This window comes from Mustela putorius, unplaced genomic scaffold (genome assembly GCF_011764305.1).
Source record: "Mustela putorius furo isolate JIRA1106 unplaced genomic scaffold, ASM1176430v1.1 tig00000275_pilon_pilon_pilon, whole genome shotgun sequence".
Taxonomy (NCBI): Eukaryota; Metazoa; Chordata; class Mammalia; order Carnivora; family Mustelidae; genus Mustela; species Mustela putorius.
This window is the reverse complement of record NW_025421341.1, coordinates 20,655,274-20,795,156: the sequence shown is the minus strand read 5'-3', so window position 1 is coordinate 20,795,156 and position 139,883 is coordinate 20,655,274. Positions and strand designations below refer to the sequence as shown.

General features: G+C 45.2%; 3 protein-coding genes across 6 annotated transcripts in view; 1 reads left to right on the top strand and 2 right to left on the bottom strand.

Annotated features, from left to right (window-relative positions):
• Nucleotides 1-23,621: 23,621 nt before the first annotated feature.
• RPL37A (ribosomal protein L37a) lies at nt 23,622-26,393 on the bottom strand. The gene is made up of 4 exons (XM_004762714.3): nt 26,292-26,393; nt 25,777-25,905; nt 25,065-25,147; nt 23,622-23,763 (listed from the first exon to the last, which is right to left on the bottom strand). The coding sequence occupies exons 1-4, from the start codon at nt 26,292-26,294 to the stop codon at nt 23,700-23,702; spliced, it is 279 nt and encodes a 92-aa protein (XP_004762771.1). The 5' UTR covers nt 26,295-26,393; the 3' UTR covers nt 23,622-23,699.
• Nucleotides 26,394-34,713: 8,320 nt separating this feature from the next.
• Nucleotides 34,714-94,443, bottom strand: SMARCAL1 (SWI/SNF related, matrix associated, actin dependent regulator of chromatin, subfamily a like 1). Of its 4 annotated transcripts, none has more exons than XM_004762712.3 (18): nt 94,334-94,443; nt 92,973-93,007; nt 91,669-92,552; nt 90,806-90,856; nt 87,121-87,354; nt 84,700-84,750; nt 79,880-80,066; nt 76,631-76,781; nt 73,894-74,052; nt 69,718-69,783; nt 61,821-61,961; nt 57,651-57,869; nt 51,510-51,580; nt 48,105-48,207; nt 40,753-40,935; nt 39,575-39,675; nt 38,564-38,660; nt 34,714-35,894 (listed from the first exon to the last, which is right to left on the bottom strand). In XM_004762712.3, the coding sequence occupies exons 3-18, from the start codon at nt 92,492-92,494 to the stop codon at nt 35,655-35,657; spliced, it is 2,880 nt and encodes a 959-aa protein (XP_004762769.1). In that variant the 5' UTR covers nt 92,495-92,552; nt 92,973-93,007; nt 94,334-94,443; the 3' UTR covers nt 34,714-35,654. The 4 variants fall into 4 exon arrangements, with proteins under 4 accessions (XP_004762769.1, XP_004762768.1, XP_012917074.1 ...); XM_004762711.3 differs by having other exon boundaries at nt 94,252-94,442; XM_013061620.2 differs by lacking the exon at nt 94,334-94,443 and adding an exon at nt 94,193-94,212.
• A 34,333-nt stretch (nt 94,444-128,776) lies between these two features.
• MARCHF4 (membrane associated ring-CH-type finger 4) overlaps nt 128,777-139,883 on the top strand; it is a 110,835-nt gene continuing 99,728 nt past the window's right edge. The window contains exon 1 of the mRNA XM_004762710.2: nt 128,777-131,585. Coding sequence (XP_004762767.1) covers nt 131,061-131,585 — 525 coding nt within the window. The 5' untranslated portion in view covers nt 128,777-131,060. The remainder of the gene's footprint in view (nt 131,586-139,883) is intronic.

The following is a 139,883-nucleotide window of genomic DNA, read 5'->3' as shown; positions in this document are numbered from 1 at the left end:
GGGCACTTGCCCTGCGGGATCAAGGTACCATCTCAGTTCACCTCTGTCACCTCCTCACAGGCCCTGTCTCCAACATTTGAATTCCCACACACGCATCCAGTCCGTGACACTTCCGTACAAACCCAACAACATATGTTCAACCTTGTGGGCTGAAAGTAAAGTGATACCGGAAGAAAAAAACAGCAAGATACTCACAAATTTTTAGTTAGAGATATATTCATGAGGACACTATTGTGATAGCAAAGGACTGGAATAAAACCGAAGATTCATCAATAGGAAGTTTGGTTTAAATAAATTCTGGTAAATGCCTACAGTGAAAATTCTTTGCAGCTGTTACCAAGCAGGAATGAGGACGCTCTCTGTGTATTGCTGGGGAAATACTGCCATGGAATATGGCTAAGTAAAACGAGTAGGTATGTATCTATTTAACTTGCAAAACTTTTGTTTAAAAAACATGGGGGGAGTAAGTATATTTGCATGTTGTCATATGCACACAAAATATCTTGGGAAGGTTATACAAGAAACCAACTGGTTGTGGGCAACAAGAAGTGAGTGGGAACGGGGTGATGGGAGCAGGGCAGGGGGAGGAATTCTGTCTTCTGCTTCTGTTGCTTTACTGGTGAAACATGTGAATGTTGTACTTATTCAAAAAATAAATTGGAGAAAAAACCAGAATGGGATGGTTTGTGGGAAATTATTGACTTGAATAATAGCAAGGTGCTATGTAGGAAATTATTGACTTGAATAATAGCAAGGTGCTATGTGACTATGATAAAAGTCATAAAGGTCCTGGGCAAATAATTAGTGTAGGAAAACATCGCCAGCCTCATCCAACTGCCTCCCCGCAGTGGAGCCCTAGTCGGGTTCCTATTGTTGATTCATTGTTCATCACCCTTTAAATCTTATGGGCTGAAAAATAAACTAACAAGAGAGGAAAAAACAGCAGAACTATTCACAGATTTTTTACATCAAGAAGACACTGAGGGAGCTTCTCACTGGGGGACCTCACCAAGCAAAAAGAAAGAGTCAGGGACAAAAAGTGACCAGTCCAGGCTTGTTGGCAGAGTGGCCTGAGAGCTCATAGGCCCTGGGCATCTGGGCTTTGGGGGGCTCTCCATCATATCCGGCAGGTCCAAATGCACCCGCACTGCAGAAACTTTGTCACACAATCTCTAAAGCATATTTCTAATTTTGCTTTTGAGGTGGTTTGACTACTCGGAACTTACTAAATTTATGGTTGCTTGTGATCCCAGGGTATCTTGATACTTGTGTTCCCTGAGATTCCTGCAAAGTCCAAAAACCTCAACTAAAAAAATGTTTTCACGGGAAATTTGTAAATGTTTATTTAATAGCTAATGAAGGTGCCATAAGGGAAGTTTTCATTGAACATGTATTAATTTTGATCTTGCAGTTTCATTTTGCTATCTTTTCTTTCCTAAGACTTAGAAGTTTCCTAACTCCTGCAAAGCTCATAAGCAACAGGCATGGCGAACTAGTGCACAGGAGGTTGAAACCAACACTCTCCTCCTCCCAAACCAATGCACCCCATGACCACGGGTCTCCCCTACTCCAACACCCCCCCACCCTCCCAAGCAGTGCTGCTGTCAGACAGAGGGGTGGTCTCCTGCCCACTTCCACCCAACACAGATACTGCTCATTGGTGGAGGTGATGGGAGCCCAGAGAGTCCAGCCCCCCCTCCACCCAGCCCCACCCCAGCATCCCTGAAATCCCTGAAATAATCTGCCTCTTTCAGTGCCTCCCATCAAGCCTCCCATTGACTCTGTAAATCACCAAGACCCCACAAATCCCCCTTCCAAGGTTTCCCAGAAAGAATCACTGTTAAGTGAAACCAATGGGCAAGGGTGGTGTTCCCAAGGGGCTGATCCAGGCACAAGTAAAAGGAAATTGAGACTGTGAGCTTGGGACGAGGGCAGCTGCCAGCCAGGCCTTTGTTTTCAGTAACAGCACCACCAGCTCTCCTGCAGCCTCATTCTCATTTCCACTTGAGGTGGGGGTTGGAGAAGGGGGAGCGCTTTGGAGGGGGGTTCAGTGCTGCAGTCTACTTGCAGAGGAAGGTGCGGGCGTGGTTGGAAGCAGCCAGATGGCCAAGATGAAAAGGCTCCCAGACACAGTGTCACAACTTCTTTTTCCCTTTAGGGACACGCTGGAAGACTGCAAGGCAAGACAAAGGGTCGGATTCTGTGTGTTACACAGGGTGGGGCAGTGCAGGGACTGCTGTGTGACCACTTTTCCTCCGAGAGCACACAGGAGACAGAGCACCCAAGCAGATAGACACTGACCCGGTCCTTGGTACGGACAAGTGCCGATGTATTATTCATTTACTGCATCGAGTGTCCACTTAGTTAATTCCTGCACTTTCTCCTTGCTTGCTTAGACCACAGCTCTCAGAGAGCGCTGGTCTTAGCTCACCCCCTGGTCAAATGTAACAGAAATGTTACCAGCTAACACTTGTGTTTTCTCTCTTGTGCTGGGTACTTTGCTAAGCATTCCACTCTTGTCTCATTTAAATTTCTGAGCAACTCACTGAGATGGGGATCATTATTCTATCCATTTCACCCATGGGGAAACTGAGGCCAGAGAAGTTAACTATCTCCCCAGCATCACACAGCTGGGAGAGCCAGAACCATTAAAAACCCAGGTAGTGGGGGTGAAGCCCATCCTCTGAACCAGTCCTATCTACTGCCTTTTAACAGACTTCTCATTGTTTTCACAGGTTGGCTGGTGACCTGTGTTCCTGCCCTTTATAGGATAAGAGAAGAATCCTCCAGGGATCTCAGAGTGGTCATTCATAAATGCTTGTCCTCAGGGATGGCCCATCTCCATTCTCACTCGACTCCATTCCCCCGTGCAGCTGGCATTAACTTACTTTGTACATCCTCTCCTTCGAGTCTCATGGCCACCCTGTAAGGACAGCAGGGCAGGCCTTTCCATCCTCACTCAACACACAGGGGAGTTGAGCATAACAGGGGTAAGAGACTTGCCAAAGGTCACTTCGAGCATTTGTGGCTTTGGAATTCTAGCCCAGTTTTCTAAAGCCAAAGCTATCAGCTCTTTCTGCTATGTCAAGGTTGTAACGAGGTGGGGAAGGAGACCCTCCAGGGTCCTGCGTTCTATGGCTAGTCCTTCTCTTACCAGAGGTCAGAAAAACAGTTCTCTGGGATTCTCCATAATGACCGAGGGCAGCCATGCCTTCCCAGCTGAGACTCTCATTAATCATCTGCTCCTTCCGGTCTTGCAGTTCCCACTGTTGGCCTGAGGCTCAAAGCACAAACATGTCCCTAGGGAGAGTCACATCTCAGCCCCCTAATTCTTCCAATTGGAGAAAGTTCACAGTCTCTTTGGGACAGAAAGTGGACCACTGACAGGGGCTAGGGAGACAGCTGAGGGGAGAGGAGGGGTATACAGGTCACATAAAACTTCTTTATAGTTTTGCCAAGTTTGGTCCAGCATGCTATAGGCAGGGTCCTGAATTCAGGCAGTGGGAGAAGGGGGCCTCCATCTTCTTACATTTTCTTTGATCTTCTCTTCTGCTTTCTGTCCCTCACACTAACCTGGGCCACTTCATTCTTATTGATCTAGCAGTGTGAGAGGACACCAGGACTCAAGAGGGGGAATCACATGGTCAGGATGGGCTACATGGGGCTTTCTTGATGGAGCGAGTTCTCTGTTAGCGGCAGTCTGGCGGCAAATGAGGCAAACTCTTCACCCAGATCCTTAAAGTCAAAGCAATAATCCCCAAGGCTAAAATCTCAAAAGAAGTCCATCAATTTTCGACACAGCTAAGCTTACCAGCTACCTAATGTGACCTCAGGCAAGTTATCTGTCCTCTTCAAATTCAGTATCTTCAACGATGAGAGACCTACATCCACAGTATTGGGTGGAGATCCAATGAGATGATCTAAGTTCTTTGTGAACTCCAAGCCAACAGAGAGATGTCATTGTTTTTCAGTCATTTATCACCTGCATGATCGGCTGTTATGCACAAAATGATTCTGCCGTTAAATTGTTTTAATGGAAGAGAGAAAAAGGCAATGCAAACTTAAAAAACAAAACCAAACATTAGCATAGGAGAGCTGCCTTGGAGAGCCAGTGGGTGCACTGAAGCCAGGAGCTGTCTTGACAAAGACAGCTGTATGCCCACAAAGAAATGCCAAAATCCCTAACCTTTGCACCCCACTTCAAAGGGCATTGGCCCCTGAACCAAGGGTAACACAAATATTTTTTACTTCAATGTATTTCTTAGTTCAGTACTCTCGTCCCATTTCCCCTGGGTCCCTCCACATTTATCAATATTATGGCTACCTTTTCAGCAGCAGCCTTCAAAGTTGGGGTGTGATTAAAAATATCATAGGAATTTGTTTAAAATGCCAGTTTCTGGGATCTATGCCTAGAGACTCTGGCATGGGCCCCACAACTCTGCACCTGTGGGTGACCCTGACCCATTCCTTCAGAACCCCACCTTTGGGTTCATTGAGTCTCAAGAGCACAGCCTGTGTCACTTAACTGCCCTCTGTATGCCCACCAATGGCCAACACGCAGATGATAGTTGCTGATAAGTGAGAAATACTGGTAAGGCTGAACAATTACTTCTTGAAGGACAGAATACGTTGTCCCCAATATCATTGCACAACTTCAACCTGTTGCAATACCTCTCTGCCCTTGCTTAAGAATAAAATTCCCGCAAAATCAACCTTCCCATGTTGAGTTTTTCTGACAACCCCAGGCTAAGGTAAGTGACCTCTCTTTATGGTTCGACAGCTCACAGACCATACTAGCCCTTATTTTATATTCTATTTGTTGGCTTTACGGCTAGTCTTTACCGATTTGTAGGAAGTTGGCCCCTTTCCTTGAACAAGGGCTGTGTCCCCCCTCATTTTTGTTTCCATCATCTGGATCAGTGATCATCACTAAATCAGTGGTGGCTAATGAATGAACCACCAAGGGTATGCAGTGGGATGGGTGGGTGGCAAACAATCTGTGGCAGGAGAGGATGTGAACCCTCTGTGATATCCTATTACAAGCTCCCTCTCATTCTAGGATGAGCTACATCACCATGTGTGGTTGGTTTTCCAAGGAATGGAGACTCTTTAAAAAGACATTTATTTATTTATTTATTTATAGAGCTTGCTTATTTATTTATTTATTTATTTTAGATAGGGGGAAGGGGCAGAGGGAGAGAGAGAATCTCAAGTAGACTCCCTCCCGAGCACAGAGTCCCACACGGGCCTCAATCTCAAGACCCTGAGATCATGACCTGAGCCAAAACCAAGAGTTGGATGCTTAACTGACTGAGCCACCCAGGCATTGCAAGGAATGGAGATTTTTATCTTGGCCATGGTTTGGGGGTTTTGAGAAATTATTTCAAGGATTAGTCATCAACAGATGTTTCTTTTAATGCTATGTAAAGGGTCTTCTCATTTTTCATAACAATTTTGACATCTTAGGGCAGGTGTTTCCATGGGCTCATGTCAGATGATCACTTACACTAAGATTATATTTGTTTATGTAGCAGATCATCATAAATTGTATTATTCCACCCCATATCTAGTTACCTCCTATAAGAGGATCATGCTTCCCCACATTGCTGAACTGCCATATGGCTTGCATTGGCCAGAAAAAAACTATGGGCGGAAATTATCAGAGTCACTTCCAGATGGATGCCATAAGAGTAGGCTTGTGCTCCAAATGCCCAGGTCCAGAACAAGGATGATGATAAGAGCAGAGCCCCCAGCCAACCCACAGTGGACAAAATGTCTGAGCAGGAAGTGAACATTTCTGCTGTAAAGCCAGAATTTGGGATTTGTTACTGCATATAACCTGGCCTTGCTTGGCTCAAGTCCAGATGCCCACATGTCCCCCTTTTTTAAATAAATGAAAATATACACTGACCATTAAGCTGGTTTTGTGATTTTTAAGACAAGAAAATCTATTTCTTAAAATATGCTTCTGTGGACCTCAGTTTCTGTAAAGTGGGGGGGGGGGATGACATAATAATAACAATGTAAAAGGTTAATTGTATGCTTATCATGTGTCAGGCTGAGCACTTAAGGAAAAGTATCTCATTTTATCCTTACAACAAACCTAAGATGAAGGTATTGGAATGATTATTGTCCTCATTTATGGGCAAGGAAACAGAGCTCTGGAGAGGTTAGGTAGCTGCCCAGGGGAGTAAGGATACTAAGAATAATTAGTGATGTCATGCAGATGGTCGAACACAACAGCCCAGTCTCTTGACCTCTGTGCCACATCTGTGGGGTCATTTCTAAGATCCTGTCCATCTGGACCTGCTAAGAGTCTGTGACATCACCTTATGGGAACAACTGCCCCCCACCCAGGTCTTTGATTTTGAAACCAAGACCCATTTTCACTACTGCCCAAATCTTGTAAGGGTTAAGAAAATCATCTATGCTGTGCTCTGAACATCTTTGAGGCACTGGAAAAATGGAGCGGGGTGCCCCCGTCCATAGAGGAAGATAAACCTCCCCCTAGAAGCAGAAGGTCCATTTCAGACACCCTCCTGTCTGAGCGGCTGCCTTGCTGTGGGAGAAAAGTTCCACCAAAGCACAAAGTAGAGAGAGGAAAATCAGAGAAGGGGTGGCTGTGGGCGGGGTCTCTCTTGGGGAGGCTGGTGTGGGGTGGGCTGGCCTCATCATGTGACTCTGGACTTGGGTTTGCAGGCTTTCATCCTAGGGAATTTTGTTCGTTCTACCCTACTAATCCTCACAACAGGCACTGCTCAGCCCCCTAGCAAGGGTGCAAGGGATAATAATTTTCCAAAGAATAGAAGCCCTACTATTTTCGGGGTGCCTGGGTGGCTCAGTGGGTTAAAGCCTCAGCCTTCGGCTCAGGTGTCATGCTCTCAGGGTCCTGGGATGGAGCCCCGCGTTGGGCTCTCTGCTCAGTGGGGAGCCTGCTCACCCCCCTTCCCCGCCTGCCTCTCTGCCTACTTGTGAGCTCTCTCTGTCAAATAAATAAATAAAATCTTTAAAAAAAAAAAAAAAGAAAGAAAGAAACCCTACTATTTTCATAGAATGGCATTGGTAGAACACATACGGACTTCCCATATCTTGTGCCCAGACCCTCTTCCTGTATGATCTCCCTTCTTGTGTTAGGAAAAAAAGAGACTCTTTTGAGAAGATATTTTTACTCTTCATGGCCCCTTCTCCTGATGACCTGGCTTTTGAGAATGAAAAAATTTCAAGAGTCCAAGCAATCATTCAGATTGGTCTATTTAAGACACTAGTTCCTTCAGAGGAACAGAAATGTCAAACGAAGGGCCTCTAGAGTCTCTCAGCCCCTGAGCAGTAATCAATCTCTCATCCACAAATCTGTGTCCAAGGCAATGCTGAACTCCGCCAAGGCCTATTACAGATCTGATCCTGGGTTCTTGTCGTGGAAAGAGCTTGGAATTAGGCTTTTAGCATTGTCATTGTCATCTAGCTATATGACTGTAACAGGTCACTTCCCTTCTCTGGATCTGCATCTCCTACTCTTTAAAGCGATGGAGTTGGAGGAGATGGCCTCTAAGTTTGCGCCCAGTAATGTGATTTCAGGCTACCCTGGAATCTGTGGTTCTGAGGACATTGGTGTAACTGTCATGCCTGAACTAGCAAGAATAGCATCATTGGTTCACCTCTTCCCCTCCACTTGCTCCTCCCTAAGTGTTATTGGAAGGCTGATGTCTCTTTAATTTCTGTCCCTCTACTTAGCCACATCCAACTATCCTCCCGCCCCCACTACCAGTGCATGGAACCTATCTATGCATGAGGCAGTATGCAAGGATGCCACCAAATGTCATCAGCCACTCTGTGTTGACCCTCAGCAGCCCTGACAAGAAGAAATGGCTGATCTGCCACTGCAGTGTATCTGAGAATTTCACTTGTCTGCTTTTTCCTCATCTTCCATTGGCTGAGAGTTTGGTTCCATTCTGGCATCTCTAAAAGAGTAAAAAGGCAAGAGTGACAAGCCTGGGACTTTTAGGGGCCTAAGCACTATGATTTCGGTGACCTGTGTTTTTCTACGAGAAAGCGATCTGCCGACAGCTGATGGTCAGTGACATCAACAGGTCAGCTCCCTGCCCAGGCTCCTCTGACCACAACCCCAGTGCCCTCCATTCGCATGCTCCTTGTGATGCCTTCCTTTGGGCCACTAAATTCGTATTCCCTTCCCAGTGTCCTGCAGTGCTCCCTAGGACCCCCAGCTGATCTTGGTCCTGACTCATTGGTGCTGACTCAACAAAGAAAAGCAGACCCCTCAGGCAGCCGGATGGTGGCCCTGGGCCAGAGCCTGCAGGAGTGGGCGGGAGGGCAAGCTGAGGCGGGAAACCCATCCATCAGCCTGTCACCAAGTCTTTGCTGAGCCCCCCACCCACCGCAGGACTTGGTCCCATGCCGACCTGCACGGTGGGGTCCCAGAAGAGGAAGGGGAAAAGACAGGAGTCTTTATTCTGTTGCAACTGAAGATGCGAAATTGGAGCTCTCTCCTTTTGGGGGTACCCAAGTAGACAACCCACCATCGCTCCCAGGAGCAGGGTTTGAGGACAGCCAGCAGAGGCTGCCGCAGCGGAGTGCTAGGAAAGGCTGGAAGAGAGCAGCCGGGGTAGGGCTTTGAAGCTGTGCTTGCAAAGCTTTGGATGTAAGCTTAAGATAATGTCAGTTGTTGAGGAGAGAGAGAGAGGAAGTAAATGGAAATAATGGGGGGATTTTAAAGCCCCAAAACCCACACCCTTGGAACGGCTGTCGCCACCAGCCCACATTTCTCTCCTGCTGGGTGTGGGGCAACTCGAGTTAAAACATCGTTTTAACTGTCCCTGCTAAACTGAACCGACTCTGCTACTCTGAGAGGGACTCTTGAACTCCATTTGTGCCCCGGATGGCATTTACAGAGTGGGGACACAGGCCCATGAGGGAATGAGGGACACGGAAGAACAACCGTGGAGGAGGAGGTTGCACTTTTGAGTCCCAGAGCCCTATGACCTGGAATCCTGCCTCAACAACTTTCCAGTTGTGTAACGGAACTGGGAGCAGTGATTCAATCCCTCTGGGGCTGGTCTCCTCCTCTAGCCGGGAGGGATAAGGAGGCCCCTCCCCAGGCCTTGCTAGCACTTGACAGGTACTTCCATTAGGGAAATGCTATGCGGCCATTGAGTGGAGACTAGAAAGGGAAGAAACAAGTTCCTGCAGACACTTTCTCATTCTTCTGTCCCCAGACAGGAGCAAAACCCTTCGAGGGCTCCCTCTGCTGTCTGTTCTCTACACTCGCCATCCTATAGAAAACAGGACGTGTCCAGACGTCTCTCGGCCCCGGGGTATAGAATGTGCACGTGCCCTGACTTCATCAACAACATCGTCTCTCGAAAACATTCTTTCCTCTCCTTTCTGTTTTACTTCCCCAAATTGTATGCCTTTGTCTCATGCCTAGGCTGGCCCCCCCATCACCAAAATCCACTCTTAAGAAAACCTGTCTCTTTATCTGAAAAAAAAGAATAAACATTCTCTGAAGTTCAAGCCCGTAAAAAACAAAGGGAAATTGGATAACCTAACGTCTGGGTCCAAAGCTCATCCTTCTTCCATATTATCATCCCTCTCTGAAGTGTGTGAACTTAGACATAATACTTAACTTCCCTAAGCTTCTTCCCCCCCCCCCCGCCCCCCCCCATCTGTAGGAGGGGAGAAACAATCGTTATTGATCCCATGAGTTTGGTGTGAGAAGGGGAGACCAGGCAAGAGGAAAGGAGAAGAGAAAGAGCATGGTCAACACGAGCTAGGGTCTTAAAGTGCAGTGTATTCAAGTAACTGGAAGAAGTTCAGCATGGCTGGTGCTGAGAGAGGAAAAGGACCTCACTATCTAGATAGCTGGCAAGGTAATGAGGAGTCAAGTCATGAGGAGCCTCGTAAAAGATGGTCCTACAGTTCTCCAGTGCAGGGCTACTGAGAGGGCTGAGCTTACCTGGGTCAAGCCCTTAGAACACAGCCAGGCTCCCAGCAAGGTCTATGATTAGGTATTCCTAATGAAACCTAAATGTTGATGTATAAATGAATAAAACCACTGTTAATCATGACTTAGAAACTAAAGCAGGGAAATTTATGTGCACAACAGCCTTGAGTTGATGAGTTAAAAAACAGGTGCTTGTGGAAAAGGAACATCAGGAGAGAGAAAATCTTCAGGACACCCATATAATACTGGCCTTTGCATCTTAGCAAATTACACCATCTCTTGTGTATGCATGCACACGTGCACATGTGCGTGCACATACACAAACACACACAGCTCCCCCTCCAGAGGAAGTCCCTCTCCTACTGGCTCCCTTCCAAGTCATACTTCTACCGAGCATCCCATTGGCTCTGCCCAGTGGTGGCACCATTAGGGTGTCTCCCTGCATCAGTGCAACCTTCTGACCCACTTCTTGGGGGGCCGCGCTCTCACTTAGCTTTCCCCATTGGTTCATGTCTTCATTGCTCTGGTTACTCAATTACAAAGCCCAGTGTTTTGTGACAGTGTATTTCATACTTTCATCCTTTAAAAAGTACTGAAACTTTTAAAGGAAAAAAAATTCTTGAAGACTCTGAAAATGTAGTTAGAGACCTGTACACCCCAGATTGAGAGGTGCTTGATAAATAAAATCCTATTCAATTAAACATATTTCAACGATGCATTACTAATGAAGAAATCTTATTTTTACAACTTGTAAAAAATAATTTTTAGTATTATTAGCAAAATGAAAATACTAAAATTTTCTCTTCAAACTAACAGGCCCTAGAAAATATTCCCAAGTCCATCTTAATTATGTATTAGTGGGTGTTTGGGACAAACAACCACTAATTATTAACTTCTTTTGGTCTCGCTTTTTTCTTACTTTTCTTTTTAACTTTAGCTGGTTACATTATGGCATTCTGGACATTGAAAAGGTACTTGGTACTTACTAAACTGAAATCTTACACAAGCTCTTAACCATTTTATACATGCCCTAAGTTCAATCTTCCAAACTTTGCTTACTTGTCAGGGTATGTTCCTTTCTTCTCTACACTGCATCGCCCCCTAGTGTTATATTTGATAGTTTGCAACCCACACGAGTTGACCAAATGCTCTGCTTCTTTGAGGGAAAATATATTACCTGTAGATGAGTACTTTCCTGATTTACAGATTAGGTTCCCAAAGAATATATGTAAATCCACTGGCTTCTAATGCCCAAGTCCACTATGTAAACTTTCAAAAATACCTTAAGAACTATACCTGACACCTTATGAAGTTTGTTTTCTAGTCAAGACACAAAACACATAGTGAATACTGTGATACAGACACCAAATGATTACTGGTTTCGCCCTGTTGACATTGGTAGGGATAGATCAGTGTTTAATACCAAACCAGAAAACAAATAGAGCGGCTAGGCTTTTAGTAACAGAGAACAAACCACAGACCGGGGGGCGGGGGTGGCTCTAGTTCAGACTGATATTTTTTCTGATGATTACCATCTATTATACTTAGAGCTGCTGAAACATTTTTTAAGTTTTCACTTCATAGAAATATCTATTATTTAGAAGTTAACTAATTCATATGCTTTCTAGCTTATATTGATTCCCACTTGAGGGGTCTCCTTGGTCAATTGGCATTGACTTTGTAGAATTTGTCAGTTCTCCTTAATTTTCTGTGGTCGGTGTTTCTCTAAGTTCTTCCATTAATTCTTCAATTTGCTCCTCAAGAAATTCAGAGCATCATCACCTAATTATGTAGTGTTTTTTTTGTCTTCCTCAATGGCCCAGAAATGCTGAAAAATGCACACATTTGTTTCTACATGTGTAACCATACAGTAGTCTCCCCTTACCGGAAGTTTGGCTTGCTAGTTACCCACAGTCCGCGGCGGTCAGGAAAAAGATGAGTCTCCTACTGCCATAGGGTCAGAAGGTCAGTAGGAGCCTAATGCTACATCACAATGCCTCCATCCTTCCCCTCACTTCCTCTCGTCAGGTTGACATTGTAGCATCTCACAAGAAGCGTGAGTACAGTCACCGCATTCATCTCATTTTTATTACAGTATACTGTTATAATTTTTCTATTATTGTTGTTAATCTCTTACTGTGTACAATTTAGAAATTAAATTGTGTGTATGGGAAGCTTACATAGGGTCGAGGACTATCCACGGTTTCAGGTACCCACTGGGGGTCTTGTAAAGTATCCCCATGGGTAAAGGAGGACCACTGTATTCATGTTCCTCTTTGTCCCTAACCATGCTTTTCTGTCTTAAGATCCACTTTGTCAAATATTAATACAGCTTTCAGCTCATGGATTAGTGGGGTATATCTTTTCTCATCCTTTTACTTTAAACCCTTCTTTATCTTTTGGTTGTGTCTGCAACCTTGTATTATGATTTCTTATTCTTTAGATGTCTTTTCTTAATCTTGATACTTTGTGTATGTAATCCAACTTGACTAACTTTATCTTTCAAGTGGAGCATTTAGTCTATTTGTAAGTAATGCTATTAATGATATATATACAATGTAAACAAATATATGTTGTATATTGTAAACACTTAAAGCTATTCCCTTACTGTGCACTATTTGTCCTACTAGTTCTTTTCTTTCTTATCCTGAATGCTTTTTAATTGTGTCCACAGTGCTGTTATACATTATTTTCTATTCTTTTAATGATTACCAGAGATTACAACATGTATTTGATTTGTAGTTGACCCCTTCCCAAACAATACAAGAGCCTTATGTTTTAACGCCATTTACCCTCTGTCTTGGCTTATACGCTGTTGCTTTAATACGGTTATATTTTAATACTATTATTCCCTAATTGTTATTATATATACACCTTACAGTCACTTGTATTTAAGGTGTTCCTTTTTGTTCACTTTCATTCCTTCCCACATCTTCAAGTCTCCTCCGTATTTATTTTCTGTCCAGTGGGTGGGTCTGCAGTAATAAAAGCTCTGTTTTTTTTTTTTGTTTGTTTGACATTTTATTTTATCTTCATATTTTAAGGATGTGGATGCTGGATACAGAATTTGACGAACTTTGAAGATATAAATTGTCTTGTAGAGTCTATTGTTAAGAAGTCAACTGTCTTAGGGGCACCTGGCTGGCTCAGTTGGTGAGGCACCCAACTCTTGATCTCTGGGTTGTGGGTTCAAGTCCTATGTTGAGTGCAGAGATTTCCTTTAAAAAAAAGTTGACAGCATTAGTGCTTTTTCTCTCCTAGCTTAAGGTATTCCTTTTGTCCTTGGTATTCTTAATACTGTGATACTTAATACTGTGATATCCTTAGGTATGATTTTCTTTGTATTTATCTTGCTTAAAGCTTCTAGGAATTCTTACATCTGTGACTTTCTAATTTTGGGGGGAGGGTTCTGGAAAATTCTTAGCCATTATCATCCCTCCTTTCTCCTTCTGGGACTCCAGTTACACATGTATTACAACTCTTCATTGTGTCTCCTGTCTCTTATACTTACTTGCCCCTTTCCTATGTTTTTTGTGCTCCTTCCTGGATATTTTCTTTTGATTTATCTTTCTAGTCACTGATTATCTCTTAACCTTCATCTCATCTGCTGTTAAATCCCTCTATGGAGTTCTAATTTTAGTTATTAAATCTTTACATATAACAATAGTCTTTTTTTTGTGATGAAATTCTTAGTCTTGTCTTTCACTTCCTTGTCTATTATTAAGCATTTATTTTTAAGTCAGTGTCTAACAGCTCCATTATTTGGATACCCTGTGTATCTTTCTCAGTTTTCTACTGTGTCTCTTGGTTTATTTTCTTTTTCTTTTCTTTTCTTTCTTTCTTTCTTTCTTTCTTTCTTTTTTTAAGTATTTTAAGTAATCTCTATACCCAGCGTGGGGCTTGAACTCCCAACTGAGATCAAGAGCCACATGCCTTCCCAACTCAGCCAAGCCAGGCGCCTCTTTTGGTTTTTTAAAGGAAACTGTCTTGTCTCCTTGGTTATTTTTACTTGGGTGCCAGACATCATATACAAAAATGTACAGAGATAACTTGAAGTTTACGGTATCTTTCTTCTCCCAGAGAGGATTTGCATTTGCTTCTTGCAGGCAGCTAGGGCACTAGTTAATTCTAATTAACTAAATCCAATCATTAAGATGATTTGGAACTCATCTTCAATCCCCAAAAAGTGAGGGCTTGTGTATTTCTTGTTTACTTGCCTCAGAGTGTAGGCTGCTGGGAGTCTTACTCCACAGTGGGATCTTATCAAATCAAAGGAAGAGCCAATACCAAGGCAAGAACCAGAACTTTAGGAAATCTTAGAGGTAGCAATTCATGGTCTGTTTCTTTGGATACTTCCACTACAAGATGCAATTCCAACTAGCCACCTCTGTGTTATGCTGCACAATCTATAAATTCTCAGAAGAAATAATTTGATCAGTTATACCAGTTTGTATCATGTGACCATCCCTTTGTGGCCAAAGGAAAGGATCCTGTTATTGGTAATTCCACTCTAACCAACTGGAATGGAGGAGGTAGTTGCTCAAAAAGAGATTTGGGGGAACAAGAACGTAAGGGGAAGAAATAATAGATGACACAGGATAGGGAACAAATTTGGGGGAGAGTATGATCTCAGCTCCAGAAATGTCCAAACAGGTTATTGTGAAACATCTGATTTGGTCAGGGTCCTGGCATAAAACAGATGGGACACTCAAATGGGGCAACTGAGGGGAGCTGAATAATGGGACTAAGGTAAACAATGTGGGCAGGGTTAAGGGAAATCAAGAATGGACGAAGCCCTCCAGGACCGATAACAATGGGGACCCGTTACCACCTTAGGTCTGCAGAAGTAAGGGGTAAAAAGTGGGTACTAAATCTCAGAAAGAGTAGCTATAGAGAGGAAAGAGCCACCTAACAGAGGTGTATTCTTTATTATTTTAAGATTGAAAGAGAGACAGAGAGCACAAGCCGGGGTGGGGTACGCAGAAGGAGAGGGAACGGCAGATTCCCCATTGAACAGGGAGCCTGACACAGGGCTCAATCCCAGCACCCTGGAATCATGATCTGAGCTGAAGGTAGATTCTTAATGGATGGAACCACCCAGGCACCCCAAGCTGTAAATTTTAGACCACTACATTTGAAGCAACTCTGCAAGGAGCAGGGGAAATAATATCATGACCACTTCTTATCTGCCAAGGCTTCTGCTGGTACCTCCTGTTTACTGAACCTAACCAGAAGTCAGAAGACAAGGGAACCATTGCTACAGCCCACACAGAGCACAGAATCTCCTGGAGCACAGAGCTGGGTGGTAAAGATGATATATCAGGAGAGATTCCTTTCTAGCTTATTGGTTCAGTGGCATAAAGAGCCCAAGATGATCAGAAATCGGTCACAAGATTTCAACTTCAATAGAATTAAGGTTGTGTTCCCTGTAAGAAATATTACCTCCTTAGGCACTAAGCCCTCCAAATGCAAGGTCACAAGCAAGGGAAACAAAAATGCCTTCAGTGGGCCAACTGGCATAATTCTCAATGGTGGGAGTCCCACTCCCATCCCTTCATTTCTTGATCTACGCATCCTGGTAAGGCGGGAAAGCACCATATACTGTGTCCTTTAGGACAGTATCTAGCTTCATAATGAATTAACTCAGACTGTTCTACAGCTAAGCTTTTGGCAAACTTAAGTCTATTAAGCAAGCCCTTTCTGGATAATGGGGCACATGGTAAAAATTATTTCCGTAAGTGTGAGCCAGGTGATGTATTTTCTTCACTTCCTTCACTGTCAAGAGACTATACTATATGGGATACAGTGATAGAGAAGGCATTCTGCCAAGTCCATGAACGGTGATGCTGGCAGACATACTCGAGGCAAGAAAGACAAATCCACACCCATAATACACATCTATCCCCAAGAAGACAAACTGCTGACTTTTGCATAATGAAAGGTATCTAACGTAATCACTTGGCTAAATGGTGCCCCTGAGGAATGGGGCCTATGAGGGCTCCGCACTCGCCTTCCTCGTTGCAGTCTGCCACTCCAGCTGAGGCAATAGCCAAGTCACCCTTGGTAAGGGGAGGTCCAGCTTTCTGAGCTCCCACACAGGATCGATCTCTGTTACTACTATTTTGTTTCTGTGCCTCATGGACAAGCACCAAGGTAGTGGCTGGGGCAAATAAATGACAGACCTCCAAAGAATGGGTTCTCTTACTTATCTGGCCTAGTGGGAGCAACATCCATAGTGGTTATTTTCCAGTGGCATTGACATGGGGTGCAAATACTATCAACTCTATTTATTCTAAGAATTCTATCCATCTTAACATCTTGTCACCAATCCTTGATTCTTGTTCTTCCCAACTTTCTAACTAGCTGACCATTGTCCAAGCCCACAGCCTAGAGAAAGAAAAGGCTCTGGTTAAGTTGTGGTCCAAGTTGTTCTGCTACTTAGTCTCTATGATCTAGCAAATCTGAAAATTCCATTTTAGAATACAATGCTTCTGCATGCATCTGATTGTGTTACTTTATAAATCAGGTGACATCAAGTTTATAATGGGTAACTTCAGTTGCACAGAAGATCTATGATCTATGTTCATGCATTTCACCAGGGTGCAGTAGCAAACAAGGGATACTTTTCAAAAGGTTAACAGATGTTAACAGAAGTCATTATCCCTGAACCTCTAGTCTACTGATTCCTCTTTTGGAGCATCAGAGAACATCTGTCTGCCATTAACCTTTCCAGTATGTTCGAATTTGGTTAAGTCACAGACTAAATAACGAAGTAACTTGGACCACTCCAAAGTCCTTGCTTTCTCCAGGCTCCCCTCACAATTGATAGCCTGACCCAGTAAAGGGGAGACAGCACATCCAAATGTGTTGTTTTGTTTCCAAAATCCAAACTGATCCAATTTTAGGTCTCTTTCTTAACTGAGGGGTGTCTAAGGTGATGACCTTGTCTATCACTTCATAAAGGATATCCCAAAGATGACCTAAACTATGGTATACATGTCTATTAAGGCATATATAAGGTTCACAAGACATCCTAACCTCTCAGTCCAATTATGTCCTTAGGGTAATGACAGAGAATATGTGACTTGACAGCCCTGAAGCGAAACAATTAAAGTATACTGCTGTCCCAGGGCGCCTGCATGGCTCAGTCAGTTAAGCGTCTACCTTGGGTTCAGGTCACAATACCAGGGTCCTGGGAACAAGCCCCATTGGGCTCTCTGCTCAGTGGGGAGCCTCCTTCTTTTGCCTCTGCCCCTCCCCCTGCTTGTGCATTCTCTCTCAAATAAAATCTTTTTTAAAAAACAGCTTTTTCGGGCGCCTGGGTGGCTCAGTGGTTAAGCCGCTGCCTTCGGCTCAGGTCATGATCTCAGGGTCCTGGGATCGAGTCCCACATCGGGCTCTCTGCTCAGCAGGGAGCCTGCTTCCCTCTCTCTCTCTCTCTCTCTGCCTGCCTCTCCGACTACTTGTGATCTCTCTCTGTCAAAATAAATAAATAAAATCTTTAAAAAAAAAAAAAAAAAAAAAAAAAAATAAAAAAAAAACAGCTTTTTCAAAGATTTTATTTATTTGAGAGAGATCACAAGTAGACAGAGAGGAAAGGCAGAGGGAGAGGGAGAAGCAGGCTCCCTGACAAGCAGACAGCCCAATGCCGGGCTCAATCCCAGGACCCTGAGATCATGACCTGAGCCGAAGGCAGAGGCTTATTAACCCACTGAGCCACCCAGGTGCCACCCCCCCCCCCGCCCAAATTTTTTTAAAAATATACTGCTATCCCTGTAATGTGAAGGCAAGCGAATTTTGATTACATTACAAATAGGGATTATGGGAAAACATTAGCTAGGTGAACAGCAGTATGTCAGGGCCAGAGGTGTTGATTTCCTCTAATAAAGAACTATATTCAGAACCATAACTGGGGCACCTGGATGGCTCAGTTGGCTAAGCATCTGCCTTAAGATCAGGTCATGATCCCAGAGTCCAGGGAATTGAGCCCTGGATCAGGCTCCCTGCTCCACAAGGGGTCTGCTTCTCCCTCTGCCCCTCACCCCACTTGAGTTCTCACTCTTTCAAATAAGTCAATAAAATCTTTTTTAAAAAATCGTAACTGAGATTGGTTACGATCATGAGACCATTGCTCTTGACAATTCAGGTGGTACCATTAATCTGTGATTCTCCAAGGATTCCTTCTATCTTGCTGTATGTGTTGGGGGGCAGAGAGAGAGAGCATCATTTCTAGAGGTCTGCAGCATTTGATAATTCCAGTCTAACAGCTCCCCCCCCCAATGGCCAAAGGACAACTGAAGGTACCCCACAAGTTACTAAGTCTATCTATCCCACAGTTTCCTGAAGAAGGGGGCTGAAAGCCACAGGATGGGAGCTGTCATTCTGTACCCGAGAGACCTGATACATCACATTATCACCTGACTTCCATATATTCCTACTCTGACCATTGTCAGTGGCCTCGGGTTTCCATGGGGGAGAACTGGAGAATAACTTACAGGGCATACTGTGGCCATGTTGTAGTGTTCTTCCATGAGCTACAATTTGCCAGATGGTGAGAGACAAGACTCCAATATTACTTTTAAATTAGATGGTTTAGGGCGCCTGGGTGGCTCAGTAGGTTAAGCCTCTGCCTTCCGCTCAGGTCATGATCTCAGGGTCTGGAGATTGAGTCCCGCATCGGGCTCTCTGCTTGGCAGAGAACCTGCTTCCTCCTCTCTCTGCCTACTGTGATCTCTATCAAACTCTTTAAAAATAAATAAATAAATAAATTAGATGGTTTAGTAAGAACACAATGCAAATGATAATTCAAGTTTTATGTTAAAGACATTTTCCTTCCTCAAATTACTGCCAATCTGATTTCCTTCTGGAGATGTTTCCTGTGTGTAGTCTTGGTGAGACTGTCTACATAGGTGCCAGGGGATGGAAAGGTAGCCCTCATTAGGCCAGTGAGATACTTTCTTCAGTTTTTTCACTAAATACTGTCACCTAAATAGTGTCAAAGACAAAACATTGATCTGATCTCCCTTCCCCCAGTGGGGACTGGTGGAGGGGGGTTGACTCTCAGCATCTACCAGTTATAACTAGAAAAGAAGCCCTCCCTGGTTTATCCTCCTTACAACCTTGGGTCTTTTTCTTCCATCCTGTGAAGCACTCTATTACCTTCCAGTGAGATCTCCTCTGCTTTAATTAGCCTGAGTTGGCCTGTATTGCACACAACCAAAGAACTCTAGCTGAAATAAGCTAAGAATTGGGGCAGTCCTGTGACCCAACCAGGAGAAACCCATGAGCTTTTCCTGAAGCCTAGCACCCCGCCTTTGTGTAACTCCGCTCTTTTATCATTTGACTGAAATTCTCTGAAGAGAGTTGACTGGTTCCATTTACTCTTTAACAGACGTCCATCCCTTTTTCCACAGTGCTTGGGGCAATCCTTTTAGGGTTCCTGTACAAATGTAGTCAAACCTTTACTTACTCTCCCTACAGCCTGGATTAAAATGAAGAGAGATTAATTAGACTAAAATACCTATGTAAAGTACCTGGAAAAGTTATTGCTTGAAACAGCACGTATGTGCTTCAACCTGACCCATGATGTACAGGTCTATGTGACAAGTTTGCAGACATCAACAGCACAAGTAGACTGAAGACAAGAGAGCAGAATAGCCCTACAGAGGATCACAAGAGCCTTCAAAAATGAAATCCTGACAGTGCTCCACATCGTTAGCACATCACGTGGCCATATACACACATGGGCACACATGCGTGCATGCACACACACACACAGTGTGACACTGGCTTCCTATTTTCAAAGGTCTTGCTTAACCCTTTCTTTTTGACAAAAACTGTACTTTTTTAGTTATTTTTTAAAAAGATTTTTATTTATTTGCCAGAAAGCACAAGCAGGGGGAGTGGCAGGCAGGAGAAGCAGACTTCCTGCAGGAGCCTGATGAGGGACTCCATCCCAGGACCACAGGATCAAGACCCCAAAGGAAGATGCACAACCAAACGAGCCACTGAGGCATCCCTCAAAATTGTACTTTATGCGATTCTTCAGCCTGAACCTCAAGTCTTTTCTTCCTTCCTCAACATTACTTCTCCTTCTACCACAGGCAGTCTCCCTCCTATCCCCTGAGACCTAACACCCTCACTGAAACAGTAACAGAATCTTTATTACTTCTCCCCTCCATGATCGAGGGTTCCACTTATCCTGGGTTTCGGTACCATACCATTAATTAGAGTTCTGGAACCAAAATTATCTAATCTGTTGTTTGAAAGAAACACCATTATATCCATTTTACAGAGGAGGAAACTTAACATCAAAAAACAGGTAAACTGGGGGCCTGGGTGGATCAGTGGATTAAGCCACTGCCTTCGGCTCAGGTCACGATCTCAGTGTCCTGGGATGGAGCCCCACATTGGGCTCTCTGCTCAGCAGGGAGCCTGCTTCCTCCTCTCTGACTCTCTGCCTACTTGTGATCTCGCTCTCTGTCAAATAAATAAAATCTTTAAGAAACAAACAAACAAAAAAACCAGGTAAAGTTGTCCATGGTCTCTTACTAGAAATCTAAACTACTTCTGACCCTAGTCCATGTTCTCAAATCATTAAGCTACATTGACTTTCTTCTGATCCTTTCTACTTGTTTCCAAATAAATTTTAGAAACATTCTGATGGGCTCTGAAAATTAACATACTGACTAGAATTGCCACACATGTATAAATTATGGATTACTTTTTTTTAAAGATTTTGACAGAGAAACAGGGAAAGACAGAAAGACACAAGCTTCGTGCTGAGCAGAGTGCCTGGGACTGTGACCTGAGCCACAGGCAGACACTTAACAGAGCTACCCAGGCACCCCACATCATGTTCCTTTGAAAACACTTACCATACAGTTTCCCAAACCAGGAATTTGTTAAGTGTAATGAAGCATGTTGTTTTGCCCCACTACTGAGCAAAGATTGTCAATCGTATCTTGTCCCTATTTCAGGGAGTAGTCAATGTACGCTGATCAAATGAGGTCTCTACCCTCTAACCCCTTTCATAGCTAAACCACAAAAACACCTACCTGTGGGTCTTTGCTATCAGCCATGCCACTCACTGTCCTAAAATTACTCCAAAGGCTCTGGCCTATAGGTTGACCATGGCACAACATATACTTAAACCTTGCCTCATTTTGCTAACTTATCCCAAAACACACAATTCATTTCCCTGTCCTGTTGTTCCATTTTGGTCCAAAGTGCTAGCAACAATAAAATGGCTTTTGGTTTTCCTAAGGAAGACAATGAAAGTAAAAAAAATGTTTAACTTCATACAGACTGCTTGGTTCTGGGTGCTACATTTCAAAACTGTTGCTGCAGATATATTATTTCCAATCTTAGGTAGGCCCTTGTAAAATCCCTTCTCAGCCCCAGATCTTTGGTTCCAGGATTTGAACTCTCGAATCTCTAAGTAGTCCCCACCCCTCATCTCCAAGCCCGAAACAAACTTAGTTTGGCTTTCTGGCCACTTGTGCATTTATTATAGCATAGACAAAAATACTTAAGATACAATGAGATAGCCTGTCTAATGAGGAAAATGTGCCTTATTCACCTTTGTATCCTGACACAGTCAGTTATATGGCTTAATAACCAAAGGCTCTGAAAACAAGCCAGGGGTTGCTTCGTAAAAGGTGGGGATCTTTAGTCTATAAAGAGGCAAATTAAGAAACATACTCTTGAGCTCATAATAAGGCAGCCTAGCAAAGTGGGGAAATCATGGAATAAGGAGTCAGGAACCAAATATTCAGCCCTACCCTCACCACCTACCATACCCTTGAGAAAGTCATTCCCTATCCACAAAATATTTACTCTTTCAAAAGCCTTCAAAACAGCCTCTATGTTCCCCATCTGTTCTTTATCATAAAAAACTTGTTAAAAGTAAAAAAAATTTCTAGTATTTTCAATCATGTAGCCAACCACGTACAGGTTCAAATCTCTGGAACAATGCCTGGTAGTAGAATGGAGTATATGATGGGAGCTAGGGTCTACTAATTGAGAATCTTGTTTGAAAGCCTTTTGTGTTACTTTGTCCCCATTTGTGTAAATGGGGATATAAACTGCATTTCATGAAGTTGTTTTGGGATTAAATGATACTCTGCGCTTAGACTACTCAGGCTCAAAAATGTTAAATGCTACCTCACTGCTTACAAAATTCTAAGGGTTCTCTATTACCCACACAATACCACCCAAATTCCTAAACAAAGTAACACAAAAGGCTTTCAAACAAGATTCTCAATTAGTAAACCCTAGCTCCCATCATATACTCCATTCTACTACCAGGCATTGTTCCAGAAACTGAAGCACAGGCTAAATAACCTGGACCACTTAACTGCGGAGGCAGTTTGGCTAAGCTGGTAACTGCTAACCCCAGGTTCCTAATGTTTATTTAACTCCCTATGCTAATGCAAAATCTGAGGATTCTGAAAACCTGTGCCAAACATTTCCAGGAAGTCTGAAAATCCTGATTTGTCAGTCCTGACTTATTCCTAATGACTCACAGAACTCACTGGTTTCACAGTACAAAATCACACTGTTTACAGGTACCATTTTGCCACAAAAATGAGAGACACACATTTACTTATCAAATACTTAAGGCTACTATGTGCAAGGAATTGTATTACGTACTGGGGATGCATTAATGAACAAAACTATTGAGGGTAACAATTAATACAAACCTAGAATTATAGCTATGGGCCTAATAAGGGCTTGACACAGAGCATTACCCTGAGGCAATGTTTGTGCCAGAGCCAATATGGAAGTAAAGGTAAAAAAATCTGTAAATGGATGTTATAGAGAACTTAAGAGAGCTAATAATGGGCCAAAGAGTTATGAAAGAGAAGCGCAGCCCATGAAGAGCCACAAAGGTTTTTACTCTATCCTAAGGGCAAAGGAAATCCATGTTTTCATCCTGTCAGATTTACATTCCTAAGGAATTACTGTTTTTGGAGTACTGACAGACATACCTGTTAGGAGGTTCCTAAGGACTCCTTACCATAGAGGGTAACTTAGACAAGGTTGAGAAAAGGCGAACCAGGAAACTGGCAGAGAATTAAGTGACAGAATGCATAAAGGTGAAAAAAAGTTAATCATCATTAACTATTCACAACTCAAATTCCTCCCTCGATCTTCATGTTTATTAGTATAACTGACCACCTATATCAGGCTGAGTAATTCAGTCCTGTCCATCATTCTTTGCAAACTAAAAAATGGGAGAATGGCATAGATATTTGCAAAATTTGTCCTAAAATTCTAATTGTTTCATACTGTTTTCTCAAGAGCTAATAAAACATGTGGTCAGACAAAACACCCATTAAGTTAAGAAGCAGTATATGTCATCCTACCTTTAGAAACAAAAAAATTAACCATGACCTAAGTCCTCAAAATTTGAACTACTATATCCCAAAGAAGTTGAAATGGCAAGGATACACCTACAGAAAGTGAAGACACATACTCAACCTCTAAGACTTAAATTCTTATGTCATCTAACATTTGACTAAAGAGGGGGAAAAAAGCTACATTAGGATAACCCAATCTCAGTACGCTTTTCCAACAAAAATTAGAAGGATTTCTAATTTCCAAGTTCTCTGAGAACACAAAATTAATGCAACATAAATTGAAAGATCTAATCAATAAATTTAACAAGCCAAATTAATTTTATTACATAAATTAACCCATTTGTTATAGGCTAGCAATGTTTCAAACGGCGGTGCTTCTACTGGTCTTTCAACTCCTTCAGTCTTCTGATGGCAGACTTTACTGTGACAGCAGAAGTGGTGCTGGAAAGAAAAACAAAGTTGGATCCAACATAATTAGCTACACTAACATGTGAAATGGCAAATGAGTAAATCCTGCCTCTTTTTTTTACATTACAATCTTAATGATGATATCTTTTAGCAAGTTAAGAGTTGTGTCTTCAGGGTTTTGCAGAATTAGGCAATCTCATGCATTTATTTAATCATGCAGCATTAAAAAAAAAAAAAAAAAAACCAATAGGGAGGAACAGGGAGGAATGAATGGTTCCAGGAGGCTGACCTAAACTCATAGAAAAGAATGGACAGAACGTCAGAAGAAACTAATAAATTCTAAGTTGGTATCATAAATGAGAGATATCAAGAAAACAGTATCTAAAGAACAGACTCGAGTATAATTTGGGAAGAAAGCTATGAAAGTGACTACATAAAGTTATACCAGAAGATTCTGGAACTATACCTGGAAAACCCATAACCATCACATAGGGTGGGTACAGGAATGCTAGTTCATTTTATCATCACAACCAAAAGAAAGCTAGGTTTCATTTGCCTTTTTGACCTCATAAACCCACACAAGACACACATATATGAAAATGATCATTTCAACACCTCCCAATATTTTACACTGCTGCAGTTTTAAATTAACTAAAATTAAAATTTCAACTCTTCAACCACACTAGCCTTATCATTTTATACATGGGAGGCTAGTGTACTACACCGCACATGTCTAGATACTGGCTAAAAGAAGAACACTTCAGCCTTTAAGATCAGCGACGAATTCCAAAATTAGAGATCTTCAAGGTGGCTTTCAATTCCAGAAATGGATTAACTCAAGAGTCCACTCAATCAATAACCAGCACAGGTACATTTATCTCAGCACCATCACCTGACCACTTGTCAGGGTCACAAAGCTGCTGAAGTCCAGCCAGTACTGTTGAGAACAGCAAAAGTGTAATGGTCTAGGTGGCCTCAAGTTTCCATATAGAGCAACAAGCTAATTGACTTCATTTTTATAAAATCAGCTTGCAATACAAATCGAAGTTCAGTACAGATTCAGTCTGTACTAAAGGACCTTACGGTATCATTGTGCTCAGTGGGGACCCTTTCAATTCTATGCAATTCTCAAGTCCTGTCACACTTTTCTATTTCAACGGTTTTCTTTTCTTTGAACACTGAACACAAACCATACTCTCAAGGAGTCATGAAAAAAACAAACGCATTCTTGTTGTCCCAGTCTTGTGAAGGGTTAAAACTAGCCAGTCCAGCGTCAAACCTGGAATTCTGAGGTGATCCACACACTTCAAAGGTCACAAAGAAAAGGGACTCACTTGTAGGTCCAGGCGCCACCAGCGACGGTTTTCATGCAGGAGCCACAATGCCAGATCCCCACAGCTCGTCTTTTCATCTTGGTCTGCAAAAGACAATCAATTTTCCCTATGAATCAATAAAAGCAACATCCAGTAGTCTAAATTGCACTAGAAAATGGGTGTATTTTGGGGGCACTTGGGTGGCTCAGGTCATGACCCTCGGGGTCCTGGGATGGAGGCTCAGGATCCCGGCTCGGCAGGGGGGCTGCGTCTCCCTCTCCCCCTGCTCCTGCTCTGATTTAAAAAAAAAAAAAAACTTTAAAAAAAGAAAGAAAGAAAATGGGTGTGTTTTATGAGGTTCTTTGTGTTCCTAGTGCCCTACATTTTCTCCTGCAAAACCGGCACTCACCACGAAGCTACAGTGCCAGGATGGCAAAGACACCCCCACCAACAGGATTCCAGCACACCACAGACATACACACGCTCCACGGGACTCTCTAGCAACGCCAGGAGACAAAACTGACAAGAGTCCTCTCCCACAAAGCGGGCTTGGCTTAGGCTGGGGCTCCTTGTCCAACGTGTGACCCCTCAGTCCCCAAGTGTAAACGGGAAGCAGTCCACCAAATCCAGCTACCAACAACCCAGCACACGATCCACAAACTTCCCTCAGGAGCCGGCTCACGTGCCGGAAAGCCTCCCCTCCCTCTGCGCCCCGCCCCCGCCCCCATCTTACTTTGCCACAGAAGGAGCAAGTGTACTTGGCGTGCTGGCTTATCTCAATCTTCTTCACCATCTTCCTGAGGGAGGCACCATAACGGGTCCCGTATTTGCCCACGATTCCGACCTTCTTAGTGCGTTTAGCCTGTTCAGAGCCAAGAAAGAAACCAGCGATACTGGGACCCGCTGACAGAGCCTCTGCCAGCCACTCCCCGCCCCAAACGCCGTTCCTCCAATCACCCCCAGCCGCTGCCGGGTCCTAGGTCCCCCTCATTCCATCCTGGCAAAATCAAAATCTGAGGCCAGAGCGGGCCCCGGGCTCCGACAGCACCCTGTTTCACCCGCTCGGATCGGCCAGGCGCTACCAAGCTGCCCCCGTCCTTCCGCCCCGGTCTGTGCCCGAGAGTGGCGGTCACGGCACGAAGGCCGAGGACGGCGCAGGACAGCAGACGCCGGGTGGGGGCAAAGACAGCAAGAAAAGGTCAGATGCAGGCGGATAGACCTGTAGGCCTCACCGCTACCAACACTCACCATGTCGACTCAAACTAGGTCTGAGCCCCGAGAGGAAGAGACTCAGTGCGCAAGCGCAGTTTTAGGCGAACGGGCGGAAGTGGCGAGTGGGAGGCCCAGCTAGGAACTGAACTCTATGCTCGGGAGGTCTCTTCCTCCCGGCCGCCTTCCGTGGGGAAGGAGGTTTTTTTTTGTTTTGTTTTCTGTATTGAAGATGTTTATTGTTTAAGCAGGCTAAATAGAAATAAAATTATTTATCACAGGCTTATTGCTAGGTATGGAAGGAGATCAGTTTGTTACTTAATTAACTGGCTTCTGGTAATATTAGACCGGTATTTCTCAAAATCCAGTCCCCCGAACATTGCATTTTCAGTTTTCTGCCATACCGGGATTGACTGTTTTATCATTTATTTAAAAACTGAGTCACTTTTTAGAAAATTTAACGAAATGAAGCTTCGTCCTAAGCCAGAACTATCTATGGAATCCAGGGCGTATGTCTTATGTGAGTGTTTTTCCGAGTACACATTAAAATTGACACATAAATACTCAAACGAAAAACGTCCAGTGATGAAGCTGTTGATATTAATCCCCACAGTACATTTTAAAAACATTACAGAAAATTTCAAATACAGACAAAAGCAGAAAAAGTATAATAAAGGCACATCTTTCAAAATATAACTACATCCCTTCTTTAAAAAATGCTTCATGCACTGACTTAGGGAGATTATTTTTATGTTCTAATTAAATAAATACACATTTTCACCTATTAAATTATATATTGTATTCCTTGGCATTAACATTCTTGCCTGTACATACTGAAAACATTAACCTTTCGGTAAAAACTACATCAAGAAGAATGATGCCTGGAGACACAGCAAGCACCTTGTTTTACACACCACTGCAACTGTGCAAACACATCTACCCACTGGGAAAACAAGATGTGCTCAAACTCTCCCAGTTCCACCAGAACCTCCAAGTACCCTCTGCTTCTACAGGGTGAAGAATGGCAAGGGATGGAGGGAGTAAGTCTCTCCTCCCTTAGGAGAGAAATACACTGCATATTGGGGATGATTTCTGGACGCTTCGCCACCCAAATTATGTCCTGCTTCTAGAAAACTACAAATAAAAGCAAAATATATTCCTACCAGTGCAAACAAATGGGATTAGTGGAAGAAGAGTTGAGAAACAAGCATTCCAATGGTCCTCCTCAAACTGCACGTGCAGTTTGAGCAGAAGTGGGGTTCCCCTGCCCTGGGTGAGTGCGTAAGCATGGCCAGCTTGCAATCTCTAAGGTGAGCCCTCCTGGGCTGGCTGGGAGCCCAGTTCAGATCATCATTTAGGAAATTGACCACCTCCTCCCCCTCCCATCTCCTGGGTAGCCTCCTACATCTCTTCCCTTCAGGGGGTCTGAGAGAGAGCAAGAGAAGGTAGAATGCCCGAGTAAGAATGCAGTAGAGTGCCTGAAAATGAGACACTCCATAATAGGAGGAAATTGTTCATGCTCAGAGCAATTTTCTCAAAACTGAACAATTTTCTTTAAATAGCAAGCTTGAGGATGTGCAAATAGCACTCTCATGAAATCAGTTCTAAGTGGCTTCAGAGAACTGTGGACAAAGTCTCAATTTGTCTTATCTGTGGGCTAATAAATCCCCAACCCCATTAGAAGACCATCAGGTGTACAGATGAACTGTAATATGTACCCATAAAATCTTAGTAAAAATCTCTGCTGAGTCACAAAATTCACTTTTGCCCTTAAAAAGATGTCTCTAGAGGTGAGTTCTTTTAGCTGTTGAGCCAACCAGTTGTCTTTGGGGTATATGGAACATTTGATTCTTGAAGGAAATCTGAGGGGCAAACGTCATCCACAATTGATCTCATGCTGGAGACCAAAGGGTTTATCTGGGAGCCCCAGGTTCCATGCTGTTCCTTCGCTTTGTGCCCAAAGAGCTCTTGTGCCCAAAGTCCTTCACGGAAGGGCCTGGTGGCCAAGGGCAAGAGTGAAGTCTGCACACAATGTTAAGAGCACTGTAGGTTGCCTCCAGAAGGGGCAGTAGACTCAGCTAGGGGAAGGGGAGCCCTGAGGCCAACTCCTAAACACCTAGAAATAATCAGGTATCTGAAAAGAATTCAGTATGTGGATTCATTCCTTCTTCTCTTCTCTCCACAAATTTACTTTAAATTCATCATTTTCATTGTTTGCCTTTTGTTTTAATGGACATTTCACAGGTAATGTACCCATCAGCATGGGTGTTACTTGGTAACTCTTAAAAGAGATAAGATAAATCAATATGAAACAATGACCAAATATATTATGTGAAATGAGACAGTTCTAATATGAAGAGTTTCATTCCATTTTTGAAGAAATAATTCTATGTATATGTATGTATTTACATGCATTGGGAATAAATTACCTATGGCTCCATCCTAAATTATTTATATTAGTTATTCCCTGTAAGAAGCAGGGCTAGAAGTACAAGGGATGAGAATGCAGGGCTTTCATTTTTTTACTTATACATTTTAATTTTTATTATTTTATTTTATTTTATTATTTCATTTATTATTTCATTTTTCATTTTTATTATTGTTTTAAGATTTTATTTATTTATATATTTAAGAGAGAGCATGAGCGGGAGGAGGGGCAAAGGGAGAGGGAGCGGGACAAGGGACTCCACCCTGAGCACAGAGCCTGATGCAGGGCTCCATCCCACAACACTGAGATCATAACCTGAGCCAAAATCAAGAGTCAGACACTTAACCGCTTAATGGACTCTGCCACCCAGATGTTCCAATTGGTTAAATTTTATATCAAATTCATAATAGTGAAAAGAAAGCACTGCGGAGCCCTAGATGAAGGGACAGTCTTTTCAATAAGTGATGCTGAGAAATGGCATATTCACATGGGGAAAAACTAACCTTGACCTTACCTCCATGTACAAAAATAAGCTGCAATTGGATTGTAGTTCTAAACATGAAGAGCAAAACAATAAAGCTTCTAGAATATATATTCACAACTTTGGGGGTTATGATTTACATGACTGTTTATTCTGTAATATTTTGTTAAGCTGTAAATTTGTTTTATGAATTCATTTTTGTATGATATTTCATCCTAGAAAAGGGGAGTTAAAAACAAAGAGGAGGAGAGCCTGGCACTCCATAAGTCAGATAAATGGGTTGAGGTAGAGGGGTTGTGGGCAGAGGGTGTTGCAAAATCAAATAACTGTTGGCTGTCATAATATCCTGAACCCTGTGACTCACAGGCTTCTCGATGTTTTCTGCTATGTTTAGGAATCCATTTCCTTCCCTGGGACCTCACAGGGAAAGACAAAACCAAAACTGCAGGTATGAGAGAGGGCTCCAACAAAATCTCTTTAAGCTTCCGTGCCATTTTTTTTTTTTTTTAAACCTTGTAATCCTACACGTGGTAAGAAGTGAGAAGATAGGGCAGGAAATAAGGTTGGAATTATTTTCATCCCTTTTGCAGCTTAAATTTCACTTACAAAGAGCTTCAGAAAGCATCAAAGTGCCGGGGTGGCTCAGCTGGTTAAGTGTCTGCCTTCTGAGGCTCAGGACCCCAGGGTTTCCGTGACCAGAGGGGAGTTAGCTTCTCCCTCTATGCCTCCCCCTTGCTCGTGCTCATGCACTCTTGCTCTCTTTCTCTCTCTCTAATAAATAAAATCTTAAAAAAAAAAAAAAAGAAGAAGAAGAAGAAGAAGAAAAAGAAAAGCATCAAGATTTCAATAGACAAGAATGCAAAGACAAGGCAAAACCCAGGAGTCAGCAGTGAGGGGACGGTGCCTCCAGCTCTGTTTCTTTCCAACCTAGAAAAAGGCTTGTGGGAAGCCAAGAAGGAAAAGACACACTATTAATTCGAGTACAAATGGATCAAGGCTTCCAGGATCACTTGCTCCCTCTAGCAGTCTCCCTGATGACAACCCCAGAGGCAGAAATTAACCAGGGTCGTTCAGGGAATAATGACCTTGGTGAGGGTAGGCAGAGCCAGCTCTGGTAGGCCTGGGGGACCTTTCCTAAAACCCTTTAAGAGGCCACCTAATCGCAGGGACAGGAAGTGGGATGAGATAGGCCCAGATTTTCTTCATTAGAACTGACATTTCCAGGAAACACAGCGGATGGTGGCAGGTATGTGTCTGGACTGAGCTGTGAAGTAAAGGAGGAAAAAGAATGACTGCGGAAATCCTAGCTTAAACCCAAAAGCATTCACTCTCTATAAATAAGTCCAAGTGTCTTTTCTGAATCACACAGAAATGGCTGGATGGTTCTCAATAAATTCTAGAGCTACACTCAGCATGGCATAACAGAATATACAGGCTTCCTGGTATAAATAAATATGCTTTGGGGGACCTCAAGGACATCTCAGAGATGGCGAGTCTTTCTCTTCTAGAGCAGCTGAGACTGAGGTCTAGCTAGAGGCTTCAGACGGAGGCTCAACATTTATTTATTTATAAATGTATTTATAGTGGAATAGTGGTTTCACACATGGACACCAAGTTGCAAGGACCAACGGCAAACCCTCCCAAGGGCAGGCATTGATCCGACACCTTGTGGCAGGGCCCAAGGTGAATAAAGCAGAGATTTATTCATTTAACGATGATCACCGATGCTCCCAAGCAACACTAGATAAATATGTCTCAAAATCACCTGTACCTTTCACTGTATTTCTGAAGCACACCCATTGCAGACTAACCACAGCTCTAGAGTAGAGAGGAACTCCTAATAAAAATAAGGAATGAGATGTTATGATCTCATTCTCCAAGACATTAAAGAACTTGACCAAACTCCAGCAGAGCTCATGAGAAAGCTGCACCCAATCTTCTTTGAGCGAGCAGCAGACGAGTCTCTGGAGACATCCACAGACTCACAGAAGAGGGCTTCGTAATGCTCCTCAAGCCATGTGATGTCAGGACAGAGAGCAGAGGCTGAGGCTAGGCTCTGGGGCAGGCGAGGAAGAAATGCTCCTTCCTATAACTCAGCATCTAACTGTCATCCAGAATCTTTCTGCTTCCTGGGCCTTAACTCATTCCACAGACTTCTCCCTAATGAGGGGACCGTGTTGTTTCCATCAATGAGTCACCAAGATTGCAAAAAATTCACTGCAAAAACCCCGTGAGCAACGTTGAGGTAGGATGTTAGCATTTCTTCTTTGCAGATTCTGTACCCATTGGGCCACCGCCCAGCAGGCCACCCAGTGCAGGATCATCTGTATCCTTCTCCAGATCTACACTGACGGCTGTGTCTGTGGCAGATTGATTATGGACTCCAACGGCAGCAACCATGAAGTGATGAAGTTGGCTTTCCAGAACACCTGCTCCTAAGGGAGCTTAGGACAATCTATTTGATGACACAGCAGCCATTGCTCTTCATTACTCTTAGACAAATATTTATTTTAAGGGGCCATTTGGAACAATGTTAGAGTAAACTTTAGAAAGACCCATTACTTGTCCTTTGGAAGCTTCCAAAGTCATAGCCACTAATATAAACAAACTGGTACAGCTAACAAAATTTAAAAACAAAACAGAGAGCTGGAGGTGGTAAGAGAGTGTAAGACCACTTAGGGTGGCCGAGGGGAGGACCCAGACAAGCATTCTCTCTCAGGCCCGTGACTCTGGATGTTTTTTTCTAGGTAACACTGGGTCATTCTTGTTTCAGGAGGTGATAGAGGAAATGGAAGGCCTAATTATCTGTGGAGATCTGGTACCATGGCAGAGCTTCTCAGAGCAGGATAAGCTGGCAGGAAGCAGGCTCAGCTGCTAATAATCTCCACAGTCCTTTGCAAAAAGATACGAGCAATAACTCATGGTCCTCAGACGTAGGTGTTCAGGCTGGATTTCCTGAGGAGCTCTGACCCTGCAGAGAAGCTCCCAGCAGTAGATCAATACAGTGATTAAAAGGAAGTTCTATAATCAAATGCCTGGTCCGACTGAGGAAGGCAAGAAGCCAGCCGGTTATTTGTCAAGACCAAAGCCTCCCACAGGACGTGGCCCGGCAGTCCGGACTGGACAGTACTGACATGTCGGTGTGCCTGACCATCCCTGAGCAGCAAGTAAAGGGGGGCTGGGTGGCTCTCAAAGATCTCTCTCTCCCCACTGGAGCTGTCTAGAAGCCCTGGAAAGGGGACTGAAAGGCACAAAAACGGTGCGCTCTAGGGTCTCATTGTAGTGAGAACAGAGTTAGCTGGGAGCCTGCAGGGAGGCTGAGGCCCCCGGGAAGGCAGCGGTGCGGTCAACTGCTCACAGACCTAGCAAAGCACTCCCCAGCCTCCTGGTGTCGGAAGTGTGCACCCTCCCTCCGGTGGGTTCTGCAGGGAGTGGCCTGGCTGGAGGTCCTGCTCTGCCACTTCCTGGCTGAGACCCCCTTGGCTTGGTTTCTGCATCTGCACCATGAAAATCGAACTACTTTCCTCCAAGGCAGGGCTCACAGTGTCAACACGGGTAAAGTGTCTGGCCTGGTGCCTGGCACATAGCAAACAGTACGAGAGTGAAAACCATCCAAGGCTAACAAACAAATGCATACACAGTCCTGCTGGAACAACTTAGACATCTTGCATTGCTGCCAAGAAAACTGGGCTAACTCGGAACGTTCACTTAACCCTGGCCCACCGTCTTTTGACGATACCAAGTAAAGCAGCCAACTCCTTCCTTCCTGAAACACATTTTTTAGAAGATTTTATTTATTTGTCAGAGAGAGCGCGCACGCACAAGCAGGGGGAGAGGCAGGTAGAGCGACAGGCAGGCTCCCTGCTGAACAAGAAGCCTGATGTGGGGCGCGATCTCAGGACCCTGGGATCATGACCTAGCTGAAGGCAGACACTTAACAGCCTGAGCCACCCAGGCACCCCTGACACACTTTTTAAATATCCTGCTCCCGGACACCCATTTTGGTTTTTTTCCTTTTTCTTTGCTGTTTGCCCTCTTTTTTCTCTTCCCAAGCCTAACTGTTGGCATGCTCTGGGATAAGTTAGATCCACTTTTTCCCCGAAAGCCACTTTACCTGCTCAATCTCATCCAGTCCCAGACTATAAACACCATTTCTAGCCAGTGAGGGTAGAATTCACAGCTTGAGGGGTGACCTTCTCCTGCTGGAGACCCAAATCCTACAGCCTATATAACCTAGCCCCTTGCATCTTGCCAGAGAAACACAGAGTGTGGGGTACAAGGTGCTCATCAGAGATCAATGTCTGCGAAGGAAGAGGAAGGAGGGGAGGCAGAGGGAGGCAAACTGGAGCCTTAGACAGCCCAGAGGGCAGTGGGCAGCTCCGTCAGTGAATATGGTCCCAGAGAGGTTTCTCGCATCAGGGTTCAAGTGGCCCGGCCTTTGTGCCCGCCTTGTTCAGTCACTGACGCGGGCTGCTCCTGGAAGGGTGCAACCCTGGACAAAGTGGCTTTCCCTGGACTGCTGGTTGTGGCCAGGTGGAAGCTATATGCTATTTGTGCTCCCTGAAGCTGGGCAGGAAGCTTCTCGAAGAGGAAGATGGGTGGGGTGTCTCCGTCTAATTCAAGAAGTCCATAACCAAACCCTTGATTTTGCCTTGCTGCCCAACCTAGCTGTCCTTCCTCATCTTTTTTTTCTTTTTTAAAAAATCTCAGTCAACGGCACTACAGCTTTGCTCAGGCCAAATCCTAGGTCTAGAGACTCCTCCCTCTCAAATGCCTCTCAGTCAGTTCATCTCAAACTCGTTCAGCTCCACAATCACGATGTATCCAATCCAAGCACTTCTCACCTCCTTCCCACTGCTGCTCAGCTGAGCCCCACCCCAGTGTTGCCCTGTGGTCAGCTGTAGCAGTTCACTAGCCTCCTCTCAAAACTGTTTCCCTGACCATCCTTCCCGATCTATTGTATGCACACAAATAGGAGGGATCTATCATTCCTTAATTGATTTAAGACTTTTTTTTTTTTTTTTTAATTTTAGAAAGTGCACGTGACTGAGGGGAGGGACAGAGGATGAGGGAGAATCTCAAGCAGACTCCATGTCCAGAGTGGAGCCCGATGATGGGCGGGATCTCACAACCCTGACATCATGGCCTGAGATGAAATCAAGAGTCAGCCGCTTAACAGACTGAGCCACCCAGGCACCCCTGGAGGGATCTTTTAAAATATAATCAGATTGTCTCTAATCCCTGTTCAAAAACCAGTCAGTGGCTTCATGTTCAAAATTAAATCTGATTCTTTACATGACCTATAATCTCACATGATACCCCACACCCCTCACTGCTTTCTAAACCTGTGCTGGCCAACACAAGAGCCACCAGCCACAAGTGCACTTGAAACAAGCACTCGACATGAGCTAGTCCACACTGGAAGGTGCTGTTAGCATCAATTACACACTGGGTCTTGAAGATTTAGCATGAAAAAAAAGGTGAGAATGTAACAAAGTTTCTAAGTTTTTAATAGTGATTATATGTTGAACAGACAATGTTTTAAAGATGAGTTAAAGAAAATACTAATTTTTTATTTTTTAAAATACTCTTAGAAAATTAAAATCACATCTGTGGCTTGTGGTATATTTCTGCTAGATGGTGCCGCTCTAAACTAGAAGTTATCAAATCATGCTTTGCAGGCCAAGTCCTGCCCACAGGCTTCTGTATGGCCCATGGACAAAGCACAGTTTTTACATTTTTTAATGGTTGAAAATAAATCAAAAAAATAAAATTCACGACACATGAAAATTGTATGAATTCGAATTTCAGTGTCCATTAGAGTTTTATTGGAAAAGAGCCATGATCATTTGTTTCTGTATTACCTATGGTTGTTTCTGCCCTACAGCAGCAGAGTTGTCATTCCAACAGAGACAACCTCGCTCATGAAGCCAAATACATCTACTGTCTGTTGACAGACAGAAAAACATTTCACCTCCTGCTCCAAACCCTTACCTCCTTCACTTTACTTTTCTTTGAAGGATGTGTAACTATTACCTCTCCTGCGATATAACTTCTGCAAAGGTAGGAGGAGCTTGCTCTCTTTTGGGGAATTACTGCCGGCACCTAGAACGCTGCCTGGCACATATCAGGTGCTCTACAAATATTTGTCCAAAAAGTACATTTTTTTAAAAAATCCAGATTTCAGGGGTTTCAAAGGAAGCCCCACGTTACTTCAAGAACACGAATTCCACTACTGCAATGGCTGTCTCTGTTTCTCAGCCAGAGAAGCTAAGATTAAGACCCCAGCAGTCCCGTACAGAAAGGCCAGAAAGGAACTGCCCATTTCCTTTCCTTATCAGAAAGGAAGGCCTGGTGACTCGCGGGGCTCGAGACAGACGCCAGCACTGCTGTAACGTCAAGGGGAGTGCAAGCTTTAAAAACAAAACACCTGATCTTATTTCCATGATTTTTAAATGCCTCTTTTTTTTTTTTTTTTTTTTTTTTGCCCCACCTATAGGGGAAAGGTAAAGCTGTCAAAGTTATCAAAAAATTCAAATCTCCTTTTCTTCACAGGGCTGCCCGTCAACGTGATTTCATCCAGTGTGCCTCCCGGGTCCTGAGAATCACTTCCAGGTGCACCAGACGCACTTCCGGGGTCAAAGGATTCCGCCGCCTCCAGGAGCTCCAAGTCACTTCCATCTTCCTCAAAGGACTGCTGGAAGAGGTCATAGATCGTCTGCTGCTTTGGGTCCTTCATCAGAGAGAGAAAACAACAAAGTTAGAGCGCAGGCTCCAGCACCAACTCTCCCTGTGCCACTGAGGCTGGGGAGGAGACCCGGAGGTGGGGGCTGCCGGTTTTATGGCATCAGGTCCCGCATGACGGCCAGCGCAGACCAGAGCGGCCTTCCCGCCCGACACTGTTTCTTCTCTGCTGCTCGTGGAGTAAAGGAAAAGGGGGGTGGTGGTGGAGAAATGGTGTGAGAGCAATAAAGAACCTGCTCTCAAACTAGAATTCATGTTGGAAATGCCTTCTTCCTTCTAGCTTTCCAAACGGGTATTGAAGTAGCTCCCAAGCTCTCATTTCCTGCAAAGCCATTCTCCAGCGAGGGCTTAGGTTGGAATTCAACTGCCAAACCCGTGTGCTCAGCCACGGCTTACACCTAATTTTTGGAGTGGTTGGCAAAACATACCCATACTAGACATACAGAGAAGTAGATTCCCGTTTTTTTTGTTTCTGACTATCTAAAATCTGCCAATGATCAAAAGACCCATCAGCCGCCTCTGAGTTGTCGGCCATGGCGCAGTGCTAAAATCATGCTCAGCAGCTGCAACCAGACCACGCGATGGGCTCACTATCACCCCTTTGCTGATCTCTCCCAAGTGTGAATTCCCATCCCTGACCGTCTTTCATGCCAGGTGTGCTTTCAGTGTTTCAAATGACATCGCGGTTCCCTTAAACAAATGGGAGTTTAAAAACCGATGTCATCTCTCCTCTCATTCCTACATCCTCAAACCAGCAGCTCTCTTGGACAAAGCCTAGTTTTGATGGTCTGCCAACTTTTTTTTTTTTAAACAGGAGAAAATCAATAGGCATACATACAGGGAACCCACACAGATGTGGAAATGCCAAAGATGGTCAGGCAAAATGAGCTCATACATGTCAATCTGAACTAAGCAGAAGGAGGTAGGGGTCTGGGACCTCAGAGGAAAGGAATGCATTTCACAGAGGGTCTACCAACATTGTTCTCCTCCCCCTGGCTTGCCATCACCAGGGCGTCCCGACAGCCTATCCCACATGTCGAAGGGGCAGCAAGTTTGCCTCTCCTGTCTTGTTTCCTCCGTGATGTTCCACAGGCACACTGTTTCCCCGGGCTTCAACACTGGCACTTGCACAGATTTGCAGTGGTGCATCCCCATTTCAATCCCTGGCAGGTCTCTGCCGGGCTGGTTTCTGCCCTTCCCTGTCCTTTCACAGGATTTTCTCGTCATGTCTTGGAGCACCCCCGTGTTGACCTCATCAATGCAGAAGCAGCTTCTCTGGCTTTTCAGCCCCTTTACAGTCAGGTCTCATTCCAGCTGGTCTCTACTTCTTCACTGTTCCTTAACAGAAGGCCCCCCAATCCCTCCCACATTGGTGATGGGGGGCCCTGAAATCTGACTGTGGGAGCTGTCCTGTGAGAACTTCAGATTACCCGATATACCCGCACCCAACACTCCCTCACCTGTCAGGATCCCAGCCTTCCCAACGAGGAGTGGTATTAAGGGTCATTAAGGTCAGCCTCCTGTGATCTGCACATCCTCCTCTAAGAACTAACCTCATCAGCCTCTGTCTGAACAACTACAAGGTTAAGGAAACACTGCCCCAAGTAAAATAAGTGTTAACCTGCACTTGAGTATGGCATTTGATTATGGTGGTGGCAATACTGTGCTTTCAGAGCATGCCTGATTAATGGAAGCAAAGTCCAAGATCTGATCAGTATTTCACTTCCCCTCTGGGAAAGCAGGCTGTCTCAGCGAGACATAATCGCTTTTGCTTTAATCTCCTCCAAAGAGGCAACATTTTCTTTTTCTAGTAGTTGATGAAATTTCCAGCTCCACTTGAATAAAAAGATAGATATAATTATTAATCAAAATAAGTATTGATAAATGGCATTTATATTATCTTGTACTTGTATTTCAGGCAGAAATTCTTAACTAATTCAGAGTGAGGGTAAGGGTAAATAAATGAGTTCTAAATAAACTCATTATTGAGTTTGAGAAGGTTGAGAATCCTTTAAAAATAAGGTTCCTTGCTTTCAAAAGGGCACATAATAACCTAGGCTCTGTGAAAATATTTATCATTCAACTGAATTAGAGAGTTCTTTAAAAAGCTTAAAAATAAGGTTGTTTCACAATTAGCTTATTAACTCTTTACATCTAGGATGATAATTTATATTCTACATTAAAAAATATGATCTCTGGGGATGCCTGGCTCAGCTGGAGGAACCTGCAACTTTTGATCTGAGGGTCATGAGCTCAAGCCCCACATTGGCTGTAAAGGTTACTTAAATAAGAACTAAAAATAAATAAGTAAATAAAAATATGACTTCTGAGTCTTTTTTATCTCAATAATTACTTCTGGAAGGAAGCATTTAGTTGCTTCCTCACTGTAAATGAAAGATCAAATCCTCAGACTCTAGTCTTCCTGTCACTCGAAGATTTTGCTGATTTCAATCAGACTCTGATTCTGGGCAATTCCATGAGAAGACATCTTGGTTTCCAGACGAGCTGCAGTAAAGCTGCTTTTCTGCATAAGGCTGAGTGAGATCCACAGGAATGACCCACACCTTCTCTCCAGGGACCCAAGGGCTGAGTGGACAACTTAATGCTCCACCTCCCCCACCCCCCAGCCAGGGGCAAGAAGCCATTTGCTGGTGTTACCTTGTAGAAGTAATTAGTAGCTTCTGTCGTTTCTGAAAAATTGGTCTCAGAAAGTCCGGCCTCACCCAGAACTTTAATCTTCTCTTGAATTAGGGGCCTGTTGAGGACAAAGGCACCGCAATGAATATAAGCTGCACAGAGCCAGGGGGCTGATTAAAAGGAAATCCCCCTCCCTGTGTTTATGGGGCGGAGGCATGCTGTTCCACTTCTTTGCAGCTCTCAAGGCACCAATGCCCAACCTCAAATATTTGCCTCCTCTCGGCTATAAACCAATTTAGGGTTTGAGTCAATCAGGTTCAAAATTCTTTCTACTGGAAGATGTAGAGAAAACAAATGTCTCATTACAACAAAATTCTCAACCAGGGCCCAGTGAACAAATCCACAAATTCAAAGATGTGGGAGTAGGAAAAACCAACACATGTGGCAAAGGTAAGACCCCTTAGTCATAAAGCTGGAGACAGGTGAGTAGTGGAAACTAATGAGATAGTCAAGAAACTTAGAATCAGGAAGGGGTAAATGGGATTGGGAAGGAGCATTTGGAGACCTTTTTGCTTAGGTACCAGACATGAATCTGGAAGCACTACATGGCCCACAGGGAGCCACTTTCTCCCAAACGTCAGCAGCAGCCCTGTAGGATGGCCTTATGTACCAATACATGGCATAAAGGGGCAGAGGGGAACATCACCGTGTCTCAGCAATGCCTTCATGGGCAGGACAGAGTGTCTTATGAGCAAACCTGCACCTATGTTTCCTCACCATCGGCTCCCCCCTCCCCCTTGTCTCAGGCCAGTGGGAAAGGAGTCACATCGCCTTCATCCTCATGCACCCAGCAAGCCATGAGTGAATGCTGGGAAGCGGGTGCGGCATGCTCACGGCTGCAAGGGGAAGGGCATGACTCCTGGCTCCTCCGCACAGGTCCCTGAAGACATCAGCAAGAGCGGAAGACATTAGGGAGTGAAGGAAATAGATCACTGGTGTCAACCCCCGCACCACCCCCGTGGCCAGCCATACCAGAGGTAGTCGTCAGCTGTGCCTCTTGCCACGAGGTAGTGGATGCTCACGGAGCTCGACTGTCCGATTCGGTGTACCCGGTCCTCTGCCTGGAGCAGTACCTGTGGGGTCCGGGAATCACAATGTGTACGGGCCAAGGCCTGAAAGGTCTCCAGCTAGCACAGCACACAGCCCCCTGCCCCTGAGCCCAGCACACCATCCCTCCTCAGAGGACTTCACTCCATGCCCCAAGTCAGCAGGTTGAGAGCCTCTACCTCCGAACAAGCTGCCACTGAATACAAGAGAAAACCAAACCAAACCAAACCCAAGTTCTGGGGGAACTAGAACCTGCAGCCAGCCAGCGGTGGGCACAGCACTAAGTGCCGGGAGGAACGAACAGCCAGCGCTGACTCTGCTAGGAGGCCGTGCTGATGGCAAATGACAGAAGCCCGGCACGCCTCCGCTCTTCTCACTGGAACAGAAACCATGACCTTCTAAAGAACTGAGGGAGACGTCATGGATGATTAGGGGTCGGGTGGCTCTTTAACATGGTAAGCCCTGTAATAAATAACAAGGCCCCAAAGCATTGTTTCTACTATATATGCCTTCAGCCTCGAAGTCCACCCATCACAAAACAGCACCCTGTGTGGCCAATGACATATCTGCTGTCACAGCTCTCCGCTCAGGAGATAAGGCCAGTGGAACCCCCACGGCGGGCAGTTGCCCACTGGCCGCATTGGCTAAGCAGCTCACAGTGACGGTTAATACAAACCCACAGGCTGGAAGGCCAGAGGCCTGGGCTGCGGCTGCTGTGGCCACGGGCTCCCCTTCGGGGACAGCCGTGCATGCGAGCTGTTATGCCCCCATTTCCTCACAGAAGGATGCCTCCTGAGATTCCTCCTGGCCTTCAAAAGCCTCAGTATTCCCTTCATAAGATGGAGTCGATAATCCTACTACCTAGGAGACTGCCATGAACATCTAATAGCCAGACAACACATGTGCGAGTCCTTACTTCTTTAAAGACTGACCCATGGGAAGTAGAAACACGTTTCTGAAGCCAAGGAGAAAAGGCCAGAAGACAAAACTGGTGCTGGGGACAGCTCCTGGAAACCCTGTCAACCCCGACTGACACCCGGGCCTTCCGCCCCACAACCACGCGCCTGCACACCTGGGGTATTCAAGTCCCCTGCGTCCCTTACCCCTGGATTCCAGAACAGCTCCGCAAACACCACCAGGTCAGCTGAGGTGAAGGTGAGGCCCATGTTGGCTGCGGTGATGGACAGCACGGCCACGGCGTGCTTCTCGAACAGCTGGAACTGCTGGCACAGGTCCTCGCGGTCAGCGGAGGAAGTCGAGCCGTCAATGCGGATGTGCGGCACGTGCTGCGGGGACAAGGAGGGAACGGAGGTGGGCAGCACCAAGGCTGGGGCGGGGGGGGGGGGAGGCTCGGCAGCTGCGGCTCGTGGGCACAGCCACGCTGCCGTTCTGGCTCTGACCTGCCACAGCAACGATTCCTCCCTTGACCCTGCTTTCGGAGCTGTTTGTCTTCTCATTTCCAATGGAAATTTCTGTTGAGAGACTTGCAGATTCCCATTTGTTTAAGCAAACATGCAGAGATTCCTTGCACGTTGGGCCCACTTTCCCCCAGTGGTACCATATTGTGACACTACAGTGTATCACAACCAGGAAATGAACTTTGATATGATGTACCAGTCTTATTCAGATGTCCTGTTTTACTTCAACTCATATGTGTGTATCCTACCAGTGTTATCACTCATGTCCTAGGAATTTCTGTCACAGACAAGACATGAAAAGTTAAGGGGCACCTGGCTGGCTCAGTCAGGAGAGAATGTGACTCCCGATCTTAGGGCTGTGAGCTCAAGACCTGTGTTGGGCACAGAGCTCACTTAAAAAAAGAAAAGGGGTGCCTGGGTGGCTCAGTGGGTTAAAGCCTCTGCCTTCCGCTCAGGTCATGATCCCAGGGTCCTGGGATTGAGCCCAGCATCGGGCTCTCTGCTCAAGCAGGGAGCCTGCTTCCCCCTCCCTCTCTGCCTGTCTCTCTGCCTACTTGTGATCTCTGCCTGTCAAATAAATAAATAAAATCTTAAAAAGAAAAGAAAAGAAAAGGGGTGCCTAGGTGGCTCAGTCAGTTAAGTGTCTACCTTCAGCTCAGGTCATGATCCCAGGGCCCTAAGATCGAGCACTGAATTGCATTGGGCTCCCTGCTCAGCCTGCTTCTCCTTCTCCCTCTGCCCCTCTCCTTGCTCTGCTTGTGCTCATTCTCTCTGTCAAGCAAATAACTAAAATCTTTAAAAAAAAAAAAAGAAAAAAGATAGAAAGAAAGAAAAAAAAAAGAGACACTGACCAGTTCTAGCACCAAAAGGATTCTTCTGTGGCCCTTTTACAACCTGAGCTGAAGGCAGATGCTTAACCCACTGAGCCACGCAGGCACCCCTAGCACCGATCTATTTCTGCCAGGTGCTCTCTTCTCAATGTGTGTGATAATCTTTTAAACACAAAGTTTTATATCCTGGTTTTCTCCAATAAACACTATATTGTAAATCAATGAAATTATTAAGGTTTTCTAAAACATATTTATTAACATCCTTATGTTTCATTATGTGGCAACAATGTAATTTATCCATTTGTGTATTTCTTCATATTTTGGAGATTCTTTTTTGTTTTTTAAAGATTTATTTGAGAGTGAGAGAGAGAGAGAAAGAGTATGAGTGGGGAGAAGGGCAGAAGGAGAGAATCTGAAGCGAATGTCCTGCTGATCACAGAGACTGGGGGCTCGATCTCACAACCCTGAGATCATGACCTAAGCTGAAACCAAGAGTCAGAAGCTTAACCAACTGAGCCATCCAGGTGCTTCATTTTCACTAAAAAAAGATGAGCTGGTGAACACCCATCAACAGGTGAATGGATAAAAATCATGGTATATGCATACAACAGAATATTACTCAGCAATAAGAAGGAATGAAATGATGACATGTGCAACAACAGATATGAATCTCAGAGTATGTTAAGAGAAATCCAATTTAAAAAAAAAGTACACACTGAATCATTCCACATTTATATAGAGCTCTAAAAATGCAAATTAGTTTAGAGTGACAGAGCAGATCTGTGATGGCCTGGAGATGGGAGGGCATGGAGAAACGGGAGGGATTTCAAAGGGCCCAAGGAAACTCCTGAGGCCAACAGACACATTCACTATGGGCTTGAACTCACAAGTCTGAGATCAAGATCTGAGCTACGATCAAGAGTCAGATCTTGAGCCACCCAGATGCCCCTTCACTGTCTTCTTACCAAACTATACTCCAAATGCAGCTCATTGCCTGCGAAGTATATCTCTATAAAGCTATTAGAATTAAAACGTTTTTAAAGGATGGATTAAAATAAACGTGCTCATGGTTCTTTGCCCATATTTGGTTATTTCCTTAGACTACACTACTAAAAATCAAAGTACTATGACAAAGGGAGAGACTTAATTTAAGGATCCTGATATTATCGCCAAATTGCTTTCCAATAAGTAATGTCTGAGCATGTCCAGCTTGCTGCACTGTTATCAATGGTAAGGGCTGTACATTTTTTTCCAAATCTTCTAGAAAGATTTATTTTTATTTATTTTTTATTACATTATGTTAATCACCATATAGTACGTCATTAGTTTTTGATACATAATTCCACAATTCATTGTTTGTTTATAACACCCAGTGCTCCATGCAATACGTGCCCTCCTTAATATCTATCACCAGGCTAACCCATCCCCCCACTCACCTCCCCTCTGAAACCCTCAGTTCATTTCCTGGAGTCCATAGTCTCTCATGGTTCATCTCTCCCTCTGATTATTCCCCCTTCATTTTTCCCTTCCTTCTCCTAATGTTCTCCATGCTATTCCTTATGTTCCACATGTAAGTGAAACCATACAATAATTGTCTTTCTCTGCTTGACTTATTTCACTCAACACGCAAAAAATAGATAATTAAGTCAAAAAATGGGCAGAAGACCTGGACAGATACTTCTCCAAAGAAGACATACGAATGGCTAACAGACACATGAAAAATGCTCAACATCACTATCCATAAGGGAAATTCAAATCAAAACCACATTGAGATACCATCTTACACCAGTTAGAATGGCAAAGACTGACAAGGCAAGAAATAAATGTTGGGGAGGATGTGGAGAAAGGGGAACCCCTTACACTGTTGGTGGAAATGCAAGTTGGTGCAGCCATTTTGAAAACAGTGTTGAGGTTCCTCAAAAAGTTAAAAATAGAGCTACTCTATGACCCAGCGATTGCACTAATGGGTATTTACCCCAAAGATATAGATGTAGTGAAAAGAAGGGCCATCTGTACCCCAATATTCATAGCAGCAATGTCCACAATAGCCAAACTGTGGAAAGAGCTGGGATGCCCTTCAACAGGCGAATGGATAAAGAAGATGTGGTCCATATACACAATGGAATATTACTCAGCCGTCAGAAAAGATGAATACCCACCATTTGCATCAACATGGATGGAACCGGAGGGGATTATGCTAAGCGCTGCACATTTATAAACCTCTGCTGATGTGATAGGCTAATTTTCATTTATTTGATTTTCAGTGGAGTTGAAGTTTTTCATCTAAGGTTCTTAAAGGCTCCTGTCATCTCCTCGAAGTTAAGAATGATGGACCTACATTATTATGTTTTATGGCTGAACAGGGTCTTATTTAACAGAATACCTACTGACAAACATTTAGGTTTCTAATTATTTGATATTATAAATAATAACATCACTAATCTTATAAATAAATCTTTGGTTTCATTATTTCCTTAGGATAAGTTCCTAGAAGAGGAGCTTGGAAAAATTTGAGTGCCTTAAGTTAGGCCAAATTGCCGAGAAAAGGTACCAAATGTATGAAAACCCCCCATGGTCTAGCCACTGTGTGTATGTGTGAAAGAACAGATCCATAGTTCTAGGTAATTTAAGTCAATTTTTCCCTTTGTGATTTCTCTCACTGTTTTTATGTGTAGAAAGTCATTCCCCACCCAGTGATCAGCTATACATTCATCTATAGTTTCTTCTAACGCTTTATGGTCTTAATGAGCTTTGGTTTGTCTGAAATTTAATAAATAGTGAAGCTGAGTTTCATTTAAGTATTCCACTCAATTACTTAGTCAATTACCCAAACTTTATTTGTTGAATAAATTAAGCCTAATTTTTGATGACTCCTTGATTATACTTTTTAAAAATACTACAGGGCTATTCAACTAAAGAGTTATTAATACTAAAGAGGGCTATCCATTCTATTCCATCCTTCTGACCACCATTTCTTGGCCTAGTATGGCTGAATTTTATAACAGATTTTAATATCTGGAGGCACAAGTCTATCAACATTTTTCTTGTTTTTCAAAGTTGTCTTAGATAGCTCTCCTCAATTTTTGAGACTCCTTTAGCATAATAATATAAGATTCCTTCCCTTAAAATACCCAATTGGCATTTTTATTTGAATTGAGTTAGACCTACAAATTCATTTGGGAAGGACCAGTATTTTACAGTGTTTGCACTGGAGCATGGCCCAAGTCCCTCCAACTCATCAGTCTCTACACTCTTTTTGGTGAGGTTACTATTAGGTGCTTTATATGTTTTTGCTGCTCTGAATTTGATCTTGTTTTCCACTGTATTTACTAATTAGTTATAACTGGTACATTAAAAAAGCTATTTATTTTAGTATATTTATTTGGAATCTAGGCACCGCATTAAACTCTTATGCATTTTGATAGTTTTCTAATTAACTGTCTTGAGTTGCTTGAATACAGTGACAGCTCTGATTTTTCCTTTCCAGGGATTATAGCTTTTAATTCCATTGGCTGGCTTCCTGGATCACAGCATATACAAAATTCAAACCCAGGTGTATTAATGAGCCACCTCTAAAATTCTCAGGAAAAAAAAAAATCACAGGAGAAAATCTTTATGACCTTACGTAAGGAAAGATTTCTTAACTCATTCATAAAAATTAAAAACCATATAGGAAAAACTAATAAACTTGAAATGCAATTCATTTATAACAACTAAAGCAAAAATTAAACTTTGCTCAATAAAACTTCAACAAAACGAAAAGAAAATATTGTTAACTGATAGATACCCAAAACTTATAAAGAATATTTCTAAATCAGTAAGAGAAAGATCATCTAACAGGAAAACAGAATATTTATAGAAGACACCCTGAAATCACTACTAAACCTACAAAAAGACACAACTGTGAGTGGTAGTCAGGGAAATGCAAAGGAAAATAAGAATGAGCTGAGATTTCATTTCGCTGGCTTGGCAAAAGTAAAAAGTCTGATAATACTGTTAGTGAGCGCTCAGGACAGCAGGAATTTCCAAATGCTGCTGGTGCGATTACAAATGTGAATTACCACACCTTGCAGAGAAATCTGACAATACCCGATAGAGCTGAAGACAAGCCTATCCAATGGTTATGCAACATCACGCCTGGACATGCCCACATGCATACACATGTGTGTATGTGTGCACGTACACACATGTATGTGACAGTATTCATATAATAGCAAAAACTGTAAGTAAAATTCCATGTCTCTCACCAGGAGAATGGATAAACTGTGCTACAGTTACCCAATGAGATCCTATTCTGCAGTTATGGCAGATGATCTATAGCTATAATACTACACGGAAAAATCTCAAAAATAACATTGAGCAAAAAGGCAAATTTCAGGATACTCAAACTACGCTGCCATTTATGTATGTTAAATACATAGAGGAGACTATATATTAAGAATACATACTTTTGGAATAAAATATGACAACATGGAGAAAAGGACTGGGGACAGTGGTTACAGAGAATGAGTTAGAGGGCTGCAGAGGGGCCTAAGTATGTTATTACTTAACATACACACTTTGAAATAAATATAGCAAAACACTTAATTTATTATATCTGGGTGGAGAACATGTAAGTGCCTGCTGTATGTTTCTTTATACTCCTCTCTATGTTTGAAACATTACAGGGGTGCCCAGGTGGCTCAGTCGGTGAAGCTACCAGTTCTTTTTTTTTTTTTTTTTTCAAGATTTTATTTATTTATCTGACAGAGAGAGATCACAAGTAGGCAGAGAGGCAGGCAGAGAGAGAGGAGGAAGCAGGCTCCCTGCTGAGCAGAGAGCCTGATGTGGGACTCGATCCCAGGACCTTGAGATCATGACCTGAGCCGAAGGCAGCGGCTTAACCCACTGAGCTACCCAGGTGCCCCAAGCTACCAGTTCTTGATTTTGGCTTGGGTCATGACCTCAAGGTCATGGGATCGAGCCCCATCTCAGGCTCTGCATTCAGATTCTCTCTCTTCCTCTCCCTCTGCCCCTCCCCTACTGCACACATTTTCACACACGCTCTCTCTGAAAGAAAGAAGTTAAGAAATAAAGATTGATTACATAAAATGTAGTAAAAGATGAAGGAAGTTGAAAAGCAATTTATGGGGCACCTGGGTGGCTCAGTGGGTTTAAGCCTCTGCCTTCAGCTCAGGTCACGCTCTCAGGGTCCTGGGATGGAGCCCCGCATCGAGCTCTCTGCTCAGCAGGGAGCCTGCTTCCTCCTCTCTCTCTGCCTACTTGTGACCTCTCTCTCTGTCGAATAAATAAATAAAAAAACCTTAAAAAAAAAAAAAGCAATTTATGGTCCTAAATTTAACCAAAAATGAAAAGGGAGGTAAAAATACAATGTGTTTAAACTGTCCTGATTTAATTCTACATGGAGAAACTGGTGAAGATTGGGCAACATTTCCATAACTGTTACAACTTCACAAGTTTTGTTTATTTGATGTGTTTCGTTTTAATGAACATCCTTGGAAATCTTTCTGGATATTTTTCATTCAATGTAGTAAGGAACACAAACTCTGTACTGAAGTCTGCATGTAGCCCATGTAGAACTAATAAAGCCACTTTGATGGTGCTAAGGAAGAACAAGAGGAAGAGAGGAGGATTCATGCAAATACTTGTTTCCACACAAGAGAATTTCTGCTACCTCCTTTTTTGACAATCTTGTACTTATTTACAGAGTCATGAAAGAGCCCCTGGTCCCAGAGGATCCTTGTGGGTTGTTTTTTTTTTTTAAAGATTTTACTTATTTATTTGACAGAAATCACAAGTAGGCAGAGAGGCAGGCAGAGAGAGAAGAGGAAGTAGGCTCCCTGCTGAGCAGAGAGCCAGATGTGGGGCTCCATCCTAGAACGTGTTCTGGGATCATGACCTGAGCCGAAGGCAGAGGCTTTAACCCACTGAGCCACCCAGGTGCCCTGCAGTGGATCCTTGTTTTTAAAGCAAGGCTCCAGCCCTATCTGTAGAGGGCAAGGAAGACGTTCAAGGACACTGCTGGGAAGTATTCTGACCCTAGTGTGGTTCTACAAGCGAGAATTCTTTGGGAAGTCCTCAGCAATGTTTCTGGAAACATCACCTCACTTCTTTGGTTCAGACCTGCCCTCAACCTACTCAAGACCACTCAGCATCCGACACACAAACAACAGAAGCATCCTGTGTTGAATTTCAAAGGGAGCTTACCTTTCTCTCAAGCTCTGTTGTAATTGCACTCAGGACTATTCTGTGGTGTGCGAACACTAGAAACTTCTCTCTCCCACTTTCCAGGAGGTCCAGGATATATTCACTGCGTCGGACAATGAGAGCACAATAAATTTAACATATACTTGTCCAGCTGAAATTATTCCACTGCATCTTTACCAGACTCCTTCGAGGTAGCTGCTCTCCCCTGCCCTTTCCCTCTTTCTCTGAGAGCTGACCTCTCACCCCCCTTCCCCTCAGGCCAAGTCACCTGCGTAGCAGCAGCCAAATTAGGAGCTGCTCTGTGCAGAAAGAGTTCTTCCCTGCTTTTAAGTCATCTCCCATATGCAGATAAATCAAAGTATCGTTCCTTTTTATGTGTCTCTGATATGTTACTGAAAGTTTCTTACCATCTGGGATCACAGAAGATACGTACCAGTTTTCACTTTCGCTGCTACTATCAATGTAATGTGTTTTCAATACAAATTGAAATGTCGTCTAAGAATTGAAAATGTCTAGGCAGGCAATTACGGGACTTTAGACAGTAATCAAATTTCTGGAAGTGTAATATTGAAGCATAAGTAATAGTACTAAGGAGATACTCGGGGAAAGCTCCCCAGCTCCCTTACACAGTGCATGGCAAGCTACAGGGCCACCTGCTAAATCGGTGGTAAGGGAATTTTTTTCTGTGGCAAAGAAGATGGAGCGAAGAACCTTATTTGCTTGCTCTTCATACTCCCCTTGATTTACTGTTTTTTCTTGACTTCCAACCCCCATCTTTAGCCATGGCCTTGAAGGAGGGCAGCTATGCCAGGCCCTGGAAGGGGTGGGGATTACCCAGTCAGACTCTGATGGCTTCCCAGGGATTAAGGCCCTGCAGGAGGTTCACAATCCCAGGACAGGTCACTGTTCCCACACAGGTAATGGGCAGGTAAGCCTCCTTGGACACAAACGGTAGGTCCAGGATATAGTCACTGCATTTGACAAGAAGGACTCACTTGGCCCGAGGTGATCCTCACACTTGGGTGTGTCTGGGCACAGAACAGACACAACCCTCCTTGGAGAAGGACAAATCTCAAAGGTTTCCTGTCAGGCAGGTGGTGACCCGTCCTCTAAGCATCTAAGAGTTATTTTCAAGCAACACTATGGCCAAGAGGGAATGGATTTGAGTTCAATCTTTGAATAGTTGGTACTAATAGAATCTACTTTAATTAGTTTGAGAGACATAAAATTTGCCATGATATAAGCAAGAAAGTTTATTGCTACAGCATCAAAAAGTCACGAGGCCATAAAATCAAGTTGGACAGCTCATTAACAACTACAGGTCCCAGTCTTCCTAGTTCCTCTCTCCCCTCTGCATCTCAGATGTGGCTTTTTATTCCTATCCTTCCTGAGTCCCTAAGTTACCAGGCTGGAAATATCTGCCTATTACAAAACCACTGGCTTTTATATCAAAAGACACCCATTAAAATGAAAACAAATGAAGACAGCAAAAAGAGGAAGAAAAACAATTAGCAGAAGAAACTGGGGTTTTAAGATTTATAATCTAATTTCCACTTAAGACTTATGTGACTCTGAGGCCCAGAGATATACATGAAATTTACTCGGTCTCTGCATTTTTTAAAAATGGGGCCAGTTCGACTTACTTGACTGATCTCATAAAGAGGCTATAAGTGTGAAATGAGTTAGCAGATGTCACAACTGGTTGGAAATTAGAAAGCATTATACTATTTATCACGGAATTTTGAAAAAGTATGTTATAGATGGAATTTTACACCCCCCCCCCAATATCTTGTTGAAATAATAACCCCAAGGTGAGGTTATTATAAGATGAGACCTTTGGGAAGGGGTAAGGTCACACAGGCAGAGCCCTCATGAATGAAATCAATGTCCTTATCAGAGACCCCTCCACAGCCCAAAGAGCACCCTCGCCCCTTCTGTCAAGGAGGACAGGGCAAAGATGGCTGTCTGCAAGCCAGGAAGAGGGTCCCCACCAGATACCACATCTGCTACTGCCTTGACCTTGGATTTTTCAGCCTCTAGAAGTGTGAGAAAAAAATTCTGTTGCTCAAGCCACTCAGTGTATGGTATTTTTGTTACAGCAGCCTAACACACTAAAACAAGGTAGCACCCAAGTTTATTTATGAAGTGACGGAATGGCCAGATTTAAAATTTCTAAGAGAAATGGGTAGTTCTGGGCCCAGCACTCAGTAGACCATGAATTTTGTAGGTCATGAGCAGAGAGGGCGAGGGAAAAGGATCACACCCTTGCCATCTGTTTTTCAGCAGCTCATGAGAAATGGGTTGGTGGGGGCAATTCTGATGAGTTCTGGAGAGAGAAGTTTCCAGGTTGTAAAACCACATCTGGAGTTCATTAGTCTCCTAACTGTCTCATAAATGAAAAGGGCAGTGCCCCGAGGGTGAAGGAGAGCTGGCCAACATTCAGCAGACTTTCTGGGGTGTGGGGATCTTAGATTTGAATCATGTGGTGAGCGCACTCTCTTACTGTATTTAGGGGTGCAGAGGGAGAGGCCGGAGAGGCTGGGGGATCTGGAGGCTGAGTGAGAGGGTGGGATAGGCTGCGTGTGTCTCAATTTATCCACATATCTTGGTCCCCACAGCCAAGCTGGCACCGCTCAACCCACGCTAAATTCATTTTCATTGTAATTAAATCACTTGGACCATTATCCTGCCAGAGTCTCACATGAATGTTAAACAATAAAAAATCAGGCAAATGCACGTCATGAGAATTGCCTCAAGTTTCTACCACAGTGAATATTTGAACATGAGTGGGTTTTTCCTTTCTTTGAGAAAGGCAGACAATTTTTCAAATCAGTGAATACATTTAAGAAGAGGAATTATGACTTCAGCCTTAGTTTAGAAGGCGGAAGGAAAACTTCAGTGTGACAATGGCCCCTTGCCCGTATCTTTGGAACAAACTTTGACAGTTGCCTTTTTATGTAGGTAAATAATGGCTGAGACATGAAGTCTTTGGAGAATACCAGGGACTCCCCATAAGGCAGCCTTCTTAGTCTTCCATGAAACTCCACACTTGTGTCTCTAGGCAAATGACCACAGGTTTCCTACTAAGGGGAAAAGCTCACTTTAGTGTTAGGCCAGCACTACCCTCCTTGTAAGTGGCGGCAGCTCTAGACTACTGGTTAAGACAGGAGCTCTTGAGGACCCCAAACTTGACTGGCAGTGCTCCCGTGACAGGCCTTGCTCTGTGGCTGAGGAGGCTACGCTGTCTTGAACTTTATACCAAAGGCAGCTAGAATTCTAGGCTCTGATCCTTTCTTGCAGAGCAGCAAAACCATTCTGGCAGATTAAGGTAATAGGTATTTCTTTTTAAAGATGAGAGAGAGACAGAGTGTGGGAGGGAAAAGTCGACACTTGGTGGCCACTTACATGACAGATGGGATTTTAGCTTCAGCTGTTCTGTTGAAGAAGAGAAGGAGGGCTTCTTTCTGCTGCCGTTTCTGTAGAAAGAGAAGTCTCGGGTTGAAAGTCTCCCAGTCTGTGAGCCTTGGGATGAGCTATAGTAACTATCACCGCCTGGAGCTTTACAAATTCCCAATGCCAGTTATCGGAGCTGGGAGACCCTGACTTATCCACTCAGTTGAGTCAAGCTACGGGAGTTGTAGAAACTTTAGTGTCACTGGAGACACGGCGGTGCAGGTACCCTATCATCTCCCAGGAACTGCTGAGAACAGCCAGTGAGACCAGCAACATGAGAACCCTCAGGAAAAGCATCTCAGCCACCCACACAGGCCCAGAGGATCAGCTGAAATGCTGTGAACCACTTCCTACAGCCGGCTGACAGCTTGCACACGACACTGGCCCAACCTGCTTTCTGCCTCCCCTTTTTCTTCTACCACGTTGTGTCCATACCCACTGACGAAGCTTCCTTCTGTCCAAGACTTACTGAATCATTTCCAACTGACCCCAACTAGTCTCTTCTAGTAACATCTCAAACCCATTATTCACGTGTCTTTAGGCCTGGCTCCCATGTTAGGTCATTGACCTTCCAGGAGAAGAAACCACGTTTTCCTTACAGTTGGCATCTAAATAAATACTAGTCAAGGACACAGGCACAGGAGACACGCAGACAGTTTCACAATATTATGAGAAAACATTTACTATCACTCTGCGCCCCCAGAGATGACAGACACCCTTACCATCACTGGTAGCGTGGCTCTCTCCTTCCACTAGCAAGTGTGGATTACAGATGCCCCTGGGGCCCAGTGAGGCCACTGACTGACACGATAGCTCCTTCATGTAACATAGAAGGGAGCCCACGGTTATAAGATCCGTGGCTCTGAAGCCAGGCTGCACCTTAAACAACAGACACCACAGGTGGTGGGAAAGGCTGCTTGGTCCAAATGGCTTCCCGCCTCCCACCAGTGTCTTTCCTCGAGGACCTGACGAGAAACAAGGAAGATAACCTGCAACCACAGGAAGCTGGGGGGCCACTGCCAGGCTAGTGGGGCCATGTCATTGTTGTGTAGCGGTGGTGGCTGCCTTGTGACAGAGGTCCAGCTGAACTCTCCTGAGAACTCTTGTTGGAGACGCGACCCCATGACAGTGTGTCTTAAACTCTTTCTCGGCTACAGACCCAGTGTAGACTCTGATGAAGCTCTGGACACACATGACCCTTCCCTTCTGCACGAAGGGCTCACAGACATCCTGGGTGCATTCACGTCTCCTTTAAGGGTCCCTCACAGCAGGCCAGGCCCTCTAACATAATGCGCTCCCTGGTAGGATACACCAAAGGGACAGAGCCAGGCTCCCCGGCGCTGACCTCACCCGCACTGGGCATGCCTCAAGGAGAGCTGTCCTGTCTTCACACGGACTCCTGTGCCCTTCGGAGACGGCCCCTGCTCCCGTGAGGTCTTTCCCTCTCACCCTCACTCGCTCCCTCCACACCTGCTAAGCAGAGAAGGAGAGGGCAGAACAAACAGATGGGCGATCGGCGGAAAGAATGCTGAGAAACCTCCCTGTTTGAGATTAGCCACTGAGCGCGGATCAGGTCTGGGGTGCAAACCCGCGATCACACTCAGCTGCGGGGTCGGTCTGGCGGGCACCTGTGGGGATGCTTCCAAGTGTGCCCAGCCCTGGGGCACAGCAACTCACTCCTTCACGTCTACCCTCACCATACAGTCCGTCTTCATAAATTCCTATGGAAGCTGCTTTCTCAGTGTCTGGTTACTTCGAATTGGGAGCTGATAACCCAGATGTCCAACTCAAAATTACTGGCATAATTCTAATATGGCCATGGGAGTAAAACACATATTGTGCTTCAAAGGAATATTTAACAACACAGAGAAGTGTTCAGGATGGAGTTTTGTAAACTGTTTTCCTCCCCGCCTGATAGATGTTTATAGGGTATCAATTCTGCTTTTATTTATTTATTTTTTAAAGATTTTATTTATTTATTTGACAGAGATCACATGTAGGCAGAGAGGCAGGCAGAGAGAGAGAGAGAGGAGGAAGCGGGCTCCCTGCTTAGCAGAGAGCCCAATGCGGGGCTCGATCCCAGGACCCTGAGATCATGACCTGAGCTGAAGGCAGAGGCTCAACCCACTGAGCCACCCAGGCACCCTCAATTCTGCTTCTATAAATGTTACTATTATATACGTAAATTATACCTGTATCTATGTATAAGTATATACATAAATAATGCACAGTTTAAAGCAAAATATACATACATTTTATAGAAAAACTACCCAAATGACAGATGCCAAAATTATATGATATAAAAGACAGGTGACTCTTGTTCACAGAATAGCAATAAGAAACACTTAGTTGATGTTTAAGTACTTTTCTTCACCTTTCAGATTTTATGTAATAGACAGCTATTTTAATGTAGGGTAGATCAATAGTTTTATCTTAAAAAAAAAAACAAACCCAAAACTGAGTAGACACAATACTACTGCATTAATGATCTCACTTCTTTGGCCAGCCACGGGCCAGGAAATTTCAAATAACCTGTGTTCTTTGTTCCCAGGCTTTTACTAAATTAGATCCACTGGGGTTTTGAATTTATTTTTTCTGCTGGAATTTGAATGCATTGTCGAACAGCAGAAGGGTGAACTGATACTGTCACCAGAAGTCTGCACGGACTTGTTCTATTTTTCTGTTCCTGGTCTTGCTGATCAAAAAATTACTATAGACAAAAGAGGATTAGAGTCAGCTTTTCTTAGCCTGTGAAGAGATAGCTATTATTTCGGCTGAAAATAAGAAAGAGCTTTCTTTGTACATTATATTTTATAAATGGGCCCCTTCACCTTGGCTTCTGTGATTAAAAGCTTTTGAAAAAATGTCTTCCTCCAGATGGGAAGGTATGAAGGAAGGAAGAATCGCCCATTTCAGCAGTGCTGCACTGGGACCACCACCACCGGCAACTCGGCAGGGAAACTTGGGGCTACAAAGTAACTTAAAAGTGGGAGGGGCAACTTTCTGTAGATTCACAGGCTTTCCTGACTTGCCTAAAACCATAAAACCACCAACCCCCATTTTTGCTTTTTCAACTCAGGACTTCACAGCCAGTCCCCAGTGGAAGGGGTGACACCCCACTGGAAGGGGTGTCAAGGGCCACCTGGCTGAACTCCCAGCTGACACTGGCTCCCCATCCTGAATTCAGGGAGGGTGTTGCCTCCGATCAGGTCCACAGCAGACAGATGTACTACATCAGCGGCTTTGGAGGAAGAAAGGTTCTGGTGGTCCAAAGGGCAAAGCTCCGAAATTCATTTTCTACTTGGATGTTGGATCATAAAAATGAACTGACATTAAAGAACACAAAAGGGAACCAATTTATTAAGGACTTATCGGAAAGAATCTAGTATCTGGCTTCAGCGTTACACCACAGGTCATCCGTACTGACTCAGTTTCTCTCTTTTAGAAACCAACTCCTAATTTTCCCAAGATGCCAAGAAAACGGCAACTTCCAAGAACTGGGCTGAGAAGAGCTCAAGACTCTTTTTCTCTGCTGGAGTCTTGAATTCCACTGCAATCGAGGTTTTTCATAATCTGCACAACAGTGTATGACTCCGGGATGAAGAAGCAGAGAGAACAATCACCCAGCAGGAGGGACTCAGAGCAACTTATGCTGCCCTTGGGGACTTCTCCAGCGCCACGCCTACGAGGCACATTATGGCTCCCCTTTCTAGGTTAGGAAAATATCAAAATATCCCAAAGAATTTAGGGGATTTACATAGCTACTGGAAGCTATAAAAATACCCAACATTCCTGATTTCCATGGTTTAGCCTAGTAAATTTCACATTATTGCCTATAAACTCAGCAATCAAACTCCAGGTTGCATCTGAAATCATCTTTAAAAAGAGCTCCCTAACCTAAGGGAAGGAACTATATAAATTGGCAAAAAAAATTTAAAAAATGCTTTCAAACCTTGCTGCACTGAGTTAAAAATTCCCACACCTTTTGCGCTACATTGCACAATTTGCAGCTGCCCCCTGGCCACTCAATACACTGTTCCTCTTCAGTTTCAATGCCCACTGACCCCGTTTTCTGTGGTCTACACTGGCTGGCCTCTGCCTAGTTTGGGAGGGAGACCAGGGAGAGGTGAGGGGATCCTCTGGGGAATTCCACAAAATACCGATAGGCTTACTTCCACCACACACACAAGCAATTAAAGTGTAATATAATTATAAACATTCAGATCTTTGCACCTAAAAATATCCCACATCTGAATTTTTCCCATTAATATTGTATTTGCTATACTTGTTCACTGGTTTTCCTGATGGCAGAGTTCACTTGTGGGAACAGTTAGTAGACATAACAGATTTAAGAGAATTATAAGGAAAAGCTTAAAACTGAGAAAAAGGATTTCCATTCAGGGGTAGGGGTGGCTTAGTCGGTTGAGTGGCCGACCCTTGATTTTAGCTCAGGTCCTGATCTCAGAGTTGTGAGATCAAGCCCCATGTTGGGCTCTGTCCTCAGCAGAGAGTCTGCTTGGGATTCTCATTCTCCCTCCCCCTCTGTCCCTCTCCCCAGCCCTCACTCTCTAATAATAAATAAATCTAAGAAAAAAAAAAGAATTTCCATTAATTGAATTTTTATCTCTAGAAATTAGAAAAAGATGGTACACCAACAGTGATTTTACCAACAGAAGACCTGCTTCTGCTCATGTTCTCCTGAAATACAGTTTGAGAACCACTGGTCCGTGTCTCCATACCAGTACTGGGGAATACTGTTAGAAAACCCCACAGCAAAGAGATTATACCTGCTCACTTCCTCCAGACTACCCAGATTATTATATGTAATACACCATAAACTACGTACAGCTTGACAACTTCTAAGTGCATCTTCTACCCTACGCTCTTGTTTCTTAAAAGTTACCCAGTGGTCTTGCTCATAACATGGTAAAATAACATAAAAAAAAACCCACGCGTTCTCTCTCTTGTCATTCTTATTTATTTTGTGCTCTCCCAGAAGGCTGGAATCTCATCTTGATGTAACTGTCTTTATACAGGGTAATAACAATCCCAGATAATGCTTTATGATAATGTCAAAAAATGTCAATGACTGTTATTTTCTTGGCAATGAAAACGGCAAGGTTTCATCCCAAAAGGACAGAAATGGAGCTGGTATAAATTACTTTACCGCACTTAGCACAGTGTGACACTAAAGACAGATACGAAAGTGTTTTGAAAAGATAAAACCCCCATAGTGTTAAGACCTTAAAATGGAGGGTAACAGGCTTGGTTACAGCCTCAGTTCTGCCATGGAGCAGCTGTACGACTGAGGAAATCACATTCTCTGTGGGCCCTAGCGTCCCTCTTCCATGAAATGGGGACACTAGCTCCTTGCCAACCATAAACGACTATAATAAGGATTAAGGGCTAAGAGGGTTTGAAAACCCGACTTTTGTTATATAAGTGTCAATTTGTTATTTTGATTTAAAGAAGGTTAGTGTTGCCTGGGTGGCTCAGTGGGTTAAAGCCTCTGCCTTCGGCTCAGGTCATGATCCCAGAGTCCAGGGATAGAGCACCATATCGGGCTCTCTGCTCAGTGGGAAGCCTGCTTCCCCCCTCTCTCGCTGCCTGCCTCTCTGCCTACTTGTGATCTCTGTCTGTCAAATAAATAAATAAAATCTTTTTTAAAAATGTTAAAAGAAGGTTAACATATGTAACAAATATTCCTAGAACTAATTTCTAGCTGTTACTAGACTGAGTAACAGTTACTAGGCTTTAAGGCATTCCCCAAAAACACCACACATAAATTCCAGTTCTCTTTGGGGCATTCTGAATATACATCACCATTCCACAGTTGCCATGGGGCTTATTTTTATGACCATCTATCAATAGTGATCTACACACATACAAAACCACAAACGAGGAAAAGATTTTGGAAGCAGAGTGGTCGGCTGAGAGATGACATGGGCTCACTGTCCTTGCCCAGGAGCATGGGGAGAGGTCCAGGAACGGCAAGTTCAGAGAACTCTGGGTAACCCCCACAGACCCCCTCCAAGGAAGGAACAGCTATGGACACATGGACTTCCAAATCCCCACCTGAAGCCCCAGACTCACAGTTTTGTCTGTGGTGGTCATCTCCTTGGCCGCGGCATCCAAGGCAGCCCTGGCCTTGGTGCTGATCCGACCGGGGGCAACGACTACCATCTTGCGCTGCTTGGGCGGGAGCTGGGCAAGGACATCGCTCTTGAGGCGTCGTAGCATGACTGCCTCCTCCAGCAAGAGCTTCAGCTCGCCGAGGTTGGAGGAGCCTGAGTAATCCCATCCCCAGGGATGCTATGAAGGGAGAACCAAGACACACAGCCAGTTAGGTTCTCCTAGGGCCAAGCTAACAGGGCTGCAACCGCGGCGGGCTCATGAGGACCTCTCCCTGTGGCTTTGCTCAGAGAATTTCAGGTGGCTCTAAAGGATGAATGAAACCTTATATAATACAGATGGGAATGAAAAAGGAAAAGAGAGAGTATGGAATAAAGCAAACTAAAAACATCCATCTTGGTGTTCTACACGCTGAATTTTCCAGCAGCAAATTCAAGACGCTGAGAGCTCCAGTGTCCATTACATTTAAAAACAAGACGCTCTGCTTGTCAGACTACTCCTGTATTCTAAATAAGGAAATCGTCTTCCCCAGGGCTTATCCTGAAGTCCACTGCACGTGGTAATAAATCACGTTTTTTCAGTAATAGCTTTCTTTGAGGAGATGTATTGAGATTTAAGAAGCTGTTGTTCCTCAGCACAAGCTAGCCCAGCACAACCAAGCGCAGTGAGATGAACACAGTGTGTTGCTGCTGGTGGTGGGGACTGAAGGGAGGAACCGCGAGCACAGGCTTTGGCCAGTCTGCCTGAGACCAGAGGTGGGTTTGAGGGTACCAAGGTAGTCCTTCATAAAAATGGTTTCTTCACTTAGTAGCTCATGGGAGGCAATGAGCAAGAAGATCTATTCCCTGTCACACAGCTAGAGAAGATGTTAAAATGAAAACCGTGTCTTGCACTAACAATCTTATTCGAAACAGAACTGACATCTACAGTCCTGCAGAAAATGAGGTGATGTATATTCTGCTGCTTTATGTTTCCAGCTGTTGCCTCCCTTCCTGTCTCCACCTCCCGTGACCATAAACCGCCTCAGGTAGAAGCTAGGCTTGTTCAAGTTCAATGGTCAGTAGACCTAGTCTCCAATGGTGAGGACATGGAAGGTGTCCTTTGCTAAACAGAGAACAGAAAGAGATGGTCAAAGGCGGAGAAGTGAAATGATCAAAAACTGCTTCTTCTTTAAGAAAACACTCTGAAATCAACTAGAAGTTTTCAGCAACTGTCTTCACGCAATGGGGTCGAAAATGAGCTCAGCAGGGGGCATTCTCTTCAGCGGCTTCTCTCAATGCAAAAAGCTAGTCACAGTAAAAAAAAAAAAAAAAAAAAAAATGCGGCCCTGCGCTATGGGCTGCATTAAATAAAAATCTTACTGGGAACAAGCAGATACCATAATTAATTTGGATAGCTTGCTCCTATGTCAGCTTTTAATCTTGTAGGTTAAAACCCCATATTACCCAAGCCTTAAATTTTAGAATAGTCATAATCCAACAAGCTTTTACTGAAAATTTACCCTGTAGCAGGCACTGGGCTACGTGGAAGGAGAGGAAGGCACTGTCTGTGTTTGTTTTCTTGGTTGTTAGTGGCGGGAAGGGGACACAGCGGGACGGAGAGAAAGGATGAGCTGAATAAGATGGCACGAAGACTGCAGGGACGGTGGGCAGAGACTGGGGACATGGGAAGGGACAGTCCGGGGGTAAAGGCAACAAATTCTGTCTCTGGCCCCTACCATCACTAGCTGATCATTATACCATGAGCCTGGAGAGCCAAGGAAGAAAAGATCGTTTTCAGAAAGTGGGTCACTTGCAAATAGGATGGAGGTACGATTCACTCATGACGAGTTTTGAGGGACCATGACAACCATGTGGAATCTAATCTGGACTGATTCACGGGGAAAGTGCATTACGGATTTTGTTAAAGAAGTGTATGGCTTTAAATACATTTAATAACAGAAATTTCCTGCCTCAATAAGCGGCTAAAAATGGTTTGCAATTAACTTTGCAAAGCACGACAATTTACATTATAAGTACTTTGTTTGAATGTAAGTGGGTATTTTTAAAGTACTTGAAAAGTTTTTTGAAAAAAGTTCTTAAAAAATAAGGCAGACAATCTTATTTACATCACAAACTTGCATAGCAAGGCTTTTTCCTCAAGATGGCATGCGTCATGGGAAAGCAACAGCCACTTCTCCCAAGAGTCAGCATCTTCGATGCAAATAGTGGCTCAGTATGTTTGTCATTTGATCACAAAACAGGAATCCTGAAGGCCTAAACTAATAGGGGTCTTCAAGTCGGGTCGGAGCCTCTGCAGCAGGGGCTACAAGAAAGAAGGCAGGCATAGCTTGGGCTGTAGTGTCGAGGTTTACGAAGTTACAGCAGGACAACTGAGGAAAAGGAGAAGGGATCCACGCTTGAGAGAGGGGCTGGAGTCTGCCGTTCTAACTCATGGCCATATGGACCCCCGTGGGAACAGAGTTTGGGAGTGCGAAAAGCTGGACCTTGCGAGATGAAGGTCAGCCGCTGAAGGATAAATTCACTGCCCCGGCTACTTTCAAAAACAGAGATGAGAAAGAAATAGTGGTGAATATTCCCTTGGGTTTTCCGATTGTGGAAGTTCCAGAGCCTGGGTCAGAGAGAGCTACCAGGGTCCCAAGAAGCAAATGCCAGCCAGCCCGGCTCACACCCCAACCGTCTGCATCTGCGAGGTCATCAACCAGGAGTTGGGCTTCCACCTCCCACAGCCACGCCAGACCCTGGCAGCTCCGCAAAGAGATAGGCTGTATCCCACTGGCAGGTCTGGAGAGAGAGCAGAAGGCACTAGCAGCCAAGAAGGAGGAGCCCCCTCCCGAAGAGAAAGTGGCCCAGTCCCAGAAGAAAACAGCTCAGCTGAGTAAGGAATAAAAAAGGAACACCTCGGCAAATAAGCAGCTGATTCTCCGTGTCATCCTTTCTTGAGCTGTTTTTGGGGAAGAACACTGGAAACATGCACAGGCTCTGGTCAAGCCAGTTATGGCTGCCTGACACAGCTCAGGAGACATGCTGGGGCCACCATGAACATGCTGCTGACACGGAGGGAGGCACGGCCACAGACAAGGAGAGAGGAAATCGCGGGGACTCTGGTGAGGAGCCTCTCTGCTGAGAAGGACAGTGTCCCATGCTCAGCTGGCTTGATCAGACTGATGAACGCTGACCGACTCAATGGGCCATCAGGAGGAACGGAGAATCGGTGAACAATGTCATTTAAACATTAAAATGTTCATTTTCGGGCTTACAAAAGTAATCCACTTTGGTGTACATTATTTTCCAATCATATATGAAAGAGAGGTGGGGTGGGGGGAGGAGGAGGGTTTGGGAAGGAGAGGGAGAGGGAGAAAGAAAGAATGAATGAATGAACGAATGATGGGAAAAATCTCACATCCTACTTTTTCCCCCACTCTTGTATTTCCCCAAGTCATTAAGTACTTTTTTTCAATTAAAAGAAATTGAGGTTTTAGAAATCAAGGGTGTGATTGCAACGGCATTCACGGTTACAAGTTCCCTCTGCCATTCTTGAAGACTGAAGCTGCGGAGACCAGAGCCCCACAGGCACCTGCCCCATTGGCACTGTGTTCCTACAGGTAATCTGTAGGTCAGAGGCACCTGCCCCACTGGCACTATGTTCCCACAGGTAATCTGTAGGTCCAGGGCTTCTGGCCTGTCGAGCAGGCACAATTCACTGTGATGAGTCCATGTTTTGGCTGATGAGAGCCCACCAGGCAGCTCCAGATCACTCCCCCTCTGCCTGTTTCAAGGCCTCTGCTGTGTCTTCTGTGCAGAGGGTACAGGCCCCTGCCACACCCCAAGCTCACCTCTGGGCACTTCTCAGAGCTCCGGGCACCTATAAAAAAGCCACCGGTCCCCTTATTGGGAAACACTCCCCTAGAATCATAAGCGTTAAAGCTAGGAGGGACTGTTCTTATTCTCAAGGACACAGGAAGGTCAGAGTTAGGCGCAAAGCATGACGAAATGTGGGTCTGGCTCCCTGGCCAGTCTGCTTCTGATCAACCATGGCCAAAGAGAAGGAACAAAAGGTAAGTATCAAAATCAGGGAGAGGGACAGGGTGGTGGGGGAGACGGGTAGAGAGGGAGAAGAGAGAATAAATACCCGCTTGGCATCACAGTAGCGAAGTCCAAAAGCGTGAAACTGAGGGAAGAAAGTTGGCCTGACCCCGATGATCTGGGTGTAGAGCTCTGCAGGCCGGGACATAGCTGGTGTGCCAGACAGCAGAATCACCCTCTTCGCAACCTGCAAGACAAAGAGCCAAAGGTGCTGAGAATGCACAGAGGAGCACCTAGGGACTATCCCAAATGCCCCACTAGGATTGGAGCTGGATGTCCAGGGAAGAACAAAATCCCCTGGAATGCAGTAAGAGTACTCCTCCCTTCCCGGACACCCTGACTGCTGGCAGTTCTGCTGTTTGCTCCTCTTGGAAACCAGGCAGATCTACATCCCAACGACTCCACAGGCTGGCCTCACTCCAGATCCTAGTGTGGCCCAAACCTGGAGACTCTAAGCAAAGGTACTGTGGCCAGAGAAGAGAAGCACACGTGTTCTGAGACCCTCATGGTGTGACCCATGTAAGCAGCAGGATGCCGCACTTCAGGCTGGCTTTGTCATAAGTCCCTACATCAGGACTGAGCATGTGATATTGAATTCCAAACTCTCCATCTCCCTCACTGTGAGCGTCTTGAGATCAGGGCTGTGGTCACCTCTATCTTCTGAAGCACTTAAAAATGTCTGCTGTATGCTGAGAAATATTCCGCTACCCAATGTCCCTGGGGAAGACAGGATAAACTCCAAGAATCCAGCATTGGAAGAGGAAGTGGAAGTGGCGGGGAAAGCAGGTCTGACCAGCCTCCAGGGCGGATCTCTGATACCGGAGTTGAACTTCCAGTCAGATCCTGACACGGAGGAGCCGGCCTTTCTCACCGCTAGGAGGCAGAGTCGGGGTGGCCTGTGCACCAGCCTCTCCCTGATTTTCTTCGGAGGGAAAAAAGGCTGTCACTAACTCAGCTGCACAATGCTTTGACCCCAGAGCTCCCTGATTTCACTCATTTTGCAGGTAAGAAGGACTTTCAAAAGGGGGACACAGGTCCATTTACCCTAAACTCAGCCTGTGTGTGCAGCAGCCTGCTCAGCAGTGGGCAGGATGGAAATAAATGGTCGATTCTAATGATGAACTCCAGGTTCCTCACTAGCTAGACCCCAGCCTGACCTGAGGAGATCAGACCTAAATACTGCACCTCTTCCTAAAATGGGAAGGAGGGCGAGAATAAAGGAGACACCCCCCCCCACTGTATGAGGACACAGAAATTCTTGGAAGTAAAATCCATTTCAGCCCTGTTGTATACAAACACCTTGTTAACCACTGTAACCTTGAGTTAATGAAGAGAGTATAAGGCAATGGCGAGCAGTAAATCACCTAGGGGAGGAAATGAGGTTTTCAAATGGATATGCTGCCTCATAAAATAAATAAATAAAGGTGCAACAGAGGGAAGAAAAATGTTTCTTTATAAATATACAACATATACAACTCCCAAGACGCACTTTTGCCCTCACAGTGACTGGCAATACCTGATTCCATTATGACAGGAGAGCTCTGAATTTCTCCAGCTATAATTTTCCACAGTTCAATTACTGAGGCTTCTAATTTCCTGCACGGTTTAATGCAAACTCATTAAAATAACAATGAGCTTCTCGAATGACGTCTGTAGCATCCCTTGCCTTGGCTCAAGACCGCTTCAATGAAACGGGGAAAATGAGAAGTCTTATCAATAAGAGAAAATCGGCCTATCATCCCAAACCGCTGCTGTTGTCTGGGGATGGAGCCTGGGCGGAGACAGCTCACCGATCAGGTGATGGAAAATAACTCCCAGATTCTCGGCTGGTACAGGACAGAGTTCATTCTGAGCCCATTCTCCCATACACTGACCAGAGTAGGGGGGGGTTGTGACCACTGAAGACGGACATTTGCGGATGCTTAAAAAGCAGAGGCATCATTATGGAAAAAGAAAAAGCCAAGCCTTGAAAAGAAACCAGAACAGCGTCTTTTTTATTCTGGAATGATTTAGCCTGCTCCCCACGCAGCCCCAACAAGTTGGTACTGTCATCACTGTCGTCAAACGGTCTTTAATCCTGTCCAGCTGCCCGTGATTTGTGGGCACCCTCCACCTGGAGAACCTCCAATTTCGGAAAACAGAAATGCATAAAACTACGTAAGTCAACACGGAATGGAACACTTTACAGTCAATTCCTCTGGCTAGCAAAAGAACAGCACTCAGGAAACCCATCAGGGAGCGATGCAAAACAATAATTTCTGTGTGATGTCTGAGAGAAATGGTGTGATTCACAGGAGCAGACGCCACTGGGGGCAGATGACCCTCAAAGACAGGTTCAGTCTCCTCAGAGATTAAGGTCATCAGTTCAGCCCTCAGGAACAAGTTGCTAGCAGGACAAGTTAGTGGATGTAATTTGCCAAGGAGAATCTAATCCAACTCAGAATAAATAAACTACACACAGATCTTGGATCAGCCAAGAGAATGTTCTGTTGCAAAGAAGAGTTGAAATTGTTTTAAGTTCATACGAGAAGTAGCCTGGGAATTCTTCATCACTTTCTGTTGTTCTATCTTTTTCCAACGTAGCCGATAACTTGCTTTACCAAATCATTCTGATTGGGTATAGCACACCTCAGCAAGACTCAAGACTGGGGAAAGTCATGCTCCCCAAAGTCGCACCCTGTTCTTGCCCCATGTTATTTCTAATGGTACTCTAAATGAAGTCTGGTCTATAGGTGGAGTCCCTTGTGATTCAGAGTACCGCTTGAGAAGGCTGGGGACATCAAAGAGAAGGTCACGCCCATGCCACCCAAGTATCCTGATACACACAAGCCCTGTGTCACAGGGATGCTGGAGCTACGCTGTCACGAGTTCAGAAGTCATCATAAAATCTTCAAAAACAAGGAGAATGGCAAACACAGGTTGGGGGCATGGGACCAAAAGTACACAGATCAAGAAGAAAGGCAGGATCACAGGCACAAGCCAAAAAGCAACAGAAGAGTCAACACCTGTGGTTAAATCTAAACCCTGAGAACAAGAGGGAAAACTCACTCTTCAAGAGCCATCCAGTGACTGGAATCTGGGAGAAGATCAAAATTCTTCCCTCTCTCCAGGACACCCAAGGCCAAACCAAGACGAATGGCATCATTATGGCCCCTGTTAACCAGAAGCCACTCCAGGGATCTGTAGAGAGCCACCTATGGCCCAATTATACCTCATAAATGGCCTTTCTGACTCTGGTTGGGTCAGCATATTTCACATAAAACGGTTCCTTCTAGGATCCAGGCTTCTCCCAAAAGGAAACAAAGCTCCAGTCACAAGTCTGAGTGCTACTGCCAGCACCAAACTGATTTGCACAGGAACTGGAGTGCTTTCAAGGCAAGCAAGCGTCATTGCTTTGACATTAGCGAAATACTGACGCTACGTAAAAGTTGACGAGTTCTGAAGGAAGAACAGAAAGAAGGATGTGACTATAAGTGTTCTGGTTCAAAAATACCAAAATGTATGAGAACACATCCAATGGCATAATTACAGCTAATGAAAGTTACGTTGTTTCAAGGCATGCATGGGCATAGCTGTTATTAATCTAACAAAGAGCTCAAATTAAATATTAAATACATTTTCTTCCTCTGGAAAAAAACAGTCTTTCTCCCTTAAGTGTGAGACTCCAGTAATTTCCTTTCTGATTCTGTGATAAAATGGAGGAAATTCACCAGAACAGCAGGACCACAAGGGACTCCTCCTGCAGCCTTGTCACACTGGGAGAGCCGACCCTCCCAATGACCCCACTTTCCCTTTGGGCTGAGAGGGGCCAAGAGCATCTCTTCTAGATGCGGGGACACTGGGTTTTCTACCACGTGCTTGCATATGATGTGAAAAGATGGTCATCACAGTACTGTATGTAATGGCTAAAGACTGGTTACAAACCCATAAAAAGGGAGCAGGTGATACATATTAGGATAGATTTACACAATACAATACTATCTGCAAGCATGAGGTTGAGTCATCCAAAATGAGGTGGGATGATTTCCAAGATACACTATTCACAGAAAAAAGGCTGGAGCAAAGCAGTGGTTGAGGAATACTGTAAGGAGAGAGGAAGGAAACACGCACGCACATGCTTAGCTGGGCACAGACGAAATTTTAGAAGTGAAAGTGAGAATCTGGTAACGCTGACTGCCTTCTGGGACAGAAATCAAGCAATGAGGGGCCCAGAGGTGGGAGAAAGAGTTATTTTTCACGGGACACCCTTTTGAATATAGCATCTACTTAAACTCCTCTAATGAGAAAGGAGAAAAGAAAAAGCTCGTACATTTCAGGCCGCTCCTCTTGTTTCACTTCACCAATCAATAGGGATGTAAAAAGGACTCTTCCCACAAAAAGAGAAGCAGCTATTTAGTAGGAAAGGACGGTGGGAATCTGAGGGCTTTTTCCCTCTGGAGAAATAATCGAACACTAGTCTGGCAAGAAAAAGTGCTATAAATCAAAGAAAAACTCAAACACATACCTCACTGCTCTAAAATAAGAGACTGACAACCTTCAGGTTGCAGTCTTATGGAGAAGACTGGGTGATTCGGGTCGAGTGGGAGTGAAGATGGTTATGCCTGGTCACACTGGACTTCAGAGGCATCGATCAAAAAGTGAACTCTTGGCCCAGCAATTCTATACATAAGAATCTGTCCCACTAGGTCAAAGTGTGCAAGCTACGAATATGCAGATGACGTTCACTTGCAGAATTATTTATAAAATAGCAACGAGATGTCCAACACTAAGGGTTAAATTATGGGATACATCCATCGAGCAGAAGGCTCTGGAGCCATTAACAATGATGACCTTGCCCTGCAATGGACACGGTAATGGTGGATTCCTCTGTCGAAGGGAATTAAGGTGATTTGAATTTTGTTCCTCATAGCTTCCTGTTGCCTACTTCCACACATGTGTACATAAAAAACAGAACTATCTTGCTTAGTAGCCCAAACGAATAGTGCTGTAGGGGAAGAAAGACATCACATTCCCCAGGGAACCACAACACCAGTTTCCTACAACCTAAGCCACATGTGCCCCACATGCACCTTTAAGAGACCCCCACTTGCAGGACACAATCTGGCCTGGCTAGCTCACACACTGTAGGATATCACCAAGTTACCTCATCATGCACATTTGCTGAACATGGCTTGAAACATTAACTCTGAGAGAACAGTTCTAGGATATGCACAAGTCAGAGGATCAAGAGGTACTAAATTAAGCCCTTATGTGGCTTTTCAAAGGCATATTTTACTTCTCCCAAGTCTCCTCTTGTTCAAAACCATTTAGGTCCATGTCTTTAGAGTATCCAGATCAGTGGTTCTCAACAGAGAGGGAGAGGAGTTATCTGCCCCTCCCCAGCGCATGTCTGGCAGTATCGGAAGACAATTCTGATTGTCACCACTGGTGTGGGGGTGGGAGGGTGCCACGGGTGATTAGTGCATGGAGGCCTGGCATCCTGCGAAACACCCTACGGGGCACAGGACACCTCTGCACAGCAAAGAATGATCCAGCCCAAAGTGTCCACTGTGCCAAGCCGGAGAAACTGATCCAGATGAAAATGCAGCAGAGAAATGAAAGGTCTGGTTAGCAGAATGGCTCATAATGCCTCAGCCCTGCCTCCACTCAATCCCACCAGCAGCCTGGAATCCTGTGAAGTCAACATCTCAGACGAGAGGGGCTTTGAGACACCTCCATAATCAGCAGGCTATATTCATGGTCCTATCCTTCAGCGTGTTAACTCATCCAAGTTCTGTAGCAAGTGCAGAATCATCTATACTAGGTAAGAGCTAAAAGATTGGTCTTAAATGTATCCATTTGAAATACACCCATGATATTAAAGATGTAAATATGGCTTTAAAAGGTCTGGCCTAGAAGTGTTATGTTTCAGAAACAAGTATGTAGTCCAGCTTGCCTAGCCAGGCGACTGGCTGGCTCAGTCGGTTAAGCGTCTGCCTTCGGCTTAGGTCACGATCCCAGGATCCTGGGATCGAGCCCCATGTCGGGCCCCACATCCGGCTCTCTGCTCAGTGGACAGCCTGCTTCTCTCTTTCCCTCTGCCCCTCCCCCTACCTGTGCTCCCTTGATCTCTCTCTCTCAAATAGATAAAATCTTTTAAAGAAAAGCTTTCCTCTGCACCTGTAGTGATATAACCTACTTACTGCACAGCTGCTTCTAAGCAATCAGGGGCACAGATTTAATTCTAGGTATGGCTGTAATACTAGAACCACAGTAAGAAGATCTGTTAATGTTTCTTTACTTTCTTTCTTTTCTTACTTTTTTTTTTTTTTTTTTAAGATTTTATTATTTATGTGACAGAGAGAGACCCAGAGAGAAAGGGAACCCAAGGAGGGGGAGTTGGGGTGGGAGAGGAAGAAGCAGGCTTACCAAGCAGGGAGCCTGACATCGGGCTCGATCCCAAGACTCCAGGATCACAACCTGAGCCAAAGACAGATGCCCAATGACTGAACCACCCAGGCGCCCCCTTTTTCATTTTTTTAAAGATTTTTAAAATTTATTAGAGAGAGAGAGAGAGCACAAGCAGGGGGAGAGGGAGAGAGAGAAGCAGACCCTCCGCTGAGCAAAGAGCCCGATGTGGGACTTGATCCCAGCCAAAGGCAGATACCCAACTAACTGAGCCACCCAGGTGCCCCAATCATTAACATTTTTTAAAAGGAAACATACTGAAGCCTCCTAAAAGAAGGACCGCCACTCTGAGAAAAACATTTCATTTCAGTGTGTCCATAAATATTTACAGGTAATGTGAGCAGAGAATCAAAGATTTTAAGTAAAGGACTTTTAAATCTGGAGCACAGGACCTAATCCTGCTTTGGAAGACGTATCATGTTACTTGTTATTCCTAAAAGAAAACAAAACCTGAATCGAGTAGACAGTTATGTTTTACAGGGGAGTTGGAAAAATTAATTTTCAAATGTTAATAAGCTTCACCAACACTTAGCATATTTGTTTTCCCTAGTTGACATACAACGCAAAGCTTCTTTCAAGCAACGAAAGGTGCATTTTGAAAGTGTGGCACAACACAAAGGCTGCTTTAAGAAAGCACATGATAAATACGGACTTTTGTTTGCTCTGTCTACATAAACCAAAGTAGATTCTCCCGAAGGCATCTGTGAGAGGTTTCTATCTGGTTCTGAGAAAAAGCAACTTTCCTAATTGTACTAGTTTCCCTGATATTAAGAAAAAGCTCACCATAAAAAGACGGAAGGCAGTCTGGGGGACTTCGCACTGTCGGGGGTGGGATGTGGGAAAAGAACACTCAGATACAGATGAGAAGCTACGCGAGGTCCACACCGCTGCCTGCTCTGAAGGCTCGACCCACCGAAGCACTCGGGCTCCAACTGAGCCCACCAGAGGAAGGGCTCTGGATGGCTGAGCCTCTCAATGACCAAACAGGCTTAGGAAAAAGCATCAGCTTACAAGGTACACCTCAGCTTTGTGGGGCTTCTTCCTGCTTCCCAACGGCCTGGTTCCGAGTCTGTAGGACTCATCTCCCTTGGTTCTTAGCACCATGAGAGCTTTGCCCTCACGGAGACTGAGAAGACAGTTTCTCCCGGGCTGTTTAGACAGCACGCACTGGCGGCTCCCTCTCCCTTGTCCAAGAGCCTAAGAAGGACCTATAGTGCGGTGCCCATCCAGCCTGCCACCTGCAACAGGCCAGCATCTTTGAGAGACAAGAACTGCTGCACCGACCACCAGTTCCTTAGCAAGAAGTTAGGAAGAAAAACAAGTCTGGCGCTGAAGCCCGACAAGTGATGGCCGGAGTCCACACTAAGTCACGTCCAGCCCCTCCCCCCGATGGAAGCCCTTGCTCTCCTTGGCCCCCTTGCCAGCCTGAGCAAGATACAGCGAGCCCTCAGTGCTGAGTGGCCTCAAGCTCCACGCCTGTTCTCCGCAGGACTCACCTTGAGGAGGGGCATAGCTGCACGACAGCGGGCGGTCTTAATGTTCTTGAGGAAGTGAGACTCATCCTGGAAAGAAAGGGTCACACAGGTGAACAAGGCCAAATCCTGAGTGGATGATGGAGCTGGAGCCCACATTAACCTTGACCCTGACACGGCGCCACACTGGGGACACCTCCCTTGTTTTCTCATTCAAGGAGAGGGCTGTGGGCCTCAGTTAAGGACCCAGGTTCTGGTGCCGCTTCCCCACTTTATTCCGGGCAAGTCGCTCCATCTCTGGGACCACTGGCCAACTGGGAAGCGGGGTTAGTGACTCCGCCCGGCCCACCTTGCAGGCAGCGCTCAACGAACTGCCGCAAGGTGGTTTGCTGCTTAGTAAGAAACGCCTCACGCCTGCACAACACGACGACAGAGCGGGCCCACTGCGTGCCTTGCCCTGGTGCGCAGCACTGGCGCCCAGCTACTGTCCCCCAGGGCTCACCAGACACCACAACCAAGCAGACAGCGTTCTAAGTGCTGTCACTGAGGAAGTGTGACAAATTACTGTGGGAACTCGAGGAAGGGAAGGAGACACAATGCCCGTCCTCAAGGCACTGTCAGGTTTATCACACAGAGCTTGATTATAGGCAAACTAGAATACAGCATTTTCTCTTTCTTTTTTAAAGAATTTTTTTTTTTAAGATTTGCTTATTTATTTGGGAAAGAGAAAGAAAGTGCACAAGCGGAGGGGAGGGGCCACAGGAGAGGGAAAGAGAAACTGAAGGAGACTCCACACTGAGCGTGGAGCCTGATGTGGGGTTCAATCTTGGGACCCTAAGAGCAGACCTGAGCCAAAACCAAGAGTCAGGTGCTTTACCTGTGTCACCCAGATATTTTACTTCTTAGTAATCTCTATACCCAACATGGGATGCAAACTCACAATCCTGAGAGGTAAGACTCATGTGCTCTACCGACAAAGCCAGTCAGCCACCCCTGTCATATTTTCCAAAGCCAAATGAGTAACACGTTCTTAGTATTTGGTGAAGAAATTTCTATTTTGGTACACATTCAAATTACCTGCTATGGACCTGAGCACACACAGTATACATACAGATACATATGGACCTCTCTACGGTGCCAGTTTCTCCATGGATAAAACGGTAAGACACCGCTACCTGACTAACCAGGCTGCCGTAAGTCTTAAGGGCTAATACACATAAAGCCCTTAGAACAGTCCTACCACCGAGCCCAGTAAGCACTCAGTGGTATGGGCCACCCTTTGATGGGGACATAGAGGGGATCCTGGCTCTATCTCAAGAGGTGATCTGCAAGAAACCTGCTGTTCCATTTCAGCTATGATGAACCAATATGGTTCTCAAAAGCACAACAGAGAGGAGTGCAAGATGAACCCGCAAATGTCAGAACATCTGTTCCTAGAAACCTAGGGTGTAACATTCGTACTCCTATACGATGAGCCCGCAAGACAGCCAAGAAGGAAACAGTTTATAGTGAGAAACAGCAGGAAAGACAGAGGATGGGGAAGGCAATGAACCCTTTTAACCAACGGGCTAAAATGTTCCACTATTATAACTAACCACCAAGAGTGGCTTCCATCTGAATTCTCTTCTAAGAAGTATGACATCTTAGAGCTGACACTTTATTCCTTCCTGTAACATTTCTCTGAAATCAGAAGAGGACAGGGCTCTTAAATAACTGAAGACAAACTAACATGGGTGGTAAGCGGCCTGCCCAAAATCATCTGGCAGACTGAAGTGTTGAGCCAGACACACCATGCAGTCCGGCTCTGATCAGTGATGACCCATCTTGCTGGCCTCATGCCTGTGGGCAAATCACGTGAGCACTCTCACGGTCAGTTCCATCGGTGGTGAAAAGGACACAGTGTCTGCCTCAGGGGCCTCGGGGAAGAGGGGCAATTATGCGTAAAGTACCTGACACAGAAGAACACGCAAGAAATGAAGGCACTGGGGCGCCTGGGTGGCTCAGTGGGTAAAGGCCCCTGCCTTCGGCTCAGGTCATGATCTCAGGGTCCTGGGATCGAGCCCCACATCGGGGGGGTAGGGGGTCTCTGCTTAGCCGAAAGCCTGCTTCTTCCTCTCTCTCTCTCCCTGCCTCTCTGCCTACTTGTGATCTCTTTCTGTCAAATAAATAAATAAAATCTTAAAAAAAAAAAAAAAGAAATGAGGGCATGATTCTTCCTACACACTCGAGAACCATCACTGCCATCCCAGAATACTGCTTTAAAGGTCTGCATTTCATGTGTATGCGGACATACTCTCAGAGCCACAGCTGAATTTATGCCAAACCAGAAACAACTTCCCCAAAGACTCATTACCTTACAGCTGTGAAAACACACAGACATTTAAGTTTGCTTAGGCTAGGAACATAGTGTGGCTCTTATGTCCAAATGACAGCAGATCCCCGAGGACAGCAACTGTGCCTTCTTCCCTCTTCTGAGCTCCCACAAGACTTGGGCACTAAAATGTATGCTAATGCTCTGCGCGCGAGTCAGTCTGTCTACTGGACTGTGGTATCTTGGAGAACGGGGCCGACTTTCCTCCCTCCACACCCTCAGTGCGAAGCTGGTGCTCAGTGTTGGCCGAACCCACGGATGAACGAGCCTCCCCGACAGCCAGCCCCGTGCTGAGAAACCCACAGGCTCTACCGCAACCTTGTTGACTTTTCTGGGCCTCCTAAAAACGCATTCCTTCCCCTCCTTCTAGATAAGACATGCACTACACATTCTGAGCCTCAGGATTTGGGAAGCCACTGTCAGCAGAGAATTCTATTTTTAAGAGAAAGAAAGTACCAGGGGTTTTTAAAATTCACAGGTTTGAATAAAGAAGAACGTTACATATCATCTGGAGGCAGTGGATTCCCATTTTGCCGAGAGGAAAAACAAAGGTAAACTTCTGAAAATCCTCCACTGTGCTCTGGGGCCCAGAACGTCCGTCAACGGTGAGCTGCTCTCGAGGTGGGAGCTGCACGCCTTTTCCTCATCTTTATTTTTGAGCCCCGTGAATACACTGAGTTCTGCCAAATGGCTGGCTCCAGGCCTTTCTAGACTTTCCTCAGAGAGGACTTGAGGAATGAAAAGCAGGAAAACCAGCTGACTGAAAGAGACACAATCTCATCTGAGAGCAGAACTTGAGTAAAGCCTACTTAAGAAAAAAACAGACCAAAAACCTGTGGAAAGTTCAGCTGGCCCTTGGACAGCGCAGGGGTTAGGGCTGCTAACCCCCGCCTCCTGCAGTAGAAAGTCAGCATGTATTTCGGACTCCCCCAAAACTTAACTTCTCATCCAGAAGCCTTACTGATAACATGCACAATTAGCACATATTTTGTATGTTATATGATTACTTACTGTATTTTTCCAATAAAGCTAGAGAAAAAAATATTTTAAAAAAACATAAGAGGGGCGCCTGCGTGGCTCAGTGGGTTAAGCTGCTGCCTTCAGCTCAGGTCATGATCTCAGGGTCCTGGGATGGAGTCCCGCATCGGACTCTCTGCTCAGCAGGGAGCCTGCTTCCCTCTCTCTCTATCTCTGCCTGCCTCTCTGCCTACTTGTGATCTCTCTGTGTCAAATACATAAAATCTAAAAAAAGTAAATAAATAAATAAAAAATAAAAAAATAAAAAAACATAGAAAATACATTTACCGTACTGTGCTGTATTTATTGAAAAAAATTTGCCTATGAGCAGACCCACGCAGTTCAAACCTATGTTGTTCAAGGGTCAGCTGTACTTTTTTTAACAGGGGATGGAGGGAGTATCTTTTTTGGCTTGAAAAAAATTTACTATTTGATGTGAGACACTTGGACAAGAAAGGCCACCAGATGAAGGCAGTCGCCCCTAGTATTCAGGCCGAGGGCCCAGGGCCCCAAGCTGGCCTCTATCCATGACCTCCTGGCAGGGAGATGGGCTGCAACCCCCCAGCTCAGGCCTAGTAAATATATGACACTTTTAAAGTGCTCCCCAGGAGATCCTAATATGTAGCCAGGGTTGAGAACTGCTATTTGAGAAGAGTAAAATGCCAGTTTCCCACAAGATAAAGACAGTGATTTCTATTCTCCTAGAAACAGAGAGAAGCTCCAGGAGAGCACAGACATGAAAGTTCTTGGAGCTTTTAAGAAGAAAGTTTCCCCAGAGATAAAGTGCTTAAAGACTCTGCCAAGTCACTTACAATGATGACAACTTTAAAGGGGGTTTTTAGCTGTTTTTCTAACTTGCTCAGAAGGTCGAAACTGACAATGTTGACCAAGCCAGCCGTCAGGCGATCCTTGCCAGTCACCACGACGTTGATGCAGTCCGGGCTCAGAGACGGCAGCCACTGAAGGAAGGCCTGGGGACGACAGGGGAGAAGGAACCCTCGGGGATCTGGCCGGCAGCTGCCAGCTGGGACCCCAGCCCACCCATGAGCAGCCCTCTCAGTAGACAATGTTAACGCTTCCCGAAAAACGAACTCGGCGCCTTTCTCTCCACAGGCCCCTGTATTTGCTGGCACCCTTAGGCCCATAAATTTAACAATCACCTCCACTGCCCTCCCACTCATCCGCTCCTTCACGTTCCGCTAACACCACACGGCCTGCCTTTGGTAAGGAAGCACTTGTTAGCAGTCACTGTGCTGTCTGTGGATTTCAGACCTCGAATATCCAACTAGATGGCAAGTTTCTGCAGCGCAAGAATGGACTCTTTCTAGAAGAAATTTTATTTTTTAAAATTATTTTTTAATTAACATATAATGTATTATTAGCCCCAGGGATAGAGGTCTGTGAATCATCAGGCTTACACATTTCACAGCACTCACCATAGCTCATACACTCCCCAATGTCCATAACCCAGCCACCTTATCCCTATCCCCCTGCCCCCAGCAACCCTCAGTTTATTTCATGCGATTAAGTGTCTCTTATGGTTTGTCTCCCTCCTGATCCCATCTTGTTTCATTTGTTCCCTCCTTAACCCCCCCATGACTCCCCCACCTTGCCTCTCAAATTCCTATCAGAGAGATCACATGATAACTGTCTTTCTCTGACTGACTTATTTCACTCAGCATAATACCCTCTAGTTCCATCCACATTGCTGCAAATGGCAAGATTTTTTGATGGCTGCATAATATTCCATTGTGTATATATACCATATCTTCTTTAACCACTCATCTGTTGATGGATATCTAGATTCTTTCTATAGTTTGGCTGTTGTGGACATTGCTGCTATAAACATTTGGGTGCATGTGCCCCTTCAGATCACTACGTTTGTATCTTTAGGGTAAATACCCTGTAGTGTGATTACTGGGTCGTAGGGTAACTCTGTTTTGAACTTTCTGAGAACCTCCATACTATCTTCCAGAGTGGCTGAGTGGCTACACCAGCTTTAGGAGGAATATTATAAAGGAATTTTTAGCAGATGCTGGTATATACCAAAGTAACTGATAATGACAAATAAGTCAAGCAGAGAGAGTCAATTATCATATGGTTTCACTTATTTGTGGAGCATAACAAATATCATGGAGGACAAGGGGTGTTAGAGAGGAGAAGGGAGTTGGGGTAAATTGGAAGGGGAGGTGAATCATGAGAGACTATGGACTCTGAAAAACAATCTGAGGGGTTTGAAGTGGCGGGGGGGTGGGAGGTTGGGGTACCAGGTGGTGGGTATTATAGAGGGCATGGATTGCATGGAGCACTGGGTGTGATGAAAAAATAATGAACACAGTTTTTCTGAAAATAAATAAATTGAAAAAATTTTAAAAAATTAAAATTAAAATTAAATATTTATCACCTGCTCTCCTGCAATCTTGCCATCCCTCGCCCAAGCCAGTGCCTGGAGACAATGGAAGGCCACCAGGTACCTGCATGTCAGTGGCTAGGTCCCTGGGCTGACACTATGGTGATGTTAAGGGCTAGTTCTTCCTCCAGTTTTGGTCCTGCTCTAAGTGACTGCCTGATTCTTTTTCTTTTTTTTGAGAATTTTTGAGGGTGCTGTGGGAACCTAACCACATCAAATAAATATGTGTTGAACTATTCATTTCTAGAGGCAGTGGTGGAATTCAGGTCACAAGGACAGAAAAAAAAAAGAGGTATTGCTGTGATGCACATTTTTAAAGTTTTGCTTTCTCTTCAGCTGGAAGGGCACGTCTGACATTTGCCCCTTCTCCACGAGTGGCTCATGGGGGAGCTTAGTAAGAAGCCAACGTGTGAGGAAGTGGACAGCTGCCATAAAGAGCAGAGAGCTGGGAAAAGCTACGGACGATGAATTAGGTCTCCTTTCTCCACTAGGTTTGCTTCTCTGGGTGTTCATTTCACAGATGCCCTCTGATCCCTGGATTCATGGAAGGCAAAGCTCACGGCCGAGTGCTAACGCGGTGTCCACATCGGGTTCTCCAGCTCTAACGGCACCGGCTGACAGTGACCATCCTGCCCACGCCACCTTCTCCAGGTGCACAAAACCTGAGCCGACAACTCAGAAGATGCCCCTTCAAGGTCCGACTACCAGTGAGCCTGCTGCTTCACCTCGGTGAGACTCAGTTTTGTCATCTACAAACGGGGTTGATACCGACTGCATCCAAGTTCACACAGCTGCTATGGGATCGAGGGACGTAAAGGAGGCAGCCATTACGAAACCTCTGTGTGGTACTGGCAAGCAGGGGGAGCAGCAGGGACAAGAGAGGTGCTCAGGAAGCATCTGCGGCCAGACGGAGGCAAGTCTGAGCTCCTAACCCCTCTGCTTTCTTCCCTAAGGGCATAACCTGATTCTAGTTCAGAAAACCAAGAGTCTGGCCTCTGAAGGCCACCTCCTCTCCCTTCCTCCTTCAGCTGACACAGGATCTTCTAAAGCCCCCCCAGGCCCTGTCCCCAAAGTGTTAGTTGACTGCTTCAACACTGAGGACACTTTCTGGTTAAAATCACAACACAAGGGGGGCTGACCTGCTCCCAGGTGAAGCGCACAGAGGACGGGACCACCACCAGGAGCGGCCACTCCTTCCGGTAAAAGGCTGCGATACAGATGGCTTGGATGGTCTTCCCCAGGCCCATGTCATCAGCCAGCAGCAGGCGGCCTCTCTTCGCTATGGCAAAACTGAAAGCAGACGAGGGAAGGACAGGGGCATGGCGCATCCGTCAGGGGTTAACCCGCCATCATGCCACCACGTAAAGCAATACCACTTGGTGTGGGCCACTGCAGTCCGCAGCACGGGCCCTGCTCCCCGGGAAAGGGCAGACAGAAGCCAGCAGGGGCCAGCATGACAGTAAAAAAATATTCAAGAGTCCAAATAGGAACAACGTGGAATAGCAGTCAAAAGGTAGAGAGAGGCTCTAGAGGCAAATGGGTCAAGCAAGCCAAGGGAGGGAGCTTCTGCCCTCAGCCCAGTGCAGGCAAGACCTGGGGGAGTGAGAGAGGAGATTCGGAAGCAGCCCCTAAACAGGGGCCAGGAGGGATGGCCTTGTTCACATGAGAGGTATGCCTAGAAAGGAAAGTGGCATCAAAAGCAGACTTTCTCAAGGTCAGAGAGGGCATTTATGCACAGAGGCAAAGGGAAGGAGCTGGCAAAGACAGAGGGCGCTGCAGAAGAGAGGTGGAGGGAAGGACAGCACCAGGGTGTCCGCCTACCAGAGAGCACCAGCCTCAGCAGCTTCTCCTCCACCAGCAGCTGCTGGGGCCCCTCAGCCCTCCAGCATGACAACTCTTGCTGACGCTTTGTGAAGAAGGGCACCTTCTTCCACTCTCTGGGAGCCTGAGTGGCCTGGGGGGCATCCCAGCTCCACCGCTTCACAGCTGGGTGCCTTCCCGCAGGTTACCTCAGCTCCTGGTGCCTCAGTGCCTCAGCCATGCGATGGGAATAAAAGGGCCTGCCCCAGAGACCGTGGTCAGGGTTTAACGGAGTTCATGTTTAGGACACCGATTACAGGGCCTGGCACCATCGTACATGCTGGGAAGTGTTTCTCTTCTAACTACTACCCCACAGAAAGAAAAACAATCAAGATGAAGGCTAAAAAGGACTTGCTTGACTCACGGATGAATCAGTGAAAAGGGAAAAGATCCCAAGTGCCAGATGTCTGGTCTCCTGCTCCAAACACCGGCACCTCTTCCATCTCAATTTCTCAAAAACTGATCATTCGCCCAGAAACCCAAGAATAAGCCAGTTGATGAGGCCTTTTTCTTTCCTCCTCACACCACCAAGGCAGCAAGTGTAGCCCCTTCTGATCAGCAGAAGCACGGCTGACAGGAGCTGCAGGGGCCTCTCTGAGCTGTCCGCCCTCCGAAAGCCAGCGCCCGCTCAGCAGAGGCAGCAAAATGAGCAGCGTGTCTGCGGGGGGCGGGAGCCGCCTCCTAGGCTCGGCGGATGACATCCATCACGTCACAGCACTGCTCTGACCCCCAGCGACCACGATGGCCCACCAGGGCAGGTAGCAGCCCCTCTGCACCGCCGGCTGTGACCACCACATGACTTCAGTGGCAAGGAAGTGAGCTCAGAGTGGGGCCACCTCGCCTCTCAGACAGGCCCAGCCTCTTCTCGGCACATGTGCTTTGGTTAAATCTTCTCGGCTATCTCCAGGATTGATTTGCCACACAGATGGGGGATCCATTTTTTACCTCACTTCAAGCTGAACACTTCCGACAGGGCAGTTGGAGGACCACAGGGGCTGTGCTCATCATTACTTAACGTGGTTTTCAGCTCCAGTTCCACTCCTGGAAGCTCAGTGACTCTGGGCACATGACTGTCATGCTGGGTCTCACCTCACTCATTTGCTCAAAGGGACGTTTTAGACGTTACAGGAACCTGATCTAGATCTTAGAGACTTTACTACATAAATTTAAGGGTGTTTTCCTTGTAGCTCTTACAAGACCAATTTGGAACTGCCAGACCTTGTTCTTTAACACCCAAATCTTGGTCTTTAAAGGATGACAGTTAATATCTGGATTTAACTGGAAGTTTCGAAGAAAGGCTGTAAGTACCACAAGGGAAAAGACGGAAGTGCTGGCCGGGCTCTGGTTCAAGCTCACATCAGGCCTGGGGGCTCCACACAGAGCCTCTTGGCGGTGACGGCTTAACTGGCAAGGCAGCATGTACCACACGGGCCCAGGATCTCTAATGGGGCCCAGAGGAGCTTGGGCACCAGAGACAGAGGCTGCCCATGGCTGGGGGTGGGCAACCTCTCAAGCAAGATGAAGTTGTGCAAAGCGAGTTATCTGAGATAGATGGAATTGGGAGGGAAACCCAGGGAAAGGGTGTGAACAGAGCTGGGACCACGGGAATGCAGGTGTGACTGCCCAAACCTCAGAACAAAACCCCAAGACAGTGGTCAAGCTTTTACCAAAACCTCATGAGCAGGCTGCCTGTGGGCAGGCTGTCTTTGTTCACCAGGTCCACAAGGACTTACTTTCCTTATCCTGGCTTACATCCCCAGCCACACTGCTGAATGACAGATGAAGCTCTTACCATCTCTTTCCTCTCCTTGGCCTCCAGTGTTTTCACTAGAAGGCAAATTCAAACCTGTCATTTGGCTTCTCCCAAGAAGCTCTGGAAAACAGGACAGGTCACGATGTGGGCCTATCTTCTTTTCTGTCTATAATAAGAACACCCTTTCTTTTGGAAAACCAACACCTTCCACTCTCAGTCCAAGTAACTTGGGGACTGGGGCCCTACCAGCTGGCTCCAGGGATGGGTCTGTCATCCAATCTCACCAGTAAGACTCCCCAGTCCCCAGGCCACAGTGACTGGTCCTGGCATGGGCACCAGATTCCAGGCCCTTCAGTGTCGGGCCATCAGGAAAGAGAGCTTCCACTGGGTTGCTGTGCCCTAGCCGCCACACCTGAGGAGCACCTGGCTGAGAACAAAGCAAACAGAGGAGAGAGCCAAACTGAGAGTGGGACAGAGAGTTCTGATGAGATCTCTGGAGACCCTTGGTTTTCTACTACGCACACTGAAAAATCTCTTTTCTTGAACCCGTTTTGAGTTGGGTTTCTGCACACCTGCGATCTAGAGTCCTGATTAACTCATGGAATTTGAAATCAATGGTTGTAATCAGGCTTTGCTTACAGCACACCTGGTTGCGCAGTGCCTAGATGCTTCCAGATGTGCACGCAAGATGAGTGTTCTTAAAAGAGGGAGGAGCATCTGAACCCAGTTTGTGTGAGTCACAAAGTCCAGGAGAGAGGAAGACCCAAGAACCTACTTGACTCCCGCTCTCTGGAAGGGCAGCAGATTGGACACGAGCTTGGGGTCCACTCCAGAAAGGTCTGCTTCGGGGATGGGTTCTGTGAGGCAGGGAGACGTCTTCTCTAGCTGCGATGCGAATGCCAGGGTGAGTGTCTTGGGCAGAGGGTCCAGCTGAACTTGCGGAAGGCAGCGCACGCTCTGGACTAGGAAGGAGAACAGAGGTGTGTGACTTGGAGGTTAAGGACCATGAGAGCGAAGGACCGTGAAGGGGCTCTGAGATAGAGCTCAGTGACTGGAATTCTGCCGTGTGTCACCTTCTCAAAACTGTAACTGGAGAGAACACCGAGGGCTGACAGTCATATCCTGAGCAAGTACATACGCCTAGAGGCCTAAAGCTCCCTCTCTACTCCTAGTTCCTGCAAATAAGAGGGCAATCATGAATGCCAGACTGATTCCTTACACTACACGGATGCTGGGAAGAATTGCAAAATGTTTCTGTGACTGATTCTTCTTTGACCTAAAGTAACTTAAAAGAAATTATCTTAGTATTCCCATTCAAATAAGTAAGGTCCCACATTCTTAAAAATCAGTCCCTGAAGACCCATAAAAAAAGGGCAAGGTATAGAATGAATAAATCTTGTCTTGCTTCCATTCTCTTCATGTTTTCTTTGGGTCCTGATGTTTCAGAACATGAGAACTCGACGTTACCTGCAGCTAACAGGCAAGGAAGTGCGCTGTGCCCTGTTCAGAGCAGCTGTTAGGTGTTTCCAACAAAGATCAGGAGGATAGGAGGGCTATTTACAGACAACTGTAGCAATGCCAAAGCCCACCGCGTGATAAAAATACAAGTGGCCTTGCGCCCTGGTGACCCTTTCCCTAAGAGAATGCAGATCTCCCCTTGAGAGAGGGGAGTTTGAGCAGTGACGTCAGCGGTGAAGCAGCTGGCAAGTCCCTTGGTCTGCAGGTAACCTGACAGCACCCCACCCGCCCTCGAAAGCAGGTGTTGGCAAGCTAAGACCTGTGGGCCAAACTGGCCCACTGCCTGCTTTTGTAAACAAAGTGTGACGGGAACACGGCCATGACGATTTGCTTATGGAACATCTATGGCTGCGGGCTTGCCGCAGTGGCTGACTTGAGCACATAGGAGACCACAGAGCCTACAAAGCCTCAAGTCTTTATTATCTTCACAGAAATAACTCACCAAGCTCTGCTAAGCTCAGAGTCTCAACTATTACTGGGAGTGATCATTACTCTCACTCTTTAATTAAAGCTTGTATTTAGGGGTTTTTACCTCCCTTCCAAGTGAGTGGTTCCAGAGTGGTTCCAGTGGTTCCTCTGGAGAGGGGGGGAACTCTCTCCTTCCAGTTGGACCCATTACCTCAAGGGAAAAATTACTTGGGATCTTCATGAAATGAAAGCAAATTAATTTCAATGATTTTGCTTTTTGAAGGAATTTAGCCTCATCTGATTTTAAAATTAAGAAAGGAACAAAAAAAGCCCCTTTATTTAATAGAGAAACAGAGAAAGAATAAACCAGAGATACAAATAAAACAGATAATTCTGGGGGGAGGAAAGAGGTAAGTTAAAAATTAAAGATGACAGGCCTAGACATCCCTAGTGGTAGAATTACTCCCCATCGACTACAGCCCACTGTCTTATGGGTGGTGGCTTTCGAGATATCCTTCCCTTTTACCACTGTCCTTTGGAAAATCTACCTGGGAGAGTAACTACTGTCTGCAGATCTTCGACTCTCTTCATCCTTTACCTTTAAGTGGGAACCCTGGGAGTCACTGTCATCCTCCAAGGGGCTGTTTCCAGGAACTTGGTAAAAGGAACCAAATAAGAAACTGGGTATATTTCACTCTTCTCCAATATTATTCAAAACTCTACGGTTGTTGGTTCTGTACTCCATACAGTTATGTGTTTTCCTAATTATGTTGTAATATGCTATACGTATATATATATGTAATATACATAAATATGTAATATGCTCACAACATATTCAAGTTCTCTGCCATACCATCAGCTGGCTACCACAGCAAATACTGATCTGAACATGGAGGGCCGGGCCATCTACCACTACCTTAAGTCTCTCTGTATTCTCAATATATTTAAATCCACTTCCATTTTTCGCTAAATGTATATACCAGCTATTTCTGGAAATGCTTTGGGTGAACAAAATCATCACGGTAAGAAATTAGGTGAGGCTGGTGGCTTTCATATAAAAAAGACTTCCCATACTGATGGAGAAATACATTTTATGCCTCCGAATTCAATTTGAACATGCTGACTTCTGCACACTTCGGGAGACCGAGCACCGCATGTGCTTTCAGAAACCATTTTCATTTTAATCCTGCTGATCACCAGCACTCACACACCTGATGGAAGCTTAGAAAAGGCCTGACGATCCGGCTGGTGCGAAATGTGGAGCTCGGCGAGCATTATGTTCTTCCAGCCGTTCAGGAGGAAAAAGCAACCTCCGCTCTGTCTCCCGCCAGCTCCTGCCTCCCGAACCCTGTGCTGCCAGTTCAGCCGCGCGGCTGTGTTTCTGAGACCGCCCCCCAGCTCACGGATGTCCTTTCCAGGTGCTGGAAGATGACAGGAGTGTGCTGTCTGGCTTCATGAGTCATCTAGAAATCGTTTCTGTGAAACAGCTCTTTGGCAGAATGCTAGGGAGCCACACAGCAGAGAGATGCTCATGTTTTCAAATAGCAGCTGACAAGACCAGACCAGTGAGGGGGATGCAGAACCCTTCTGGACTGTGACAGCCCAGGGAAAACAAAAGGCCATTTGCCAATCTCACTGTGGGCAAATGGCCTCAAGTCGGTGAGAAAAGAGGGAGGAGGGAAACTCTTAGATTTGCCTTAGATATACCTTGCTGATATAAAATAAGCCATTCATATGCTCAGGGGGTCTTATTGTCATTTCTTAATGAGTTTCAGATGCACACACTCACTAGCTCAGGGTCAGGAACAAGACCCAGGGTGAGGGGAGGGTCGTGGGGCCCCCAAGGTTTACGGTCTGTGAGCAGTGGTATCGGGACTAGGCTGGGTCACTGGGCAGTGCCTCATATCCTCAGCCTCTTGTTCCCAGGTCTGGCTTCTATGTTTCCAAATGGGTCACATTACAAAGTCAAGATCACCCGTGTGGCCTGATCTCCATCATGGACTTTATTGTGACCCTGCAACGCTCCTGGAAGGGAAAACAACAGGCTTCTCTCTCTGAGTTCAAGCTTTTCACACTCTACGAAGTGGAAAGAATCCATCTTCTTTTCTATAAAATACTATATTGACAGGCCAACACGTAAAACAGCAATCTGAGCCCTAATTCTAGAACTCCTAACTCCAGACCCCTAGAGTCCTTAATATAAAAGGCAAAATTTTGTGTGTGGCCATTATGTGCATATTTCTGGGTGAAGAATCCATCATTTCCCCTCAGACCTTCCAAAGTCTATGGCCCACACAAGATGTGGACCCATCATTATATAACGTCATGTGAGTCGCAAGCCATGGTTTTTCGTTACAATCCTCTGCTAACACTGTCCATATCCTGCTTCACATGTTGGTCCACAAAAGTCAGTCTTTATGGCTCACATATTTATATGTCTTTCTGTGGTTGAAAAACAAGGGGTCAAGAAGAAAACACTCAGGCCCACTGCTCATCAATAATTCAGGTCTGGCCAACCAGTTCGCTGCAAATCACAAGTTCCAAACAGCAGGGCCACGGGTTCTCGGCGCGTCAGGCATCGTCTCTGCCGCCGCTAGCCTTTGCTGATACTAAATAAGGATCTCATTGCATTCAAACTGAACCCTGAGTCTGCAGCAAGTCTCTCTGCAAGGACTCAAAGGCACTTCCCTTATACTGAATTTCTGTCCGTAGGGCAGATACAGATTGGAGACCCCTTCTTTCACGGGAAGGACGAGGGAACCCAGAATGTTCAATCATCTGCCCGGTTTCACCTTGTAAATCACACGAGGAGACCGAGGGAAGAAACCCAGCTCTTCCCTCTTGCTGACAGCCCTGGCCTGCTGGGCAAGATGGGCAACGACCTGGAGCTCCTCGGCTGGAGCTTGGGTCTCCGGGCCTGACTGGGACCAGCACTACCTGGGAGGCCCAACGAGTCCTCAGGGGTCCAAGCAGGAGGAACATAAGTTGTGCCAGTTGCGAACCCATTGTGGGCATGTGACAGCTTGGTAGATGGGTGACAGATGGGTGTTCCGGGACAGGCAGAGCTGTGCCCACGTTCCCCTCTCTCAGGCACACTAGAATTTACTGCCCCGCCCGTGCAGAGCACAGAGACGAACGGTGTGCCCCAACTGGCTTCTGCTTCCTGTACTGACACCCGTACACACACCCCTTCCTTGGTCAGTCTCCAAGTGCTCATTAAATGCGTGTGCACCCAGGCCTATTCCAAAGCCCATAACCACGCAGACTCTCTGACCCTCCCTGGTCATCTGGTTCTAAAGTAAACCGAGAGCCTGTTCTTAGGGGCAATCTACAGTGGCTCCTATCTACACTAGCAAACTGAGTTCATGTCTGATGCCCAAAGTCCCCAACTAATACTTGTCTCACGGGCCTTAGGAATTTGATGCATACAGCCACACTCTTGATGGAAGAGGGGGTCCTGCGTCTGTGGGCGGCTGGAAAGCCACCCTCTCAGCTGCCTGGAAACATCTTCCCCCTCACTTGTCCTGCACACGAGCATGTGAAATTACCAAAGGCGGGAAGTCAGGGCCGGGGGGGGGGGGCGGTCTTCCTCTAAAATACGTTAAACTTAAGGCAGATGATGAAAGCTTAACACAGCATGATATAAAAAAAGCAAGGTAGGCAACTCACTTAGTTTGTTGTGCTCTTCCAAGAGAAAGTTCCACTTCCTGGTCTTGACATCTGCAATGACAGGAAAAAAGCAAGTGTGACACCCTGTACCCTCCTGATGCGTCATTCATTCCCCGGTTCTAGAAATCTCCAGTAAGCTCGGCCGCTGTGGCTAGTCCTGGGCCTGGCACTGGGGATACAGAAACAGAGAGTACCTGCCCTCAAGGCTGCCACAGAATTCGGGGAGAAAAGACAAGCAGACACCCCAACAATACTGTGCTGTTAAGGGAGTGACAGAGGGTCCTACGGGGACCTACAGGGATCCGTGACCAGGGATGGCCCGGAAAGTCAGAAATGCCCTCCATTTCCAAGATGGGGGTAATAATAGTAGCTTACACTTATTCAGTGCTTACTTTAAGCTAGGCATAGTGCCAAGAGACTCACAGGTGCCATTCCTCTGCTCCTCATGACCCCAAGAGCTGGGCACCATTATTAGCTTCAATTTACACAGAAACAAGCAGCACATTGTCAGAGAGGACAAACAGACAACATTCAAATCTCAGCTCTGCCATTTCCTAGCTGTGTGACCTTGGGCAAATTATGTACCTTCTCTGGGCCTCAGTGCCCACACCTCAAAAATCAGGACGTTAGAGCCCCTGCCTCAAAATGTTTATGATGGGGGTGCCTGGGTGGCTCAGTGGGTTAAGCCTCTGCCTTCGGTTCAGGTCATGATCTCAGGGTCCTGGGATCAAGCCCCGAATTGGGCTCTCTGCTCAGCAGGGAGCCTGCTTTCTCCTCTCTCTCTGTCAGCTTTTCTGCCTGCTTGTGATGTCTCTCTCTGTGTCAAATAAGTAAAATCTTAAAAAAAAAATGTTTATGATGGGGCACCTGGGTGGCTCAGTAGGTTAAGATTCTCTCTCTCCCTCTACACCTCCCCTTCAAAAAAATAAATAATTAACACGCTTATGAACATGTATCTGGTAAACAGTGAGCCCTCAAAAGCAAGCTGGCCATTATAAATTATTATTGTTGTTATTAGTAGGAAACCCTCTGCTGATGCGTATCATGTAGCACACACTACATCCGATACTGACCAAGACAGGCAAGCATCTCAGTCCCCAGCACCGGCTAAGTTCTTCTAGAGTTTTCTTATTGATCTACCTCCTGAGAAAATCATGACAGCTTCCACCAGATAAAGGCCTTCTGGCCCGAAGACATTGAGTCTTCTCTGCATGACCACTGAGAGGACAGGTGGTGAAGGACCAAGCAGCACAAACACAGCGAGTTGGTGTCAGGGAAAAAAGCAAGGTAGCCGGGATATAATCTGACAGATCGAAGGCACACAGATGACTCCTGACGTGGGAACTGCATGGGAGGCTCCTCCTGACAACAGCCCGATCCTGACCCGGGGCAGAAGAGCAAACGGGAAAGTCTTTAAAGAGTAGCTATGGCCAAAAAAAAAAAAAAAAAAATCCAGTCACGGTTTCTGCATATCTCAGTTGGGGGGGACTAGAGGTAGATATTTTAGTCATTCACATTCCCAGCAGAGCAGGCCACATCAGGAGTGTGACTTCAAAGGTCCCACTTGGAGAATGCACACAGGCCATCTGCACTGGCCTGTAAGGGCGACCGACCCCACACTGAAGCCAAAATCCCAAGGGAGCAGGGGAGGCAGAGAATGCTGGCTCTCGTGCGTGTGGCCCGTCTCATGACTCAGGCCAGGCCCCGGCCCCTCTCCCTTAAATCCTATCAGCAGGCTGCCCTTGGGAGTTAACACAAATGTAATAGCAGGCATCGCCCTCCTCCTGAAAGAGCCCCAACCCGGAGGACAGCTCACAGAGCAAGTAATTCTAGAGAGCTGCCCCCCCGACACCGCCTGAACACAGGTCTCCGAAACAGGAGGTGTTAAGGGTCTGCTTCCTATTTACCTAAGGAAAAGACTAAAACCACCTCAAGGATGGAAGATCAGTGAGCCATACAAGCCACGTGGTTTTGTAGTGACGCGGCCCAAGATGCGGAGACCCAGCAGCTCCAAATCCCAAAACAACTTCAGATCCTGATTCTGACCGGGCACTTTCTAAAGAGCCACACAAAAAATAAAGCAGAACTGCTCTGCTTGGGCCAGTGGTGTTCGATTCTGGCCACGCAAATGAATTCAGTCAGCATCTCTGGGTGGGTACCAGGCACCAGCAATCGCGCTGGGAGTGGGTCTCGGCAATCTGCTTTAACAAGCCCCCCAGGCAGTTTGAATGCATGCTCAAATCTGACAACCATGGACTCAGTCTACTCAAGGGCATTTATTTTTATGGCATATGCCTGTGTTTCAAGCTCTCTTAAGGGACAACAGTCATTTCCGAACATTCAAACAGAGAGAGAAATAACCTGCCCAGAGATCACAGACCATCATGTAGCCTAGGAATAAGGCAAGAGCCAATTACTTGCCGTAATTTCTGGACTCCATCTGCTTAAACAGTGCGATTAGGTCTTCGGAGTAGCCGATGTCTGCCTCGAAGCGGACCCGGGAGATGAGCACGCATTGCCCTTTGACAAAGGCCAGCGAGGGAGCTAAAGGCAGGCAGGTCTGGGCTACCCCAGAAGTGGAGGGTGACTCCCTGTTGTCCTCGGCCGCTTCCAAAGGCTGCAGGGTGACCGTGGGGAGGCTCTGGGCTGCTTTCACTGCAGAAGAAAAGGAGAGATGTGACAAGGTGGCTGACTTCCACACAGGGAGGGAAGAAACACAGTTCGATCAGGAAGGCCTGCAAGTGAGCTTTCGCTGGGGCATCAGGACGTCCAGTCTTTACTGAATGTAATGTCTGCTCCCCAAGTGTTCAAGTTACAAAACCTGCAACTCAGAAATGACAGGAGAAGGAGGGGCTCACCAAGATGTGCAAACTCAATGGGTAATTGATGCTGCTGGGTCAGAGAAGCTACTGAAGCCAAAGGCCCGGGAATCAGTCCCCAAACCCAACCCCCAGGTCACCGCTGCTCTTGCTTGGAGAGTCAGGGAAAGAGACACAGAACCATCAGCCCATAAATGCAGTTTGAGCCCGATTCTATCTGTTATGGGTTGCACTGTCAGATTAGTCAATTTGATGAGGTAAAACTAAACTGTCTAAACCAACAAAGAAATGGGAATTGAAATGCAAAACTACCAAATCGAGACTTCTGCAAGAAATCTGAGGAGAGCCAGCACTTGAGAAAATACTAAGACCACAAAATGCAAGAAGACCGAGATGTCATGAACTCAGAAGAGAGGGGCAAATGAGCAACAAACACCTGGAAAAATGTTCAGCTTCACAAATAATCAGAGAAATAAAAAGTCATTTTTATTCATCAAATGTGCAAGATTAAAAAACAACAACCACCACCAGTTCTCTGCATTGCTACCTGGGAATAAAACCTTTAAAGACAATTTGGTAATCTGGAACAAGAGTCCTAAACAGTGATCATAATGATTCCATTTCCAGGAATCTGCCCAAACTAACAACTGAAAATACAGAGATCTATGGAGAAAGTTACTCCTTGAAACTTTAATCCTACGCAAACCGGGAGCAAAGGTAAGTGAAGCAAAAAGGAAATGATTGAAGGCATTTATGACATATTTATACCATGGAATGTTATACAACCATTAATTTTTTTAGCAAAAAGTTACAAAAATACAAAAACCAATATTAGTTCAACAGTATGAAATCATTTTCTTGGGGCTCAAAGTATCTGATAGGGGATACCTGTATTGCCATTGCTTGGAATTAGCCATTAAAAATGCTTCTGCTGGAACACTAGTAAAAACAGTAAGATAAAAAGTAAAAAACAGCAAGATAAAAATCATATCATGTAGATAAAGTGTGTATATTATAACACAGAGAACAAAGGCTGGAAGGAGACAATCAAATAATAATAGTGGTTAACTGAGTAAGGAAATTATGGGGGAGTAGTTGTTGTTCTTTGCAAGACGATATACTTTCCACATGTTCTACAATGTATGTACAGGAGGGTTAAAAAGGCAAAATCCACAGGTATGCCGAAAGCAAAATGACAGAAAGACTGACAGTCTTTACACATTACACTGATTACACGGATAAAAAGGATAACCTACTAGGAAGGCACACAATAAACCTATCTGAAAATTAAACAAGGACAGAGGGGAGCTACCTTTGTGCTGATCACAGACCAACACAGTGTTGTGGAATCCCCATGTTGTACACCTGCAGCAAATGTAACACCGTGTGTCAGCTATACTTCAACAGAGGGGAAAAAAGAACAGGGATAAATGCAGAACCCACAACCATCGCACCAGTGTTTAAGGGACATCTCGGTAGACAGCAAGTCAAGTGTGTGAAATGCTGATAAGGACACAAATGAGCTAACTAATTCATAATCAGTAACATTCATCTGAAAGCTATACAGAGAATTCTGTGCCCAATAACCGGTTTTTAAAAAAGATGTAGGGCATTATGAAAAGCAGCCATGCCACAAGGAAAACCAAAATCAACCTGTAAAACCAGAAGTTATCCAAGTCCCCATGCAATGTGAGTACAGGAGTAGAAAGACGATAATACAAACAAAAACCACGGTGGTGGAAATCACTGGTTTAAAATGAGCAAAAATGAGAAACGCAGGTGTTGAAACCTGCAGTCTTAATCGGGAGTATAGGCCCTCCCCCTCCCAGCACCTAACACAGGGATTAAAATAACAGTAAGGGAGTGTCACCCCCCTCCCCCGCAAAAGGTCACTAGCAACTACCAAGCAAGGGACACCACCCGATGCCACACATTTAAAGCAGTGGATGCCACGGAGAGACACAGGGAATTGTGCAGGGGGCTGCCCCTCCCCTGCCCCCAGAAGCTGTGCTGGCGACTCCAGAGACTCCCACCCAAGGCCCCACACCTGCAAAGAAGTGACCTCCCGGTCCTGCATCTTCACCTCTCCCCTGTCTGAACTGGGTGGGGAAAGAGAGAGGAGTGAAATGGCTGCGGGAGGAGAGGCGGAAAACGGGAGGCCCGAACACGCAGGGCTGACGTGTTGGCAGAGGAAGAGGCTCCAGGCTCCAAGGGCTGACGGAAACCTTCGTTTACGAGTCAACAAAATCTGGGAAGATGGAGGGGTGCCCCTCGAGAGCTCCGACGGCTGACTGCACTGGGTTAAAGGGGCCCACTGGCGCCTGCCCGGGCAACCCCTTCTCCCTACCGTGCAGGTGAGCTGACCGTGCAGAGGGCTGTGAGGACGTGGCTGTCCACTGAGCAGTCCTGTCAGAGTGATCATGGCTGGAGCCAGGAGCCCCGTGGGAATGTGCGCTCAGAGGTCAGGCTGTCTGGGTCTGTATCCCAGGTGTATGCCTCACTAGCTGTGTGACCCCATTTTAGCTACCTACCCTTTCCGGGCCTCCGTTTCCCCATCTGTAAAACGGGTGTTGTGAGAGGTAGAAGGGTTAGTGTATAAGGCCATGCCTCATTTTACTGCTCTGTGCCGTGTCGCGTGTCGCAGATCTTTACCCGCTGAAGGTCCGTGGCGACCCTGCACGGAGCAGGGCTATTGGCACCATCTGCCCGAAAGCATTTGCTCCCTTCCTGTCTTTATGTCACATTTTAGTAATTCTTGCGGTCTTTCAAACTCTTGCATTATTATTCCATTTGCTATGGTGATCTGGGATGAGTGATTACAACTTGCCAAAGGCTCAGGTGATGGTTGTAACATTTGAGCAACCAATTTCTAAATTAAGGTTTGTACACTGTTTTTTCAGACATAATGCTACTGCACACTTCACAGACTACAGTATAATGTAAACGTAACTTTTATATGCACTGGGAAACCAAAAGTCATCTGAGTCACTCTGCTATGCTATCTGCTTTGTTGTGGGGGTCTATAAACAAACCCACCATGTCTCCGAGGTATGCCTGTATGAGGGGCTTAGAACAACCCAGCAGAGTGGCTCCAGTAAGTCCTGGCTTTGGTTAATACAGTGACCTTCACCCAGGGAGTTGCCTCAGTAGGCTGGCCGTGAGTGAGAAGGGCACTGGGGTAGTGCACTAAACGCCATCTAAACCATAAGCCAGACCACATCTGCTGCTCTAGGGGCCGCCCAATACCAGGATTTCCCTGCATGCAGGGCAAGGACGTGCCTACTTACTTAGGGCACCATAGTCGGTCATGCTGAAGTTCCACGTCTTGGTGGCAGGATCTGAAATGAAACAGAAGTACTTAGTTGCCCATAATGGGGTTGATGACTGTCATTCTGAGTTGTACTGAGCCATTCAGTAAAAGCTGGTTTAATGAATGAATGAGTGCTCGGTTCGAAAAACAGTCAATGGAGAGCCACTACGGTTGTACAGATTCCCTGTGGGGGACAAAGAGCAAATACAAATAAGGACGGGGCTATTAACTCCACATAGTGCAACGCATCAGGCCCTGGAACCTTATGGCCTCGCCTAACGGGGCAGAGGACAGAGGTGGGACCAGAATCCAAGTTCTCTGGGACCCAGTGTAGCCAGGCACACCGAACAAAGAGCAGGCCCTCTGGGCTGTTGTAGAGATAGCACAGCCTGGCTCTGCCCTTCCAATAGGAACCAACTCAAGCGTCTTATTTCACCTTACTGAGCCAGCCCTATTGCCTTGGAAATGGAATTAACATTTACTCTCAAAAAACTGTTGTTATGCTTAAGTGCTACAACACAAACAAAGCACAAAGCACGGGGGGGGGGGGGGGGGGGGGGGGGGGGGGGGGGGGGGGGGGGGGGACTGGCCTCCCAGTAAATATTCATCCCTTCTCCATATGGCCATGCGGCAGCCCCCAAGTTTGGCAGCTGTTGGAAGGAACGTCTATTACAAAAGGAAACATGAGCTAAAACAAAAATTTCAACAACTGGACGGACAGAATGTGCCAATGCACTCTCTTCATATTTATGAGAAACTGTTAGATTAAAAGAGACTCTAAAAATAGAAAAAAGAAAAAAAACAAAAACCATGTGAAGAACAAGACGGAAGCCTCATTACCGTAACTTCTGCTGGGGAGACGCTTAAAAACTGTGATGAGCTCGGCATTGTACCCGATCTTCACCTGGAAGCGATCGCCACTTCTTATGCACCTTCCCTCCTGGGAGCTTCCTGCTTTGTGGTGTGAGGCCCCCAATTTCTGTGGGTGCCTTCCTTCTGTCCCAGGTGTCACACTCCCTGAACCACAGTTGGTGTCAGAAATGTTCTGCCCCGAGGTGGAGGGCCTCACTGCCTTGGCCTCTACTCCAGGATCCGTGGGTGGCTGTCCAAAGAAAGAAGCTAGTGTCTTCTGGAAACTCTTGGCTTTGGACAAAGGCTCCTGAGTTGTGTTAGCAACGGGTGTGGATTTGATCTCCTGTGAAGCTGGAGGATGACCTTTACCTAATGGACCACCCAACATTTGTTGGCTGGGGCCCTCTGGAGGACCTTGTGCAGAGGGAGGAGAGATAGCAGTGTGAGTCATTTGACCTGATGGGCTGTGGCTCGGGCAGGCTGTGGGCACATCTTGCCTCTTCCAGATCCCCTTTGCCTGCTCTGGAGTGCTTAGATGAAAACTATGGGAATTAGGAGGTCTTTGGTCACCATCAGATGAACTGCTGAGATTCTGTTGCCTGAAAATGACACCATGGTTCTCTGGCTTAGAAGGATCCCTGGGGAAGTTTGAGAGAGGGCCCTGCTTGGACTGGGGAGAGTTGGTGGCAATGGAGGAGCCAGAGCCTGCGCTCTGATGCTTTTCTGCTAATAGTTTCTCAGCTCTCCGGGCCAGAGCCTTTTGCCGGTTCTCTTCAATTTTTTTCCTCTGCTCCTCTGTAAGAGGCAGGGACATTTTAACAGGGAAATGCTTATGCAGGGGCGTCAGTCTTTAATCAGAAACTTGGCAGAAGCTGAGAAAGGAAAAACAATATTGAAATAAACATTAAATATATTTATTTTTCATGCTCCTACCTTGATTTTAAAAAGCTTTTCTCTAGGAAATGCACAATTTGCACAATCAAGGGATATGTGAAAGGTTTCTTTTATAACTGAACACAGACACACACATACCGCCCCCCCCAAACACACAGGGACAGTAAGTAGCATATATTAAAACAAAGACCCTGACAAAAAGCAAAGAGCAAGGTGAGATGGAATGCAAAACTAAGCAGGTATTTTAGCTGTAGTATTATTCTCCCCCTCATCCCCCAGCCAATGTGAGTGAGCAGACCCCAAGGAAGTTAGGCAGTGCAACCTCATCTATCAGATGAGAAGGATGACATCTGAAACAGTAATGGATTAGACTGACATAGACCGAAACAACCACATACCATGGTGAGACACTTGCTAACAGACTCCTGCCAAGCTGGAAGAAGGAAAGAAACATTAGCTTCATGTAGACTGCACACTAAATTCACCCTTTTAATTCAATCCTGTTATCATTTCTGGCAAACCAAGCTGCAGGTGGCAGGTGCAAGCCACAAAGCAGTGAGCCTTACTGCCTCCCCTTCAAAATGCACCATTGTGAAGCAACCGTGACTTTTTGGAAAAATGGGAAAAAAAAGTAGTGCATGCTCATTGTGGAAACTCAGATGCCAAAAAAAGATGTACAAAAAAGAGTTAAATTAATCTGTAATCTCACCACCCATCAAGAAGCACTGTTGGTGGTTTAATTTATTCTGTTTTTCCTATTAATATCCAAAGATACATGCCCCATATTTAGGAGATATGAGTATTTATCACAAAAAAGGATCATTATGTACATTATATGTATATTATATATGTGTATATGTATAAATATAAATGTACATTGTATATGTATGTGTGTATATATACACATACATATATATATACACACATACATATACACACACATTGTTTTGTATCCTGATTTTTTTTTCAATTAATTTACTCCGGATATTTCTCTATGAACCATACAATCTTTTACAATATTCTAGAACCAAGGAGCTGGACCCCAATTTCTCTGGCTTGGTTCAGACTGAGCCTCCATCCAACCTACTGCCATGTAATGCTTACAATGATGACATGGGGATGACTCCAGCAGCACTGTTGAGACCGAGAGGGTTCAAAGCTATTCTTGCTGCTGAAGACTCCCTTTGGGAAGAGCTCCAAAACATATGGAGTGTCCATGGTACCTCTCTGGGGTACCTCCAGAGACCTCTCACTTCTTCCAACCACCCATAAGGAAGGATCTGGGAAAGGCTTTGTTCCCGGGGCAGAGCTGAAGCACTTAGGCTCCCTGGGTAACACACTCCTAACTTTCCAACCAGGGCTCCCCTACACCCCCAAACTCCCCAGACCCAAGGCCGAATGCACCGCCTCCAGGAGCCAGGGGAGGTGAGGCCCTGAGGATGAAGAAATCTCACTAGTCAGCCCCAAACCCTAAAGACAGCCCACCACCCAGACTCCCCACCGCCTCCCTTTGCCCGCTGCTCCACCGGATTGGGCGCGCGCGCGCGCCTCGGACAGGCAAGGCCATAAGGGAGCGCCACGCCCCACTCCCACCCCCATTATCTCCACTTGGATTCACCCGTCCCCTTGGCCCACTCCCTCTTCCTGGCTGGCATTTGGTCTCGTCCGCCTTCTCACCCATACAGGCGTGGAACTCGAATCACGTTGCCGGCCACCCCGACCCCAGGAGCGTCTCCAGACCCCTCCCCAGCCAGGTTACCCTTCCGGGTGCGCGGTTAACGGCAGGTATTCCAGCGCCGCCAGCTCGTCCGCCTTACTGCGGCGCCTGGGCCCGGAGGGGGAGGGGCCCGGTCACCGCAGAACTACGCTTCCCAATGAGCAACGCGGCCGCAATTACGCTTCGCAAAGTGGGAGTGACGAGCCGGGAGAGCGGGACCGATGCTGCAAGGTCTTCTGGGAGCTGTAGTTCCGGGCAAGAGCCTGAAGATGATTAGGCAATACTCAACCACGTGAGCGGGGCTCTAGTGATGCAGCCTGGGAATTGTAGTCTTTGTTTCCACAAAGGTTTAGCCAAACACCACATCTTGAAAGCCTGTAAAGTTGAGGTTTCCAAAGCTGGAGTCTCGGGGTCACAGCTGTCCCAAGGGGCATCCCAGACATTGATTTGGTAGCTCTTAACCCACTGAGCCACCCAGGCGCCCGGTTGATTTGGTAGCTCTTAAAAAAAAAAAAAAAAAATCTCCTGGAGCATCAGTTCTAGGTATTGATCACCTCGCCGTTTAAGCCCCACCCGTTGTCCAACTCCTACCTGACCTTCCCGGACGAGGAGCTTTGGCGGCGTCAATCGCCATTTGTTTTCGTCGGTTGTTGTGCTGACCATTTAATGTAAATTTTCTTTTTTAATCCTCACGATGACCTTATGGAACGTGTTCTTAGTATTCCCATTTTATAGGTGGGAAAACTAAGACAACTCTTTGCTAACTTTTTTCAAGGCTCTGCTAGGCTAGCTGTGATTGTGATTCTGAAGTCCCCACTCTTCAGGGGAAATTACTAAACTGACATTGTTAGAATCAGTTTACCCCATTTCTGAACATCAATACCCCTTTTCTCACAATCAACTCAGTTATTACGTATTGGTGGTAAATATAATATTTCTTTATTGTCAGTGTACATGAATGTTGCTATTCAGTTTTCAAACATGGCTCGCTTAAAAACAAAAAGGTAGGTCTCTGTTTAAGGATTTGGAAAAATGGCCAAGACATAATTTTAAGAAAAACACAGTATAACAATGTGTATATATTGAGCTATTCAAAAAAAGGAGGTAAGGGGAGCACCTGGGTGGCTCAGTGGGTTAAGCCACTGCCTTCCGCTCAGGTCATGATCTCAGGGTCCTGGGATGGAGTCCTGCATTGGGCTCTCTGCTCAGCGGGGAGCCTACCCCCCCCCCCCCCCGCCTATTTGTGATCTCTATCTGTCAAATAAATAAATAAAATCTTTAAAAAAAAAAGGAGGGAAGGAAGGGAGGGAGGAAAGGAGGCTCTTTTAACTATAAAAGCAGGTAAACTCATAGAAAAATGTCTGGAAAGGAAACATCAAAACTCACTCTTCTTTTTAACCTATATTTTCCTGAATGATTTGGATTTTCTTATAATACTCATATAGAACTTGTCTGACTTTTGAAACACAAAATCATTTTTGGAACATATAAAAAAATTTTTTTTGAACTTATAAAGACATTGGCCTGTCTTCGCCCACTTGAGTGGCGCTAAGTACTAGAAAGTGGGCCAGTCTCACTCTACCTCTTCTATGGCCACTTAAGCACGGCGACTGTGCCTTCATTTTTTCCTCTGCAAAGTTAAGGTAGAAAACACCACCTCCTTGCCGAATCTTGTGCTGGGGATCAAAACAAGACAAGAGAAATGCTTAGTGAACCGCCAAATCCCAAAACAGATGCCAGATGGATGTTGCTCTTATTCGAGGTAAATCTTCTTGGTCTTTCATTTCTCTACACCCAGCATGAACTTTCTATTATACAGATGAACAGAAACTAATGAACACTTTCCCCTGCCCTTCCAGTCCCCCAACAGAGTCCATTAATTTGCTAAGAAGGTTGGGTGCTATGCTTTTCACCCATGTCTGCCCCTGTTTATATAACAGTGACTTCACTCTATTATGCTCAGTCTTCTCTCCTGGAAAACGACAGATTGCCCTTTGATATCTACTAAGAGGGCATGTGGACCAGGGGAACTCAGATCCCAGATTTTATGGATCTTATCCCTCAAAGTCCCCAGTTCAGTAGGTCTAGCATTGGGAGTTCCGATTACATTTCTTTTCTTTTTTTTTTTTTAATATTTTATTTATTTATTTGACAGACAGAGATCACAAGTAGGCAGAGAGGCAGGCAGAGAGAGAGGAGGAAACAGGCTTCCTGCCGAGCAGAGAGCCCGATGCGGGGCTCGATCCCAGGACCCTGGGATCACGACCTGAGCCGAAAGCAGAGGCTTTAACCCACTGAGCCACCCAGGCGCCCCCCGATTACATTTCTAACTCCTAACTTTCTAAAATCCTAAGAATGGGAAATTAAAATAAGAATTCAGTAAAAAAAGGGGCGCCTGCCTGGCTCAGTGGGTTGAAGCCTCTGCCTTCGGCTCAGGTCATGATCCCAAGGTCCTGGGATCAAGCCCCGCATCATGCTTTCTGCTCTGCGGGGAGCCTGCTTTCCCCCCTCTCTCTCTGCCTGCCTCTCTGCCTACTTGTGATCTCTGTCTGTCCAATAAATAAATAAAATCTTAAAAAAAAAAAGAAAGAAAGAAAAAGAAAAATCATCTTCAGAAAGTGGTATGATCAGGTACCACTTAATATTTACATCTGCTTTGCCAACAGCATTATTTGTTGAGGCCTTACTATAGGCAAGGTCCCCCTCCCCCATAGTTCTAAGGTTTTTAAGCCAACTTAGATTGAAAATTCCCTCCTAGAAGTTTGAAGGCCTGGAGGACAGCACATGAGTCAGGGGACGGAGGGAGAAGAGAGGATAGCTGAGACAGCTGAGCTCTAACTGAATTCACTCTCCTGGGCAGCTGAAGTAGAAAAGTCAAAAAGTGATGCAAGGCCTTCAGGCAAACACTACACAGCTGAAGTTCCCAAACACGGGGCAGCTGGGCAGCGCCAAACTGGAAGCATCGCCTGGTTGCCTTAGAAACGCACGCACATGCGCACAGACACACACACAAAAGGACAATGTAATGAGTATTTTGTAAAGTTAAGTTTTTTAAATGATTTATATAAATACATATAATTACATAATTATACGTAATTTTATAAAATGATTTGAAAGTGTGTGTCAGACTTTTTCATGTTTACCTGGTTTTCTTTAGTAAAGCCATGATGGTTATAAATACTTTTACTTACCAAAATAAAAAGTTGTTTTCCCCTGAAAGAAAATCCTATCATGTTTCGTCTGTGAAATCCAAAAATCTGGCAGACACCATTAAGAGATTCCAAAGATGAGTAAGATCTATTACCATCTCTCCAAAAGTTTACAACATCTGGAGGATAGAAGACAAATAGTTAAAATTGTCAGATTTAGCCAAGGTCCTAAATGTTTGTCTCAAATATTGCATGGGCCTACTTATACTAAAAAAGTATTTGTTGGGGCACCTGGGTGGCTCAGTGGGTTAAAACCTCTGCCTTTGGCTCGGGTCATGATCCCAGGGTCCTGGGATCGAGCCCTGCATCAGGCTTTCTGCTCAATGGGTAGCCTGCTTCCTCCTCCTCCTCTCTCTCTGCCTCTGTCTGCCTCTCCGCCTACTTGTGATCTCTCTCTCTGTGTCAAATAAATAAATAAAATCTTAAAAAATTTTTTTGGTTGTTTATCTGAAATTGAAATTTGACTGGGAGTCTTGTATTTTATCTGACAACCATACGAGCAGTCCACTCATGTTATCAGTCAGGTTTAGCTGAGCTACAGACAGATACACATTGATACACAGATGATTTACAGCAATATTGATACATCAAATTTTAAAGCTAGAAGGGACTAGAGAGCCTATATAGTTTCCTAGGGGAGGAAATAGAGGTCAGATCAGCATTTGTGTGTTGTAAAAATGCACGAGAGAAGTTAGCTTGCATGTCACAGACCAGGCAGACGCCAGCATAGAAAGGAAACCTCGGTCCCAGTGTGGGGCTCTTTCTAGACACTAATTATACAGCTGTTGCATGCTTGCCCTTGCCTGATAGTATGTGTGGGAACCTACAACAGGTTAAGGTCCCTCTCCCTGGAGCTTACATGCTAGTGACATAGGTGGTGGGCTTCCCACTTCCCTCTGTTTCTGACCCCACCCCACCTCAGAGAGCCTGACAGCTCTTTGGGGAGAGACCTTTGACAGCCTCCTCAAGGGCATGTCATCGCTCAAGTTAATTACACCAGATAAAATTCTGGAGCAGATGCAAGACTTTGGTGGATAAGGAGGCTGTTCCCTCCTCCAGTGCTGCCAGTTGGCAAAGGCATTTACATATCCAAAGCACAGAGGAGCAATGTGAAGGTTTATAAGCCAAGAAATTCACCTTCCTTAGCGGTTGTTCCGTTCTGATGGACTTAATTGCTCTGAGTCTGACAGTTCAGTTTTTCTCTCTCGTGGGTCTGCCTTTTCCTAGATCTCCTCTCCCCCAAAACTTGAAATGTATGATGAAGACAGAAACTCCAGGATTATTTCTATGCTGTGCATTCCATATTTTGGTGTGAGTATTCTCCAAGCATCTTAATTTCTCTAACTGTTTGGTCTTGGTGGCTGTGATTACTTCACAAGCTTCTCTCTCAAATCTGGCACATTTTCTGCCTAGGATGGCTTTGTATATCCTTTGCCAAAATCATCCCCCTCAACACCCTCATCCAGTTTTTTTAGACCTGTAAAATTTCACTTTTTCCGCTTCTCCAAAATCCCAAACTCTGCTTTATTTATCCATCCATTCATATATTCATTTAACAACAATTCAAGGACCTACTAGGGGCCACATACAGTGCAAAGGCACTGGGGTTGCAACAGTGAAGAAGAACCTGAATATGTCACCCTTTCTCCATAAAACCTATGCGGACAAGAAAGAAAGAAAAAAAGGGGGTCTGAAGGACCTAAACAGAGGATTCGAGCAGAGACTAAAGAGTGAACCATTTGGTTAGAAAAGGCCTCCTGGGGATGGGGGGGTGCGGCAGGCATTAACCTTGAGACTGAAGGAGAGGAGCAGCTTTGTAGATATTGGAGCAAGGAGGATTCTGAACCAGAGGCAATGGCCAGTACCAGTCCACCCAGACAAGAGAGCTGGGTACGTTTGCAGAGCTAAATGAAGGCCAGTGTGGCTGCGGACAGTGTGAGAGAAGTGGCCTTGAGAGGCGAGTAGGACAGAGAACTTCAGGGTCCTGCAGGCCACACTGAGAAGTTTGGATTTTGCTGGGGTAACAGTAAGGAGACCCAGAAGGATCCATGCTGCAATGGTGTGATCCAATGTGTGTCTTGAGACGATCGCTCCTGCCTCTGAGTGGAGCGTGCCCTGGAGGAAGGCAAGAGTGCCAACAGGAAGGCCTTTTCAGAAGCCATGGCAGGGGTCCAGGGAAGGGATGATGCTGGCCTGGCTGGATGCTCATTTTGGAAAGCTGCCTGGAGGGAGGCTCCAGCACCGTCTCTCCTCCAGGAGCCTGAATGTCTGAGGCCAGAACACACCCACACTCAGGGCTCCATTGCTCACCTCCCACTGGCAGCAAGAGATACGAAAGTGGCTTAGAAAATCAGAGTACTATATGGAACTCTCTTAGGGACTGTTGTTTTTTTCTGAAGCTTCATTGCCAAAGTACGAATTGGAACCTTTCCTTTTTTCCATGATTATTCATGGAAAATGGGGTCAAAGACAAGCAAAGCAGCTTCTTCAAGGACACCAGTAACACTGAGGTGACAACTGTCTCAGATGCCCTACTTCCTACCCTTCGTTCGCTATGCTCCGCCTTCTTTGATCCTACAACGAGGGGGACACCCACCAGCCCCTGCTCAGTATTCTACTCTGGGTATAGTCTGACCTCTCCCATCGGAAATTGCTCATGTGATGACACCCCATTTGCTTCTACGGGGAGTGTAAGTTGAACATTGGATTGTCATTGGCGTGGCGCACTATCCCTGAAGGCCACAAGGGGGCGAGGAAGAGTCCATGAAAACTGGCCAGCCCTATCATGTTAACCTGTACCCCTGGGCACACCTGTCCCTCTATCTGGGTCTCTTTTTACATCTTGTGTCTCCTTGTATATGTTCCTCTCTTCCTAATTCTTTCTTTTTCGTTTTATGTCCCATTTATTTACTTCTTATTCTTCCTGCTCCTCTCACCCCGTGTCCAGTCTGCCCACAGCATGAACCAAAGCTTATTTTCCGTATTTCCGTGTATGTGTTGAATTGCTTCCCGGTTTTCAGTTCTCAGGGAGTATAAGCGAAACACTTCAGCGTCCTTTCCCCTAGTCTCCACTCTCATTTGTTTGTTTTACTTCCAGGGTCATATCTATTGCCTCCTCTGCTTCAATAGAAAAGAAAGGGTGACCCACTCCTGACCCAAACAAAACATCATACAAAACGTCATTCGACTGTTGAGGAAGTTCAAGAGTAGGGGGAAATTTAACAGGCCGTGGCGGCTGTATCCTGTCTCCACAGTAACCAAGAGGACATCTAAATAACTACCCGGCGTGCGGCGTGCCTATGGGTTGGGGGGAAAGCCTTCCTTCCCTTATCCCAGTATTTCAGTTCTTACTGTCAGAAGACTCTCCTGGGCATCCACTCCGAATTCTCTGCAAGTTCAGGTCTGTTCTGCCCACAGGGGAAAGGTAAATGGAAAAGAACTGCTAGCTACCTTATGTTCTGTTGACCCGAGGGGCTTCCTACCCTTTCCTTCCGCGGAGCATGCGCGCAACTGCGGGTTCAGGCATCGGGATGGGGAGGACACAGGGTCCTCTCTGCTGCAAACAGAACCATCTGTATTTGCACTCGATGGGGGCCTGCACAGACTAAATCAGAGAGAACGAGTGGCGCCATTCATCATGAAGGTGAATTATCCTAATTGAGTGGCTAAGAGAATGAGTGTTTTCTACCTGGTGTACTTTAAGGACCTCCTACTCCTAGATGCAGTCCTAGAAAACCACGGCCTATCAGATCCATTTGGGAAAGAGCTTTAGCATCCAGGCCACTCACTTCCTTGGTCCTCCAGCACTTGTTTTCGGAAAATCAGCTCTTAGCCATCAGTTCAATATTATTTTAGTTTTTATTTTATTTTTCCTTTGTCAGCTTCTGAAAGATCAGGACTCTCTTCTGGGCCCTACTTGTACAGCAAGTTATGTGTCGTCCAGTGTTGTGTGTGTTACACACTCAAGGATTTTAGGCTTCCGGACAAGCCTCTACTTCTTAAACGATGAGAGCAAATCCCTGTCTTCCGCTACCCTACTTGCATTCAACAGCTCCAGAAGTCCTTCTCAGCACGCCCTCCAGCTTGCTGCAAACACATCCTTCTCTGCTTGTAAATAAATGAAACAGTTATTTGCTTTTTGAAAAATTTAAAGGGCCAGTTTCACACTGTCAGTTGGAGAGATGGCATTTTAAAATATTAATTAAAATAACTATATAGTAGAGAACTGTGCTCGCTTCGGCAGCACATATACTAAAATAACTATATACGTTTGGGATAGGCAGTACAGTCACATGATTCAAAGTCCAACATGCAAAAGGCCATACAGGGAAAGGTATCTCTTCTGGCTGGAGGTGGATTGAACGTGAAACTATAGAAGCTTTGGCTTCAGGGACCCCTGTTTGCATAGGCCCCTTCTGAGACCTACACCAATTTTTCTGTATTCATCACCCTGCATTATTTTTCCTTTAAAAGCTTCCCTTGCCCAAATTGTATGCACTTCGGTGCCTCCAAAACTTGACTCTGCTTCTGCCCCCATCCCTGTCTCAACCACCCCATTCCCTTCCCAACCAACAAAAAACATTGGCCATATCTTGCCTATTTTTCTAGGTATATTTTGTGCACCCTTGAGGAAAAACATAATTATCCCTCCTTCCTTTTATATTTAAGTGGTAATAGGCTCTACACAGTTCTGTGCTTTGCTTGTTGCATTTGTTTTGAAGCAAGTTAATTTCTTTGTAGTTCAGTTTCCTCCTCTGTGAAATGGAGATCATTGTACCTATCTGAGAGACTGCCTATCACCATTAAATGAGATAATATAAAGCCTTTAAGCCCATTGCAGAGAACATAGTAAATGATCAATGGAAGTAAATTACTATTCCATTGTTACTAATTACAATACACAATGAAGCTACAGTAATGGAAATAGTGTGGTACTGATAACATAGAAGCTGGTGAATGAAATGAAACCTGCAACTCTGTTTTATTTGTGTCTGTAGGTGGAATGCAAACATTGAAAAGAAAAAGGTTGTCTCAAGGAGCTTAAAGTCTAGGGGAAGAAAGAAGAGGCATGTCAGAGACATGATAAGGAAAGAGCTTCTCCCCTAGAACCCTGGGGGCGGCAGAGCCAGGGCAGGACCAAGAAGGCAAAATGGATGCAGTGCTGTCTGAACTGGCCTTTGAAGAATAAGTAGGGCTTTGACCTCCAAGAATAAAGGAGGGGGGGAATGCTAGTTACAAGCATGATCCAATATGACAAAAATCACAAATGCTGAGGAAAATGTGGTTAACTAGGGGCACCTGGGTGACTCAGTCATTAAGTGTCTGCCTTCAGCTCCGGTCATGATTCTAGGGTCTTGGGATCGAGCCCTGCCTTGGGCTCCTTGCTCAGCAGGGAGTCTGCTTCTCCCACTCCCACTCTCTCTGCTTGTGTTCCCTCTCTTGCTGCCTCTCTCTGTTAAATAAATAAGTAAATATTTTTTTAAAAAGAAAATGTGGTTAATTAAATGTGTTTTGTTTTTTAAAATATGAACTGGGGTGGGGGACAGAGGGAGAGGAGAAGCCCGACGTGGGGCTCAATCCCAGGACCCTGAGATTATAAACTGAGCCGAAAGCAGATGCTTAACCTACTGAACCACCCAGGTGCCCCTAAATTAAATATGTTTTAAAAGAGTTCCAGTGTGACAGGCTAGTTTCTGGAATAGCATGATCTTTGGGGTCCTTTGAATAAATCTAAAGCAGTAAGTGATGGCCAGAGTCTCTTGGTCATGGGTGTTATGTGGGCTTCGATTTAATCTGACATCTCAGTTTCTCAACTACAGTTTAAGTTGAGGGGAGGGCAGTATCAATGTTAACTATACAATCCCTCATGAGCAAACTCAAAGTCTAAATCTTTAGCTAACAGTTTATCAATACCATGTTCTAATTACATACGAGGCTTTGAAAGCATGCTGCTGAACGATAATTGCTGTAAAGCAGATTTTAGTCACCAGGACTTATAGGTTATAATTGTACAGACGAAATAGGGGACTTATTAAACAATGTCATCTGATTGCAGCTGAAGATGTAGACAGTGCTTGGAATGATGGGCACCCCAACTCCTCCTGGCACTACCCTATAGAGCAAGGGTGTAAGTAACACTACGTATGCAAAATTGGCCATAGGTCATCTGACCAACCCCCAAGGCCAGAAAGGGCTTTGGGGAACCTGAGTGCCAAGGTATATGTTAGATAAAATATCTGGCTCTAGAAATTAAAAAACCCTATGGTTAAGTCAGCTTCCAGGCCAGTCCAGACCCCAAAGAAGAATTCGTTCCTCACTGCTCTGTGATTAGATGGAATATGTTTGAGACCTGATGAGGAAGGGAGCCCCCGAAGCTGGCCCACCAGCTCCTTCTCTCAGTTTAGATTTCCCTTGGCGCCCCCAGACCTCACCCAAGTAGCGCATGCTCTTGGGTGATCAGCAAGTCATTTAGGGAAAAGCCTTTTAATTAAGAGGAGAGCAGCAGATTATTAAATCAGAGTCGTTTATTACCCTGCCATCTGGCCAGAACTCCTCCCAGCCCCTCTTTTCCTCCAAGCCTGCCCAGGCATAAAAAGGGACAAAGGCAATGAACAGAGAGAAGGCCTGTTTCTGCCTGAACTTGAAAAGGACCACCCAGCCCTTCCTGAAAGGAGGTGAGGGTTCTTGGAGAATTTTTCAGGGTCTTTTCCACATTGTGGAAACCGGGTCTCAGTTTCCTTACCTGTGAAATGGGGACATTAATGCCTGCGTCAACGCTCGTTGAGATGCCAGGCCCAATGACAGGCAGAGTGGAAGCGCCTGGAGAGACAGAAGTTGACCCTGGAGCCAGTGCAGTGCAGTTTTGTTCTGAAGGTAGGTGGTGATGATGGGGGGGGTTTGGGGCAGCCGTGGTGGTGGCAGGTGGCAGTGGGTGGCAGGGAGGCAACTAAATGTTTCTTCCTAGGTAAGCCCCAGCTGGTTCTGCTTCTGTTGTGACCCACAGGGACATTCCTTGCCCCCTGAATGAATGTCAGGGAGCTTGGGAAATGCATGCTCACCTCTTGTCCTGACCCCCTCCAAACCTGGATGTCGGGACGTTACCCTAAGGGAAATGCAGCTGGAGACATCGGTGTCCGGTTTGGCCATAATGAGGGGCTGGCGGACACTTACATAGAGGCCAGCACCGGAAGACAATGAAACGGACCCTACAAGTAAAATCACCGCATCAGGACTGCTACGGATGGAGGCTAGTACAGGCTGTCGGAGACTCAGTTACCACAAGCACATGGCTGTCAGGAATGTGACTTAGCAAAACACTGGACAACCCCTGGAAAAGCACTGAGCCCGGTGAAGTTCAATCTTCCTGTAATCTGTCTAGCAGTTCCATTCTTAGTGTACACTGAATGTATACAAAAATCCATTTTAAAAAGCCCTTCTGTTTACATGTAAAACTTTACATTTTATTTATTTATTTTTAATTTTTAAAATTTCTTTCCATGGTTCCAGAATTCATTGTTTATGTACCATGACCAGTGCTCTATGCAATACGTGTCCTCCATACCCACCACCTGGTTCCCCCAACCTCCCACCCTCTGCCCCTTCAAAACCCTCAGATTGTTTTTCAGATTCCATAGTCTCTCATGGTTCACCTCCCCTTCCAATTTCCCTCAACTCCCTTCTCCTCTCCATCTCCCCTTGTCTTCCATGCTATTTGTTATGCTCCACAAGTAACTGAAACCATATGATAATTGACTCTCTCTGCTTGACTTATTTCACTCAGCATAATCTCTTCCAGTCCCGTCCATGTTGCTACAAAAGTTGGGTATTCATCCTTTCTGATGGAGGCATAATACTCCACAGTGTATATGGACCACATCTTCCTTATCCATTCATCTGTTGAAGGGCATCTTGGTTCTTTCCACAGTTTGGCAACCGTGGCCATTGCTGCTATAAACATTGGGGTACAGATGGCCCTTCTTTTCACTACATCTGTATCTTTGGGGTAAATACCCAGTGTTGTAATTGCATGGTCATAGGGAAGCTCTATTTTTAATTTCCTGAGGAATCTCCACACTGTTTTCCAAAGTGGCTGTACCAACTTGCATTCCCACCAACAGCGTAAGAGGGTTCCCCTTTCTCCACATCCTCTCCAACACACGTTGTTTACTGTCTTGTTAATTTTGGCCATTCTAACTGGTATAAGGTGATATCTCAATGTGGCTTTGATTTGACTCTCCCTGATGGCTAGTGATGATGAACATTTTTCCATGTGTCTGATAACCATTCATATGTCTTCATTGGAGAAGTGTCTGTTCATGTCTTCTGCCCATTTTTTGACATAATTATCTGTTTTGTGTGTACAACATTATATTTTAAAGATCAGAGGAGGGGCTGAGCCTGGGTGGCTCAGTGGGTTAAGCATCTGCCTTCAGCTCAGGTCATGATCCCAGGGTCCTGGAATGGAGCCCTACACTGGGCTTCTTACTCAGTGGGGAGTTTACTTCCCCCTCTCCCTCTGCCTACTGTTCCCCTTGCTGTGCTCTGTCAAATAAGTAAATAAAATCTCTTAAAAATGAAAAATTAAAAAAAAAGATCGGATGATTTTAAGTTTCCAGCTCTATAAAAGTGTGGCGGGACATTGGAAAGTTGTGTGGAGCGTGGGGTCTGGCATGTGCAGGACTGTCCCACAGATTACAAAAGATCAAGCTATACCTGTGCACCCACCCCCTATCCAATCCTGAGCCAGCCCCAAATAAGCCACACCCTTCCAAAGTGACCCCTGGAGGGGTCATCCTGTGCTAGGCTAAAAATTAGAGTATGAGTCAAATTAATTAAATGCAAAATGTGAGTCAAGGTAAATAAAAGGTTAAAAAAAAAGAAATGAAAACGCAGATGTTTTAAATGTTAAAAAAAAAAACCAAACCCACCTTGAAACAGTCGAGAAATTTCGAGCTGGATACTAGAATGATATGAAAGATTGACTATTGATTTTGTTCAGTGTAACAATGAAACAATTACTCATTATTGAATAATGCAATAATGAAATTGAATATTGAAATATTGAAAAATGAAATAATTTCGTGTCAGAATACCAACAAACGTGCATACAATAATACAAAAAAGCAAATCAGTCTCACGTTACAACCTCAGTAGTGACCATCAGAGTACAGTATGTCTGTGAGCTTTATAGAAAATATTTTTGGGGTGTCGTGCTTCTCTGGGAATTGCCTCCATTTTACACAAAGGTAAGTCCTCACTTGTGACCCACAGCTCCCCCCACGCCAACCCCTGTTGGGGTTGGTCTAGGTTGGGGTGGGACCCACACCCAGTTCAAGCCCTTTCACAGGAATTTGGCATTTTGAACTGAGAGATGGGAAGTGTTGGATGTGGGAGATGAATTACATTAAAAGTAACTCCAAGTGAAAAGTCATATCCTTTCCCAAAATTCCATTTCTTTGTGCTCAAGCTGGCTACCTTGATGTCTGTTAAAGATTCTTTCATTCTGGGAACAAATGACAATCAGGAGGAGATTAGCAGATTGAAGATTGACTACCATAGATTAGGTCCCTTGGAAGTCACAACTGGAGAATTACCAGCTACTTCAAATTAGTTATATTTTGAAAAACCCTGTAAAGTGTGTTGGGTTGAACTTGGCAAATCATCAGTCTTTGCATATGTTCAAAATTATCATTTAAATAGAATAGCTGTGGTAGCCAGCCTCCAAAATGGCTGCTTGGTATTCACATTCTTGTTTTAGTTTCCTCCCTTGTTGAATAGGGCTGATCTGTGTGGCCCATACAATATGGCAAATACTGGGTGTGGAATGTGGCTTCTTAGGCCAGGTCAGAAAAGACATTGAGACTTTCACCTTGTCTGTCTTGGGTCACTCACTGGGGTTGTGGAGGTCTGTGCTCTGCAGCCTCCTGGCATGTTGCTGCCCCAGACATTTTGTATTTGTGGGTTTCACCCCTGAAATCACTCTTCTTCCAGATACACAGTGACCTGCTCTCTCACCTCTTTCAAGGTTTGGTTCAAGACTCCCCTTCTCAGAGAGACCTTCCCTGATCACTGTATTTAAAATTAAAAGTCTTTCCCTAACCTGGCAATTTCCTCTCCCTCCCCTGCCTTGTTTGTTCCATAACCCTTATCACCAGTTATATTTTATTGACTCATCTTCCTTATCTTTAGCTCCACAAGGATACGGATTTTTGTGGGTTTGTTCATTGCATCCTTAAGGTCTAGAAGTTTTTCAATAACTACATCAAGTGAATGAATAAATGAATTAATCTGGTTAATTTAAAAATGAAACACATGATATGGGTTCCTTGTAGAAAAATAAGAAACTATAATAAGACTTAAGAATGAAGGGACGCCTGGGTGGCTCAGTTGGTTGAGCGGCTGCCTTCGGTTCAGGTCATGGTCCCAGCATCCTGGGATCGAGTCCCACATCGGGCTCTTTGCTTGGCAGGGCGCCTGCTTCTCCCTCTGCCTCTGCCTGCCACTCTGTCTGCCTGTGCTTGCTCTCGCTTCTCTCTCTATGACAAATAAATAAATAAGAATGAAATAAGAACCATCATCTGGAAATACCCAGTGCTGACATTTACTATGGATCTGTCCTGACTGTTCATTTCAATGCCCTCCGAGTTGTAAGCAATGGAAATCCACTTCAGCTGGCCCCAACACAAGAATATTGATCAAAGGCTGCCATGGACTCCAGAAAAACCTACAGGACACACAGTCTCGGGGCCTCAAGGGCACTAAACTCCAACAGACACCAAAGCTGCCCTCTCTGGCTCCAAGGGGGCCTAAAGACCTCCCTCCCAGGGCTTCTCTGCTTTATTGGTCCACCTGCTTCAATCTTCTGTCTCCAAAGGCCACTTTCTTTTGCTCACTCACTCATTCTCATGTGATCCTCATGTCTGCTCTGAGGTCTGTATGATTTTTCAGTCTCACTGGCTCCATCTTTCATTGTTCTAATTCCAAGTCCAGGAAGACCACCAGCTTAGGCCAGGAAGCTTCATCTGGTAGTGAGGGTCACAAATCTATTCGTTTGTGAAGGCAGTACCATAAACCAGGGGTGTGACCAACAGAAATCAAATCCCTTGTCTCATAGTTCTGCAAGCCTGAAGTCCAAGATCAAGATGACAGTGGGATTGGTTCCTTCTGAGGGCTTGGGTGGAGGATTTATACCATGCTTCTTCCCTAACTTCTCATGATTTGCTGGGATCTTTGGCGTTCCTTGGTTTCTGCTGTTAGCACCAGCATCTCTGCTGGGTTTTCTCATGGCACTCCCCTTGTGGGTATATGGTTGTATCCAAGTTTCCCCTTCCCATAAGGGCACAGTCATGCTGGATTGCAGTCCACCTTAATGACCTCAACTTAACTTGGCAATCTACAAAGATTCTATTTCCAAATAAGGTCACATTCACAGATACCGGAGGCTAGGACCTGAATATCCTTATGAAAACACAGTTCAATCCATGACCATCATATTGAAAGAGTAGATTTATACCTTTAAGTGGCCATAGTAGAAGCAATGACATTTGTCTGGTACCAAAGTTGTTTTCTATGTAAATATATATTTTTTCTAGCAAAAATAGAATCATACTGTAAGTTTTTCCTTCAACAATGTATTTTGAAAATGTCCTTGTGTCACTAGAATATTTTACATTGTTTTCAATGAGAGCATTGTATTACACTATGCAAACATACCATAATTTATTTAAGCAATCTCATGTTAGATTTCTTCCCATTTTTTCTTAGTTTGTACAATATTGCAGTGAATATTTTTGTCTCTAAGTCTTTGTGCACACTGATAATTATTTCCTTGGGATAAATTGCTGGAAACAGAATTAGTTGTTCAAAGGATATGACATTTTAAAAGCTTTTGATATATTTTATCAAGTTGATTTCCAGGAAAAATATCTGTCTCCCCACCATCTCTGCCAGGATCCAGAAGAGTATTTTTGGTCATCCAAAGTCAAAAAGATTGTAAAATATATTATGATGGTTTTAATTTCTATTTTTGGACTGAGGTGGATGTGTTTCCGCGAGTTTCTTGGTCATGTGAATTTCTTGTTTGGGGAAATTGTCTATTCATTTACTTTGCCTGATTTTCTATTGGCTTTATTTGTTCTTGTTTATTTCTATTAATTTTCTACCTTAGAAACATTAATCTATGTTGTAGCAGGTTTTCTTTTAATAGCTTGAGTTTTATTTTCTGTCTTGTTTATAATGCTTTTGAAATACAAAAGTTTGAACTCTATCAAAATTGGCATCACTGGTTTTTTTCAATTCTCTTATGCTTAGAGTTTCCCTATCCATGAGGGGGGGGGGAGGACAGACAATCATAGATATTTCCTTTTATTTTTCCCCCAGTGGTTTCTATTTTTACATTAAAAGTGTTGATCTGTAGGCTCTCATTACCTCTGGCAGATTGAATATGGCTGCAAATGCTTTGTTACTCTTATCTCTGAGAAGTGGAGTCTAATTCTTCTTCTCTTGAATCTGGCTTTAGTGATTAGACTGACCTGCTGAATATAGTAGAACTGATGTCCTAGGAATTCTGAAGCAAAGTTATACCCTTGTTCCACTGGCTCATACAGTCCCTGGTCTCCAGGTAAGAAGTCTGACTATCTTGGGGTGCCTGGGTGGTTCAGTGGGTTAAAGCCTCTGCCTTCAGCTCGGGTCGTGATCCCAGGGTCCTGGGATCGAGCCCTGCATCGGGCTCTCTCCTCAGCAGGGAGTCTGTTTCCTCCTCTCTCTCTCTCTGCCTGCCTCTCTGCCTACTTGTGATCTCTGTCTGTCAAATAAATAAATAAAATCTTAAAAAAAAAAAAAAAAAGAAGTCTGACTACCTTAAAAGTCACCTTCATCGAGAGATTAAGTGTAAGCACTTGGCCATCCCAACTGAGCCCAGAATTCTAGCCATTTGCACCAGGGAAAACTCAGCATCACCAAATAACCTCTGTCAACACTAAATGGAGCAAAAGAACCACCCAGCCAAGCCCTGCTCAAGTTCTGGACCCATAAACCCATGAGACAGAACATAGACAGTTGCATTTTAAGCTGTTGTTACACAAGAGTAGCTAACCGGAACATTACATCTTACCTGCAGTAGTGATACAGAAGCTGTGAGATGCTAGAGTTTCAGGGAAATGAGAGTCAAGAGCTTCAGCAAGGGTCTTTTCATCCATTGGTAATGACTGATGATATCAAAAGTAGCAAGGTTTATAGCTGACACGTACTTGGAGGCAGAAAGAAAGGCCAATCAATCCCAACTGGAGCATATTTTGAGAAAAAGCTTTTCTTAAATAATTAAAACTCATGGAGCATTTTTAATGTACTGTACAGAGTGCTAAGTTCTTGACACAGATTTTTTTTTCATTGATCCCCAGTGGACGCCCGTGAATCGCTGCTGTTAGTGTCCCCATTTCATAGACAAGGAAATGAGGCTTCGAGGGTTTCAGCAATGTGTCTGTGGTCACAGAGCTGGAAGTAGGATTTGAATCCTTGCGTGTGAGCCTGCACACTTGGCCACAAACAGTAACATACCCTCACTTCTAGGGTAAGGCTCTGCTATCAACTTTCAGAAAAAGCCCTTTTGGTAAGGGCAGGTCTGGACACCACGTCCTATCAGATCCTTCCCCCCACCCCACCCGCCGGATCCTACTATATAGATGTTCCTAAGTCTGCAAAATCAGAGGGCTGAATAGGACACTCTCCAGCCTTGTCCCCAGGTCTTACAAACTGGTGGTTCCTAAAATTAAGCCACAGGCCCGGCAATGTGAATAAGGCAAAGGGAATGGAGTGAAGTCCTCCCTCTGAGCCTGGGATTCTGAGTGCCTTTTCCTACCGTGGCCCTCAGTTTCCAGACACCTGGAGGGACGTGATAAAGTCTCCTAGTCAGGAAGGGCCCTCAGGGAAGGGATCATGTCCGTTTCATCCCTATACCCTTAGAGCCTGACACAACGCCGGGGCCCCTCAGGATGTGTTTGATATTATAAAAGAAAGTGCTTCAAATTACAGTGGCCTGAGCTGAGATCCTAGTTCTCTCTGACCCTTCTGAGGGCTTTCCAGAATGCTGCCTTACCCATTGTTCAGGAACAAGTCTATGAGGTTATTTATTTATTTATTCATTTGCAAAATAAAATAGTAAGATTTAATATAATAGCTATTACTAGTAATATTATCAATTGGTGAGGAAGAGTATCCCAAAAAGAAGAATTTCAGTAAAGTCATGTACAATCCTCTGGCCTATTTCTCTCCTTTCTCCTTCTTCTTCGACTTTTTTTTTTTTTTCACCTTTGCACATTAAAAAAAATTAACATATAATGTATTATTTGTTTCAGGTGTATAGGTCTGAGATTCATCCGTCTTACACAACACCCAGTGCTCTCCACAACACATACCTTCCCCAGTGCCCATCCCCCAGCCACCCCACCCTTCCTACCTCCTCCACCCCAGCAACCCTCAGTTTGTTTCCTGAGATTGAGTCTCTTATGGTCTGTCTCCCTCTCTGGTTTCATTTTGTTTCATTTTTTTTACGAGGTTATTTCATTCTGCCTTATCTGCAAGCCACTGCCTCGGCCCCTGACTTCCATGGCATTCCTACTGGGTACAAGGGCCCTGTGACTGCCACTATTCCTACTTCTCCAGCGTCAAGGAAGTGGGGACGCTGCTCACTGCTCTGCGTCCGGGTCCCGGACAGGTGCCAGCTGCTTGTGTCAGCCACGACAGCATCACTGAAACCAGGTTACATATCTTAAGAAGAACTTGCTCTAAGTCTGGGATTAATGAAAGGAAATTGTGAAAACTGAGAATGGTCAAAAACTCCTGCCCCATATCAAGCTCATCCTTTAAATCTGTTTCCTTGCTTGGCCCCTGGCTGACCTCCATGGACAAAGGGCAGCTCTCCCCCTGCCGGAACCTGGGCTCACACCAGAAATGTCCTGGGGCTGTTCTTGGCCCTGAGCCACCAGCTGAAGGTGTACTCTGAAGAGAATAAATACGCTTTTTTTCTTCCCAATGGAAGTCTCTCCTCCTTATATTCTTACAGCCAACAACTGATTAAAGTCTCGCCAGGACCATCAACAATCAACAATCTGCTTCCAGAGCAAGCCATCCCCTACGCCCCATCTCCCCCACCCACTGCCACCAGCGTGTGTCTAGCCCAGATAAGATCATCTTGCCAATCGGTCTGACATTAATCCATTTATTCAACTGGGTTCTCCTGCCTTCTCCACGGGCACCTAGTAAATGTATGCATGCATCATCTGACCAAACCCAAGGCATCCACACGGATCCCAACCAATCAGCCCTACACCAAGCGTCTTCTTAAGTATTCAGAGAGCTTCCCCTTCACACCAGAGCTTATAAATTCGTAGCACAACTCCCAACCCCATCAACACTACCCTCCCTTCCTATCGCCCTTGTCTGTTCCCCCAAGCCCAAGACCATTAATCACTCTGCGGCCTGCCAGGCCCTTTCTGTCAGCAACCGTTCCCTCTGACCCTCCCTGTCCATCTTTCTCCCTCGCCCCAGCCTCTCACAGAGCAGAGTGGAGGCTCACACCTGTCCGAATGGGATGGACCAAATCAATCAACAAGGTTCTGAACCTCTCCCCCTGCCCCTCCCTACTCTTCACCATTTCATCCCTCTACTTCTCAGGAGCATGCCAGGATTTTCCATTTCTTTCTGGGATTGGTCCCAGGGAAGTGATGACGAAAGGAAATGGGAAAGGATTTAGGAGAAAAGGGGAGCAACGATGATTGGAGCACCCTGCAGAGCTCCGGAAGGCTTCTGGTCGGCTGCAGCAGGCGCATGGGAAAGTTCCCCAACTTGGACCCCGGTTCCCACGGGGGAAGAAACCTAGATAGGAATGCAAGGGAGAGGCAGCATCTTCACCTTAGTTTTGTGAAAGCCTGCTGCCTAATTTCTTCAAAGCCCTGGTCATATGGCATGAATGAATTGAGTGACTGGCGTCTCAGTAGGAGCCAAAACTCTAAAGTAGGCCAGTCTCGTCTTCTCTGAGCTCCTGGCAGTATTAGCTCTTTGTGCTAAGAGGAGCAGACACAAGGGCCTCCCTTCCACTCCCAGGAAACCTGCTTTCACCGTGACCTGCTGGGAAACATGCTCCATCCTTTGTCGTCTAAAACCTTCGAGACTCTAATGGCAGGAATCATAGGCCCGATAAGAAGGGAGGGTGTTATAGGCAGGTGGGTAGAGAAGATATTTTTAGGCAGCCAGAACCTCAGAGAACCCATCAAATCACAGAGGCCCGCCCACTCCACCTGTGTCAGCTGAAACTTGGATGGAATTTTCAGTGGCACAAAAGATGCTGTGCCTCCTGCCACTGGGAGGGCCCGTTCTCCCACTCTACTGTCTCCAGCTAACCCCCCTCCAACATCCAGCTGGCTCTGGCTCAGCCTACGGGAGGGCAGGGAGCTGAACTAGCTTCAACAGAAGGGCCTTCCATCCCAGCTGAGGAGGATGGTCCTGGCTGTCCCAGAGCTTCCCAGGGCTGCGGACACAGCTGCTCCAAGATACCGAAGCATGTGTTTTCATGGGCGCCACCGACTGAGAATATTTGGATGCTGGGACAGTGGTTTCTAGCACTTCAGGAAAACCTGGCCAAGTCCCCAGTCTCTGCAAGAATTGTTCCAGAAAACGAGACGCAATATCTGGTAGCTGAAGCGAGGGAGGATGAATAGAAGTGGTAGGAGTCAGGACACGTGGCTTCTGGTCCGGGCTCTGCCACTCGGGAACTGTGTGATCTTGGTCATCATTCCCTCTCCCTGATCCTCGGTTTCCTCCTGTGCAAAAATGAAAAAGTCAGATAGGATGTATCTAAGTTTACGTTTTACTCTTTCCTTTTAGGGATCCAACAGCCTTCGATTCGATCAAACAGCTACAGGGAGCATCTAGACAAAATCTAGCATAAGTCAGTGGAATTCGAAACTGGGAGAAGTTGTCCATATTTGAGGGCCATGTTTTGCTTAATGTTATTAATATTTTGGACAGGAATATTTTGTATACTTGGGGAGGTAGCCTGGGGAGGTTGCGAAGTGCCTTATTCTACTTTACTTGCTGGTATATACACATCTGAAATGTTCAGATTAATTTGGGTGAACTAGTATCTTAAGTACTCACATCTCTTGCTTACTCTGAGGTGACTTTCTGATGTTAGAGGCTCTATTCTTCTTCCATCTGTATCAGTTAGATCATTTTTTTATTGCAAGGGACAGAAGATCCAACTCTAATGGACTAAATCCAAGCGAGGAAAATGTATTCTCATATGTATGAACCATCGTTACTAAAATACATTTCTTCTCTCCTCTCAGCTCTGCATTATCTCTATTTTCTCAACTCTTAGGTAGGATCTTCCTTTTGATCACAAAAGAACATCTAGAAACTCTCAGGGTCACATCCATCCACATTAAAGTCTTCATTGGCTGGGATAATTTGAGCAGCAGACAACAGAAAATCTGATTCAAGTTAGCTTAATCAATGAGGGAAATCTTCCCCTTACTCAACAAAAAATCCAAAGATGTAGCACAATCCAGATTGGTTAATTAAGTGCCTCAATAATGTTATCGAGGAGACAAGTTTTCCTACTCCTTTATTTTCAGTATCAATTTTTCTCTTAGAATGGTCCCTCCCCACATGGTCACACATGGCTGTTGGAATTCCAGCTGTCATGTGAGACATTGCAATACGCAGCAAAAGAAGTAAAACTTCCTCTTCCTCCCACTTTTTCTTCAGAAGAAGGAAATGTTCCTAGAATCTTCTAGAAGACTTTTCATGTCTCAGGGGACAGAATGGTTCCACTTGCCCATTTTTCAACCAACAACTGACAAGTGGAATGCAATTATCAAGCTAGCTTAGACCAATGATTTTTAACCAGGGAAGATGTTGTCTCACAACATGTCACAAAAGACACTTTTGGGCATGTACTGGGCATCTAGTAGGTAGAGGTCAGGGATGATACTAAGCATCCCACAGAGCACAGGAAACAGCCCTCAGAACAAAAATTATCTGGTTCAACATGTCAGTAGTGCTGAGACTGAAAAACCTTGGCTTAGATAATTACCCAGAATGGAGTGGTTAGTTAAGAGTCAACCACAATATCTTCCATGGTGTTCTATCCAGAAAACAGCAGTTTTTGTCCCAGCATTTCTAAGAAAATCTCACTATAATGTCCATCCCTGACCCCATTGTTGTGTTTGGGAGGATGAAGTACAATGATTGGCTTAAGGCTAGGTCACATGTTCTACCTCTGAGCCAGGATGAGTCAACCCTACCTGTAGGTGAGAGTGGAGGGAAGAAAGCATGATACTGCAGAGAGAGCTGGGGATGGTAATCAAGACAAGGTGAATAGATGCTGGGCAGCAAAAAAAAAAATGGATGCCCACCACCCACCCTCCTCTCATCAAGAGGCTACAGAGGCAAGAACTGTGTGTGCACTTGGACTCAAAATAGCAGCAGCAGCAGTGGGAGGTCAATGGGACTGTCTAGGAAGACTCTGGACTGGTGCCAGTGAATTCTTCATTGCACACGGTAGGTAGACGTCCTGTGGCCTTAATTACCTCCATCCAGGCAGCTCCTTTCACCTAAAGAGATGCTCAGTCAGCCTGGCACAGTGAAAGCAGGAGAGGCAGAGAAGAGGGAAGGAGTGAAAGAGGTGGTGGCTAAGAAGTGTTCAGAGAGAGGGAGAGCTGAGGCACAAGTGTGCTGTGCGTCCCCAACCTCAGATGACTACTCCACCCTGGAACTGAGCTCTATGCACTGCATCACCCAGGCCCCTTTGTCCTCTGGTTTATGGCTGGGCTACAGTTGACATCACCAGGAGGTGAAAGGGAGGGAGGAGAGATTCAGATATTTATTTCTCCCAATTCTTTATTGCTGTCACTGTTCTTACAGTGGCTACATTCTATTATGATCAGTGCTTCTGTTGAGTCATTCTTCTTTCATGATGTTTCTTTCATTTAGACTCCATCATACCACTCCTTCCCTTTGATCCTTCAGAACTAAAGGGGCCATTAACCCCTGGAAGTCACCTTCTTGAGTGGCTTAACACTCCCTATTGCTTCCTTTATTCTTAACTACGCATTTGTATATCATAGCTTCAGTAGAAAGTCTCAGAGTGTGTTGTCTGGTTCCTCTAAGAATCCTGACTCATGCAATAGGCAGGTGGCAGAAAATATGGATGAATGGAAAAGGAGATGTGGTATATACATATATGCAATGGACTATTACTTAGCCATCACAAAGAATGAAATCTTGACATTTGCAATGACACGGATGGAACTAGAGGGTATTATGCGAAGCAAAATAAGTCAGTCAGAGAAAGACAAATACCATATGACTTCACTCATAGGTAGAATTTAAGAAACAAAACAGATGAACATAGGGGAAGGGAAGGACAAATCAAATAAGATAAAAATTGGGAGGGAGGCAAACCATAAGAGATGCTGAATCTAAAAAACAAACTGAAGGTCACTAGAGGGGAGGTGGCTGGGGGGGCAGGAATAATTGGGGGTTGGGCATTAAGGAGGGCTCTTGATGTAATGAGAAACTGTGTCTTATATGCAACTGATGAATCACTACATTCTACCTCTGAAACTAATAAAAAAATAGGTAGGTGACAGGTCCAGGATCCACTGAGCCACACTGTCATACCCGGTGTTACATGCCTTGATCACACCCAGTGTTCTATAAGTATCTAGTATCTAGCCTTCTTGGGAAGCCTACTAGATAAAATTATGGATTTGAGGGTTATTATCCCTCTCCACTTCCAGTCACTGCCAACACTTGTACCCTATTGTCTAAGTAAGTAGAAAGTGTGCTGATGACGTTGTATTTGATAATGCTACCTACCATTTCTTGAACACTTATAAGATGCCAGATACTGTGCCAAACACCTTATATGCTTCATCTCATTTAATTTGCACAACAAACTTATGGGTTAAATACTATTCTTTTTCCTGTTTCATAGCTGAGAGAACTGAGATTCAGACAGTTAAGTAACAAGATGAAACAGCTGGTAACTATGGTTATTAATGCTAGTGGTCACCAATATTTCTGATTCTCTTCCCCTTCCTGAATAATGAAATATATAGAAATACACACACACACACACACAGAAAGCTATATTTCTCATCTTTCTTTGCAATTGGGGAAGGTTTTGTGGCTAGCATTCTCAGTGGTTTATGACTTCAAGTAAGAAGGTGCTTTTGGGCTGACATATTTCAGAGCCAGCATGTCACCTGCAATTCTGATTCCTCTGCCTCTGCAGTCATGTAGCATGTGTTGAGATGGGATGCCATTAGATTAAAGCAGCCTGCCCTGCTGAGCACTACATGAAGGGAGCTGCTCTTCAGAGTTACTTAGACCTGCACTGACTTGGTGGAAAGGCAAAATAAACTCTCGTATTAAGAAACTGGAAATGTGCTGCTATTTGTTACTGCACCATAACCTAACCTGTGCTGACTGAAAGAGTGGAGAAGCTGGGATCAAATACAAGTCTTTCTGAGCCAAAAGGCAGTGTCCTTAACCCATGAGCAATATTACTTCTCTCTGCCTCTTTCTCCAAGAAGACTTAGAAGTTGTCAACATGGAAAGATGAGAGAAAGGGAGCATGCGAAAGGAATGTGATACTTATAAACCCTCTTCCTAGAGGAATAAAAGAGTGAGGAAAGAGATCAGGAGAACATGATGCCTGTCTTTCTTTTGGTCATTATATCAACAAAAAATAGTAAAGAAAAAAAAAAGAATTCCTTGGGAAAATTTTTATAATTGGGGCCTCTGGCATTTTTGCATATGGCCAGGGAATTAATTGCAGCTGCTCCTCATTGGAAATAATTTTGCAGCTCGTCTTTAGGGAAGCATAGATGGGAATGCTCTCTACTTTGGAAGAGAAGTTCCAAGCTATAATGCTTCTGCCTGCAAGCGGGATAGAACCTCCATTCTGGGCACTATCTCCCTGTGTGGTTTTTCTCCTTCTTAGTTCAATAAAGACAATTTGTTGGTTTAAGAAAGTTTATTAACCTCAACCATTTTCTTTTTTCAGCCTTCTTTTACCTGCCATTCCCAAATTCCAGGATTGACAAGCCACGTCTTTGTTTTGGAAAGAACCCAGGTAATGAGGCCGTGTCCCCATATCTAAAGGCACTTTGTGTAATAAATCACAGCTCCTCCATAAGTTACTAGAAATTCTGAGTTTAAAGGGATTACTTTGGAAACCAAGATGCTAAGATGACTTTATTTTCTCCACTGAAGAAGATAATTCTATTGTGGGTGAAAAAGGATTGACAAGGAAGGTGGCACCAATTGCCTATATATTCATATACCTATGGATGAGAACATGGACCATCCAGTCTTACCCATGTTCCCAAGCATATGTATATGGGTCTCTGAACTGGGAAACAGCTATGGAAGGATTTGTTAATTAGCATAATGTTTACACATTTATTGTCAACTATAATTACTTGTTTATTAGAACAGAGGCTTCCCTGTTTATTACAGTCATTATGGTTTGTCAGTAAGAGATAATTTCACAAGTATGTATGAATTGCACAAATCTTGCCAGTCTTAGCTAGGACCAACTCTCAATGAAAATGCTCAGAGAAGATAATTCTTAAGGAGGCACACAATTTTATTTCACCTAATAAAAAGTTATCCTGTCCAACAGAACTACAAACTCCTAAGCAAGGAATTTGCATTATGCTCTGTCCTACTTAGCAGTAAGCTATGTTTCTGGTCAGTGGTGTTAATGCTAGGCATTGTGCTTGGCACTTACTTGATATGTGTGTTCTTATCCATTCTCACCACACCCTCTAAGAAGTGGATCCATGTTGCCATTTTCTAGATAAGGAAACTAAGGCTCATAGAGGTCACATGAAATGCCCTGAGAGACTTGCCTAGGAGGAACATCCAGGCCTTTCTTACTACAAAGCCCATGTCTTTGTTCATTCTATACACACACATTGCTCACACATGTTCCCCTCTTAAGTAAATTGGAAGAGAATGTTTTGGCCGAGCTAATTTTTCTGGGGCATCAGAACTGTAGGGGTGTATATAAAAGGGAATTGCTGGGTGACAGGACCGTGAGGTAGAGTCTCAAGATTAGAAAACCAGAGCTGAGGTGTGACAGCACGTTAGTGTAGGGGAGTTGGTGGTGGGGGGATGTTGTGTTGTTTGCTGAAGATGTTAGAAGAAACATAATGCTCAGCTGGAAATTTGGAAGACCAAAATTTATTCATTTGGCTGTTATGGATGGCTTTGGACAATCAGGACCTTAAAAAGTCATTCATTAGGTTTCTGATCATATTTAAACCTTTTTGTTTTTGCAGATGCTTTTGGTGGTGGTGGTGGTGGTGGTGGTGGAGGTGGGGGGCAAAAGTTGCAGCATGTGAAGAGTGCCATGCATTGAGTGGTCTCTGGCTGTGTCAGCACAAGGAGTTAGGGGTCCCTGCATCATAAGGGGAATAGCCAACTGTTATTGAGAGTTTGCTATGTGCCAGAAACCATGTTAAGTGTTTTACATTAATCTTCTCATTTAATCTTTATATCATGCTGCAAGATTGTTTCTATTTTGTGTACAGATAAGGAAATAGGCATGGAAGGGTTAAATGAGGTGGCAAAGGTCACATAACCAGGAACCATCAGATTGAAGACTCTGTCCCACTTTATCCGCACTAACTGAATTCTGAGACATGCCCATATACTATACCCTTTATTAACTTGACTCCAGTTTATGAGAATGCATCCTGGACTTCTCGAGGCAAATTTGTATTTTCTTACTTTCTTATAAAGAGTTATTTACTCACACACAGTAAAGTGCGCAAATATTTAGTGGATAGCTTAATGGATTTTTGCACAATTAAATAGTCATGTAGCACTCCCTATATTCATAGCTATATCCAATCTGAAAAGTTAGAGATGATAAATATCGCAGGAAGTGAAGGTGCAGTTTAAAAATTTCCAGTTAATATTGTTTAGAATATAGTGATATAGCCTGCAAAGGGATAGTATTACATATACCTTCTTGGTATTGGTTATAGAGCTCAGGTCTTCCTTATTTTGGAGGGAATCTAGACACTTAGGATTTATGAGGTGCAAGTTAGCATAAATCAGGATACTAAGGGGCTTTCTTCGGTTTTTATTAACTCTTTTCACATCTCATGCACAAATAAACTTTTGTGCTCTCCACATAGGAGAGACAACATGTCCTGCGAATTCCCCAGGACAAGGAGGGTATATAAATTCAAGGTTTTATTATTGCTATGTATGTATCTAAAAATCAATATTTCTATCTGTCTGGCTATCGATCTACATGTGCACATCAGACAGCCATTTAAAATAGGCTCTTTTTAAAGCCACATTGCATTAAGTGAGTTTTCTGTTAAAATGGGTTATATATAGCACATGGCTGAAGTTTGTCAGGTGTGGGTATCATTGTACACGTGTGAACCAGGGGGAGTTCATGGTATAAATACAGATTATATTTCTGTTTAGGATTACATATGTATGTGTACATCTCAGGTGCCTATAATTCCATGCATAGTCACATGTCACTGTTCCCAAGGAGAGCTGGTTGGTGAAGAGTTTGGTCCCCACAAAGGACAGAAGCCCTCATGTTCTGGAACCAGGTGTGGGATAGACACAGGCAACTGCCCTTTCAGCACAACTGAGAACCAGATTCTGTCTTTCATGTCCACTGTGTCATTGCAGGCTTTTTGAATATTTAATAATACGATTTGCCTTCCCAGGAACAGAACTTGGAGAAGCTTGAGCAGACACTGGTACAGTAGGTGTGCAGGAGGGCTGTGATGACATGGAGCAGGCTGGCAAGTCATTCCCCTCCAGGAGTATCCCCAAACTGAAAACCCCAACAGATGGCTCTGAGCTAAGAATGTGGCATGGAAAGGAGGCCATGCAGGTGGTTTCAGGCACGAGTCAGGAGGCTTACAGAGGAAAAGGAAGTGCTGAGCTGGTATCAAGTGACCATAGCATGTGGAGAGAGGGAAACCAGAGACTTATTTTCCACTAACATATAAGAGCTCAGCTCAAATTCAGGCTAATGTGGTGTATTTCACTCAGTGACACAGCTGGAAGGAACCACATCACTCTTCTGACCCCAAGCTAACATTTTACAGACTGGAAAACTGGGACCCAGAGGACAACTGAACTCTGAAGTCACACAGCTGATTAGAGGGCGAACTGTTCATATAACACAAGAGTCTATTTCCATTCTTGAAATGGTTAAGTTGTGCTGCAGTAACAAACAGCACCACATTTCCAGTTTCTTAACACAATAAAAGTTTATTTTGTCTTTCCACCAAGTCAGTGCAGGTCTGAGTAACTCTGCAGGGCAGCTCCCTTCATATAGTGCTCAGCAGGGCAGGCTGCTTTCATCTAATGGCATCCCATCTCAACACATGCTACCATGACTGCACAGGCAGAGGAATCAGGATTTAGATCACATTCTGGCTCTGAAATGTGTCAGCCTGGGAGAACTTTTCCCCTTGAAGTCACAACCCATTGACAACACTAGTCACAAAACCCTCCTATTTGCAAAGAGAGATGAGAAGTACAGTTTTCCATGTATCCAGGAAAGGGAAGAGAACCAGAAAGATTGGTGACCACTGAAATTAATGACCATAGTCATTTATCAGCTGTTTGATCTCAGGCAAGTTGCTTAATACTCTGAGCTCAGTTTCCTCTTCTATTAAATGGGGGAAATGATAATATCTAACCCATACGTTTTTTGGTGCAGACTAAATGAGAAAGAGCATATAAAGTTCTTGACACAGTGTCTGGCATCTTGTAAGTGTTCAAGGAATGGATGGACCTCTCATTCTTTCCCTACTAAGCAACCAGAGTGACCTTTTAAAAATAGAAAGCTATTACCTAAAATTCCTTGGTGGCTTCCCAGTTCACTTAGAATTAAATGCAATCTCTCTCAACATTTTTACAGTCTCTACATGATATAATTCTTGCTCTCCTCTCCAGTTTCATCTCCCATCACCTCTTCTCATTCCTTAGTCTCCCATTAATTTGGCCTTTTTGCTGTTCCCTTAACAAGTTACATCATTCCTGCCTTGAGCTCTGTGCTTGCTGCTTCTCTAACTGGAATGCTGCCTCAGATCTCCACATCATTAGTTCCTCTTCACATCTTAGGTCTAAATTCAAGAAGCCCTCCCTGTCCTCACCATCTATTACCCTCCAGTCTACACACTGGCTAGTGGGTCATCCCTTATCACACATTACCCTGTTTAGTTTCTTTATTATTATTATTGTTGTTATTGCTGCTGCTGTTTTTGTTATTGCTATCTTAAGTAGGCCCCATGCCCGTGTGGAGTCCAACGTGGGGCTTGAACTCATGACCTTGAGATCAAGACCAGAGCTAAGATCCCATTGGTTGCTTAACGGATTGACCTACCCAGGCGCCCCATAACTTGTTTAGTTTCTTTCTAGCACTTACCACAGTATGAAATTAACTTATTTATTTGCCTGCTTCTGTTTTCCACACTGGGATGTGAACTTTGTGAGAGCAACACCTTCATCTACCTTGCTCTGTATTGTATCCTCATCACTGAGAATGGTCTAGGACTCCAGTGGTGAACACACAAATCTCTGCTTAGCACTTGTCCATATCATTATGTTGCCTCTTTTTGATATTGATTAGGAATGTGCTCTTTCCTCACTGATGTCTGGAGAAGAATATCAACTTCTAGCAGGGAAGTGGCCACCCTGCCCATGTAATGGCTGGTAACTGGAGGGTGGAGGCCTGACTTTGAGCTTTATCTTCTAAGTCAGTTTCTCCACAGTGGAACTCAAGTACCACCGGTTTCAGAATTGCCCAAGGAACTAGTAGGAAATGCATATCCCAAGTCTATAATAGATGAGGAAGTAAAAATCTTTGGAGGTGAGAGTCTACTGAGAAATCTGCACTTTTAACAAGCACCAGAGGTCATCTTAGAGGCATACTTCGGCTTCAGAGGAGCTCTTAGGTCTTAAGTTCAGTCCACCAGCTAAGCATACAAAATATTTGTGCTTTTTCCTGGTGAATACTCACATTTATACTTGCATTGCATCTTTATCAAACTGTCTGAGGTCAGAGTAGAGTGGCTTGGGGCATAGAAAGCATGGGCACAATGACTAAAGTTCTCAGTGCCCTTATGTAAGAGTTACCAATTGCTGTGTAAGAAATTACCCCCAAACTTAGTGTGTTTCTTACATTTGGGGCACTTTTTTGCTCCTTAGAAATTCCTTGAGAAGGATGGAGTGCCATGACAATGAGTCAGGGGCAGAAGTAGAAGAGAAAATTAAAACCATTTCAGATAACCCCTTACCAGTGGCACAGTAAAAAGCTTAGATAATGAGGAACCTGGGCTTTTGGTTAAGGCAAGGCTGTAATAATTGCTCTGGATTCTTGTGATCCACAAGTGAAAGAGGTCTAGGGCCTGGAGTAATGACTTTGGTGATGGTGATGATGGTCACAATCCATTTAACAAGTGAATATTGAACACCTACTACATGCCATCACTGACCTAGGCACATGGGATTGAAATGAACAACAACAACAACAACAACAAATGCCTGCCCTGTGAGCTTAAATTCTAGAAGAGGAAATGATGCTAGCTAGCATCTCCCTTCCTGTCTGAAGCATTTCCTTCTTATGAATTCTCAGTAATGAGGGACTTAGTCTCTACCAAGTCTTCAGGTCCAGTGAGGGATTCCCAAAACTATTTCTTCCAAGGCTTGCAGTTGGATATCTACTCAAATACTCATGTATTTCCTTACATCCTAGGAGATGGACGCTGGCTGAGAGGTAGATGTCTCTGTATGTGTGTGTTGGGGTAGGGGCTGTGATAGAGTACAGAGGGTTTAAAACAACCACATTTATCTCATGCCTTCTGTAGGTCAGGAATTCAGGCAGAGCTAAGCTGTGTCCTCTGGCTTAGCTTCTTTCATGAGGCTAGAGTTGAACTGTTGGCCAGGGCTATAGTCATCTCAAGGCTCAATTGGGGAAGGGTCCATTACCAAGCTCAGTCATATGGCTGTTGGCTAGATTTGCTTCCTCATGAGCTGTTGGACTAAGGGCCTTGGTTACTTGCTAGCTTTTGGCTGGAGGCTATCCTCCGTTCTCTGCCTCTCCATAGTGCATCTCACAACATGTCCTTCAGAATGGACAAGTGAAAAGAGCAAGGAGAGAATGAGAGCAAGATGAAAGTCTGCCTTTTGCCTTTTGTAATCTGATCTCTGAAGTGATATGCCATCACTTTTGCTGTATTCTATTTACTAGAAGCAAGTCACACTCAAAAGGGGGGGTTTACATAAGGGCTTGACTATCAGGAGATGGGGATCATTGGGAACCCTTTTAGAGGCTGCCTACCACTACCCTAGCCTGAGTTTTAAACATGGGACACAATATGGCAGACAGATAATAACGGTGTGGGGATTCTATGTGGAACAGAAATTTAATTTAAATGGCTCTGTGGCATCATAAGAAGACATAGACTTTAGGTTGAGAGACAGTGTTACAATCTCAGCTTTGGTATTCACCAGCTGTATAATCTTAGACTTAGTTATTCTGAGCCTCGGTTTTCTCACCCCCCAAATAAGGAAAATACCCACTACCTAACAAGTTTTTAAAATGAAAGAATCACAGAGTGCTTGGGTGGCTCAGTGGGTTAAAGCCTCTGCCTTCAGCTCAGGTCATGATCTCTGGGTCCCGAGATCAAGTCCTGCATAGGGCTCTCTGCTCAGCAGGGAGCCTGCTTCCCCCTCTCTCTGCCTGCCTCTCTGCCTATTTGTGATCTCTCTCTCTGTCAAATAAATAAATACAATCTTAAAATAAAATAATCACTTGGATAAGGCATTAATTAAAATGCATTTTCCCAGGTTCTCCTCAAGAAATTCTTATTCAGTAGACCTAGGTGGCACCTAATAATTTCTATTTTTAATAAATGCACAGATATTTCCAAGTATACATGAGAAAGGCATGTGGCTCAGTACATGGTAGCTATTGATAATTTGCATAACTTTAATTCTGCAATTATTCTTGATGAACTATATGTTTGAAGAGACCCAACTGATATAGTAGAAAGAAAACTGCACTGAAGATCAGAAGATGTAGAAGTTTGAGCTCTTTTCTGACACTTACTTTGCTGTGGGATCTTGGGCACAGAGCCATCTAATCTTTCTGGACCTCTTTTTTGTTTTGTTTTGTTTTGTTTTGTTTTCTTTTCAGTCTCTGTAAAATGTCTTCTAGCTTTAGTACTATCTGTCTAGATAAAGAAGAAACTGCTATTGTTTCTTCTTGAGATCACTTTAGGACTCCCTGTTTAAAGAAGCAAGTGCAATGACCTCCATAAGTCTTTTCTGAAATCTTCATTTCCTGGTATTTATTCCTAAAGGCTATTCCTTGGAGCCTCTCATTCTTCTACTCTTCTAATTCATATGACCCCAGCATCTCTGTATGTAATGAAATATATTTGAAAAACAACCTCATTTAAAAGACTAAATCTATTAAGGAGCTGAGAACTTTCTGGCATGAAATGAAAAATATTGATTGCTTCTCACCTGTTAGCAATGAAATCGCATTCAGTTAATTAACCTGCTCAGTGATAAAGTTTATTACCGCCCTTCACCTTCAGCTCCAAATCTTTAAAACCATTAAAGCAAATAACTGGTCAATGAGTAAATCTTCTCCCAGTTTGGCATTCAGGGCTTTCTATGATCCTGCTCCAGCCTACCTTTCAGGCTTATCTTCTAGCTGCTTAATTTCAAGGACCTATGCTCTAGTCAAATAGAAGAACTAAAGTACTCAGCATCCCCTCCCCTTATATCTTAACTTACATCTTAATTCAGTTCAAATGTCACTTTTTGAAAAGGGCTTTCTTGGAGATGTGGCATCTTCACTTCTCCCCACCTTTGCTAAGCCGTAAACATAGTTACCTCCTTATTTTAAACACTCCCCAAACTTCTTACACATTTGTAGCATTTATTATTTTGTACTTTATATTATGATTATGTACATATTTATACTACTAGACTCTTGAGGATGAGATTCCAACCAATCCATTCTTGTGTTGCCATCTTCCAACACAATGCCTTGCCTACCGTTGGTGTTGGCGTTCAGTAAGTATTTTTTGAATATTTGAATGGAGACCCATTGATTTTTACATTTCCTTTACTGTGGCTTTTACTCTTGGGGCTTACAACTTTTGTTTTATCAACAGCATTAGGACACACTTACTGAGGTGCTTTTCAGGATTTACATTATATTCAAAATAGAGCCCTCAAGCCTTCCAGTCTTTCTGAAGACAGCCCTGTTCTTGCTCCCTGTGCATAGCAGCCTCCTGTTTCTAGGAATCTTCTTCCTTTCAGTGGAAAGGTTGGGAAAGACAGTCTTGTGGATATCACCCTTTTTTATAACTCGGAATACAGGTTTTGTCTGCCTCTTCTATCTCCTACCCCAATTTACTTGCACGACATACTTGAAACTAGTATTTTATGAGGATTAGCATTTTACAAGACCCTGAAGTTCAATTTTAGGTAAAGTAGATATTCAGTCATGTCTGAGAGCACTCACATGAATCTGCTTTAGTTGAAGGGGAGAAATAGGGTCGCTTCATTGAAGCAAAAAGGCCCTTCTTTCATTTAGCACTCATTTTCTTGATCACCCAGTAGGCTTTAGGCACTATGTTTATATGTTGAAGTTCCAAACATAAATACTGGTCCCTGCCTTCAAGGAGCTCTGTGTCTTATAGAGGGAGATGAATACATGATGTGATCATTATTTGTGCAATGTCAGAATCAGGCACAGGGTAATGTGGTGTACAGAGAATTTTCCTTGAGAGCAGATGGATTTTTATAACAAAGAAATTCTCTTTTGTGGCAGAGTGGGTGTGCTGATATCCGTAATATACATATTATTTTGTAGTTATTTTTGTAGTATTCTCTTCCAACCACTCACCTTGGACCAGGGGTCGGCATCCATGGTGGGTGTTGAGGAATGATTCATTCAAGCAGGCACCCCGGCTTAATCAAGACCCAGACTTAGGTCCTTGCTCCTTAGAGCTTGTAGGAATAAATCATTCAAGGAGATGGCAGCAAAGGGGTAGTTTTCTTATGATTCATAGGGCCCATCCTCACGCCAGTGATATTTTGGTGTGGAGATTTTACATGCTTCTCTGTCTATGGCTCCAATATTTCCAAAGGCATTAACCACAGCTTTGTAGATGACTCATTGGGATAGCTTGTCCATGTCTATGACCCTCGTGGTCTGTGTGCATTGAGGGGGAAAGGGGTTATGAAGAAAGGCAAGAAAGCAAACCTAAGTTTTAAATGACCCAGGTCTACAGCTGTAAGTACTGAGTTATTTGTATAGATCACTTTAAGTTTTCTTTTTCTTGCTCTTCACATTTGGGGACTCCTTACTATTTACTAGAAACTCCTTGACAAGGATGAGATAGGGTGACATGAGTCAGAAACATAAATAAAAGAGGAAATTAAAATCCACTTCAAATGACCTCTTGTCAGTGGCTCAGTTAAATGCTTGGATGGAGGGAAGCTGGAGATAGTGGTTAGGGGGAGGGTTAATATCGCTCTGGGTTCTTATGATTCACAGTTGGGAGAGGTCTATACCTTGGAATAATGATGACTTTGATGATGGCGATGGTGGTCATATTCCATTCAACAAATACATATTGAGCACATACTACATGTCATTACTGACCTAGGCACAGAGGATTAAAATGGACCCAAACAACAGCAACAAACAAATCATGCCCCTTGGAACTGAATTTCTAGAAGAAACTGGCAAAAATGGTGCTGGCATCCCCCTCCGTCTCTGAAGCATTTTTTTCTCTTGAGTTTTTAGTCATGAGGGACTTAGTCTCCACCGAGTCCTGGAGTTCGTTAGAGAGTCACAAAACTTACTTTTTTCCCCCCAAAGCCTGCAGATTTCTATCTGCTTACAATGTTTGTGAGCTTGGAAATGGACTCTGGTTGAGATGTAGAAGGCTCTGTGTATGCGCGTTCAGAGGGCTGGTGATAGTGTACATTGGGAGGAAATCCTACAACCTTACTATCCACACTGATACGTTCCAGGTGGGGGAAAATGTACCCTGAATTGCTCCTTTCCACCCCACTTGCCTTTCCCCCTTTCTTGTTCCCTCCTCCCTTCCTTCCTAAATCCCTCCCTAGCCTCCTTCCTTTCCTTTCCCTTGGTCCCTCCCCATCCCCTTCCCTCTAACAGTTCTCCTCTTCTCCTCTCTCTCTCTTTCTCTCCCTAGCCTCTTTTCCTCTTGGCCCCTTTCCCTCCTCCATCCCTCCGCGGCGTCTGCGTCAGGCCCCTACTTGCGTGACGCGCGGGGTCTGGGTGGGAGCTGTCCACTCGCCTGGGGTGCTGAATGCAGCAGCGGCGGCCGCGGCAGCGGCAGAGGCGGAGATAGCTGAGAGCCTTCTCCGCGGCAAGAACCTTGTTTCCATTTCTCGGACGGTCAGCTCACCGCCCCGCCACCTTCCTTCCAGCACCACCCCTCTGGGAACTGAGCCAGGGGGGCAGCAGTCGCGGCGGCGGGTGCTGAGCAACGGCGGAAGACAAGACAACACCTGGCAGCAGCCTGGAATCTGATTTGCTTCCTCTCGCCTTTTATAAGAGATATATTTATATACGGCTTTGAGGAGTCGCGAGGACCAAGCCCCAGCCAAGTGCTGGCTATCTCCCACCTCGGCCACACTGCTTCGTTTCCCCCTCCCCACCTGCAACTGGCACCGCAAACAAGCCTTACCTCGTTGCATCTGCGAGGAGGTAGCAACAGCGAGCCCAACCAGCCGGAGGCAGCGGAGAGGAGGGAGGGGCGTGGGGGGTGGCAGAGAGCCGGCCGAGGCCGCCCTTGGTGGGGGTAGTGAGGGCAGAACTGCCGTGAAGACCCGGCAGCCGCCCTCCTCCACCCCCACCCCTCCAGAAGCACCCATTCCTGATTATTTGAGAACCGAATTATTATTCTTCCACTAGTTTTATTTCATTTTTTATTGCCTTCCCCTCCTCACTCCCCAGCCGCCCCCACCCCTACGCCTGCCTCGCCTCTGGTTGCATGGCAGCGCTGCCCGGGCGCGGGGGCTCAGAGCCGGCCCCCAGGGAAGGAGGAGGAGGAGGAGGATCATGAAGCCGGGAGTCGCGGCCGCGCCGGACGGCGAGCAGCAGCCAGAGGACGAGCCGGAGCAGCCCCCGCCCCGGAGACACCGGGACGCCTACCAGCATTCACTGCCGCCGCCACAGCAGCACCAGCGGCCGCGGGCAGACTCGGAGCAAGAGGAGGAGGGCGACAACGGCCCAGAAGAGGAAGAGGAAGAGAAGGCAAGGCCACTCACCCGCCCGGATCTGCCCTTCTCCTGGCCTTTGCCCCTCGCCCAAAGGGACCTTTGATGGAGCCAAAGGGAAGGGGCCACGGATTTACGGACTGCCGCAGGTGTGGGCTGGGGGCTGAGATCATGTAACTACTCCTTCCCCCTGTCTCTTCCCACACGCCCCTTTTCTCTACCCCTTCTCTCTGCTCCACCGCCTCCTGTCTCCCATACACACACCCTTCCTCTGGCCAGGATCTTAATGCTCAGGAAGGAAGCTGCTCTGCAAGGGTTAAAGGATCTCCACCCCCCCACCCACCCCCGCTTCTTTCCCCTTCCTCAGTCCATTATTTTCCCATTTCTATTCTCCTAACTGGCTTTTCCCTCTTCCGTGCAGCTTTTTTGGCTGCAGAGGCAAAGCACAAGCCCCTTGCCCAATTTCACCTGCAACCCCCCCTCTCCCCCCACAACTGCTCTCTTAAAAGCAACTCTGGTGCTTCTGGGGATTAATTGCCCCAGTTTTCTGCCCAGGAGAATTAAAACTTCTCCCAACCTCCTCTCCTTCCCACCGAACACCACCCCCACCAAACCAATCTCCTGCTACCTGAGGAAAACTATCTTTTCACTCTGCACATGCAGTGCTCAATTTTTCACTGAGCCGTTTTGCCCTAAGCCCAGCTCAGTCCACTTCAAATTTGATTTATAATCTTCACCCTTTTATACAAAAGAAAAGAGATTTCCCATTGCCTAGGAATCTGAGAAGAACTGAAAATATCTTCTCCTGGGAAACTTTCTGACAACTAGAGACCTTGATCTCAAGGCCCAAAGAGCCCTTCTTCAACATTTTTTTACCCCCCCCTTCCCATGCCAGTACCCCCAAGTCAAAGGCAAAAAGGATGAAACTACCTGAGCAAAGCTAAGGTTGGTGAGGGGGCAGGGGGGAGGCAAGAAAACCTTTTTTGTTGTTGTTGGGCTTTCCAGGGAGAGTTCAAAACCAGTGACTCACAGTTCTTCGTCCTGGGAACAATTGATTTGCTACTTTGAGGGGGTGTAAGAAGAGCCAGTGAGAAAGCAGATCCCCCCCTTCATAACACAGCTCTGCTGTGGATCCCCCTCCCCCCCCAAAAAAAACCATTCTACTATCTTCCTCTGCAAAGACTCTGGCTGCCCCTCCTGGGCTTTCTGCTTCCACTGGGCACATGCTGATACCCTTGAGTGGGCTGCTCTGGTGGTGGTGGTGGAGCTGCTGCTGCTGTGCCTGGTACCGCTGTGGATCGTGGGCCCCGGCTCCCCAGATGTTGCGCCACCAGGGTCTCCTCAAGTGCCGCTGCCGCATGCTCTTTAATGACCTGAAGGTTTTCCTGCTGCGGCGCCCCCCTCCAGCGCCCCTGCCCATGCACGGCGACCCCCAGCCCCCCAGTTTGGCGGCCAACAACAACACCCTTCCGGCTCTGGGTGCCGGGGGGTGGGCAGGCTGGAGGGGTCCTCGAGAAGGGGTGGGCAGGGAGACCACTCCTCTGCCACCTCCACCACCTTTGCCACCTTCTTCTGTGGAAGATGACTGGGGTGGCCCAGCCACAGAGCCACCCACGTCGCTGCTCAGCAGTGCCTCCTCAGATGACTTCTGTAAGGGGAAGGCTGAGGATTGCTACTCACTGGGAAGCAGCCTGGACAGTGGCATGAGGACCCCGCTCTGCCGCATCTGCTTCCAGGGGCCAGAACAGGTGAGACCCTTTTTCCCTTTTCCTGCTGCCTGATGGTGTCTCCAGATCTTGCAGATTACTACTCACCTGCTTGCTCTGGGGAGCCATTGTGCTGTCTTTAGTTTAAGAAATATATGTTTTAAGGGCTCCTCAGTGATGTCTTGTGGATAAGTTTGCCCAAAAGGTGTCTGGTACCTGGTAGAGCCTGTTTGGTTACTCAGTTGTACCCTAGTTTTTGCATTTTCCTCCAATGCTAGTGTCTTCAATTCCATCCAAAAACTCTATAAGCATCTTCAGAATAGAAGATTCAGAAGTCAGAAGTGATAAAATGAAGGAACTTGGTGGTACATTCATGCTTGAGGCCAAGATAATTTTTCATATGATTTGTTGTTACTGGCATTTACCCCGGCCCGTCTTCAGTCCTAGATTCAAACTTCTTCCCTCTTTGGAGGGAACTATGCAGAGATCGTCTCCTTTTTCCCTATTCTCATAGACTGACACACAAACCTGACCCTATTCTTTCACTTTGAACTACCCCCTCCCAAATGACACGGACATCCTCAGCAGTATATTTTAGTCAGTGAGGAGGAAATGGGGAGAGATTCTAGTCCCAAGAAGACACTCTAGTTTGCTGAGACACTTCTTGGCTGATTCAAGTTTTTTTTTTTTCCTAGGTTGAAAGCAAATAGGTAAGCAGGTTGGGGGTGAGTTTAAGGGATATGGAGAAGAAAGTAAGGAATCTTGTCATATCTACTCCCCTTCTCAGGCCTTGAAGCACCTCAACTTAGAATATCCCTTAAACTCTCCCCATCCAGGGCAGGGATGCCAAGTATAATAATGCACTAGTCTGAAGGCCTTCCCTTCCCTGTTCATTCAGATTTTCACAGATAGACTCACCCCAGTCCTTCCAGCTCCACTTCCAATCTAGTGTCTGCTAGAGGCTGGAGATAGTATGTGGACATTATCCTAGAGTCATGAATTATAGCAACACTTTCCACGAATCCCAGATAGAAAAGTCTCATCTAAAAAAATCTGATCAAGTTAGTGATCCTGGAGAAGGAATATTAAATTGCACCTTGGTCAAGGGAGTTCCGTGGTCACTTCAGCCACTTTTTCAGTAGCTTCCTAGACGTAGAGGGAAGATGTCTGGGTGCTTCCTGAACAAGGGGCAGAGCAGAATGCCATGCCAGTGATCTTGAGGGGGCTCTGGCTCTTGCTGAAGGCTTGCTTTGTGAGAGACAGGCTTAGCTGATACTTTCATTCATTTTATCTTTGCTCTGAATGGGCAACATAGTTCAGGGACAGAAGATGACTAGGTCCAAGAAGCCTGGGCATCATGAGAGGAGGTCACATAGATCTCAGTGTGAATAAATGTTTCTGAGGAGCTAAGGGTTGGGTTCCTCCTTCTTGAGACTAGGCTTACTGGAGTCCCAAATTAAGTCCTGTCCAGAGTTGAGGACTCTTGTTAGGTGAGGAGTTCCAGGGCACCTGCTTGGGGCCCTTCATCCAGCTCTTCTCTCCACTTCCACTGGTGGGCACAAGGTGGAGTGGCTTGGCTGAGAGCAAGAGTGAGGCCTCACTTTAGGATGCTCCTGGTCAGCCTTTTGCCCCAATCAGGAGCCTCATCTTTCCCATAAGAAAGAATTACTTAGCTTCCAAACTTCTTGAGCTGTTTTCTCCCATATGTGTTGGCTTAGGTCTGTGTGTCACAGGGGCTGCTGGGAGTGTGGCTTCTGGCAAAAACACCCTTGTCTCTAGAAAACAGCAGGACTTGGAGGCCAATCTGGATGGGATTTCACGGTGTGAACCTCTTCAAATTATTCCATGCCTCTGGGCCCCTTTTCCAACTTCTGTGATTTAGAGGCATCTTTTACTGTTCTCCTTTTTTTCCCTTGTAAGTGTGTTAGGAGGATTCAGAAGATAATGAGCCTGAAAACATCTTGAAAGGGATTAAAATACAATGGCAGGTATTTTGATCATGGAAAAGCAGTATTTTATTGAAAAAAGGAAGAAGAAAAGGATCTTGAGGAATACTGTGAAATATCTGCATGTGATAGAGGATCTGGGCAGAGGTTAGGAGCTTTCCTTTCTTGTTCATTATTTTTATGGTGTGTCATAAATAAAGGACTGAATAAAAGAGCTAACACCAATAAAGGAATGGGCTCTATTATTATGTGGAAGGAATAGGGGCATCGTGTTGGCATAAGACTGGATCAAGTCAAGCACTTCCTGCATATGATGATTATATTTGGGGGGTTTTATTATTTGTGCAGGAGCCAGGAGATTTTAATGAGATTGTGCTATCGTAGTAATAAGAGAAGCACGTGTTAGATATGAACATATTTTCCCTCTTTTTACTCAATTTTCTTCACAGGACTCAGTGAGGAAGGGCAACAAAGGAGATGGGGAAAACCCTCTAGAGTAGGAAGAGAGAGACAGACAGAAAGACAAAAGTGAAGAGCTGAGATGTCAGGATCTGATTTTCTGTTCAGGGAGCCAGCTGTCCGGCAGTCGTGCACATGTGGCTCAGAAGGGAGAGCAGTCGGCAGTCTCAGCGCTGAATGTCATGGTCTTTTCTTTGCCCAAACAAAGAAACCAAACAGCTCCTAGTCATTTGTCTGCTGCTCCAGGGGCTAAAAGACTGTCCCAAATGAAGATCTGATCTTTTCCAGACAAGGACTTGTATGTGGTAAGGGACACCTGGAGGGTCCAACTGGTTCCAGGTTTGCACGTGTCCATTGTGGTCTTTACATGCATTCATGCATGCATGCATTTACTTTAAAAATGTTTGTTGTGCATTTTTGGGTGCCAGATGCTGTTCTGGGCACTGAGTATCCAGGAGGGGAAAAAACAGGTGAGATCTCTGCTCTCCAGAAGCTGACATTCTAGTAGAGATGCAGAAAGAGACCAGTCAACTCGTAGATAAATAAAGCGATTTCAGAAGGTGTTGAGCACCATGTTGAAAGTCAAACAGGATAATGAGTAGACAAGAAGGAAAGAGTGGGTTTGAGAAATATGCAACTATATTAGATAGAGTGATCAGGGACAGCCTTCCCAAGAATGTGCCATTTGATCTGCCCCTACATGATAAGAAGACCCCCCTGATAAGTAGGCCTGGGGGGAAAGCATTCCAGGTGGTGGAAATAGCAGGTTCAAAGTCCTAACTGTGAACAAGCTTAGCATGTGTGAGAAACAGAGGAGAGGACAGGAGGAGGCAGACGGATGGTGTGTGGATAAATGCTTGGAGAGCCAAGTTGGCTCCATGCTGGAAAGCTGACTGAGTAGCCACTCCCCTCCTCTCAGCCATTCATCCTGGTTGGACAGGGGTCAAGGATCCATGGAAGTGTGGGGAAAGAGCCCAGCTGGCATCTCTTCACCCTGTTTCCGGTTGAAGCTGCATTGGTTCACTTTGATGGACCATGGTGGGTAAGCTGAGGTCTCTGAAACCAGATGGCCCCAGTCTGAGGCCTGGACAAGTAGCACAGCCCCTCTGTGCTTCAGGTTTTGCCTTTGTAAGACAAGGATAATAATGATCGACCCCCAACTGATGGTCATTCTAAGCGTCAGATTGGTCAACACAGCTAGAGCCATGCTGTCACAGGGTTTTGCTGTTACTATCTCAGAGGCAAGACCGTGCTCCCTCTGCCTCATTTAAAAGGAACAGTGTGCCCCAGCTCCCAGGCTAGTCCCTGGCAGGACTGCTGTGACTGTGGGCTGGTGGTGGTAGTAGATTGCTTCCTGTGCACTCACAATCCTCTAGGCATAGAGTGCTGCTCCTGTTTCCATCATCAAAAGTCTTTATTCAGCAAGCGCCTAACTATGCCTGCCACTCTGCTGAGCAGGGTCTAGAGACACAGGGCGGATGTGGCCCTGCCCTCTGGGAGTTTCACAATCTAACCCAGACATCAGAGAGACTGATAGAGATCAAGAACACACAGACAATGGGTCACAGGTGAATTATAGTAATATTGGATACAAGAAAGAGATGTGTGCTTAACAGCGACTAGTGTATGGGGTGCCTTTTCAGCGACACAAGAGGGGGGAATGTGCTACCTTTTCCCCAATTAGTCAGAGAAGGCTTCTCTGTTGCTGTGGAAGACCAAGTGAGAAGCAATGGTTGTTGGCTGAGTTTAGGCAGCTGGAAGCAGAAGAGCTGTGAGACACATGGATATCTTGGCAAAGAGGTGAAAGCATTTCCTAGGCAGGGTCAGCTGTGGAGCACCTAGAGGTGGGTGTGAGGATGAAATCCAACATGGCAGTCTTGGGGGGTGCTGTTTTGGACCAGATGGAAAAGAGGAAATGAGTCTAGAAGAGATTAACAGCCTTGGCTTGCCTCCTTTATTCTTCCTGGGGTTTGCTTCCACAGAGCTCTGTGTTCAGAAGGAGCAAGAATAGTGTGAAATATTTTCGTCCGTGGTTTGGGTCCCAGGAGAGTAAGAGAAGAGCTTTGCAGTGCGCAGGGGAAACTGGAGATCCCAAGATGCGATGAGAACCCTGGGAATGGAGATCAAGTAGAGCATTTTAGGAGAGACCCAAACAGAGTTTTATTTTTCTTAGCACTTAGCTATGGTTCCATTTTACATTTGTGTGTGTGTGTGTATGTGTGTGTGTGTGTGTGTGTGTGTATGTGTGTATGATCATTTAATTAATATCAGTCTCCACAAAGAATAGGCCCATTCCTAACGTTTATGGATCCTAGAACAATACCTCACATACCACAAGCCAAAATACTTAAAAGTAATAAATCCAGGGCGCCTGGGTGGCTCAGTGGGTTAAGCCGCTGCCTTCGGCTCAGGTCATGATCTCAGGGTCCTGGGATCAAGTCCCACATCGGGCTCTCTGCTCAGCAGGGAGCCTGCTTCCCTCTCTCTCTCTCTCTGCCTGCCTCTCTGTCTACTGTGATCTCTCTCTGTCAAATAAATAAATAAAATCTTTAAAAAAAAAAGTAATAAATCCAGATAACTATTAAATAAAAAGAGTTTTATCCTACCATCCTGGCAAATAAAAGGTCAAAACAACCTGGAAGACAGGTTTGAAATTAGAATTATTAGATTCCTTAGAATTCTGTGCTAGCCATATGGGGGTACCCAGCCCTTGGCCTACAAGCCACTTTGACTCTCTTTCCACTGTTGGCTACATCTGGCAGCAGGATGAGCCTTTGTCACACACGCATGGATACTCCTGTTGGCTTGCTCAGGCTCTGTCCATACTATCCCGAAAGAGCTGTCCCTTGCCCCTCTTCCTTTGAACCCAAGGAAGAGAATGTTCTGAGAGCAGGCTCATGTCTGAATACACAGGAATTCTGGGGTCCCAGGTAATTGGAGCAAGTTCTAGAAGAGAGGCATAGCTCCTTGACCTCACAGATTTCCTATGGGAAGAGTGCAGCTGAAGAAGGGCCAGAGTGGGGCCTTCTACAGCAAGGGACTAAGCAAGAGACTTGCCTGGGTCTAAGGGAGGCACTGCAAAGGGACTATAAGAATCCCTCGAAGCAGCAACTTGTGTTTGCTTATCATTGGGTCATCAGCTCCCACTCTGGTGCCTGGCACCTGTTTCATACTCTGTAAGTTTTTGTTGAATGAATCATCCTCTAGAGCTCATCCAGTGAGCATTTCCACACATAGGGGGGCTGGGGAGAAGAGACTATAAGGAAGAAAAACACTTGCTGGCATCAACTGCTGAAAAATGTGCTGTGCAGAAGGGGCAGACCTGTTTTGTGGAATCACAATGGTCAGTGCCTTGGCCAGGGATGAAATCTTCAGGGAACCCAACTTTGGTTTTGATAGCAGAAAGAACTTTCATCAAAGCTGTCCCAAGATAATATAGGCTACTTTAGAAAGGGAGCTCAAATTGGTGATTGGAACTAGTGATCTTCAAGATCCTTGCTGAGCTCGAAAGTTGGGTTTCATTACGAGATTGCTTGAGGGTCCAGAGACATTTTTAATCTAAGTGTAAAGAGATGAACTTGCATCCCTTGTCAATCCAAGGGTTCGTCTTGTCCCAGTATCTAATCCCAGTGTATGCAATAGATGGCATGTACAAATGTGTCTTCCACAGAGATCACAAAGAATAGTCTCTGTCCTGTGTTCACAGAAATCCTAAGTTGTTGGTAATCATGAATTTATACTAGGCACATGTCATGAATAATAGGCAACAGATACCATCATACTTAAGGTTGCAGAACATCCCCAAAAAGAGGAAGCCCAGTTACCCCTCACCCAGAGTCATGAGCAGCACGTCATGTTCCCCTCTTTGGATTGTCTGCTGTGGTTTTTCCACTTCTACTTTGGTCAGTCCTGATCCTATTTATTTTTGTTTTTTATTTTTTTAAGATTTTATTTATTTGCCAGAGAGAGAGAGTACACACAAGCAGGCAGAGAGGCAAGCAGAGGCAGCGAGAGAAGCAGGCTCCCTGCCGAGCAAGGAACCCGATGTGGGACTCGATCCAAGGACCCTGGGATCATGACCTGAGCCGAAGGCAGCCGCCCAACCAAGTGAGCCACCCAGGCGTCCCAGTCCTGATCCTGTTTAAATCGAAATCTCTGAGGACCCTTTCCTCCTCCAGGGTTCTCACCAGTGCTCTCATATTTTACTGGGAAGTGATGTAAGGAAGTTCAGCTTTCACCATCAAGTCCTTGGCTGCTTTCCAGATTTAGCTATCTATTTTTTACACACACATACATGCACACGCATGCACAGGAATAAAGCATCGAGTGCACCTGTCTCACTTTCACAGACAGAATAAAGGTTCGGAGGAAGAGAGGCACTTGCTGTCTTAACAGTTGTAGAGTGAATCTCACCTAGAGATTGTCTGTTGATCCTCTACACAGTGTTCACTTTGGAACCATCCTTCCTCACTTGGTAGCCTGCATCTGGATGTGGTATGTTGGCTAACTTATTGGGTGTGGCTTCAAGTTGAACCTCCCATAAAGAAAAGTACTTAATAAAGCTGGTAGGGTGGAGTAAAATATGGATTTCTAAAGAGCCTGGGAGGAGAAAGGCCAGATCCTGGGATTCCGTCTCTCTCCTCTCCTCCACCCCTCCCCTCCACCGATGCTCTCCACTTTTTCCAGCTGGTGTGTTAGAGAGGCCCAGCTGTGGCCTGTGAGTTGGGGGAGGGGGAGCAGGTTGAGTGGGGAGGGGGGAGAAGGGCTACTCGAAGGAGTGTGGGAATGAGGGAGCTGCTTCTTGTTTGCTGGGAAGGAAGCCAAGTTGGAAGTGAGCCCGGATGTAAAGGAGCTGGCAAGTGAATACTGTGTGGCCTGAGCTGCACACCATCCCCCTACCAAGATGTATCATATGTAAGATAGAGTTTATGTGTGCATATTGCATGGAGTACATATTTGATACCTCCCTCTGTATATGTTAAAAGCAAAAATGGGGTACGCATGGGATTGGCAGTCTCATAACAAAATAGGCAAAATTGATTTAGTTACAATTTGAGTTCCAGGTAGATGCAAACTGTCAGCAAAACAGAGGCTCTGTGGAACTCCATGGTTCAAGCCCCAGTCTTGGGCCTAGTTTGTTGCCCTCATGAGACTTTCTTCCGGGAAACTGCTCAGAGATGCTGAGGTGGACAGATCAAATTCTTGTCCTTCTTTATGGAAAGTTCCCTTTGGATGTGGCTGAAGTCAATCAACATCAACTTCTCCAAAAGAAGCTTCTCGAAGCCATCCTAGTTGGCTAGCATATGACTCTGCATACAGTAGGGGCTCAAAATTTGTTGATCCCTTGGTATCCTTGTTGGTACATGTTCATTCCAGATTAATAGTGTTATTTTGGGTCCCTAGTGTACACATGGCAGAAGGTATATTTGTGTGTGTGTGTGTACATATGTGTATATGTCTGTATAGAAATTAAAATGCCAGGCAAGAAGGATACGGAAGCTCCCTCGACATCCATCTTCACCCCATCCAACCTCCTTTTCAGATTCTATAATAACAAATAGTGATGATTCCTATCCTAGTAATCATAGTGATTGTTGTCCTGGCTTGAGTCCACTTGGCCAGGAATAGACCTGTTCTTGTTCTTTTGCTGAACAATGAGAGGAATACAGGCATTGAAGTCAGAAAGACATGAATTTAAATCCCAGTCTGGGCCCTTCCCAGCTGGGTGACCTTGGGCAAGTGACTTAATCTCCCTAGACCTTGATTTCATTGTCTACAAAGCAGGAATAAAATATTCAGCTTGAGCACTTATCATAAGTGGTGAACATGCTGTATTAAAGTTCTAGGCACATAGCAGCTGTTCATTAAATGGGAGTGATATTTACCCTCATTCTGTCAACGTGGCTCAGAGACCTGGAGTAGGGTTCCCAGACCA

Excerpts from the sequence above, each read along its gene's own strand:
- RPL37A (XM_004762714.3), bottom strand. Across the intron at positions 25,148-25,776 it reads CTTGCTCCTTCTGTGGCAAA|ACCAAGATGAAAAGACGAGC; the intron begins GTAAGATGGGGG and ends TGTCTTTTGCAG. Across the intron at positions 23,764-25,064 it reads GGTGGCGCCTGGACCTACAA|CACCACTTCTGCTGTCACAG; the intron begins GTGAGTCCCTTT and ends TTTTCTTTCCAG.
- SMARCAL1 (XM_004762712.3), bottom strand. The coding sequence starts at position 92,494 with ATGTCCCTGCCTCTTACAGAGGAGCAGAGGAAAAAAATTGAAGAGAAC. Across the intron at positions 61,962-69,717 it reads CAGCTATGCCCCTCCTCAAG|GTTGCGAAGAGGGTGATTCT; the intron begins GTGAGTCCTGCG and ends TTTGTCTTGCAG. Across the intron at positions 38,661-39,574 it reads ACAGCTGACGACTACCTCTG|GCCCCTAATTCAAGAGAAGA; the intron begins GTATGGCTGGCC and ends TGTCCTCAACAG.